Raw genomic sequence first — 144,179 nt, forward strand, 5'->3', positions numbered from 1 at the left:
AACAAGGGATCCGTTTTATCTGGCAAGGGATCCACAGATTTGAACAAGGGATCCGTTTGATGTTCTGATAAGTTGCTTTATCTTTAATCTTGATGTAGATTTGTTAGTAGATATCTTACCATGTTCTTTTGTGATTCTTACTTTTCAGGTGAAGCGGTTGACGGATGTTCGAAGGACGAAATCTGAGGTTTACGAAGGATTTTCTCATGTGTTTTGTGATGAATCGACTCAGGTTAGGTTCTAAATGTTGATTTATCTTTAATCTTGATGTAGATTTGTTAGTAGATGCGGTTATTTCAAATTAGGTTGAAAGTTTTGTGATATTTGAATTTGTATTTTTGGTGATGATAGTTAGCTTAATTTCAGATATGACATAGTGAAAGGATAAATTGTTTTTGTAGTTTTGATTTTACTTTGTTCTGTTATATTTTGATCTTTTCCTTCATTTTTGGGACTGATAAGTGTCATGGTTGTGTGATAATTATGATATTTAGGTCATGCTTTAAAGGTTGTTTAAGTTTAGTGGAAAAATACTCTTGTACATCATGCTTTAAAGCGAGGTTACATAACACAATAGACTGTGATGATGATTGTATTTTGAGGGTACATAGAAGATCCGAGTAGCATCTTGGCGGGGCAATATCCAGGTTGCATAGTTCTCACTTTGCAACCGTGTGTTGCAGCCATGGCTTTACCCGTAGTTGTGTTCATCTCTCAATTACATGTCTGAGTCTTCCAGTTGAGTGTAGTTGAGAGTTTGTAAAGTGTGAGTAGAGTGTAGATATCCCTGAATTATTTATAGAGACTGAAGCAAGCATGCTGTCTTTCAAGCATGCTGTCTTTCAAACAGTGTATGGAAGAGTGTTGATATATTATAGAGACTGCAGCAAGCAAGCTGTCTTTCACACAAAAGTAAAGTGTTGCTTTTTTCCTGTAGATTGTACTTCCCTGCTTTTGGCATCCCTTTTTGTGAGATGTGATGTTGTTTTGTGAGATGTGTGAGCATTGAGAGAAAGCTGAACTGAAAGTGTTTGAGGCTGTAAAGTGTGAGTAGAGTGTAGATATCCCTGAATTATTTATAGAGACTTAAAGGTTGTTTAAGTTTCGTGGCAAATTACTCTTGTTGTGTACTCCGGATTTTGTGTTCTTAATCTGTCTGAACTGAAAGTGTTTGAGGCTGTGATGCGAAAGCTGAGCTTGTGTTCTTAATCTGTCTGAACTAAAAGTGTTGAGTCTATGATGCATAAGCTGACCTTGTGTTCTTAATCTGTCTGAACTAAAAGTGTTTTGAGGCTGTGATGCAAAAACTGAGCCTGTGTAATCTATCCAACAACTCAAGCAAATGTTTTCTTTGCATTTTAGGGGGAACATGGGTGCTTCTCTCCCAGGGCATACAAAACATAGGTTATTGGCGGCAGCTCGCCATATTTAACATATAAAAAAACTTTATATGTTAAATTTGGCGGACTGCCGCCAATGACCTGTGTCTTGTATGCCCTGTGGAGAGATCCACCGATTCGAGGCAAACGGCTCACTTATAAAAAGAGTTAATGCCTGATTTGCCAAATGATATCCTTAATAAACATATGTGAAGGACAAGATGGTAATTGAACAAGGTGTTGAAAAAACACTTAATGCACAATGTACAACTCTTAAGGAACAAGAAAACACAAACCCTTTTACCCTTTACAAGGTTATACATCTTCCGTCCAAATGTTCTTAATCTGTCTGAACTGAAAGTGTTTGAGGCTGTGATGCGAAAGCTGAGCTTGTGTTCTTAATCTGTCTGAACTAAAAGTGTTGAGTCTATGATGCATAAGCTGACCTTGTGTTCTTAATCTGTCTGAACTAAAAGTGTTTTGAGGCTGTGATGCAAAAACTGAGCCTGTGTAATCTATCTGAACTGAAAGTGTTTTGAGGCTGTGATGCAAAAACTGAGCCTGTGTAATCTATCCAACAACTCAAGCAAATGTTTTCTTTGCATTTTAGGGGGAACATGGGTGCATCTCTCCACAGGGCATACAAGACACAGGTTATTGGCGGCAGCCCGCCATATTTAACATATAAAAAAACTTTATATGTTAAATTTGGCGGGCTTCCGCCAATGACCTGTGTCTTGTATGCCCTGTGGAGAGATGCACCCATCTTCCCCCTAAAAAACATAGAAAACATTTGCTTGAGTTGTTGGACCGAGCGAACCTTGCATAATGCGTCAAGGGAAACTATTGGTCGAGCGAGACATTTGTTCAGGTATCCTTATTTCATGATAAAATGATTATGAATAGCTGTGCATAAACTAATCGCAAGTTTGTTTGGTATATGCAGGGTAAAAGGGAACAGCAGTGTTCAGCACTGTGTCATTCTTGCTTGGTGCCATCACCTCAGTTGTCTCTGGCTTACCATCCGTGTACTTTACTAAAATTTGATCGGTGCAGTGAGCATGCGAGCGCAACAAGTGCAGCCGCAGCGGCGCGGTGAGGGCAGCCGCAACGAGCGCAGCGGCATGGTTAATAAAAAAATAAAAAAACTGCCACCTCTAAGTAGATATGTATCAGAACGTACAAATTCATATTTATTGTTTTGTTTATGCGTTTAATCGTTTGATTAACGACTCGATTGATTTGTTTGTAACCATTTGTCTGGAAACGAACTTATTTATCTTACTTTAATTTTTGTATTAAGCATCATCTATCGCGCCTTTGCTGACTGACTTTTATAGATCACTACTTTAGGGAGAATGAACAATTATCCAAATATGGAGATACTAAATCTGCTCGAGGTATGATGCTGGTTGAACTTAAGAAACTAATTGAAGGAAATCCTTTATTTTGTGACAAATTTCAGTTCCAAACCTTAGGAATTCAAGATTAAGGACTCTTACAAACCTAAGACTGTTTGGGAAATTTTTGACTATGTTTTGTACATCTTACAATATAGTAGTTAATGTTAGTTATTTGTGAATTTGTATCACAATTTGAACCAACAAAAGCCTAGGTAGTCCGTCTATTTCAGGTAACATAACTAGAATCAAACAATTTTCTTTGTTTTCTCCTGAGTCGCACAATAACCACCAAACGCCATCACGAAACCACCAATCGCTGCAAATCGCTGATTCTCGCCGCTGAAGAAGGCCTCAACCGACCATCACATTCTGCTACACTACCACCATCGTCGTCACAAGCCACATTGGAAACTACATCCCCGTAGATAGCCCTAAACTCACCAACCTAAGTGATACCACTCCCGCCGCATCGCGCGGGTAAGTGACTAGTCCAATATATATGTATTTTTCATGGTATTTGTCAAGTTATATTATTTTGCCCTAAAAATAATATAACTAGTTCACAAAGTATGCAAATACTCACACAAGTGTATTAGTGTAAAATATATTCTCTAAATATATTTTTATCTGTTTTTGTATATAAAATCGACCTCCGTTACTTTATATTTTTGTAACAAAAATATGGCCAAGTTTATATTTGAAACACAAGATATAAATTATACTTGTAATGCTTGTCTAGAAAAATATTTTCTAAGTGTTGGATTTTTAGAAAATTTCGCCAGAGTTTCCTTTGTAAACAGAGGTGTCCATGCTTACTAGCATATCATTTTCTTTTCGGAAAATCATTCAAATCAACCAACAAATTACTAAACAATATTACACTAGTCAAGTGCCAAAGACAATGCATTTTTCATGACAACATAAACTTGGTGTTTCATAAAAACGCGTAGTAATTTAGTGGTGTGTTTAGTGGGTTTAGTCACCCTCCAAGGTGTGTTTATTTTTGTAAAAATTTCGCTCTCAGGATTTTTAGAGGTTCACAACTTGTGAACTTATTTTACAAAAATATCCATTTACAACTTTTTCATGTTTCTCTAGTATTCATAATTTATTTCCTTCCAAAAATAATGTAAGAATCATGACTTTTCAAAAATCCGTCTTTTAACTTGGTTTGTCTAGAAGAATTATTTGTAACCCTCGTGTCCATACGACCATCTACCCACTTAGTTCACTTATTTTCAAGACATTACTTTGTTACCAAGTTTATGTTGAAACATGGAGGTGATCTTTTTATGTAGTCCACTAATCACCTCCGAACTTGTTAACTTAAGTTTTTAATCTTACTTTAACAAGTCCGTCCATGATGTTAAACACCCTATTACTAGAAATCATCAAATGAACAATAACAACATCAAAACAACTTTATTTTGTCAAGAGTTCATCTTATTTCATCTTCATATTAGCTTTATGTTTAAGTTTGATTATGATCTTTTTAGTGTTCTTGTATTCACATCACAAGATAATTATTAACCACCATAACTGAGAAGTAAATGAGAATCAAAGAGGCTTACTACTAGCTTTGAAGCTAGGGAAGAAACAAGGCGAAAAATGAGTGGTTAAAGACAAATGAGAGAGGTCCTTGGCGATCCGTGAGCTCCATACTTCGTGATTCACCTTGGTGCACCTTGTAGTGAGCTTAGAATATTTAAACAAGAATCCAAAATTTGAAGGTGGTGGCAAGGGGGTTCGGCCGAGCTTACTTAGAGGGGAAAAGAATCTGTTTTGGTGATTAGTGGAGTGATGGTGGTTATTTGTTTATTTATAATCTAGTTTTAATGTCCACTAGGTATTATGTTCCCATAAGTACCAACATGTCTAATCAACATCTTACTAATTCCAAAGGTAGATGCATGGGGAAATAGGAAAAGATTGGAAGAAGCCTTTGGGGTGGCCACATGGGTGAGCTGTAGGTTGAGACGGGTTAAACGAAAATCACACATGTAGTTATACGATGGTGTACTTCCAAACATTTAGTTAGTGAAGATAGTTACAAGATATTTAGTTGGAGACTTAACCATTATTGGTGAGTGGAAGGGGGGCCATGCTCTTGAATCGTGAGTCAACTTATGGGAGGGGGCAAATTGAAAATTAAATGGTAATAGTTAGTGTTTAGGGTGCTAAGTGTAAGAAGCTAGTGTTAGGGTGAGTAAGCACAATCATGATTCACAATTCCTAGGTAGTTACATGGGATATGTAAGATTCTTGGTGGCCACATTGGAATTTGTATGTTAGAGAGGGGGACCATGTTGTGCCGCCATTTTCATATGGGGGGGGGGGTTAGATGTAACTTTGTGGGTAAACAATTTAATTAGTGGGAGTTTAATGTTATGTCTAGTGTTTAGCGTGTACCGAGTATTATGTAAGGTGTTATATTGCTCGGGGACCATAACTAGCTCAGAGAAAGTGTAGCAGTGTTTTTAATAATATTTTTGTGTTCCGGGTAATGTCCGGTTGTCCGGTTATATACCGTCATGTTAAAGTGCTAAGTGATAATGTAAAGTGTCCTTTATGTAAGTTTTAGTGACCCTTTTAATTCCCGACACTTAGGAAAGCATACAGGATCATTTTGCCATATTTTTGCAAGTGACTAGTATATTTAAAAGCTGAATTTTTGTTTAAAAGTGCAGAATTTTGCAGTTAAAGTGGGTTTTAGGCACTTCCCGGCACCTAAACTATCACCTAGTGACATAGTTTTATGGTCCTCACTTCCCTACACTCCATACTAGTGTAGTACCTTGTCCCTGGCTCATACTGGGCCTCAATATATTGTCTGTCTATGTGCTGGCATTGTCAGCATGTTTCTGAGTTATCCGCTAACTGTGCTGATTGTGCTTTGTGCATCAAGTTTGTCACTAAGGTTTGTGTGTAATAAATGGAGTGACAGTATAAATGTGATGCATGTGTATGTATGATGCAAAAATCATAAAGCAGTTTAATCCGTCAGCTGTCATCAAGCGCAGTCATTAAGCACAAATTAAAAATTAATTAATTGTACGGATACCTGAAGTTTTAGGGTCGTCACATTCTTCCCCTGTTAGAGAAATTTCGTCCCGAAATTTTAGTTCTGCTACTAGATGCAGGGGTCTTGGGGAATAAATGCGGGTACTTTTCCTTCATGCGATCCTCACGCTCCCACGTGAATTCTGGCCCATGTCGTGCATTCCATCGAACCTTGACGAGTTTGACACTGCTCTGGCGTGTCTTATTAATCTTCCAATCAGTCACCTCGACGGGTTCTTCAGTAAAATGGAGTGTGTCGTCAATTTGAATTTCGTCGGCAGGAATGACGACTGTCTCTTGGGTTGGACTCTTCTTTAAATTGGATACATGAAATGTATCATGAACGCCATTAAGTTCAGCAGGTAAGTCCAATTTGTAAGCTACGAGCCCAATCCTTTGCAGGATTCTGAATGGACCGATGTATCGCGGATTCAACTTTCCACGCTTCCCAAAGCGTGCCACACCCTTCCAGGGTGAAATCTTCAATAACACCATATCTCCCACCTCAAATTCCAGAGGTTTCCTTCTTAGGTCCGCATAACTCTTTTGTCGATCACGAGCCGCTTTGATGCGTTCTCGGATCTGTGCAATCTTGTTTGTCGTTTCCTGGACCAATTCCGGACCAACTAGCTGTCTATCACCTGCGTCAGCCCAACAAATCGGTGATCGACATTTGCGTCCATAGAGAGCTTCGAACGGTGCGGCTTGAATGCTGGCATGATAACTGTTATTGTATGAAAATTCAACCAATGGTAGGTGAGTGTCCCAACTTCCACCTAAATCCATTACGCAAGCTCGCATCATGTCTTCCAACGTTTGAATTGTTCGTTCGCTCTGTCCAACAGTTTGTGGATGAAATGCAGTACTCAGATTTAACTGAGAACCGAACGCTTCTTGAAAGGATTGCCAAATCCTTGACACGAATCTTCCATCTCTATCAGAGATGATTGAGAGAGGCACTCCATGCCGTGCAACAATCTCTCTCATGTATATCTCAGCAATTTTACTCGTGTTGTCTTTCTCCTGGATTGGCAAAAAGTGCGCAGATTTCGTTAGACGGTCTACTATCACCCAAATCGTATCATGGCCCTTAGGCGTCTTTGGCAATTTCGTTATGAAATCCATGGAAATCTGTTCCCATTTCCATTGGGGTATTTCAGGTTGCTATAAGAGACCTGAAGGCTTCTGGTATTCAACCTTTACTTTGGCGCAAATTAAAAATTTGCCAACATATATTGCAACATCACCTTTCATCCTTGGCCACCAATAGAAATCCTTAAGATCTTGGTACATCTTATCCGCTCCAGGATGAATCGAGTACCGTGACTTGTGAGCCTCGTCGAAAATAACATTTCTAAAACCACCAAACGAAGGAACCCAAATTTGTTTCATGAAGCATAAAGTTCCTTCCCCGTTTGGTACCAATTGCTTTTCCATCCCATGGAGATACTCATCCTCAATATTTCTCTCTTTAAGAGCTTCTCTCTGCGCGGCACGAATGCGCAATCAGAGGTCTGTCTGGACAATCATTTCCAAAGCCCTAACCCTTATGGGCTTAATCCTTTCCTTTCGACTTAAAGCATCGGTGACCACATTCGCCTTCCCGGGATGATACTTGATTTCACAATCATAAATCATTCAGTAGTTTAACCCAGCGTCTTTGTCTCATGTTAAGCTCTTTTTGATCAAAAATGTGCTGTAGGCTCTTGTGATCTGTAAAGATTGTGTATCGCGTACCGTATAAGTAATGTCGCCAGATCTTTAAAGCAAATACCACGGCGCCCAATTCCAAGTCATGCATAGTGTAATTTTTCTCGTGAACCTTCAGCTGGAGAGAAGCATATGCTATAACTTTCTGTCGCTGCATCAATACACAGCCTAATCCCTGACGCGAAGCATCGCAATAAACCACGAAGTCGCCAGTGCCTTCGGGTAGAGTTAAAATTGGCGCGTCACATAGTTTGTTTTTCAATAACTGAAATGCTTCTTCCTGTTTGTCTCCCCAATCAAACTTCTTGTCCTTTTGGGTAAGGGAAGTCAAAGGTTGAGCGATTTTCGAGAAATCCTCAATGAACCTTCGATAATATCCAGCCAACCCTAAGAATTGTCGAATCTCGGTTGGCGTCTTTGGAGTTTCCCAGTTCTTGATCGCCTCTATCTTTGCGGGATCCACATGAATTCCATTTCCGTTAACCACATGTCTAAGAAACTGGACTTCGCGTAACCAGAACTCACACTTTGAGAACTTTGTGTGTAGTTTCTCCTTTTTAAGTAGCTCTAAGATAGCTCTTAAGTGTTGCTCGTGTTCTTCTTTCAACTTTGAATAAATCAGAATATCATCAATAAACACAATCACGAACTTGTCGAGGTACGGCTTACAAACTCTGTTCATCAAATCCATAAAAACAGCTGGCGCGTTTGTCATACCAAACGGCATAACCAGGAACTCGTAATGTCCATAACGAGTCCTAAAAGCAGTTTTGGGAATACTTTCCTCTTGTATTCTCAACTGGTGATAACCCGATCTTAGATCGATCTTTGAGTAAAAACTCGAACCTTGCAACTGATCGAATAAGTCATCAATTATCGGCAAAGGATATCTATTCTTGATGGTTAACTTGTTTAGCTCCCGGTAGTCGATACACATGCGAAAACTACCATCTTTCTTCTTAACAAACAAAACTGGAGCTCCCCAAGGTGAGAAGCTTGGTCTGATAAATCCTTTGTCTAACAGCTCCTGGAGTTGCGTTGACAGCTCTTGCATCTCGGAAGGTGCAAGTCGATAGGGCACCTTAGCTACAGGTGCGGCGCCTAGAACTAAGTCAATGTGAAACTCGACTTGCCTTTGAGGCAGCAATCCTGGCAAGTCTTCTGGAAAGACTTCAGGATACTCCTTTACGACTGGAATATCTTCTAACTTTGGCTCCGCGGCGTCTTTATCTACGATGTGTGCCAGGAAAGAAACACATCCTTTCTTTAAACATTTTCGAGCTTTCAAGCAACTGATGATCCTTAGAGGCGTATCGCGCTTCTCTCCGTGAACCACAATCGTTTCTCCATCCGCCATTGGGATGCGAATGGTCTTCTCGTGACATACAATTTCGGCTTTGATGCTTGACAACCAATCCATCCCTACTACCACGTCGAAACTTCCCAACTCAACTGGTAGTAGATCCAAAGTGAACTCACGTTCTCCCAGCTCTATTACACATCCTCTGATGACTTCGTTCGTCTCAACTAGTTTTCCATTAGCCAGTTCAATTGAATACGGAATGTCTAATTTACTAGCAGTTAACCCAAGCATTTTCTTAAATTCTAACGATACGAAACTATAATCGGCACCAGTATCAAACAGTACAGATGCAAAGCGTTGATTTATAGGGAACGTACCAGTGACAACGTTTCGATCCTGGCGCGCTTCCCTTGCACCAATGTTGAAGACTCTTCCTTGCGCTTGGTTCAGTTTTGGGCATTCCCTTTTAAAGTGCCCAATGTCTCCACAGTTAAAACATCCCGGTCCCCGACCGTTACTATTTCCACTTCCACCTTGAGCGTTGTTTTGGTTGCGATTCCCACTCCCAGCTTGGTTCGCAAAATTTCCACGGTTTCCATTTCCGCCATTTCCTCCCTGTGGGCGGTTTCCAACCCCATTACCTCCACGATTGTTGTTACCAAAACCCCTTTGGCACCACGACCAGCACCAACCCAGCAAGTATTCTTCGAATGGCCATCCTTCCCGCAAGACTCACATCTCCTCAGTCTGTATTGGCCGGGGTAATGATATTGGCAGACATCACATTTGGGCAAAGTGCCCATGTACCCCTTTCCTTTGTTCTCAACACCAGTTTTAGCCCTGGCCGGTGCGCTTGTCTCACCCTTTTTGTTTGAACTGCTGGTGACTTGTTTGAAGTTGGAGAACTTCCGTTTGTTCTCCCCCGAAGACTCCAAATGGGTCTCTTTCTTCTTCTGATCGGAAATTAAGAATTTGATCAGTCTAATAGCTTCCTCGGTAAGTGCCACACTGAGAACAATGGCTTCGGTGATTGTTGGGGGCTTTGAGGTAGTTACCATGCTCATAATCTGGGGTGCTAATCCCCAGATGAAATGCTCCTCGCATTTGAATTCGGGTGTGACCATGTACGGCACCACATGGGATAGATCATGAAATCTTTGAACATACTAAGCGATTTTTGGGCCTTCCATCTTTAAGTTCCAGAATTCCGTCTCTAGCTTTTATATCTCAGCTCTGGAGCAATACTTCTTGCGCATCAGCTCTTTCAATTCGGTCCAAGTCATGGCGTATGCTACAACCTCTCCTAAGGTTTGAACTTGGAGATTCCAGCATGAGAGCGCTCCATCAATAAACAACCCGGAAATGAATGTAACTTGCTGTCTAGGCGCACATTTGCTCATCCTTATTGTCGTTTCAGTCTTTTCCGTCCATCGGGTAAAAGCCACGGCACCTCCAGTGCCATCAAAGTTAAGCGGCTTGCAATCTAAAAATTGCTTGAAAGTACACCCTGTGCAAGCAATGTCATTTACAGGAATTATTAGCAATCGCACACGAAATGTCCAAATATAGTGTAATGTGTCTCCACTGACTTATCATTACCATTTGGAGGGTTGTTGTGTTTGTTTGAGGTACTTGTTTCTGCTTGGGAGGTCGCGCACTGTGCGATCGCTGCGGCAATTATCCCATGGAGTTCCGCCTTAGTAGTAGGCATGTGTACGTTCCGGCGTGGAGGCATCTTCTATAAGGTGATCATATTGGTCAGGTCAAGTAACTAAATAATATGCGTGTGTAATAACATTTACCAACCACATAACATCCCATGTTATAAAATAAAACAAATAATTCAACAAAGCATGTAGTGAGAACGTTGCAATTGAGCTTTCATTAATCACGACCATAATATAGTTTTACATGTTTAACAGTACATCATACATCAACAATAAGATCACAGGGTTACACCACCCTCAAAATACAAGTCAAACTACACCTATCATATACAAAAAGTGTGGTCTCTCAAAAGTCTTCGTGTGTTGGCTCAATTGCGACCTTCTCACCAATATAGTTTTACATGTTTTACAGTACATCATACATCAACAATAAGATCACAGGGTTACATCACCCTCAAAATACAAGTCAAACTACACCTATCATATACAAAAAGTATGGTCTCTCAAAAGTCTTCGTGTGTTGGCTCAATTGCGACGTTCTCACCAAAATGATCTACCTGCATCAAACCAAAAATTATCTATGCTGATGGCGGTGGAGGAGGAGGAGGAGGAAAACGAGAGAAAAGCAAGCGGCGCATGTGCATCCAGTCCTCCTCAAGTGCATGACAGACACGCAACAAATAGGCAATCTGCTGCTCAGATGTAAGGAAACGAACATCCGAATCAGGGGAAAGCGTACGGGGAGTGTGTGGTGCTGCAAAGGGGGTCTGACAGTGACAAGGTAGACGTGGAGCTCTCTCTAACTCCTGAATACGACGACTCAGTGCATCCTGCTGTAGCTGCAGCGACGCGAGTATATCCTCTGTAGTGTACCCCACATGAAATGGGTGGTACGGGTCAGATAATGGCATAACATGGGGTGCAGTCCACAAAAACGGCTCACCCGACGGTGTAGCAGGTGGTGCAACATGAGGAAACTGTGACAGGAACGGAAAAGATGATGACACAGGAGAAATGAAAGCAGGTGGCTGCCTCGATGAACCCTCTCCAGGACGAGGTGGCGGTATGTCCTGGAGGAATGTGATGGGAATATCAGTGCGATGGACGTCAGTGGTGTGTGGGTGGAACAATGGAATCTCAGTAGGTGCGGAAACAGGTGCTACGGGAGGAGTGACGGGTAGCACAAACGGTCGTAGTCATCATCCTCGATCCACCCGTTACGGGTGTCAGCATAATGAGGATCAATGTGAGGAGCAAACGGTGCATGGTCAACATGCACAGGGGCTGTAACAGGTACTACTGGTGCAACAATGGGTGCATCAATAACAGGAGCATCAGGAATCGGTGGTAACTCGACGGGCACAACAATGACAGGTGGTGCTGTGTCTGGCATATCGACATGACCAGGCTCAGGCAAAGGGTCTGGTAAATGTGCAACAACTGGGGCTTCAATGGGGTCATGAGCAACGACTAGCTCCGGACCAACAGGAGCAGGCTCATCAGGCAAAAACTTGACCTCTGGCTCTGGGTCAACATCGAGGAAAACGAGAGGTGCGACAGACATCGCCATGTCCGAGTCGGAATCAGAGGAATAGAGCTGTACGCCCTGGGCGTGCGGTGAAGCAGACGCTACAGACTCGAATGAGTGAGCAACAAACAGATCAAAAGGAGCCTCCTCGATGGGAGCCTCGACTGGAATGACAGGATCAGCAATGGGCACATCAGCAGGAATCTCAGCCAAGGGAACGACAGGATCGACAACAGGTTCATCAGCAAAAGGGACATCGGCATCCATGAGGGCCACTCCATCTTGGTCACCCTCTGGGGGACCCTCTAGGAACAAGTTGTCATCATCGACGAACTCATCAAGAGGCAGATCCTCGAGAGGAACTGCGGCAAGCGGTAGAGGAGCAGGGACCTGAAGAGGAGGTAGGTACCCACCGAAAGGGCCATCAGCGATAGGAATATCATCTCCAAAATCGGGAAGAGCAAACGGCTAGAAATCATCCTCATCCGTGCTAGTAGTGTTTGATGTGTAGACCTCACTCTCTGATGGGATCTCGTCGTCCGACATGATCACTATGGGATCCAAGGTGTCCGATACTCCAGTATCTGAAGATGATGGCATGGTGTCTGTAACACAACCACACATATGCATATATATCAACATAAAATCAAATAAACATGTAAGTCACATTAATGCAAGCAAGTAATCCTCCTAGTCTCCCCAGACTACCCTTCCTAGCCTCTCAGACTGAACTTCCTAGCCTCTCAGACTAACTCCCTGGTCTCTAAGACCAACCTCCCAGTCTCTAAGACTAAACCTCCCCAATCTCTAAGATTGAACCCCTCAGTCTCTAAGACTGAACCTCCCTTAGTCTCTAAGACTGAACCTCCCTCAGTCTCTAAGACTTAACTCCCTCAGTCTCTAAGACTAAACTCCCTCAGTCTCTAAGACTGAAATATAAATTTTGAAAAGTGTATTTGTGCCTTTTGTTTGTAAAAATGTTGGTTCCCTGGATCTAGACGTTTAGTGTATGCAATGTAAAAATGTTTGAAAACATTTTCGTGAGAGCCCTGATGATCATAGTCTAGACTCGAGAAAGAATCCTAGTTCGCTATGATCGAGGCTCTGATACCAAGCTGTCACACCCTGGCTTTTGCGGAAGCGTGGGTTTAATTGGTGTGACTTCTTAATACCATAGCAACAATCATAACAATGCTATATGAAAATTAAACACATGATGTTCATCCATTCATTAAGTTTAAAGATAACACAACGTCATTGTTTAAAAATGTCGACACATAAAACAAGTTACAACCATGACAAGATTAAAGCGTGTTCACATGACACAACAAAAGACTTAAATAAAACGTGGTTTAAAGACATGTAACTCGTCCAGGTAAGGGTTACACCTCCTAAACCTGGATGACATCGTTATTCACTACGCAGCTTGACACAACGCATACTCCGCCAGATCCACTAATCTCCTGAAACACATGTAGTTTGAAAAATCAACAAAAAGTTGAGCGAGTTCATGTGTATGTGAGTATGTATAAACCTTTAAAGTATGTATAAAAGTCCCTGGTATGTATCAATAAGGAAAAAGAGATCACCATTGGGTTGCAAAGCCACTGGTTTGTGTGAAATGGTGTAGGAAGTACTCAAACCTAGCAAAGTTGTACCGGGCTTCCGGCTGGAAGACATAGTCACCTCTATGGGCCGCCCCGGCCTCATGGGTGTGGGCTCGCTACACCCAATTAGATCTGTCACTCATGTCTAAGTAGTAAACCCTCCTTAAGCTAACCATACCATGTATAAAAATCTCTGTAATAATTGTAACATGTATTTCACCCCCGAAGTATAAAACTGAATACAGTTAAGAGAAAAGGTGGACATGAACTCACAGTACTGCGTCCTCTGAATCGAATCGTCAACCCAAACTTTGTCTGCTACGCGACGACCTGCACGTACTAATGCCTATTAGACGAATGGGCCGTGCCTTGGCTTAGGGTTTAATATCTTTTGAGTTACGACTCTTAAGTTTCCGATTATTATTCCAAGTTATAATTATTAGTTAAAATAATTATCTTAACTTTATATTATATTTTATTATGGAATAATCGTTAAACAATATTTCGTATTTCCTTCCCAAGGATTGGGGTATTTATACATGTATTATTGTGATTCCGAGTAATATATTTTAAGTCCCACTTAGGAAAAAAAATATATTTAACTTATGTATCCAAAAATATCCTATTCCCAAATATATGTATTTTTCATGGTATTTGTCAAGTTATATTATTTTACCCTAAAAATAATATAACTAGTTCACAAAGTATGCAAATACTCACACAAGTGTATTAGTGTAAAATATATACTCTAATATATTTTTATCCGTTTTTGTTTATAAAATCGACCTCCGTTACTTTATATTTTTGTAACAAAAATATGGTGAAGTTTATATTTGAAACACAAGATATAAATTATACTTGTAATGCTTGTCTAGAAAAATATTTTCTAAGTGTTGGATTTTTAGAAAATTTCGCCAGAGTTTCCTTTGTAAACGGAGGTGTCCATGCTTACTAGCATATCATTTTCTTTTCGGAAAATCGTTCAAATCAACCAACAAATTACTAAACAATATTACACTAGTCAAGTGCCAAAGACAATGCATTTTTCATGACAACATAAACTTGGTGTTTCACAAAAACGCGTAGTAATTTAGTGGTGTGTTTAGTGGGTTTAGTCACCCTCCAATGTGTGTTTATTTTTGTAAAAATTTCGCTCTCGGGATTTTTAGAGGTTCACAACTTGTGAACTTATTTTACAAAAATATCCATTTACAACTTTTTCATGTTTCTCTAGTATTCATAATTTATTTCCTTCCAAACATAATGTAAGAATCATGACTTTTCAAAAATCCGTCTTTTAACTTGGTTTTTCTAGAAGAATTATTTGTAACCCTTGGGTCCATACGACCATCTACCCACTTAGTTCACTTATTTTTCAAGACATTACTTTGTTACCAAGTTTATGTTGAAACATGGAGGTGATCTTTTTATGTAGTCCACTAATCACCCCCGAACTTGTTAACTTAAGTTTTTTATCTTACTTTAACAAGTTCATCCATGATGTTAAACACCCTATTACTAGAAATCATCAAATGAACAATAACAACATCAAAACAACTTTATTTTGTCAAGAGGTCATCTTATTTCATCTTCATATTAGCTTTTTGTTTAAGTTTGATTATGATCTTTTTAGTGTTCTTGTATTCACATCACAACATAATTATTAACCACCATAAATGAGAAGTAAATGAGAATCAAAGAGGCTTACTACTAGCTTTGAAGCTAGGGAAGAAACAAGGCAAAAAATGAGTGGTTTAAGACAAACGAGAGAGGTCCTTGGCGATCCGTGAGCTCCACACTTCGTGATTCACCTTGGTGCACCTCGTAGTGAGCTTAGAATATTTGAACAAGAATCCAAAATTTGAAGGTGGTGGCAAGGGGGTTCGGCCGAGCTTACTTAGAGGGGAAAAGAATCTGTTTTGGTGATTAGTGAAGTGATGGTGGTTATTTGTTTATTTATAATCTAGTTTTAATGTCCACTAGGTATTATGTTCCCATAAGTACCAACATGTCTAATCAACATGTTACTAATTCCAAAGGTAGATGCATGGGGAAATAGGAAAAGATTGGAAGAAGCCTTTGGGGTGGCCACATGGATGAGCTGTAGGTTGAGAGGGGTTAAACGAAAATCACACATGTAGTTATATGATGGTGTACTTCCAAACATTTAGTTAGTGAAGATAGTTACAAGATATTTAGTCGGAGACTTAACCATTATTGGTGAGTGGAAGGGGGGCCATGCTCTTGAATCGTGAGTCAACTTATGGGAGGGGGCAAATTGAAAATTAAATGGTAAGAGTTAGTGTTTAGGGTGCTAAGTGTAAGAAGCTAGTGTTAGGGTGAGTAAGCACAATCATGATTTCACAATTCCTAGGTAGTTACATGGGATATGTAAGATTCTTGGTGGCCACATCGGAATTTGTATGTTAGAGAGGGGGAACATGTTGTGCCGCCATTTTCATATGGGGGGGGGGGTTAGATGTAACTTTGTGGGTAAATAATTTAATTAGTGGGAGTTTAATGTTAATGTCTAGTGTTTAGCGTGTACCGGGTATTATGTAAGGTGTTATATTGCTCGGGGACCATAACTAGCTCAGAAAAAGTGTAGCAATGTTTTTAATAATATTTTTGTGTTCCGGGTAATGTCCGGTTATATACCGTCTTGTTAATGTGCTAAGTGATAACGTAAAGTGTCCTTTATGTAACTTTTAGTGACCCTTTTAATTCCCGACACTTAGGAAGGCATACAGGATCATTTTGCCATATTTTTGCAAGTGACTAGTATATTTAAAAGCTGAATTTTTGTTAAAAAGTGCAGAATTTTGCAGTTAAAGTGGGTTTTAGGCACTTCCCGGCACCTAAACTATCACCTAGTGACATAGTTTTATGGTCCTCACTTCCCTACACTCCATACTAGTGTAGTACCTTGTCCCTGGCTCATACTGGGCCTCAATATATTGTCTGTCTATGTGTTGGCATTGTCATCATGTTTCTGAGTTATCCGCTCACTGTGCTAATTGTGCTTTGTGCATCAAGTTTGTCACTAAGGTTTGTGTGTAATAAATGGAGTGACAGTATAAATGTGATGCATGTGCATGTATGATGTAAAAATCATAAAGCAGTTTAATCCGTCAGTTGTCATCAAGCACAGTCATTAAGCACAAATTAAAAATTAATTAATTGTACGGATACCTGAAATTTTTTTGGGTTGTCACACAAGGCTACCCTAGCCAAAAAGGACCTCCCCCGCGCCACGCGCCAGGATAAAGGGGGGCTGGCGCGACATGCGAGAGTGTTTAATTTTGGCTATAAATCCTACGGCCTGGCACATGATCAGATTGCATGTTACAACGTAAAATCTCGTCCGTTACATTGATCAAATCTCTATTTCTTTCGAAATTACAAATCAAGTCTCGAAACTCTGCTACGATATCAGGGTATTAACTCGATCAGTACTACGGTACTATATCTGATTGATTAAAACTGATCCGACGGATGTTTAAGTGCTGCCTGTATTCGGCTATACTTTCTCTTTCGTTGTGGGTTTCGATCTCGTGATTATCGTAAAAGTTGTAGTAAGTTAATACACTAATTCGTTTGCATTGTATATTTAATTAGGTTCACTAGCTATAAACCAGTAGGCGAGCTCTAACAACCTAAATCTGCAATGTGAGTCATTCTCTTTTTATCAAAATGCTTTCAAAACCCTACTTGTTTTCAAAGTTGTAAATACAGTGATTAAGTCTTTGTAATCTACAATTACTGTCGGTATGTGGGGTTTGTATACACTACTTGATAAGCTTCACCATTGGAGAACCGGTTAGCCAATGTATGATATGACCATAGTCACAGATCCGGTCGAGTGACAAATGCAGATATGGGGTAATTGGTTGATATAAACATTGTAACCGCTCTTGATACTGTATATTATAACAATGTGTCATTTGTACAAATTGATGCACTCGCTAGTATATTTCGCTGACCAAATCTTTTTAAAATACGTTTCAGGCGATTTACTGTGAAGAAAGGAAAAGTGCCGTGAAGCACTTAAGCTTAAATAAGTGGCTCAGTAAATTAGAAATAAAACGTGTTTTCTGTAAATAAAGGATTTTCCCCAGGGAAATTCTTTTCCTGTAAATACGGGGTTTACCCCACGGTTATGAAATAAAATAATTCGGTGTTTTAAAACTCTAATGTTATTTTCCTGACACCCAGTCCTGATGAGATTTCCGCTGCCAATTAATAAACACAGGTACCACTGTTATCTGCCTCGCGGCTCCCGAACCGGGGTACGGGTCGGGGGCCGTGACATTAACTAAACATTGATGAATGCTATCCGCTGATGATGCTCAACCACTGATGAAGACTGGGCAGTACTTTCCATTTAAGGTTGATCAGGCCTTTGACTTTACCAGTTCTTTGACTTCAGCAGATGATTGGTCTTCAACAGTCTTTACATCCAACAGAGCATTGCATATAACAATCTTTGCAAATCAAAAGACTTTAGAGAATCATCAGTTTTTCAGTGCCACTATCATTGGAGGTAAAAGGAGCTCAAAGCACTATTATTAGGATCAGTTGTTGCAGAACCAGTTTGGCTTTGTATCATCTGTTCTTCAAGGAAGGATCACATGAGCCAACAACCACATCTAAACCGAAACCTTCCACCATAACCTCTCTCTACCCATCGACACCACTGTCCTCCGTTGACCACCACTACCCCAGTTTATATTGGAAATCCGTCTGCCACCATTGACTCCACACAAAACACGTCGACCACGTGAAACCCGTTTAGACCTAAAACCCGTCTAGCCCTTTTTTAAACCCTCAAAGTCTCACTCTCAAGCAGATTTAAAAGTTTAGGGTTTCCTATCAAATTGCAGATTAAAAGGTGTGGAGTTCAATAGAAGATCGACTTGCAGGTTTATTGGTTTGGTACCACCACCATGGCCACCCACTACCACTCGATTTACGGAGATGGTGGTCATGGTTGTCGGTCAAAAATGAGATAGGTGGCGGTGAATTTGGTCATTCGACAAGGGGATTGGTTTGGTTAAGCCAGCGAGATGGGGTTGAAGTGTAAAGAGATAGTTGGCCACCGGAAATCTGTTCAAAAAGAAATGAAAGAGGTGGCGTCGGCGAAGGCTTGAGTTCTCATTCACCGACTAGAGTTCTAGCCGATGTTAGGTTATTGTTGTTACCTATGACGACAGCAGGAGATGGTAGTGGTGGTGTTTAGTTGATGATGGTGGTGGTGTTTAGGCTCAACTGCAGAGAGAGAGAGAGAGAGAGAGAGAGAGAGAGAGAGAGAGAGAGAGAGAGAGAGAGAGAAAGAAGGAGGGGGAAAGATTGAGAGGGATTGTGGTGGGGTGGGGTGGGGTAGGCTAGGTTTGTATTATATATTATATTAATTAAAATAAAACAGAGTTGAAATGACAATTATACCCTTCAAAATTAAATGAGGAAAAAGACAAAAAAGGGAGTGGTTAACAAAAATTTCTAACACATTTTGCCATTTTAATGAAAATAGCAACAAAAATGAAACCCTATAGACACATATACAAAAGATTTATTTTAAGATTTATTTATGAACTGAAGTGGTAATTTATTTTAAGATTTATTTACGAACTGAAGTGGTATGTAACACCCCGCCCGACTAGGGCTGATGTGTCACAATAACGGTAATCAGATCACAAACAAAATTCCACTAATAAAAATAAACATTACATTTTACAATAAAATATAAAACATTACAAATCAACGTTAATTTCTATAAAAATCCTGTGAGTCTTATATCGCTTGAGCCCACTTCTAGATCTTCCAAAAAAAAAAAAAAAAAAAAAAAAAAAAAAAAAAAACCTGTAACCTAACGTACATAAAAGACATATGCACGCCTGAGTATTTTTACTCAGTGGGACAACAACTATAGAATAAAAAAAAAACTTAACAATATATCTATATTAATATAGCACTTTCGTATATACATTTAGTAACACATACGGTAATTCACATTCGGTAGCACGTTCAGTAACACGTTCGTTAGCACGTTCGGTAACACCTTCGGTAACACATTCGGTAATTCGGTAAATCGGTGGTCACGTTTCGGTGCGGTATATCGGTTGTTACCTTTCGGCGATATTAATAATACAACATATATCTATAAACAATTATATTATATACAATAGCATTTACGATGTCATACATATATATTATCACATAATCTTGGAGATAAAAAAAAACATATAAAAACGATTTTAAATTTCGGACAGCAAGGTTGCGGAAATCCAAATCCGTACACATAAGTTGTTTAGAGTCCATACCTTGGTTGCGATGGCAAGACTGTAAATAACCCACGCAAGTTGAATAAATGTTTGCAAATCCTACAATTACTGTGACAACTTAATTTCTAATAAATAAGGTGCGTGATGTTTTTGGCCTTCAAAAACAAAAAAATAAAAACATTTTATAACTCATTTAGTTAAGTTAACAGGCACATACAAACGAGAACGATAAAATAAAATACATTATGTAAACTGACTTGGAAATAAGTTCATAAACTTCAGTGTTTAAATAAATAATGATTTATATAGTAAAAGAAAATGATTTTAATAATTATTAAACAAACAAATGAATGGTGGATTTAGAGTGAAGGCCAAAGAGAAGCTAAGAAAAATGAACTTAATATTAGTCGTCTTTTTCGTAAAAAAATACAAAACACCCCTTCATATTCAAAACCAAAATTCGTGTTACCATAAAAAGGGTTATGAACAATGAAAAAAAACATAGTGCTTTTAATCTGGTAGAAGGGACGAGTAGGTTGGTATAAAAATTACCTCTGATCGATGCCGTCGATCTTTGCCGGAAAACTTGTAGCCGAGGTGGTAATGAACAGAATAGGAGGCGATTTAGAGTGGGATAACAATCAGGTGAGTTGTGTTTTCAAAACGAGTAGGCATCATATATAAATATAGGGTTTCGATACATGTATTCTAAGTTTGCAAAATCTCCCATATTTTGGTTTACATTTAAACGGTATGCACCACTAAATGGCATAGATGGCTAGTAAATCTTTTAATGATATTATCGGTATTATCGCGAGGAAGACGTAACAGAAGATAATATCTATACAATAAAAATTCCATAACATTGATTAAGATTATAGTTTATTAAACCTGTTTCAAAATCTAATACAAAAATAATTTGGTACTTAATACTACATGGTTTCAAAAAAATTCAGGGTGTTACAGGTAAAAGTGAACTAAACTCAGAGACCAAACCTGAACCAAATTAAAGCGAGTATTACACCGACACTGCTTCTATGTTCCGGTGTGTTTCGTGTGCCCTTGTTAACCATCAACGTATTACAGTTGAGCCTACACAAATGGGCCATCCCAACTTGTTTTTCCAAGCCCATAAACCTTATATAGTTACCCAGTAATAGATAAGGCCCAAGCATATAAAAGGAATCCAAATCCTATATTTTAGTAAAATTTTGTTATTGCATATAATAGCCATAAAAATAAATAAATGTGCGCCACCTCATGTCGTCATAGATGGTAGGACCCCCTGATTCCACTCACCCCTTCCCGGCAACAGGTGTCCATCGGGCCGGGGCTTGATGTTTCTGTCATATCTTGAACTAGATGTTTACCCCCGCGCTTCGAGGCGGGAGTGTGTGTGATCGTTTTTCCACGCAAGTGGGTGGAGTTTGGTCATTATCGGTTTGCTTTGTCGAAAAACATAAAGGCGAACACCAATATCGTTTTCATTATGGCAAAATACCGGCAAGGATGTTTACTCATAAGCGGTTGTGTGTCGTCACGCTAACATTGCCGTTATAGCCTATGATGCAAAAAAAAAATACTTGATTTTGAATACAACTATGTTTTTAAACAAATCTGCGGTATACGTTAACACACACACAAAAAAAAAAAAAAAAAAAAAAGAACGAAAAAAAAAAAAAAACCAGAAACAACCATACACCTAAAAAAAGTTTTTGATTTTAGACTTAATTGGTTAAAATCACTAAAATATAGAAAAAGTAATTTACTCTTAATTAGTTTGTTATGATAATTGCAAAATTTAAGCTTACACTCTCTCATACCAGCAATGTAGACACATCACACACGACACATTGTGTTTTGCTTTATATAGTGAACTCTATAATAGAGATGAGCAAATGATATCCAGTGCCAGTATCGGTATCGAATTTACCGAACCAGGTATATTTTCGATATCAAATCGGTACCGACTTTTGAGATTTTCGATAACGTCTGGTACGGTAACGGTACCGAACCTTGCCGTACCTGGTATATTCGGTACCAGTATTTACTTTTAGGTATTTTCGGTACCGGTAATTTCGGTTCCGGTACCTCTGGTACCTGTTGATACCGAGCTCATCCCTACTCTGTAACACTAAAAGATTATACATGTTTCTTACATTATTTAAAAATGCTACAATCATATTTACAAGGTTGCCTGGATTTTATATTTAATAGTGTTGGTTTAAAACGAAATAGTTCACAAGTGAATGTCATCCATGTATTTTCAACCAACTTGGAGTAAGTCTAGCTCAGACTCCTCTTACGTTATCTTTTATTGATAAATTTTTAAATAGGTAAATTTAAATTATTATGATAGTGAAGATATAGAAAACCATGGGTACAGAGTATCTCTCTAAAACTTTTTCTCACTCTCTGTGTGCCATCTCTTTCTCATAACGACTACAATACCACCACCACCACCACAGCGGCGACTTCTCAAGGTGTTTCCGGCCATCAGGGTACGTTTTGTCAACGGTTTTCCGACAGTGGGCAACGGCCATTGTCTCCACTCTCTCTCTCTACCCGTCTTCAACACCACCACAGATCCGTTCTGACACACATATGCCGCCGGCGTTAAACGGAACCTTATGCTATCCTCAACCCACCATTGCCACCGTCTTCTGATGTTAGAATCGTGCTTCATCGCTTATTTTCCGGTGACATTAAACAAAAATTGTGCATCATCGTCAGTATGTTGTGCTTCATTACTTACACCAACCACACGATGGAAACATCATCAAACCACCTTCTCTCTCTTTGAAACTTCATGAAACAATCCTAGGTAAGCTAGTTGTCCGACAATCTAGTCAAAGAAAGACCGTTACCGGTGATGGCGAAGCTAGAGACATGATTAGAACTTTGATCGGCGATCGGAAAAACAAAAACCCATATTTTGGCAAAGAACTTTGGTTGGCGGTGGTGGTGGTTTTTCTGCAAAGAATCTCGGTTGTGGTGCGGTAATCGATGTGGTGTTGGGCTGTTTGCAGAGTAAAAGAGTAAAAAAGATACAACTGTCTACATGATATAAGCCTCTACCTCAATTGTTAATGAACAAACTTCAGTGGGAAAAAGCAAAAGTAAAAAACACTCCTGGCGCAAATGGACGATGTGAATTGATATATATAAGAATAACCATAAGAAGCGGTGTTCTTAGACTAGAAGGTATGGGGCCGGCTGATGCCCGGCTAGGCCCGGCGCCGGACCCCCACACCGCCCCCTGGGGCTCGGCCCGTCACACCCGGCGACCCACAGCCGGGTCCGCCGATCCAATCCCTTTGAAAACTAGCCGTTTGATAACGGCATTTTTAATTAAAAAAAAAATCATTTTCATTTTAAATAAATTCCGTTCATTCAAAGAGTTCGCGGCCGAAAAGTATACTCACAAGAAAACCGTGTCGTCCGACTATGCTCGAGCGGAAGATTTTAGGATTATGAGGTTGGATCTCGACTCGGTTCCGGAGGATGAACGCGAGGTTTATCGGAGGATGAAGGAAGAGGTGAAAAAAAAATGGACGTCGTAGGTTTTTTTTTTAATTTTTATTTTCGGTATTTTTTTTTAGGAAACGTAATTTTTTATTTTTATTTTTCAGTAATTTTTTTTTTAGGAAATGTAATTTTTTTTATGTTATGAAATGAAATTATTTATGTTGTTTTATGTTGTATTTTTTAAATTTTATAAAGTTTTTATTAACTTAGATTATTAAATTAAAACATAGGAAATTATAAAATAATGAGGTGGGGCCCCATCCTCCATCCCTCTCCATCCTTCATGAGGCTCATCCCCCACGAGCCGCCTATGTGGAGGCTCATCCCCGTGGTGATGAGCCGAACCATACCATTTAGTCTTAGGCTACATGGTGTGGGGATTATGGTTAGGTCATCAATCGTCATATAGGACCATTAATGAATTGTTAGACAACCTCCTTGCCTCATCTATCATGGTTGGCATGGATTAAACCATTCCAACCATGGGCCTCCTTTTCTTTTTCAATATTTTCTTTTCCTTTTTCACAAAAATAAATTAAAATAAGTAAATAGTGGTTTGGGTCATGACCACACTATTAAGGTAACGGTTTTGAATGATGAATTAGAAGTGAGTGACCTTGCGCTAACGTAAAGAGTTATAGAGACCATGAGGGGCATGACCACATCCATAAATTTTCAAGAATCTTGGTTCTTTAAAAACCAATGAGTGACATGTTGATGTATTTAGAATTAGGGTTATGCAAATAAAAATCAATTTAGGTTTTCTCATAAGCGTCCATATTTGGTTTTGAAGAACAACAGAATAATTTTCTTTTTTATTTTCTAACAAAGGGTGAAATGATAATTAAAAATATATAATACTTTTTTTAACGGCAAATTTGGATCACTGACGGACCACTGTAGTATCATTGTGTCATCAGCGGAATCATTCGATTATATCCATCTCCACTAGGCATAATGCCTATACACCAATTTAGGAGAAAACCTAATAAATATGGGAAAAACCCATTTGTGGTGATCAAACCCAGGACGTATTGATCCCAAAGTCTTATCCCACTTCTAAAATGTCACTAGGCTATAAAGCCATAGACAAAAACATATAATACTGGAAACCAACATTCAAAGGATTACCGCTGAGTATACAATTTTCAAAGACCAACTTAAAACTATATCATCTAAAATACCATACTCATAGGGAAACCACAAAAATAAAATTAATTTCTATATCTGATGGCCAGTTCTATTACCCATGCATCCTCAATTTTCGGGTTTCTCCATCCGCTTTGGAATATTTCTACCATCCTATTTTAAACCTACTTTTAAGCAGAATAGGAAATAAAGTAATAGAAACCAAATGGAAATTTCTATGCTATAAATAAAAATAAAAAAAAAAATAAAAAAGAACCTAACAAGATAGGAAAAACGGTCTTACGATATTTTCACGAGCCAACTGAAGGTCCAATGCTTTCTCAAGTTTAGTCACAATGTAGAGCATATCTGGATGGTGTGTTTGCTCGCCATTAAAGCAAAAGTATGCTACTTCTATGTATTCCTAATTAAGTGACCGTGGGGACATTTGATTCCATAGATTAGGATGGATTATACCCTTTAGGGCATATATTATTCTCATAATCATATTTGGCCAATGAAACTAGAGACCTATTATTCTCCTTCTCAATAAATGCTTTCCCCCGCACAATCTTTCAAAGAAAACAACGCCGAATGAATAGATGTCAGACTTGTGGGTCAAACCTCTTGTCTTTCAAATGACGGGTCCATATACTTCATTGTTTTTGCATGTTCACAAAGTCACACTTGGTCCTTACAGTTTACTAAGTGTATGGTGGGAATTTCAAAACCGGATAACTTAGCTTCCTAGTTATCATCCAATAAAATTGCGTCACAATTGATGTTAGAATGTATGATAGCAGAATCACGCCCCTCTTCGTATCCGAGGTAACTCAACGCGCGCACAACGCCTACACATCTCCTCAATCTTTGCATCAATGTGAGGTTCAGATTGTTTAGATACCGCCTAAGACTTCAATTGGCCTCAAGCGTGGTTATGATGATCTTCTCATATTTCTTGTCACAAAACCCAATGATAGAAACTAGATTTGTATGCTTAAGATTAGAAAACACTGAATATTCCTTAAAGAACTGGAGGCCACCCTCCTTGTGCTTACAATCAAACATCCATGCAGAAATCTTCATCTTCTTTCCAAAACGCAAGAGTTCTCCTTTATATGTAATACTAAATCCATCGCACCGAATGATGTTATCATCATGAAAGTTGTTGGTGGCCTTTACTACGTTTTCAAGTGTGATTCGTAACATGCTCAATGTTTTCTTTGTTATCAAGTATAAAGGAGTGCTAAAATAACGGGTTACAAATGATAGAGAATGTATGTTATGGACTAATACCATTGCAAGGTATGTGACTTTTCCCACCGACATCCGGTGTATGGGCAACCAATGTGTGGTTTATATACCAAATGGGCTTTCTCACCCACCAAACTAGTCTTTTAGGTTGAGTTCTCTCATTTGGTATGTAACATTGGTATCAGAACTCGGAGTGATGGCCTGGAGAGAGCGAGTCGTGACCAACGTGGCCGTGACCAACGTGCGTGACCAACATGGCTGTGACCAACGAGGCTAGGAGAGGTGGCCTGGAAAGAGCCAGCCATGACCAACGAGGACGTTGGCCCTTGATGAAACAGTGGTTAACCAAGAGAGGTTAATTCACTAGTCTCGTCAAATTGGGTTAATCCCTACTTTCCGAGGATCGGTGGCTGGACCGTCAGCTGGGCTGTCTCCTCCCCAAGGAAAACACACCGTGACTCGTAACAAGGAGGAATTGGTGGGGGGTGCTCCTTGTTACCACTCTCCGGCGTGAGAATCAGTAATTTGCTTGTGAAACAAAGTGTGTGATAGTAGTAGTAGTGAGAGAGTTGTGAAGAAATACCTCAAACTTGGTTTAGGATGGGTATTTATAGCCGAGGAGTGAAGGAGAGTGGTTGAGTGGACAGACTGACGACGCGTCACCCTTATGCAGGTGTGTCAGGCCTGTCGGCTGTGGTGCTGAAGCCACGTCCTACTGCGGTTTCAGTCTGTTGCTTACGTATGAGCTGACAGGCGACTGTCATTGGTGCCACTTGCTCTGTGATGTCAGTCCCACGTGCCTCGTGGGCAGGATGCGGTGCCGCGCCGGCGCCGCATCGCTGCATGCGGTAACTGCTGTTGTTTCCGCGTTCTCACTCTGGCGAAGACTGCGGGATGTGGTGCCAGGCCGCATCGCCACTTGTGGCGACTGTTGCTGTTGCCCAGATCCCTTGTCGTGGTGTAAGTGTTCATAGGACGCGGTGCTAGGCCGCATCGTTATGCGTACATCCATTTTCATTCACAAGGTAAGTCTTCTTCCTATCGCTTAACCGATTGGATTCGACTGCTGTGTTCGCGCGTGCCCGCACGGACACAGATAAGTTCTTGCTGGTGGGGGTCTTTTGATAAGGGTAATGGTCACTCGCAGCCATGCTGGTGCGAGATCTGGAACTATACCCCTTCAAGTCCCCCCAGTCTAGTGTTGCTTCCTTATGCAAGTTGCATGTGGGAGGAATACTGGACTATGGTGTCAAGAAGGTAGTTTGGACTTTGGAGAAGATTCCAGGCCATGCTGATGGCTCCTGCTTCAAGTAAATCAAATTGGGGATCCAGTAGAGTCGTGTGACGTCTCTTGGTGAGCAAGTTCCGTCTGATGCGGAATTCTCAGCCGAGGATTTTGATCCGGTAGTATGGTCTACCTTTTTCTGATGCCATCAGGGTTGGTTGCCACCTGTTGGTGTGTTGAACCAACCTTTAAGACTGTGACTGAAGAAGTGAGTGGCCGCAACTCTAGTTGTAACCTCTGCGGTAGCGGATGCAATGTTGTAAGTGCCTTGCTCTCGCTTTATGTTTATCAACTGGACACGCAATAATAATCCCTATTTTGTGGGGTGTTCATGTTCTTCCAGTTTAGCTCTCAAGTAACCGCACGTCCCTTTGCGGTTACCTCATTCCTTTGCATTGTTGGCCATGTTTGGTCGAATAATGTGGGGTACTTGCGTCATTGTTGGCCGTGTTTGGTTGAGCAATGTGAATCTCGATAATGGTCAAATAAAATGGTCATAGGCATGGTTATGCCCACCATTGTTTATTCTATGCAGCTCATAGGTGGGCAAACAAGGTCATAAGCAGACTCGTTACCACTGTTGCTTGGCTTGTTGCTCAGGGAGATCACCTTAGATACTTGGGAATCTGGGTGAAACTCGTCTGCATTCGTTCTGTAGCCACTTTCCTTCATGCTTAGCTGGAAGGCAGTTTTCCTGGAAGTAGCTTTGCTCAACCGTGTGATGGCTTAGTTGTGGCTCTTTCGTAGCTGCCGTTCACGGAGTTGCGTTCCGCTACAGCTACTCGTGAGTGTCTGCGGTTTGTAACAGAAGACTCGCCATAAAAGAGGGGTTCTCTTTGATGCGGCTCTTGAAGGATCAGGAGACAGGGTTGCTGATGTGCGGATGCGCATCATACTTATCCTTTTCCCTTGGGAGAAGCTTTTTGCGTCCCCTCTGTGGTTGTGAACTGGACACGAGGGATTTGAAGCTTGAAGAACATCAAGGTAATGCGGTTTTGCTGTTCCTGAGAAGCGGTTTTCGCAGTCCAAAGAACAACGCTGGTTCTGAGTATCTGACACACCTGTACGGGCTCGTGGGTATATGAGGATATAGGTTATTCCCCTTTACATAGTGTAAATATATTTTTCCTATTTTTGAGGGGGTGTAAAAAACGACATGCGGTCTAGGTTATGGTTTGAGAAACCATAAAAACCGCATGCCGCGTACATGAGAGTTATCTTCATTTGTAGCTTTTGTAAACGTTGTAGATTGCACGTGCGAGTTGGTGGAAGTTGGTGAGATTTGCCTGATATGTGCTGAAACAAAAGGACGTTTGCACTGCCCGAGGTAATCACTGCACTGTAGCAGGAGTGTAAAAGTCTCTATTGTCAGGCGCGTGGGCGGCTACTCGTGCGTGGTAACCGTCAGCGGAACCGTCGCTGTACACGTGTCGTCACATGGTTCGTTCCTTTTACACACGACGTTTCGGTTACTGTTTCGCATTAATTGAGGTGAGTATAAAAGGGGAAACCGTTTGGGGTTTCCCCTCACTTGTTCGAAAATTCAAAAAATTTCCGGTGAGAGAAGTTAAAAAACCTTCGTCTTCTCCGATCAATCCTTTGTTTTTCCGGTGAGGTTTCTGAGTTTTTGAACTCGTTCTACACTTGTTTTCTTCTTTGTGATGGCTGAACCATCGAACCCACATTCTGCTGAGGGTGAAAACCCTGACCCTTCGTCACCGGCAGTAGCGGAGGAGGAGGATGGTGATGTTCCTTGTGGAGGTTTACCGGTGCTGAAGTGGACAAAGGCTCAGTTCGATAATCTAATGACCGATGTTCAGATTCCTCAAGAGTATGGGTTTGTTTACCCACAAGAGGGTGACACCGGCGCCGATGCTCCGGCGGGATATGTCACTATGTGGGCAGATTATTTCGGTGATTGTAATCTCCGACTGCCGTTAACTGTGTTTGTTGCTGAGATTTTGGAGTGGTACAAAATTCATATTTCTCAACTGAGCCCGTTCGGGATGATTCGGGTTCGAAACTTTGAGTACACTTTTCGTGCTCTTGGTATGGAACCCACCGTCGGAGACTTCCGGTGGTTTTATCAGTTGACCGTGCACACTGGTTTCTTCTCTTTCGGTCAACGACATGGTAGCCCGAAGCTGATGGTCCTTCCCAAGGGTATTACAAAGTGGAAGACGAAATTCTTCTACATTAAGGCTGCTGCGGTCACTACCAAGTTGACTTTTCGGAATGTGACCGATTCGATCAAAGTGGAGACCATTGCTGTCCCCAAGGCTGATACGGTGGACTGGTTCCCAAGGTTGCGGATCATTGGGTTTAAGAAACTGACCAACACGCAGTTGTGGGTGCTGCGGATGATGCTCACTAGGATGAGTATGAAAGCAAGGCCCGTTGTGCGGGAGAAAAGTGGTGGTAAGTACCTTTCTTCCTGTCCGGTTTCTTACTTCCTTGTCTTTGTTATTGAATTTTGTAAATGTACTTATCAGAGGATGCTGCCCTTTGGAGAATATTTGACCCGGACTTCAAGGGCAAGGTTGAGGTGCTTGCGTGTGCGGATGGTGAAGAAGGTTTTAACTTCACCATTCGCGACAACTTCCGTATCCCCGATCGCGAGGCGATGGAGGCACCACTGCCGCTAGGCAAAGGTATAGTAGCTAATTTCCTTACTGGCTTTGTAAAGAAGTTGGCCTTGCTGATTTGCTTGTTGATGATTGAAACGCATGTGATCTTGGGGCTTTGGGAGACCCTGATGCGAAGGGTGTTCCCAAAAAGCAGGTGGACAAAGGCGTGCGGTTTTGCAAGAAGCAAACGCATGAGCCGACTGTTGTTCCTCCTTTGGTGCCGTAGGCGGCAGGTATCTCTCGTACTCGTTTACACAGATACACCGATTACGTGGTAGTGTCTGACACCCTTGAGGGTTTGGGTGTTCCAGGTGGTGGTGCGGCTGAAGGTGGATCCTCTGCGGTTTCCAAACCAGCTGATGAGAAGAAGAAACGGAAGGTAGAAGCCGCTGGTGCCGGTGAGTGGAAACGTCCGAGGTTGAAAACGACTCGGACAGCTGCTGTCTCGCAGCCAAAGCCTGCGAAAGTGACCGGTAAGTTTGACCATTTGTTTACAAGTGTTTGTCATTTATAACTTGTAATTTATAGTTGTTTTTGCTTTGTTGTAGAATCGCTTGAGGAGACTTTCTCCTTCTTTGAGGCTCGTTCTTCTCCTCCGCGGGACGCAGGTGCGGATTTGGGAGCGAATAAGGAGTTCCGGAGAAGCCCTTCTATCGAAGTAGTTACCGCGCCCTCTGCGCAAGCGAAGGATGCTGGGAAGAAAACCGCGGTTCAAACCATTTTTGATACGATGGATTCATCTGACAATTTGATTGAGCCGCGTGATCTTGATGTTGAGGGGGGTGGGAAACCAAAGTATCCTGAAGCTGAGAAGCCAAATTCTACCATTGCTGAAAAAACATCTGGTTCTAGTGCCACGGGTACGGGCTCTAGAGAACCGTCCATTCATCCTGGTGAGTCTGAATTGGAGTTCTATTACCGTACTTATACGGAAAACCGGGGTGTGAACTACCGTCGTCCTCCTTGGAGCATTATGCAAGGGGATGATATTTCGAATGATCCCTCCGCTTGTAGGGATATCTTGAGTGGTTTGTGCACCCCGTTTGAGGTTCTTCGGGCCCGTGGTTTGCCCCGTGGGAACCGGATAAATCAACTCTCCTCCATGCTTGTTGGGAGTTCCATAATGGCGAGTGCTATTATGGAAGAGTGCAAGGTTCTAGGCCGCAAGGAGGAGGAAACCGCTCGCCTGCGGGCTGAGGCTGAGGCGATGGCTAGGGCTGTTCGGGAGGGTGCGGGCAACTTGAAAGAGAGAAGGCTGCTTTTGAGAAGCACAAGCAGATTGAAGCTTGGGCCGCGACAGCTGGCCTTAAACAGGTTCGTACTCTTTCTAAGTTGCTTTCTGATGAGCGCAAGGGTTGGAGAGAAGCTTGCGCTCGAGAAAATGAAAAACTTTTCCATGTTCATCAGGAAGTGACCAATCTGAAGACGGCGAATGCTACCTTGGTAAAGGAAAAGGCCGCAACCAAAGCGGCTGCTAAGGAGGCGAAAGAGGCGGACGCACGCAGTGCCAAGGCTCTTGAAGAAGCGGATGCTGACCGCAACAACATGAACAAATTTGTTGAGGATCTTAAGGTATGAACCGCGATTCTACTTGAGTCTACTTCCTTTTCTTTTAAAAGTATAACTGATTGCCTTCTTGTACTTGTATTTTCTTTGCTGTTGAAAGGCTGAAGTGTAGAACCGAGTGACTATTCTTGAGGATATCACTGCTCGCGCGGCTGAAGCTGAAGCGTGGGCGAGGGAGGCTGCTGAGGCTAGAGATAGCCTGTTGTCTTCCTTGGATCAGCTTAAGGCAGACCGTGACTGGATGCGTAACCATGGTATCGGGCATGTAAGTATCCGGTGCCTTTGTTATAGTTAGGTTTACCTTTGTTTAACCTCGTTACTTGTGTTTTGTAGATTATTGGAACCATTCTTAACACGCCTGAGAACACAGCTGTTGTTAATGTGCTTAAGGAGCATGCGCGGGAGGCGGGGTTCAAGGCTGGGTACAACGAATGCCTTAATCATGTGAACTATTTCTAACAGAGCAAGTTTTCTGATGAAAGATCTGGGTTCCAAGGTGTAGATAGTGAGGCTCGGTGCGTTGCGGCTATTAACGTATACAACAGCTTGTCCATTTATGCCATTGATGATATTGATAAATGCTTGGAGGCGGAAGATTATGTGGACCGTTTGCGGTTGTTGTATGCTGATCCTGAAGAGGAGGAGGAGACCGCTGGTGGCGCAAAGGGTGATGCGGGTACCAGTGGTACAAAAGAAGATTAGGTTGGCCTGCGTGCCCTTTTTGACTTTTCTTTTTAATGTAAATGTTCCTCGAGGAGAACTGATTGTAAACTTCTTCTGCACCGCAATGGTGTAGAAATATTTTGGAATATATAAAGTTTAACCCTTTCGTTCGATTTGTACAACTCTTCTCACTACTTGCGTTTTTGAACATGTGTGAGTTAATGTTTTTGTGAATAACATTAAATCTGAATTTGCCTTTTGCATATCTAGGTGATATGCAAGTATGTGCGGCTCAAAGTTCATAAGTAAAGAATATTTACTCTTTGTGTGAGCGTAGTTGAAATAGTGTTTATTTAAGGCCAATGTTTCAGGCACATGTAAATAATACTAAGTCATTGTTTGCCATTTGCATGTCTAGGTGACATGCAAGTTTATGGATAACTTTGTTGGCTGTAAAGCGCAGTTGAGTATACTCTACACCTTTGTCGTGTGAGTATTAGTCAATTCCTGTTTTTATCCCATTAGGGTTTAGGAATTGTGTAGGTTTTGTAAAAACCGTATGTGCGTATCCAGCCGGATAGACATTGATGTTTTGCCTTTGTTGGCCTATTACAATATTTGTATGTGGTTACCCCTTTGTGTGGGTATCGCGAATGAAGATTTTGCCAATCTGTTTTTGCAGATACCACGAAGTGGAACACACATTTGTAATAGAAAGAAACAAACAATATTGCATTGAACCGTTCATTTATTTATGTGCAAATGGCCTGCGGCCCGATAGCTTACATGGAAAATGTAAAACATGGCTTACATGTAACAGCGTCGAAGCTGCTGTGCATTCGATGTGTGTGCGATAGGTTTGCCTTCTAATGGTTGTAGTTTATATGTGCCTTTGCCCAGGACCTCTTGGATGAGGTAGGGTCCTTCCCACTTGGGGGCAAGTTTCCCTGGGCGTTCTGCGTTAGACGCCTTATTGTCGCGAAGGACGTAGTCTCCTGGGTTGAAGGTACATACACAAACGCGTACATTGTAGTACTTCTCAAGTTTGGTTTTGTACTTGGTCTCGTTGATTGCTGTGTTTTCACGCCTTTCTTCTAGGAGGTCCAAGTCAAGCCTGCGTTCATCGCTGTTGTCAATCTTGTTGATAGCCAACAATCGGGGTGAAAGGAGACCTATTTCAGTGGGAATCACCGCCTCAGAGCCATAGACCAGGCTGAAGGGTGTCTCACCGTGACTTGTCTTTGGGCTAGTCCTATGAGCCCATAGGATACTAGGGAGTTCATCGACCCAGCCGCGTCTGGCTGTTCCCAACCTTGCCTTTATGCCTTTGACTAAACTTTTATTGATACTCTCGACTTAGCCATTTCCTTGCGGATGCGCCACTAAGGAGAATATGTGTTCAATGTTTAGTTCCTTTAGCCACTTTTGAAAGTCTTTGGCAACGAAGTTGGTCCCGTTGTCGGTAACGATGCACATTGGTAGACCGAAACGGCAGATGATATGTTCCTAAACAAATTTCCTTGTTATCATAGCGGTGGTAGAGGCGAGCGGTTTTGCCTCTACCCATTTTATGAAATAGTCAACAGCCACTATGATAAATTTGATCGCACCTGGTGCGTCTGGGAAAGGTCCCACCACATCGATTGCCCATGGCCATGCGGTGGTGAGGGGGATCAGGTTGTTCTTGGGGCGCAAGGTTTTGGGAGCGTGCCGTTGACAATTAAAACACTTGCGCAAGACTTTGACCGCGTCTAGGTGCATGTCGGGCCAGTAGTACCCAACATTCATGATTTTGGCCACCCCCATGCGTGGGCCTACGTGTATGCCACATATTCCTTCGTGTATCTCTCTGGTTAGATACGTGGCATCTTGGGGTCAACGCATCGTAGAAGTGGCCCTATGTATAATTTGCGGTATAAAATACCGTCTCCCATCTGATAATGGCACGCTTTGTATTGCAACTTGCGTGCCTCTGCTTTACTTTCGGGAGTAAGACCTGATTGCAAGTATGCAATGATTGGTGTCATCCAGGATGTTGTACCGTACTGGATGACATTGACTTGGCTGAGGGGTACTGAGGGATTTTGCAGAATCTCAATGCATATCTCCTTTTCCAGTTGTTGGAAGCTGGTGGATGCGAGTTTTAAAAATGCATCCGCGGGTATGTTTTCAGTCATGTTGATATGGAGGATATTGAAGGAAGTGAACTTTGATTTCAGTTGTAGGGCTTGTTCGAGGTAGAGGATCATGATATCCCCCTTTATGGTATAGTCGCCACGCACTTGCCCTGCAACTAGTAGTGAGTCGACGTGTGCCTCCAAATTTTGGACGCCGAGTTTGACTACCAGACGCAACCCTGCCAGTAGGGCCTCATACTCTGCCTCGTTGTTTGTGCCTTTGAAATCGCGGCGAATTGCATAGGTGAGCTCTTGGCCATCGGGGCTTACGAGTCGCAGACCTGCACCTGCACTGTCCTCGTTGGATGCACCATCGGTGTATAGTGCCCAGATATCCGATGAGGATGGTGGTGGTGTAGGGTTTTGTTCTTATTCGCATTCTTGGATGCGATTTGCCGGTACCTCGGCAACAAAATCAGCTAGAACTTGGCCTTTGATCGCGGGGCGCGGTTTATAGATCAATGTGTGCACACCCAGTTCAATGGCCCATTTTGCTAATCTCCCAGGGATTTCGGGCTTGGTGAGGATCAGCCCGATCATGTAGTTGGTTAACACGGTGATAACGTTATTTGTAAAGTAACGTCGTAACCGTCTCGATGCGTGCACCAGTGCGAGTACCAACATCTCCATGATCGAGTACCTTGTCTCTAGGTTATTGAGCATTTTGCTGATATAGTAGATGGGTGTTTGAACTCCCTCTCGCTCCACTATGAGTACCGCACCCACCGCATTGTCTGCGGCACATAGGTATAAGATAAGTGGTTCTTTCTTGCGTGGTGCGATTAGACTTGGGAGTTGGGTCAAGCACTCTTTCATCTCCCGGAAAGCGTTTTCAGCCACTGCGATCCACTGGAATTGTTCCTTTTTTAAGCAGTTCCGCAGAGTCTTGATGAAAGGATAAGATTTAGCTGCATGATTGGCTAAAAATCTGTTTAGCGCTGCTAGCCGGCCGGCTAGTCGTTGCATATCTTTCATTGTGGAAGGCGATGGCATACGCTCGATCGCCTTAACCTTTTCCGGGTTTACCTTAAATCCATCTTTGGTGACGATGAATCCAAGGAACTTGCCTTCTTCCATTCCAAACGACTTCGCGTGGCACCCCTGTCATGTCAGCAGGTGTCCATGCGAAAATATCTTCATTACGGAAGAGGAGTTGCTTTAGGTGCGCTCTGATGTTGTTGGACAAGGCATGTCCCAACGTGACCATTCGCTCTGGGTATCTTGCATTAAGAACCCATTTCTCCGGTTGGGTGTTGGGGGTAAGCCTTGCCGTTTTTGTCGGACGTAGCTCGTCCGTGGACATAACCTCTCTGCGGGCATAGATTATCACAACCCCCGTCTCAGTTGGGAAACCGATGGCAGAGTGGGGGACAGATGTATTCATTTTAAAATTGCCTTGGGACTCTCGTCTGAGAAGTACGTCGTATCAGGAGGTGTGGGGTAAAACCATGAAGTTTACCTCCTCCGTTCGCATGTGCCTTTCGTTGGTAAGGCGCACGGGGAAAGTGATTTGGCCCAGGGGGAATATGGTTTCCCCCGTGAATGCGGCCAAACGGTAATCTACCGGCTGCAACCGATCCTTATCTTCTTGATCAAACTGGTTGAAGCACTGCTCATATATAATGTCAGAAGTACTGCCCGGGTCGATGAATAATCGCTCCGTGCAGTAGTGAGCTAGGTAGCCTGTAATGACGACGGCGCGTCTGTCGCGCGGACCGTCTCAGACTTTTGGAAAGACGACTTGTTCGTCTTTCCAGTCATTGTCCGGTCTTCTTGCCGCCTTGCGCGTCTTTCAACGTCCTCCATTGATCATGTGGGTTGAGGCCGCATACATGGTCCTTTTACCCGTGGAGGTGTCCTCGTTGTGGGGGGTGATGCGCTTGGCTTGCTTTTGCGCGGCTGTCAACAAGTGTTGCAGCTTCCCCTCCTTCAGGGCTCGCTCAATGTCCAGTCAGAGACTAATGCAGTTGTTGGTTGTGTGGCCCGAGTCCTTGTGATACTCACAGTAAAGCGTGAGATCCTGGTTCTTTTTGGACTTCATTGGTTGGGCCGGTCGCAAGGATTGTGCGTCCGTGAGGAGGACATCACTTGGCGACTGGTTGATCTCGGTCCAATTACGGTCCCGAGATTCTTTCTTGGATGCCCGGTTGTCGCGCTGGGCATTAATCGTTGCCTTTGTGTTGGGTTGGTGGCTGCGTGGGATGTACGGTTTGGAATCGTTGCCACGATTCCACGTGTTCGGGTTGCGCTTGTTATTGCGCTTGGAGTCTTGGCGGGAGGATTGACCTTCCGCTTGGGGCTGTGCCTTGGCAGTGTGCGGTTTGAGAGACCGCTGAGTTTGGGCGTACGTCTTGACCGCGACCATGACGTCATCCTACCTCTCTGGCAAGCCCTCCTTGCCTGAGATGGTCATAACCATTTCATCGTCCTTGACGGCTCGAACGAAATGGTTGCGTGCCACTTGATCTGCTACTCCGCCGATCTCGAGGCACTCTTTATTGTGGCGGACGACAAACGATTCCAGACTTTCGTTGTCTCCGCGCCAGATGTTCATGACGTCCATGGAATCTCGTTTGTGACGACGCTGCTGGCTGAAATGTGCAAGGAATCTTGCTTGCAGGTCTTCAAATGAAGCCAGTGATCCCACTGGCAAAGAATCGAACCAAGCCCTCCCCAGACCAGTGATGGTCTGGGGGAAAAATTGACACCAAGTGGCCTCGTCCCACTTGCCATTGCACCCAGCGCCGGTAAAAATGTTCATGTGGTCGTCCGGGTCGGACGAACCATTGTACTTCCCAATCGTTAGTGGGAGTTTATTCGTTGTGCAATCTCCGGTACAAATTTGGAGTTTTCGGCCGCGAATTTCAGCCTGTAGGCCTGGGTTTGGTTGCGCTTAGCAGCGCGGAGGTATGTAGTGTGGGGTGCCGTGGGAGGAACGTAACTGTGTCCTCCTGGTTGGCTGTTAGTCGTGTGAGACTCCCAGCAATATGTATGGTCGTCCAGGTCAGTACGATCTTACCCCTCGTTACGGGGTTGTGGTCCCAGGCGGCTATGGATTCCGGAGCTGCGGTGGGCTGTAGACTGCCGCCTGGTTTCGCCATGAGCGCCTAGGCGGCTATGTATTGGGCCCCTGCGGCGGGACCCATATGTGGAATCGTCGTCATTGAGCATGCGAACGTCGCAGTAAGAGGAACCGCAGTACTCGTGCCTGCTGCGAGAGGCTGGGTGTGTGGGGACCCTACCGTAGTATTGCAAGGTACGACCCACAGGTGTATGTGGTGCGGGGGTGAGACCGCCGGGAATTTGCGCTTCAGCGCAAGCTCTATTGTATGATGCGGCCAGCATAGTTTGTTGTTGGTAGTACCAGGCATGGAGATCCATGCCCGGAGGTATCACCGAAGCATACTGTAAAAAATCTGGTGTGAATGTGGGGGGAGTGCACCCTTGTGTAGATGTGCCGATGTGGCCAACATTTTGGGCTGGGGGAGCAGTCCACACATGCCCTGGGTTTGAGGGGTTTAGACTTTCCCCGGTAGCATTGTTTAGACGATCAGACATGATCTCAAGAAAGAAAGAGATGTGAAAAAGTGTTAAGAGTAGCGATGGGCGCCAATGATGAAACAGTGCTTAACCAAGAGAGGTTATTTCACTGTTCTCGTCAAATAGGGTTAATCCCTTCTTTCCGATGATCGATGGCTGGAGCGTCAGCTGGGCTGTCTCCTGCACAAGGAAAACACAGCGTGACTCGTAACAAGGAGGAAGGGGTGGGGGGTGCTTGACGGGTAGTCCGTAGGACAACCCTTAAGTGGTATAAATGATATTAAAATCCCGCATTTAATTGGGTAATTGTCTAGAATTAGATAACTACGGTTGCTTGTGTTTCAGGTACATTTGGGGCTTAAAAGTGTGGAAATGAAGCTTCGAATAGGCGCAATTGGATTGGAGATTGAAAGATGGAGAGTATATGAAAAAAATCAATTATTGTTATGGAAGAATTAAGAGGATAACATTATAGAGGACGAAATTACGAGAATGTAGGCGAAAACGGTGAAGAAAACGGAGTTGAAACGAAAAAGTTATGCTGAAAACAAAATTGCATGCTGAAGCCTACCGTAATTTACGGTAGCTACCGTAAATTACGGTAGACCCCAGCATTTTTCTTCCACCGTAAGGCAGTAGAGACCTACCGTAAGCCATTCCAAGCCACCGTAAGCTACGGTGGTACCGTAAATTACGGTGGAGGCCAGCGAGAAATGTGTAACTGCCCTATTTTATGATGTTTTATTGTGTCTTTTCAATGCCAATCATGGTGGACGGTTTTGGAGCAGTTTAGGGGCGATTTTTGGCTATCTTCTTGTGTTCTTGAGTGGTCTAAACATGAGGACTTTGTTTTGGATTTGAATGAACAAAGGTTTGATTGTGATGATGATTCACCACACTATGAGCGGCTAGGTTTGCTTGGTGATCGTCTCGAATGTAAGGTTTACTTGTGACAATTATGTTTTGTTCTTTAATTTCTGTAATAATAGACTTTGCCTGTGTTGTTTAGTTTATTATGGTGTTTGAATGATTGTTTGTAAATTGTTAATGTGTGTTTGATAATAGTTCTAAACCATACATTCTTGGTGCCGTTGGCAATCGAGATATCATGGGAGGGATTAGGGTTGGATATATGTTGATTGGTCATCGGGTAACAACCTCGCGTTCTAGGAATCCGAGTAGTTAGTTCCCTTTCATCACAAACAATTGATCTTGCATGAGCTATGTCTATGTAGTTCTTTCCAGTTGAACATAAACCTTGATTGTCACTTAAAACCTGAAACTCGGGATGATCGCTACCTTCTTATCCTGTTACAAAACTTAACTTTGATTTGTAATCTAATTTAGTTCAATTTAGACAATTAAAACCAAACAACCAAATCAGTGAATTTACTTTTCTTGCAATTTAGTTTACTTTAGTTAATTTAGACATACATCGAGATAGCACATATTCCACAAACTCCCTGTGTTCGATACCCACTTACCGCTAGCTAATTAGTTGTAATTGGATTAAATTTGATTGTGACCACGACATCACGTCAAATTTTGGCGCCGTTGCCGGGGAGTAGTGCGCAACGTGTGTTATCTTGTGTGTTAGTTTGAAAAAAAAAATAAAAAAAAAACCAAAAAGATTTCTTTTATGTTCATGATTTACACTTGGTAGTTGAGTTGTGTTGTGCAGGATGACAGGGCATTACACAAATTTCAGCTTATTTACGTGTAGATTGTGCGGGGGTCCACGACATCCATGTATTGGTTGCCACGAGGCTCACTACAGGAGGGCACATGGAAAACCGGTGTCTTATGTTTCACAGCTTCCACCTCCATCATACGTTGACGATTATGAATCAGAAATGGAGGATGACTATTATTCATATGGATACGAGCGGGACGAGGAAGTTTATTATGAGGCAAGGATGGATGGTCTATGTTTTTTTTGCGGTCGCGATCACACTTATGATTATGATGTGTGCCCGGTGTATTCGAAAAACCCGCAGTATTGGAATAAAAAGATGATGGAAGCGCGCATCTATAGACCGTATCAGGGATATCGACAATATCATCCCGAAGAATATTCTGAGCCCGAGGGTGTTTATGTTTATGAGACCGAGGAGGAAAAAGAGCTTGCTGTATTGGAAGTAACTTTGTCCAAACTCGAGCAATATTTAGCAACACCCAACCTGTCCGATGTAGACCGAATCAGCTGCTTGGTTTCTAAGTGTCATACTTTAAAATTGAAGATAGAGATAGAAGAACGCCTCTCACCATTACCTGACGATACTAGAGATTATTCTCACATGAAGGAGGAGGTTGTGGAGGATAATACCACACCAATGAGTCCTTTATCTGATGAAGAGTCACTTGTAGATCAGATGATGTGTGCAGATTATGAGGTAGAGCAGGCTGATGGGATGGATATGTGCGCCGAACCTCTTCCCATATCAATGATTCAAATTAACAAGTGTGGGGAAGAGGGTTCGAGGAACAAGATGAGAAGGGTGAAACTACCAGACATTAAGGTATATGTCATGAAGTGGACTAGCAAAGCCTGTAGGAGCAGCTTTAACATGCCAAATATACTGACAAATCTATGGAGATGGCATGTAAATTTCCGGGCATTTGTTGGAAATGCTGCGGGTAAGTGTGCATTAAGACCATCATAACGCATATCAGGTATGGTCTGGCTGAAGACCTTTAAACTTAGCGCTCTCGGGAGGCAGCCCGAGGATGTAGAGTATTGTATTTGTGTTTTGTTTTGTTTTGCTTTGTATGGTTTTGTTTTGGTGTTGTGTTTGTGTTTCGGCAGGTTATTACGTTTCAACCCTCGCGGATGCAATGATTCAAGTGTGGGGATGTTTGGCAACATCCCTGTTGAGATATCGGCGAATCTAAGAGATGTTTTTGAACCGGTCCGATTACCGCAGCTTCATCACTACCAACACTGGTAATTTACTAATCAGGTCGTGTCTTGTTCTCATCTTGTGCACCTTTGTATATATTCATGTTTAAGTTTTTGGTTGGGCGGTTGGGTGGTGTTTTGATATGTTTAGTGATGGGTTGTGAAAGTTGGTGGTGTTTTTAGTTATATATAAAAAAAAACAAAAAGAAAGTTGTGGTTTGAGTAGAGAAGCAACAATTGATGTTGTAGTGGTTTAAGCGATCTTTCCTTCAAAACCATACATTGGGGACAATGTATCTCAAGAAAGAAAGAGATGTGAAAAAGTGTTAAGAGTAGCGGTGGGTGCCAATGATGAAACAGTGGTTAACCAAGAGAGGTTAATTCACTGTTCTCGTCAAATAGGGTTAATCCCTTCTTTCCGATGATCGATGGCTGGAGCGTCAGCTGGGCTGTCTCCTGCACAAGGAAAACACAGCGTGACTCGTAACAAGGAGGAAGGGGTGGGGGGTGCTCCTTGTTACCACTCTCCGGCGTGAGAATCAGTAATTTGCTTGTGAAGCAAAGTTTGTGATAGTAGTAGTAGTAGTAGTAGTGAGAGAGTTGTGAAGCAATACCTCAAACCTGGTTTAGGATGGGTATTTATAGCTGAGGAGCGAAGGAGGGTGGTTGAGTGGACAGACTGACGACGCGCCGCCCTTATTCAGGTGTGTCAGGCGTGTCGGCTGTGGAGGTAAAGCCACGTCTTATTGCGGTGTCAGTCTGTTGCTTACGTATGGGCTGACAGGCGACTGTCATTGGTGCCACTTGCTCTGTGGTGTCAGTCCCACTTGCCTTGTGGGCAGGATGCGGTGCCGCGCCGGCGCCGCATCGCTGCCTGCGGTAACTACTGTTGTTTCCGCGTTCTCACTCTGGCGAAGACTGCGGGATGCGGTGCCAGGCCGCGTCGCCACTTTTGGCGACTGTTGCTGTTGCCCAGATCCCTTGTCGTGATGAAAGTGTTCATAGGACGTGGTGTTAGGCCGCATCGCTATGCGTACACCCATTTTCATACACAAGGTAAGTCTTCTTCCTATCGCTTGACCGATTGGATTCGACTGCTATGTTCGCGCGTGCCCGCATGGACACAGATAAGTTCTTGCTGGTGGGGGTTTTTTGATAAGGGTAATGGTCACTCGCAGCCATGCTGGTGCGAGATCTGGGACCATATGTAACACCCCGTGTCTTCGAATGTCAAAGTCAAAGTCAAAGTCCAAGTCAACTTTGACTTTCTTTGACTGTAGATAGTCGATTTTGTGTTTTAGTTGTATTATGTGGAGTAAGTGTTGTAATCAGCAAGAACCGAAGTAATCGAATGTGTTTTAACGCGAACCGATCTACGACTGTGAATGATAGGAAGTAACAATGCGATAAAGTTAACCTAATCAGCAATCAAACCGATCTAACAATCAATCGAACTCGAGACTCGAATTATGCAAATTGTGGTATTGTTATACGTGTGTGTGTGCCTTATGTGTTACTTGTGCGTGTTTACTTTATGTTTGGTGTGGTATTCAAGCAAATCAATCGAAAATCGAATCGAAACTCGAAAAGCAATCGAACTCAATCGAAACCGACATCGAAACGTGACTTATAGAAGATTGCATGTTAGATATAGTGGTTGGGATTAAAAGTAATTTGACTAGGAACTCTATCGTATCCATATCATCGTCCATCGAAATCGAAACGTCGAAAATCGTCGCAAAATACTCGAAGTGCGTGGCGGATCGAACAGGAAGCATCCTGATCGAACAGGCCAGCCGATCGGCTAGCACCTTGCCAGCCGATCGAGCAGCCCACTCGATCGGAGCTCCCAGCCGATCGGCTGCCACTTTCCTCTTTTGGAAGCCTATAAATAGGGCTGTCATTGTCATACTTTCCATTTTTGGAAAAATCTGACCGAACCAGCCATCTTCTTCACCTTTTCTCAGATTTCTCTCAATCCCGGTAAGTTTTTACTCTAATTCTTGTACGTTTTTTTATCATTACTTGATTCTACACCTTTCTATCTTTCAAAACTTGAATTCTAACCGTGAAATCACCAAGATCTAGGTGTTCTTGGGTGATGTCATCATGGTGTTCTTGGAGAACTTCAAACTTTGACATCATTCAACCATGAATAGCTTAGATCTAACCGATTTCCACATAAACAAGTTAAGATCCATCATAGATCTAGACATTTTCATGATGTGAAGGATTGAAAGAAGGATTTCCATCTTTCTTTTAACTCTTTTACACTCAATGCCTTCAAACCGATAGAAACGAAGCTTGAACCGGCTAACTAATCATTTGAATAGTTAAAAGGTTCAAGACTCAGATTCTATGAACAAGGTTCGCCGATTTCGGGTTAAACTCTAAAACCGACATTCCGAACTGTTCACCGGCCGGACTTGGGTGATTCCTGTTTGAGCCAAGGGAACAAGTGGGAACGAGGGTTATCATAGTTCAACACGTTGTCAAGATACCTTGAAAGAATGACAAATAAACAAACAGCCAAGTGTTAGACGAAAGGCCGACCAGGTCAGAAATGCTGGCCGAACGGCTAGGCTGTTCGAACAGCCCAGCCGATCGAACACACCAGCCGATCGACCGGGCTAGCCGATCGGCTAACACATGGCGTCCCACCCATCCGAACTTTTGAAGTATAGTATTGACGAAGTAATGTTCAATCGAATGGGTCACTCGATTGGTAAACATTACTGTTCGGATCATGAGATACAATGCTTCAACACTTAATCGTTTTCACAACTCGTTCGTAGTAAGGAATGTCAGCCGATCGAACAGACTGTTCGATCGAGTGACATTCAGTGGAGGACCACTCCTGAAGTTCCTAGCCGATCGGGTAAGCTAGCCGATCGAGTGAGCTAGCCGATCGAGCGAACCGCTCGATCGACCGACTTGAAAGGTAGGAACACTTCAGTGTTCTCAAATGCTGCAACGAAAACTTCAAAAGTTCAAATCCTCAAACACAAACACACCAGAGGAAGAAACAATTCACTCGAATGGTCCAGCCGATCGAGCCAATCGACCGATCGAACAGGACTGTCCAAACCAATACACCAGTCGATCGAACGGGCCGTCCGATCGAACCTGCCGTTCGATCGACCAGCCCATTCGATCCATCCATACTTGTTTACTTTTCTGCGTTACTTATCGTTATTCTATCGAACTATTCAGGCATCTTACTCTCAGCGCTCCCTTCAATCCACAATCAATCACTGTGAGTATACTCGATCCCTTTTTGATTTTAGCACTTTTGGGTGTTACATACGTTACCTATCAAATCACAACCAAACACAAACTATTTGAACGCTAACCGAATGCATGTGCTATTTGACTAAATGAATGCTGTTTATTATGTTTACACGTGGAATGCTATCTACCTGCCTTAGCAACATAGTACTATAGTTTGGACTCAGCACCCGTTCACACGGGGGTTGTTAAGGACAAATACTTGCATGTATTACGGTGGTAATCATGTATTGCGAACCGTCTCGGACGGTCAACCCGCAGTCGTTGGTACCGATGGTCCCATGTCGATAATTAACATGCATCGTTTTCCTCTGTGTACGTGCCTGGTTATGCGTACACTATTCAAACTCTATATGGTATTACTAAACTTGTGTGCTCACCTTTACATTCTATGTATTGACTTTATTTTAACGTATGTGACAGGTGTTTAAGGTGTTAGCTTGCTAGGAAAGCGAGGCAATAATAAAGCTTTAGAGCCCATCTAGCAGTTGTAGGTCGTAGCCTACCTAGGGGTCTCTAGAAGCGAATAAACTATAGCCATGGAGTCTCAATGACTCTGGGCAGTACTTTTAAACATTTGGTTTGTAATAAATTGAATCTGAGTTGTCGAAACAGTACTAATTGTTTAGTTGTATTCTATGATAACTTGGTTATTTATTTGGGATACGGTATGGGACGTATCACTTAACTGAATTTGTAATAATAGTTGTTGTGGAAACTTCTGGACAATCTGTTTCGCTCAGTGCCGTGCCCCGATGATTCCGCCATCGGTTGGGGTGTGACACCATACCCCTTCAGCCCTTAAGGAGGGTCGATTGTTATTGACTAATGGACTAATATCATTGCAAGGTATTGGACTTGTCCCACATCAGTTATATAGGCTCTCTCACCCACCAATGTGGGACAAGTCCTATACCTTGCAATGATATGAGTCCATAACAATCGAACCTCCTCGTTGGTTACCACAATGTTGGTCACAACTGGCTCTTTCCAGGCCACCACTCCAAGCCTCGTTGGTCACGGCCACGTTGGTCACGACTGGCTCTCTACAGGCTAGCACTTCGTGGGCCACCGCTCCAAGTTCTGGCTCTAATACCAATGTGATATATCAAATGAGAGAACTAAACCCAAAAGACTAGTCTGGTGGGTGAGAGAGCCCTTTTGTTTTGGTATATAAAACCCACATTGGTTGTCCATATAAGCAATGTAAGACAAGTCCCAAACCTTGTAATGGTATTATTCCATAACAAGGTAAGATCCGATAAGATGTATGAGAAACCACACATACATAGATATATACAATCTTGCATCCTTCATCCATGACTTTCTTGTAGGTTCATGATTTGGACCGTGACCCGTGATTAGTGTGCGATTATGTTCAAGACGGGAGAGATTAGAGACAGATAAACAAAACTTCTTTGTATAAATTCGGTAGTATAACGTTACAAAGCGGCCCGATTACAAGCTGACCGAACAATACCAAAGGAGCATACATCCGGGAGAGACCAAGTGGTGATCTCTCCCCCAAAGTCTAAAACCTTCCTCCAAACTCTCTGTTTGCAAATGAACAAGGGGTTGGTATTTATAGCCACACCCACTTGTCTTGCAAACACAAATGGTCAAACACATAACCTTCTCGTTTCACTTCAAACGAGTGGGTCAATACACGTTCGTTTGACCGTTTCACTAACTATTACATAATCAGCATAAAATAAAGCTAAACTATTCGAACATCATCGGACACAAAAACTGCACCAACATTTCTATTACTTTCAATTAATAAATATAATTAATTGAAGAAACATGAATGAATTATGTTGTACTTAGGACTTTAAAGGTGTACATAATGTTTTAAACTCTGTAAGTCTTCATACTATTTATATTTAGTTATCAAATATTTTATAAATTTTTAAAATTGATGACATGATATTCAAGTATTTTACCATAGGATACAAATATTTTAAACCTAAAATGTAAAAAAAATACACTAAAATTTCTAGGATAAATGTTGATATATATATATAAAGGGGAAGGTTAACTTGAGAATTGTAAGAAGGAATAAAAAACCATTCAAAATCAATTTTTTAGTAAAACCTTAATTATAATTATAATACAACATTAAAAAAGTATTTACAATTATATAATTCATCTCTCATATCTCCTCTGAAAATCACTTTTAACAAATTTCACACATATGAAAATATAAGACGTTTACACAAATGTAATTTTTTAATTTACAAATACATGTAAATTTTAGTGTGTAAATTAAATTTCGGATATTGTATTGGAATAACAATAATAGTATATTTTTTAAATATGAATGGTTTTTAATCAAGTTCGTGGTTCTCGATCATGTAATATATGAGTTCTCATTTTAACATTACCCAATATATGTGTGGAGCACATGCGTGTGTGTTCTTGTCTTTAAAAGATTGATGGTCCATTAGTAACCTTTTTTGATGAACACGGGTTAAAGTTTAGGTTATATCAATGCGCTTAAAAGAATTGATTTCATAAAACTATGATAACTTACCTGAAATGCTAATGCTTTCTTAAGTTGCATCAAAACTTCTTTTGTTGTCGGTCGCTTTTCTCTTTCATGATGTAAGCATCCGTAGGCAATCTTTTGGAATGTAGTTAATGAGTTTGGCTCGATATGTTCCCTTATTTGCTCGAACACTACCTCATAGTGCTTTCCTTCTTCAAATTTGTTTTTAATGAAATTAGGTAGATAGTGACCCTCATGCTTGTGAATTATAAACGTAGATCTTCCACACAACATCTCAAATAAAACCACACCAAATGAATAAATATCAGATTCTATAGTTAGGAATCCTGATTTCTGTAAAGTGGGTCCAAGTATCCTCGTGTGCCAGAAACATGATCGATAACATAGTCTGTTTCATGAGTCAATGGCCTTATTAATGAAAGTCAAAATCAACAAGTTTCTCTTTCCAGCCATGGTTTAGTAAAATGTTAGAAGATTTGATATCCCAATGTATCACCCTTTCTTGTTTTCCAACTCCTCCATGAAAGAAATACAACGCATTTGCAACGTCAATGCATATATTAAGTCATTCCACCCATGTATAAGAGAAGGATCACTCAAATACTTATCAAGACTTCCTTTGGTGCATACTCATAAATAATGATTTTTCATTCTTTTCATCACAATAGCCTAAAAGACCAATGACATTCTCATGCTTATACTCCAAAAGAATTTGGAGCGCACTCAAGAATTGTAGTTCCCCTTTTCCAAACCTCGTACCAATTGCTTTGCAACAACGATTTTAAATCCATCACCATCTTGAAGGTTTCCTTTATAGACTTTCACAAATCCTCCACCTCCAATGCAATTGTCATTATGAAAGTTTTTGGTGGCCTGATTTATGTCTCAAGTGAAATTCTTCGATTTTCATTGTTGGTTTTCTGTTGAACATGACATACCAAAACAAAACACATATATTGTTATGAATAGCCAAGTACGCCATGATCATGATGCTTCCTAAGCCCATTTGCTTGGAAGTGAGAGGTTGATCCTTAGGGAAGGCCTTCATGCCGACCGAGACCTCTCCAAAGTTAGGATCCTACATCCTACCTTTGATCATCCATGTGAAGAATAAGGCATCATTAGATTATTTCACTAAATATATGTAATATATAAGCGTTGAGAGACACTTTGTTGCACATATACTTACACTTAGGCTAGAGGTTGAAGAACATGAAGAGTGGTAATCGCCATTGGTAAAAGTGTTTCATATGGTTGTAATCTTTATGCCTTCTTAAACTCTTGGATTAGTTAATCTTATTAATATAATGCTTTTCTCTTATTTAGTGTGTTTATCCTTTACTAATTCTTTATTTATTATCTTTTGTGACAAGATTGCATGACCCCTTTGAAACTAAATTAACTTAACATCTTAATCTAACTGTATTAATTTAACCTATCATAACTTGAGTAAGGTGTGCGTATGACTTCTAGTACCTTTAATCAGCTCCAGTGTGCTTAATAAATCATGGAAGGTGAAGCTTATTAGTACACTCATGGCGTACAACAACCCATATACTAATAAGAGAAATCCGAACTTGGTTTACTAAGACTATTATTATGTAGACTTCTTGTATTTAACCAGCTTTGGGTGACAAGCTTCTTGTATCGAAATGGATCTTAGGGTAATAACAGGCTTCTGGTATTACATTGAGATCCACTGGGAAGACTTCTGGTATTGCACCAAGATCCTTTTGGGGGGTAAAAGTTAAGATGATAACTTAATGGGGGAATATGGTAATCTGGTGGAATAGAAGATAACCGGTGAAAGGGGTCTATTTTGCTTATTCGGTAACTTAATTAATTTGATGTCTAAATCGCTTCAATTATTGTAAAAGACCCCAAAATGTGTGATCCAATTTGTTAAGCTTGAAATGCAAACACCTATCAATTAAGTTATGAAAAGATAATATAACCAAGATGGCCTCAAGACAATCTTGTTGTGGCATATCGTTTACTAGTCAAAAGGCTAAGGAAGGTTTATTATGGACATATTTCTAGACCGGTCTATCGATATGTTGTGACAAGATTAAGGGGAGTTCGCAACCAGACCAAGGAAGCCACTTCTAATCCTATTAAAATATAAAATAAAAGACTTAAACATTTTCATCATTTTATAAGATAGACTATATTAATTAAGAAAGACTTATCCAAGAGTCATATTTTACTATTTTAGTCTACTAAACTAACTACAAATAAGGATGGTCATAATAATAATAAACGGTAGAGTAAAGGAAGCGCGTTCCTTGGATGTTACTTGATTCTTATCAAAAGTTATACTATATGCGATGGGTTCTCTGCCTGTTGCGTGTATTTAGATTAATAAAAATCATTTTTATAAATTTAAAGCTAGATAATTGTGTTCCTTAGTTATTAAGTTAACACATTTAAGTGTGCTCAATATTATCAAATTAATATGCATAATTCACATGACATCAGGTATATAAGGTTATCAAATGCACTAATAATGGGTCTTCTATATCCCATTCCATATATGCCGATGACATTATTGTTCTTGGTGAATGGTCAAAGGAAAATGTTAGCAACCTTAGGTGTATTCTTAGATGCTTTAACTTGGCGTCAGGGTTAAACGTAAACTTGGCAAAAATTAGCGTTTATGGCATTGGTATTGATCAACAAGAAATTCACAACATGACAAATTTCCTTAGGTGCAAAAGTTGTAGTTTTCCATTTAGACATTTCGAGTTGGCTATGAGAGCAAATATGAATCTTGTCAAAAACTGGAAGCCTATGGTTGACATCTTCAAAAACTGCGTAGCTATATGGAAAGCAAAACAACTTTCCTATGGTGGAAGAGTTACTTTATTCAAGCTCCGGTTCTAGAAATCGATAGCTTGGATAGATTGAGAAGAGTATTATTTTGGGGTGGCTCTGAAGAAAAGGCAAAAATGAATTGGGTGGCGTGGGATATAGTTATGGCCCAGATGGAATATGGCGGTTTGGGTTTTGGATCATTGAAGAATGCTAACCTAGCTATGTTGGCAAAGTGGTGGTGGAGATTCAAGGTAGAAGAAAAGGGTCTTTGAAGGAGAGTTATATGGGCCATTCATCATAATTCACGATCATGGTCCGCTATCCCGGCAAAGATCTCTATATGGGCCATTCATCATAATATACAATATTCATCATACTCTTCAAAAATGGGAATTGATCTTCATATGAAAATCCGGAACAAGGTGGGTAATGGGGTGAACACTATGTCTTGGCTCGATTTATGTGTCGGGGACAATCCTCTTCACGAAAGGTTGCCTACCTTTTTTTGCTTTGAAAAATTAAAAAATGCAGAGTATTGGAACATATAATGCGGGTTGGAGGTGTAAATCACTTATACTGGGATTGGGTGAGGCCTATGGAATAGGGGCAAAAGTTGCTGAACTCGCTAGCTTGGCTGCCCCCTTGCTGTTGTATCGTTCTCAGATTTGCCAGAGAAAGTCGAGTGGGGCTTGCATCCTTCTGTTTTTTCGGTTGCAAGTTTAAAGTCGGTATTAAAAACACGAACAAAATGCTCATGTGGAGTAAACGGGTACCAAAGAAAGTCGGTTTCGTTGTTTGGCGAGTGGAAAAAGAACGCCTTCCAACTACATCGGCTCTGGTGGGGAGGAATATTCAAGTGAATATGGATAGGTTTGCATTGTATTAGGAATACGTGGAGACAAGCGAACACATTTTTGTCTCATACCTTTTTGCTCAGACGATTTAGTCCCTTGTTACTCAATGGTGCAAGATCCCTCGGTTCTTCGATCATGGAATAAGAGATATTCTTGACTTACATATTAATATGTCGGGTTATGTTAAGAAGAAGCAAGCCTTACATGCCATAGTCCATGTCACTATTTGGAGCCTTTGGTCAGCGAGAAACAAGATAATTTTTAATGGTACTTACATGCCGGTGTCAAACATTATGGAGGAAGTAAAGGCTACGAGGTACTTATGGGTTAAGAAACGATCTAAAGACTCGACTCTAACCTGGTAAAATGGAGGAGATTTGAAGGCTTTGGTTAAACTCGGTTGAGATTTGGCTTGGATACTTTATTTTGGTTTATGGCGTGCAAATATTTGATGGTTTTTTGTTAAGTTTATTTTGTAAATTTGGTGTAGACCCTTGCTAAATTTAATAAAGTTTTATGTTGACCATTTAAAAAAAAATACTCAAATTAGGAAAGGGACGTTTACCCAAATATATCTATACCTACTATTCACTAATATTATGGCAACTAGCTTCAAATTTTGATATAATAACCATTTTGTAGATTTCGATTAAACAAAAAGATTCAGGTTAATCAAGTTTACTACAAAGTCATTTTATTTATTTATTTATTTATTTATTTTTTTTTTTTTGTAGATTTCGATTAAACAAGAAGATTCAGGTTAATCAAATTTACTACAAAGTCATTTTATGTTTTTAAATGGAGCAAAAATATTGATTTTAAGGATGGATAAAGCAAATTATTTTGGATGATCTAGAACTTTAAAGACCAATAATTTCACGTATGCCCACTTCCGTGACATCCTAACTCATTTGTATTTTGTTGAAAATTCTTAAAAGAAAATTCTTACTTCCATCTTATAACATCCAACTTTGTTTTAGCCGCTATAAAAGCATTGCCTTTTTTATTTCTTTTCACAAATTAAGTAAACAACTTCATAAAATACATTTACAGGGTCTAGAAAAATATATTCAAAAAATGGTATTCATGACTAGAGCTCTTATCTTGGTTTCCATGGTAGCATGTCTCACATCAATTGCTCACGCCATTGCTGGCCAAGCGACTTTCTACACTCCGCCCTACGTTCGTAAGTATACTTTCATCAAAGATTAACTAAACCGATTTGTCTTTGTACGTGTATATCATCTTGAGTCTTTGTACATGTATATTATCAAAGATTAACTAAAACCGATTTGTTTTTGTACGTGCATATTATCTTGAGTCTTTGATTGTGTTATGTATACATGTAGCATCCGCATGTTTTGGCAACGGAGACCGTGGTGTTATGATTGCCGCAGCAAACATCGGCTTATTTGCCAACAGAACAGCCTGCGGGACTAGGTATCGTGTGACTTGTACCGGAACCACCTCAACTGTTTTGCAACCTTGCACAGGCAATAGTGTTGATGTTACCATTGTTGATGTTTGTGTCTCATGTGCACAAAATCAACTTGATCTTTCTCAAGAGGCATTTGCGGTGATTGCTAATCCTGATGCGGGGAGAATTAACATTGAATATGTCCGGTAACTATACACAAAACCCCCAAATTTCGTATGTTGAATTTACAAACTTTTTTATGGCACTTTTGACTAACTTCGGATTCTTTGTAAATGACAGGATCTGATTAAATAAAATATGCATTCAACATGCCAAAGATCAACACCATGTATGACTTTTCTTTAAATAAATGAGACAATAGGGTAATATAACCGTTGTTTATGTGTCTCATGACATCGTGTCCAGTCATTTAATAAAATGGTTTGTCTAAGCTATTATTTAAAAACACAAACTCTAGTAATGCATGTCTACAATTATTCATAAATTTCTGATCGTGCCATACATTTTACATTCATATTTTATTGCTAAATTATTTATTTTATTAAAGTATCTAATTTTAATATAACCTAACTATATATAATAACTTATATTTAAATATATTACATAATTTATAATTGAAACTTAGAAAATGAAATAATATAAATATACACATATTAGTAATGGGTAGGGTTCAGCGTGAACAACCTCCCAAGAATGAATTGTGTGAACAGATATGAACCATTGATTTCCTTTTTACACTACTACAAAACAGATCTTTAGACGGGGTGATATGGGAAACCACACCGGTTTAAAATCAATTCTTAATAGATGGTGTTCAATTTTAACACCGACTTAAACTTGATGAACACCGTCTTTTAAATTTCAAAACATTTCAAATATTAATTAAAACAAATATTTTTTAACATCGTCTTATAAACATTTGCTGAAAAAAAAAATTTATAATAAAAAAGGTTTTCGAGAAATACATCAAGCTTACCAATGGAACATTTTCAAATCAAACCAAAACAATACACATTCAAATCGGAAATAAACCCATAGACATCCAATTCGGAAATAATCCCGTCAAATTACAAACATTTGTTGAATGCATAACAAATTACGTTAAATTGTATAAATAAACTACATAAGCTAATCTAACGAGATACCTAACTCTCTAAAAAACTTCGGCATCAACGTCATCAACAAAACATCTATTTCATTCTCTGTAGCCTCTCTCGTGTCGTGCCACATCTAAAATAAAAGTAGATAGAAAGAGTTATTGCAATTCACTACAAGAAAAATACCTTATAGGGACGACATTTTTTCAGCTTATAGAGAGGGAATGTTGTCTCTATAGGCATTTTTTCACCTATAGAGATGATATGTTGTCTCTGTAAGGTTTTGTCTCTATAGCCTCGTCCCTATAGCCCAAAGAGTCGTCCCTATAAATGTCTTTGCTATAGACAAATTTATAGAGACGACATGTCGTCTCTACAAGTTTGTACAAAAATATTTTTAAACCCAATAAAGACGACATGTCGTCTTTATAGGTTTTCTTAAAAAAAATTTCTATGAAGTCATAAAACATATTCAAACAACATAGAAAATCACTTCAGGAAAACTAATGAAATAGCCTTTACAAAGAATCAGACAAACATGTTAAACTATAACAACAAATAATACTTACTTGTTCATAAAAAAAGCTTGTCTTTTAACCTTGACAGCTTGACTTCTATACATGTTTTCCATTGACCCGTTCAGTAGCTCTGTAAAAAAACATGGTACAAATTTACAAAGCCTATCACTAGGGGTGCAAACGAGCCGAGCTACTCGCGAGCTACTCGAGCTCGGCTTGTAAAAAAGCTCGAACGAGCCGAGCTTAAACGAGCTCGAGCCCGAGCTTCGCTTATCGAGCTCGAGCCGGCTCGCGAGCCTAATCGAGCTTTCTGTTTATATATTTTTTATTAATATATTAAACATATATTTATATAATAATAATTACCATTTATATAAATATAAAAAAAATAACTAAATTATATGTATAATAATAACTATAATTAATATAAATTAATTAATAAATATTAAACGAGTCGAGCCTGAGCCGAGCTCGAGCTTGAAAAATTACCTTCAAGCCGAGTTCGAGCTTGAGAAATAAAGCTCGAATCGAGCCGAGCTCGAGCTTTCATGTGTTAAACGAGCTCGAGCTCGAGCCTGAGCCTAGTCGAGCTCGGGCTCGGCTCGTTTGCACCCCTAGCTATCACTATGCCAAAATACATAATAATTCATCTTAACCTTTATCACATAAACATTTAGATCAGTCCAACCACAATGAAATGAAATCCACATAATTTATGAAAACAAAAATCAAGTAAATATGCAATAATGACTCTTGTGGTGTTAATAACTTTGTTATTTAGTAGGAGCATCCGTGAACTGGCATTTAGATCACCTTTCTGTTCTCCACACACATCATGCCCAGCCATATCAACATCTGATTCAGAACTCACATTCAAACCAAATTAAAATCATGTTTCTGGGAACAACAATTTATGGTAAATGTATAGTAAATCCACATCTGCCTAAACTAATAATCAAACATAGCTAAAATAAAAACTCGGTAGATAATTTACAATCAACCTACACACCATAAGCATTCAGATCTCCATTCTATTAGATATACTACTATTTTTCAAAAGCAACAATTTATAGCTATTAAATCTCAAAGAGCTTATCACCCCCTAGATTTAGATCTGTCAATAAGGCATCTTACGTTATTTAAGTGTATATTTCAGTTCTCCAGATCTAATATTTCTCAACACACACAAAATCACTAAGTTTCAGTATAGAATCATGAAGATAAACATTTTATTTGAAGGTTTGACGGAGGGAATGGTTGAAAATTTTAATTAAGACGGTGTTCAAAAACACTATCTAAAGGGTGCATATATATAAGCATAAGACAGTGTTCAAAGGGAACACCGTTTAAAGGGTGGGGAATTGATTTTAAGACGGGGTTTAAGCATAAGATGGGGTTATATGGAATTTTGTTGAATATTTTAATTGGATTGACACAACGGCCATGTGAGGAATTGATTTTAAGACGGGGTTATTATTATAACACCGTCTAAAAAAGATCTTGAACACCGTCTAATGCTTCATATTGTAGTAGTGTTAGTTGTTAAGGGTAGGATTGTAATTATATAAAAAATTAGATTTAAATCATTATTTTAATAATTGAATTAAGTTACATCTTTCCTAATTTAAATTCATTATCCACATTATGTTTATTTATTAATAAGATAATTATCAAAACAAACAACAAATCACCATATTTCAATTTTAATTTTTATTCAGATTTAATCATCAGAATTCAAATTTTGATTTTCAAGATCCACGTAACCTTTATATTTCAACGGTACACACATGTGTATTTGGATATAAATAGAACAGTACACATGTATACTCAGCATCGTACATATGTGTACAGTAAGTAATTCACAGGTGTACATCAACTTTCAATACAAAAAAAAAAATATGAGATATCACAAAAACAGACGATATACACATGTGTACATCGCATTAAAAAGAGGGCAAAATCAGAATACACATGTGTACATCGCATTTAAACAAATAATTATTTTAATAATTGAATTAAGTTACATCTTTCCTAATCCTTGATTTGATTTGTGAGAGATTTATGCAAACAATTTAAGAAGATAATTGATTACTTGATTTGTGAGAGATTTATGCAATCAATTTAAGACTGAAATTACATATATACCCTTTTTGTATTTAATTAAATGAAAAAAATTAACCAAATAATTACCATCATGTCACTCACTTTAATCTGAAGATCATAAAAATTAAGGGCACAGATCAGTTCACGCAGTTCCCTCTTGGAATTTTGTTCACGTTTGAACCTAATCCTATTAGTAATATTATTTATTTTAATCAACAAGTTAAGCTACATAACCAATGTATATTATAATAATTCTGTTAATTCAAGATGGGTCCGAAACCCATCGCTGAAACAAATGGTAAGTTACCAAAGGATTTTACCATGTCAATCCTCGAATCCAAAATATTGTTTGATCAATACATAGTTTATGTATAACTAATAAGTTTTACATGTACAATACCGGAAAGAAAATGTATACAACAATATTATATGCCAAAAGAATACCGACACATATTATATTGATCGAAAACCATATAATTAAGAAAATATGAATACCGATGCTGGTATTGTTGTCTGATTCGTTATGGTAATACTATGATAATGGTACTTTGTATAGCTTATGATGCAGAAAAATAGATTACAATTTCATTTTAATAAAATTTGTATCAGATGAAGATGAATACGGAGAGAAAAAGATAAACAATTTGCGTATTTATTTATTTTTAATCAAAAACTTTTAAGCCACGTTTTATTTTAATCAAGAATCGATGACAAAGTTCAGTAATTTTGAAGTGGATAAAACCAATTTTATATGCTGCTACAATCAATATAAATGGGTCTACATATTCACACACCCAACTCTCTCTTTCCACACCCTTCAAGACGTTTCGTATAGACATATACAAGGCGTATTACCTTTTTCAATTTCTAAGAGAATCTCCGATTATGTCATATTTTGTCTTATTTGTCTCGTATAGGTCTATACTGGTCGTCTAGGCGTAAAAAGACCATTTAACCCCTGATTTAGGCCTACACTGTGGGTAAATTGGCCTTTTTTTGCCTCTCATATATGCCTAGTATAGGCCTATATGAGGCATATGTATATAATTCAAATTACCATTTTACCCTTGAGTTATGCCTATACTGGGGGCAAAACAGGGCTATAATGGTCTTTTGGACACCATATATGCCCAGTATAGCCTTATACTGGGCGTCTATTTTTATTTTTTTTGTTTCCACTTTTTAAATATTTAAAAAGAGAAAACAAAAAAAAATAAAAATAGACGCCCAGTATAGGGCTATACTGGGCCTATACGAGGGGTCCAAAAGACCGTTATAACCCTGTTTTGCCCCCGGTATAGGCCTAATTCAGGGGTATAATGGTCTTTTGGTCCACATAGACGCCCAGTATAGCCCTATACTGGGCGTCTATTTTTATTTTTTTTTGTTTTCTCTTTTTAAATATCAATAACACTAATATTAACTATAAAAAACTCATATTAATATCAATAACACTAATATTAATAATAAAAAACTCATATTAATTATAATAACACTAATATTAGTTATACGATGCCTATACAAGACTTATACTATACGATACGATACAACACGATAGGCTTATACAAGACTTATACGAGACTTCACTATACTATACGATACGATGCGATACAACACGATACTATAGGATACGATACTACATCCATAGGCCCACACAATGTCTATACGAGACCTATACGAGATTTATACTACACTATATGATACGATAGTATCGTATTGTATCGTATAGTATGGTATCGTATAGTGTATAGTATAAGTCTCGTATAGGTCCCATATAGGTCTATACGAGACCTATATGAGACTTATACTACATTATACGATACAATACAATACGATACGATACTATAGAATATGATACAATGCCCGTATACGTCGATAGGCCTATACAAGACCTATAAGGGACCTATACGAGACCTATACTACAGTATATGTTAAAAACAATGTAATATTTCTACGTTCGAATATTTTTAAAGGCCGATCTTGAAAACAGTAAAATATTTTTATAAAAAAAGAAAACTTTTCTTAAAAAACAACTCAAATTACCCCACCAAAACACCCATTTTTTTACTCAAAAAAACATCACCCTCCAAAAACAATCAAATTAACCTATCAAAACATCCATTTTTCAACTCAAAAAAACACCAACAAGGGGTCCTAATATTAATTATTTAAAATAAAAGACTTGGTTTTGTATAAAAGTTTGTTAAAACGATTAATATTGTATAAAATGTTTGTTAAAAAAAAACCCTTATATACGCCCAGTATAGGCTTATACGTGGCATATAAGGGGCAAAGGGTTATATATGAGACCTATACGAGGGGCCCTATACGCCCAGTATAGGCCTATACGAGGCATATTGAAGCAGTCAAACCAGAAGTGACATGAGTCAGACACTGACTTTGATGTAACCCTATACGCCTCGTATAGGCCTATACGAGGCATATACGACGAGGCAAAGGGTGTCTAAATAGACAGATAGATTGTGTGAATAGGTTGAGCCATATAAATAGACTAGATGACAAAAAAAATTAATATCGTAGCTTTGGGTGTAAAGCTAGCTCCAGGTGTAAAGAGGGTAACACGGGCCTAAAGGCCAAAGGCCCAAAGCTGAATTAACAATAATAATTGGAATTTGAGATAGAACTTTAATATAGTACTTAGAGTTGATAACACTCTTCGGAAAGATGATTCAACATATACTAACAATTCATGATAACATCAAATCAATATATTATCCATCTGATTAAGCTGAAAATTGGATCATGACTTCAAAAGTCGAATCATAAACAATTATACTAGGAACCTATCACATACACTAGATAATCACCAAAGTGTAGGTCCACCCGGAGGATCGAGTAACCTCTATTCCCTGTTTTCCGACAAACCCGAAAGTTCGGAATCCAAACGGGTTTGTTAAACCAAGTGACGAACACGTAAGACACAACGATTAACACTCCATTGTATTAATCTAGAAACGGTTACAATACAATGTTTACAAATGGTCTCTGTAAACTCTCAGTGTGTGTGTGTTACAGTGTGTTCGCTCTCAAATCTATTCAGACTTGTCTAACGTGTTCTGTCTGTTATCTGTGTATATATACTGAACTAGGACGACGAAACACATCATAGTCGACGAAACAAGTGTTATGTCGCCGAAACACAATAACAAATTCATCAAAGTCGACGAAACAAGTGTGTTTCGTCGACATATATGTTGTCTGGCCCAGGTTTACTTACGGCCCAAATGCAAAGTTTCTTGGCCCAATGGTAGTGGCCCAAACAAGTTGATTTCGGCCCACATGCATACAATACGTTGACTGAATTCTCACAAATATGCAGATTGTATAGAATAGTCAATATGTGACATCATCATGATGATGTCATGGGGATGTGGCAGCGGGAACCGGCTCACGGCGCTTCATGCTTCGCGTGTCGATCTCTAGGGCGCACGACGGCGGAATGTCGTGACGTCGGGCTTGAGCCGAACCTAACCGGGTCGAACCGAACCGAGTTGAACCGAACCGAGTCGCGTCCACATAGTATGTATCAACAAACTCCCCCTTGGACGGTACTCATAAGGTTCATCTTCCATGTCTTCCATGTCGGAGGATCTTCAAAGTCTTCACGCGTCGTGAGTAGAAAGTGTATTAACAAACTCCCGCTTGTATTTAGGAAGTGTATCAATAAACTCCCCCTTTGATTATGCTTGTGAATCTTTTGACTTCAATGCTTGTGATCCTTGTGGTGTTGATGATTGATCAGCGGCAACTCGATCATCTTTATCATTTGAGTGCCTTCACGTCGTGTCTTCATTCCGAAGCTTGTCAACGAGCATGTTCTCTTCGCCTTTAGCATCTGCACATGCAAGAAATCTAAACGCGTAATGAGAACAACTGCTTGGAATATAGTTAACATTAAACAAATGACACACATGTGACCATGTTTTCAACTACCGTCCGACAGTTAGTTTGAAAAATTAACAGATTTTTCAATTTTGATTATTAACTTTCAAAACTTGCAAATTTTGACCGTTTATGAAGATTCCGTCGTTTTGGTTTTCATTCAGATTTCAGGCAACGAAGACTCGAGTTCCAACATCGGTTAATCAAAACTAAATTAGAAATAAAATCTTTTTGACTTTTATAAAGTTTATATTAAAACACACCTAAAATCTTTTTGGAATTTTTGAATATTTTAAACTTAAAGACTGAAAGCAATAAATAAATATATACGGAGTTGCAGAAACTAAGAAAAGTAAATATATACAAACATTCTTTTTGCGAGTTTCGAGGGTAAGAGAATCATATCAGTGTACAGTCATGCGAAAACACTCTTGTTGTTCTTTTTGTTAACAATTTGATAAACATCCTATAACGATTATTGGTATTGTTATCCACATAAGCTCAACTTATCATATGTAATCATGGCGAGGGGATACGTTAAGGTATGATTTATACTTACGGACCGGTGTTCATCCACATCACGATACATTCCCGTATCAAGGTATGCACGAGGGTTCATCTTACCGGTGAGTATACCGTTTATCATTTGTTTGACCGTATATGATGTGAGATTCTCACTTATTTTGATTGAAAACAAGCCCTATGTGATAGAATCACTTATTGATGAGGAACTTGATTTTCATATGCATGAGGGCACAGGAGCAAGTCCGTGAACAGGTTAGTACTTTCGTACAGCAGAGAGACGAACTTGACTCCCGGATAAATGTGATATATTATCACTTATTTTGATTGGACATGTGATTGTTTATCACTTATTGAGGTCGTATGCAGTATGTACACGTATGTATAGTATCATGGAAGATCTAGACTTGCGTCCCCGTTATTTTTCGGTAAAAGATACAACCATGATACCCAGATGATAAGCAACATAAAGACCCGAATATCTCAGAACCTCGGCAATCTCTCAAACGAAATTTTGGTACTAAGACCATATGCCAATGAATGGTTCCCACCTGGTCTTCAGTCGATTTAGGTTTATATCACCCTGCACACTTTAAACTGATTGTGAGCCTACCGATACATCTTATATAGAGCTACTTATCGTTTTTCATTTAAGGTTTAGAGAGTTTTGGACAGACCACTGATGTACTATCATTTTCTCTTTTGCTCGCCAGGAAACTCATTTTTGTTTTTCTATTGTTTTTGTGTTTTTGAAATTTTTCGATGTTTTTGGATTTTCAAATTTTGATTTACTCCCCCTAAAATCAACAAACTAAGATAAAATTTAAAAGACACAAAGATATGTACAAAAATGATTTTCCAATGTTGATTTTACTCTTGCTTAACCTTAATGCCGTTTACCAATAATAAAAAGTCAAATCTTGATTTGTCAAATGCTTTGGTAAAAAGGTCGGCACGCTGGTCATCGGTGTGGACCTTAACAACATCGATTAGCCTTTTATCAAAGCAATCACGTATGAAGTGATATTTGATTTCGATGTGTTTGGTCTTTGAATGCTGCACAAGATTTTTAGTGATCTGTAAGGCAGCAGAATTATCAACGTAAATAGGAGTAGTTAGGAATTCAAAAACCGTATTCGCGCAATTGTTGTTGGATCCACAGGACTTGGGAACAACAACTTGAGGCAGCAATGTATTCAGCTTCGCATGTTGATGTAGCTACACACGTCTGCTTCTTACACTGCCATGTGACTAGGCGATTTCCTAAAAACTGACATCCAGCCGTTGTGGATTTGCCGTCGATTTTGCATCCGCCAAAATCAGAATCACTGAAAGCGATCAAGTCAAAGTTATTATCCCTAGGGTACCATAGACCGGTGTCAGGGCAACCCTTCAAATAACGAAAAATCCTTTTTACAGCTGCAAGATGTGAGGCCTTCGGGTTGACTTGATATCTGGCAAGCAGGCACGTTGGGTACATTATTTCTGGTCTTGATGCGGTGAGGTACATAAGAGATCCGATCATCGCGCGGTAGTATGAGGGGCTAACAGCTTCACCCTTCAAGTCTGGATTAATTCCGTGATTTTGCTGCAATGGGGTACCGATGGGCGTTGCATCAGACATCTGGAACCGGCTCAAGATGTCACCAACATATTTAGTCTGATGGATGAATATCCCAGACTCAGTTTGTTGCACTTGTAGGCCCAAAAAGAAAGTCATTTCCCCTATAGCACTCATCTCGAATTTATCCTGCATAATGCGCTCGAAATTCCTACACAAAACATCATTTGTAGAACCAAATATAATATCATCAACGTGTACCTGTACCAGTAGAAGATCTCCATTTTGTTCTTTGATGAAAAGAGTACAATCGATAAGACCTCTGCAAAATCCATTCTCCAGCAGATAATTAGATAAGGTTGCATACCAAGCTCGTGGTGCTTGATGTAGACCATAGAGAACTTTATTCAGCAACCAAACCCGATCGGGATGGATAGGATCTTCAAAACCTGGAGGTTGTTCGACGTACACCTCTTCTTCCACCACACCATGTAAGAATGCACTTTTGACGTCCATCTGGTAAACCTTGAATCCTTTGAATGAGGCATAAGCCAGAAAGATCCGAATTGCTTCCAGACGTGCAACAAGTGCATACACTTCGTTGTAGTCGATCCCTTCAATCTGACGAAAACCTTGAACGACTAATCTTGCTTTGTTTCGGATAACTACTCCACAGTCATCCTTTTTGCATTTGAAAACCCAACGGGTACCAATCTTCTTGTAACCAGCAGGTTTCTCTACGAGTTTCCAGACACCAAGCTTCTGGAATTGTTGCAGTTCTTCCTGCATTGCTTCAACCCAAGAGTTATCTTTCATAGCTTCTTTCCAAGTTCTTGGCTCTTCTAGTGAGACATAACACGCGAAAGACCAATCGTTTTGTTGACCAAATTCTCGAATAGCTGCATATAGGCCTGCATTGTTGTTGTTCCGCAACATGTTTCTTGTTTGAACGCCACTCTGTACATTTCCGATGATGTTTTGTTGAGGATGGGTATTGTGAATCCTTGTTTCTGGATTATATTGAACTGGAATATTTGTACCCAGATTGTTGAGATTGAGATCAACAACCAATTCAATACCCGGAATTGACGAAGAGGATGATGCAGTAGCTTTAGCTGTTCTAGGGGCATCCACTGGAGGTGTACCTTCTGAAGTACCATGAACTGCTATTGTTGGAGCTTCTTGATCTGCATCTAGAAATTCATCATCCTCTGAAGATTCGTTCAATTCGGTAGCATCGTGAAAATCCTCATTGTCGAGAGCATTATTGTTCACTGAAGATGATTCTTGATTGACAATAATTGGACGAACCAACGGTGAATCTGTTGCATTGTCACTCTCGAAAACATCCTTGCCGCAGCATTTTCTTCAACTGCTTCAACATCGATCGAATTGAAAAAGTCATCGTACTCAAACATCCAAGGCTGACCAGGACATTTGACTGACAATGTGTGCCTTTGTACTCTGACCTCAGACCATTCCTCGACCCTTTTAGTCTCTAGATTCCAGACTCTTATGTTCGGGGTGGCATACCCAAGAAAGTATCCCTCAATTGCTTTTGCCCCAAACATTCCATTAGGATCGATTATTGTGCACGGAGCTCCAAACGGTTCAAGATAGGACAAATCTGGTTTCCGTTTGTTAAGAAGCTCAAAGCAGTTCTTGTTATGCCTTTTGACTGTAAGGACTCGGTTCAACGTGTAACATGCAGAAGCCACAGCTTCACTCCAGAATGGAATCGGCAATTGTGATTCTACTAACATTGTCCTAGCAGTCTCGATCAATGAACGGTTTTTACGTTCAGCGACGTCATTCTGTTGAGGAGTGTAAGCAGCACTAAATTCGTGAAGAATACCTTTTGAAGTGCAAAACTCCGCCATGGCATGATTTTAAAATTCTGTACCATTGTCGCTGCGTATCCTTCTAACCTTCAACTTATACAAATTCTCAATCTGAATGATCAAGTTTTTGATAATACCAAAGGTTTCACTCTTGTGTGCCATGAATGCCACCCAAGAAAATCTTGAATAATCATCAGTTATCACGAGACAATATTGATCATTCCGAATGCTTTTATGCTTGACAGGACCGAACAAATCCATGTGCAAACGTTCAAGCGGAACGACCACCGTGTTGATCTTCTTAGTCGGGTGTCGCTTCTTTGTTTGTTTTCCTTTCTAGCACGAGACACAGACGTCTTGAAGATGGAAGTTTTTAAGAGGAACACCATTCACCAATTCATTTGACACAAAATGATTCATTTTGCGTAAGTGAATGTGACCCATTCGTCTGTGCCAAGAGATTGAGTTTTTTCTGTGGCTTTGGAAACGAAACAGGTTGCTTGTGCAGACGTTGTGATAGCTTGGCTCATATCAAGGACATACAAATCATTTATCCTTGGAGCAGATAAGAGAATCCATTCTTTTGGAATTTTGAAGCCGGGTTTCAGCACGTAACATCCATTTGCATCAAAGTGTACTGAAAATTGTTTACCACAGATTTGTGAAATGCTGAGAAGATTGTGATCAAGTTGTTGTACAAAGTTAATCTTGTCAAAGCTTACAACCCCGTTGGATATCATTCCTTCACCAGTAATATATCCGCCTTTATCTCCAGCAAAAGCAACATAACCTCCTCTAATAGATTTGACGTCGTAGAGAAGCTTCATGTCGCCTGTCATGTGCCTGGATGCCCCACTATCAACAATCCAATGACTACTGATAGTTCCTCCTGGAACACCCTGCACATGAACTCACATGATTAGTTGGAGATGGGGACCCAAGCCATTGTGGTCTTGGGTCTTCCATTTTCATCAACGACAATAACTTCCACTTTTCGATGATTCGGAAATTGTGATGATCCCTCTGAATTTGTGGTCATTTTAGGTTTCCATGTCTGTTGAGTTTTACCAGCTTGATTGTTTGAAAATTTAACTTCGTGATTGTTTGAAGTTTTTGAAAATTTTGAACTTTCTGGTTTAACTGGAACAGATTGTTTTTGAACCACTTCAGTTTTAAGTGCTTTCTCAATTACCTTGACTGGTTGGCGTCTCTGTTTCTTTTCCCTTTCTTTTAAAAGGCGGGGATCTTGTTTTGAAGAAACAGATCGCTTTTGGTAATTTCGTTCATGGGAATCATCAATTTTGGCTTTCAACGTATGAAGATATGGACAATTTCGAATTATATGTCCAATTTCACCACATTCAAAACATGATCTTCGTTCAACAAACCCCGAAGTATCATGTGATGGTCTTGTCGATGATGAACTTTGTGATCCCGAGGTACTTGGTTTTGAACTGTTTGGTTCATTTCTTTTCAACACTTTTGCTTGCTTAACGAAATCTAAGTTAGATTTGTTTTCAAATGTTTCAATTTTGTCCGTTCCCTTAGATTTCACAAAGTTCACCTTCTTGACCTTTTTCTGATTCTGTTTCTTTTGACCTTGAGTCGTTGATTTACCTTTTGGTTTGGTATGATTTTGCTGCTTCTTCATTGTCGGTAACTTCTGATTGGCATATAGTTTTCGAACTTCGGCTTTTGGGATAGGAGGGCACTGTGACGTGTGATCCTATCTTTCCCAAAAACTTACTTGTTGAATTTTCAAAAACTTTACTGATTAAAGATTGAGTTACATTCTTAATCGGAAAATCTTTGCCAGAATAAATTTTATCATCACCAACAAGAGTGTAAGCAAATTCACACTCTCAGATTCTTTTGCAAACGTGGACTTGGTCGGAACAGTCTTAGCAGGTTTTGTGGGAGGATCACATAGAATATGATTCTCAAGAGGTATGTCCTCTTCTTTGATCACCGCATCAGACTTTGCTGAGTTAGTATCATCGGATTCATCATCAGAAGAATCAGCATCCTCAACAACAACTGGAGGATCCTGACTCGGTTCAGCAGAAGACACACATGTATCTGCTGATACATCCGAATCTGATGATACTTCCTTCTTGTATCCAAGTCCGGTTGCAAATTCCTCAATGTCCAAAGGAACAGATGGCTCAAAGTAAGTTCTATCCTCCTCATCAGGCATGGCATCATAATTGTGTCTAACAGGTGGTGGACATTTCTTATATCAAATGCATGTGACATCCTTTTTCTCTTTCTGAACGTCAATGATGTGATCCAACACATAGCTAGAGCTTAAACAACTGTCTAACTTGAGCTGGATCGCCTCACTTTCAGTTTTAACACAAGCCATTTCTTTTTACATTATCTCATGGCGATTGATATACAAATTTATGTCAGTTTGTTTTCTTGAAACTATTTTTGTCAGCTCGGTTTTATCTTTCTTTAATTTTTCAATTACCGATTTAAATTCCTTTTCATGGTTTTCATAAAACATGTTGGCTTCTGTGCATTTAGAAAGATCTACTGTCAACTTTTGGTTGTGGATGAATGTCACATCATACTTGTTTTGCAAAGCCTCATGTTTGCTTTGCAAATCACACCACTTATCATTCAAAGAAACATGTTTGTCTTGCAAATCAAACAAAGTAGCTTGTAAAGCATCATGTTTGCCTTGCAACTCAGACATATTTGCATCCAAATCAGCACATTTAATACTCAAGCTAGCACAATTATCACATTTAACAACAGTAGGTTTATCGACACATACCTGGCTTGATGAACTGTCGACATTAGCCATAAAGGCTGAATGGAGAGAAGAAGAAGAATAAGCAGCTTGATCCACCAGAATAGATCTTCTATGATCTCCTGCTGCAGCTTCTCTCAATAGCTCATCAACATCTGCATCGATTGACGCACTTGACGTGTCATCCAACTGATCATCACCTGAACTTGAGGATTCTTCATCCGAGCTTCTACTGTATCCGGAACTGTCTTCGTCTTCAGAAGATTCATCACCATTGGTGGAAGATTCTCCACCACTGGCATGCTTAAGATCCTTGACAACTTCAGCAAAACACGCTGTTCCATCCGGAGCATCATTTCCCAACTGAATCGACCAATCACAACCTTCATCTACTTGAACCACAAGAGCCTGGTTGGCATTTGATGGTCCCGCTTGACTTGGGTTGTTGACAGGTATCAACGTACGCTCGTTATTCATGTTCTGATTTTGTTGGTTGCCTTGATTCCTGAACGGATTCTGGTTCCCATGCTGAGCTGGCTTTGTACATTCCCTTTTAAAGTGACCCCGTTCACCACAGTTGAAGCACTTGACAGCCTGTTTATCGAACCCATACTTGGTGTCTTTCTTGCTTTCCAAGCTGGTTCTGCTAGTTCTTTCCATAAAATCCTTTGCCCGCCTTACAGCACTTGCGAAAGCCCATTTGATATCCATCACATCCATCTCCTTTTTATCAATCTGCTGATAGTCTTCTTGTGTCAGATTAATGTTCCCAATCTGACCTTCCACTAATCCACAATACGCGCTCACCAAGGTGTTCAGTAGCTCCATATGTTATTTAGCTACATCAACACTTACTTTTGAAAAGCTTGAAGTGTCGAGCCGTACTGTATTTGACTTTGATTGCTGACCAGCAGATGATGTGCTTCCATAACAAGCTTGTTGTTGAACAGGAAGTGGATTCCCATATAGATCAGTTGCTACGGTAGATGGCCGATAGACTTGCTGTTGTGGAGCTGATGGAAGAGGATTTCCGTACAAGTATGTTGTTGGAGCTGGCTTTACTGGAACCTGTATCGGATTGCCATATAAATCTGTGCTTGTGACAAACGCTGTTTGAAGTGGAGCATGTGAAACGGGTCTTGCAGAAGAAGTGCTGGAAGTTCCATAATACATATCAGGATTCTGTGGCACTGGTACTCTTTTCTCCTTTAGTGTTTCCTCCTGATCTTTGTTTTCCAAGAGTTGAACAAAGTCATTGATGTTTGTAGTAGCCAAAACTCCATTGTACTTCAGGATTTCCAAGAAACTATTCCATTGAGGTGGCAAAGCATCTGCAAACTTTTTCACTACCTCTGCTGGAGTTGTCACTACCCCATAATTACCCAATTCAGTCAGCAAGTGATAAAACCGACTAGTCATATCTCCCAAGGATTCCTTTTCCATACACGTGAAACCATCAAACTCTTTCTTAAGTAAGTCGTGTCGCAATTGGCATGTCGCTTCATTTCCTACCCCTCTTGTCTTCAACGCATCCCACCAACAATGTAGCTCTGTCTTGATAAAGTCTGCTTGAGCTTTGAAGGGGTATGGTCCTAAATCTCGCACCAGCTGACCGCGAGTGACCATTAACCTTATCAAAAAACCCCCACCAGCAAAGAACTGCATCCACGCGGATGCATCCTTCGAATCCAATCGGTCAAAGGATAAGAAGAAGCCTTACCTTGTGTATGAAAGCGGACGTGCATAGCGATGCGGCTGGCACCGCATCATATGGACATTTTCGTCACGACAAGGGATCTGGGCAACAGCAACGATCACCACAGACGGCGATGTGGCTTGGCACCGCATCCCACATATGTCTTTGTCAAAGCATAGAGCGCGGGAACATCAAAGGTTACCGCAGGCAGCGATGCGGCCCGCACCCCATCCTGCCTACTAGGCAAGTAGGACTGACACCACAGAGCAAGTGGCACCACTGGCAGTCGGCTGTCAGGCCATACGTAAGCAACGGACTGACACTGCAGTAGGACGTGGCTTCACCTCCACAACCGACAAGCCTGACACACCTACAAAGGGGCAGCACGTCATCAGTCCGTCCCTTCAGCTCCTCCTTCACTGCTCAGTTATAAATACCAACCCCAAACCAGGTTTGAGGTATCTCTTCACAACTCTCTCACTACTACTACTATCACACTTTGCTTCCCAAGCAAATTACTGATTTTCATGCCGGAGAGTGGTAACAAGGAGCACCCCCCACCCCATCCTCCTTGTTCCGAGTCACGGTTAGCTTCCTTGTGCAGGAGATCAACCGGCGGACGATCCAGCCAGCGATCCTCGAGAGGAAGGGATTAAACCTTCTTGACGAGACCAGTGAGTTAACCCTGCCCGGTTAACCATTGTTTCATCATTGGCGCCCACTGCTACTCTTAGCACTTTCTTAACCATCCCTCTTCCTCTCAAAAGATCATCTCTGACCGTCTAAACAATACTACCGGGGATAGTCTAAACCCCGCAAACCCAGGGTCTGTGGGGACAGCACCTCCAGTCCCAAATCCTGGCCACATTGGCACATCAACGCAAGGGGGCGCATCCCTTACGTTTGGACACGACTTGTCACAGTATGCATCTGTGATACCTCGAGACATGAACCTTCATGTCTGGTACGACCAGCAAACAGCTCTGCTGGCCGCAGCATACAACAGAGCCTACGCAGATGCGCAGGTACCGGTCGGTCCTACCCCGTCACCACATAACCCTGCGGGTCGTATTTTACAATACGATGGCAGGGCCCCCACGCATCCAACCTCCTGGAGTAGGCGTGAAGACCGCGGATCCTCCTACTGTGAGGTCCGCACAATCGATGAGGATGATTCCTCATATGGGTCTCGTGCCAGAGGCCCAGTACACAACCGCCTAGGTCCTCAAGGCGAAAACAGGCGGCAATCCACAGCCCACCGCGGCTCCGGCATTCAAAGCCGACTGGGACCGCAGTCCCATCACGAAGGATATGGCCGTACCGACCCAGACGGCCATACATATTGCGGGGAATCTCATGCTACCAGCAGCAGACCGAGAGGACACCACTATGTTCCTCCCACTCACCCCCGTAACACATACCTCCGCGCCACAAAGCGCCCCGAGATCCAACCCTACAGGCCAAAATCTGCGGCCAAAAACTTCAAGTTCGTCCCAAGAATCGCTCACGCCGATGTCAACACCACAAAATTCCCATTGAATATTGGGAAATACAATGGTTCGACCGACCCGGACGACCACATAAATATCTTCAGCGGCGCAGGGTGCAACGGCAAGTGGGACGAGCCCACCTGGTGTCATTTTTTCCCTCAGACCCTTACGGGTCTGGCAAGGGCTTGGTTCGATTCTTTGCCAATGGGATCACTGGCCTCATTTGAGGACTTGGAAGCCAAGTTCCTCGCGCATTTTAGCCAGCAACGACGCCATGAACATGATTCCATGGACGTCATGAACATCTGGCGCAGGGACGACGAATCACTTGAAGCGTTCGTCGTCCCATACAACAAAGAATGCCTGGAGATAGGTGACGTGGCAGACCAAATGGCACGTAACCACTTCATCGTAGCCTTCAGAGATGAACAGATGGTTATGACTATCTCCGGCAAGGACGACTTGCCAAAGAAATGGGAAGATATCATGGCTGCGGTCAAGACATACGCCCAGACTCAGCGGTCCCTCAAACTGCATGTTGGCAAGGCACCGCCCCGAGTGGAAGGCTCCCACCAAGAGGCTAAGCGCAATAATAAGCGCAACCGGGACACTTGGAATCGCAGCAGCGAGCCCAAGCCGTACGTCCCGCGCAACAGCCAGCCCGACACAAGGACAACCATAAACGCCCAGCGTGAGAACCGGGCGTCGAAAAAACAATCTCCGGACCATAACTGGACCGAGATTACTCAATCGCCAAGTGACGTCCTCTTTACGGACGCGCATTTTCTGTGACCGGCCCAGCCGATGAAATCCAAGAAAAACCAGGACCTCACGCTCTATTGTGACTATCACAAGGATTCGGGCTACGCAACAAACAACTGCATCAATCTCCGGCTGGAGATTGAGCGAGCCCTAATGGAGGGGAAGCTGCAACATTTGTTGCCAGGTGGGCAAAAACCCACCAAGCGCATCACCCCCCATGGCGAGGGCACCTCCGCAGGGAAGAGGACCATGTAGGTGGCCTCAACCCATATGATCAACGGACGCAAAGGAAGGCCGCGCAAGGTGGCGAGAAGACCGGACAATGACTGTCGTCTTTCCAAAAGTCCGATGCGGCCCGCGCGACAGGCGCGCCATCGTTATTACAGGCCACCCGGCTCATTACTGCACCGAGCGATTATTCATCGACCCGGGCAGTACTTCTGATATCATATACGAGCAATGCTTCAACCAGTTCGATCAGGAGGACAAAGATCGGTTGCAAGCGGTGGACTACCCGTTGGCCAGGTTCGCAGGGGAAACTGTTTTTCCCCTGGGCCAAATTACTTTTCCTGTGCGTCTCACTAACGGAAGGCACACACGAACAGAAGAGGTGAACTTCATGGTTTTACCTCACACTTCCAAATATGACGTGCTCCTCGGGAGAGAATCCCAAGGCGACTTCTACATGATTACGTCCGTACCCCATTCTGCAGTCGGTTTCCCAACCGAAACAGGGGTCGCGATAATCTATGTACGTAGGGAAGTCATGGCGTCGGACGAGCTGCGTCCGAACAAGATATCAAGGCCTACCCCCAACCACCAACTGGAAAAATGGGTTCTCAATGCCAGACACCCAGAGCAAACGGTCACGTTGGGCCACGCCTTGTTCCCCAACATCAGAGCGCACCTGGAGCAGCTCATCTTCAGGAACCAGAATATTTTTGCGTGGACACCCGCAGACATGACGGGGGTGCCACGCGAAATTGCGTAACAGTTCTTGAATACCTTGCCTGGTATCAAGCCAGTGATCCAAGGCCAACGCCACTTTGGATCTGCAAAAAACGAGGCGATGCATGAGCAGGTCAAAGAACTGCTCTCCGCAGGCATCCTGCGGGAAGTCAAGTACCAGACTTGGTTGTCCAACCCAGTCATGGTAGAAAAAACCATCCGGGGGCTGGCGCATGTGCGTCGATTATAAAGATCTCAACAAAGCCTGCCCCAAGGATTGTTACGCACTTCCGGAGATCGATGAAAAATTCGATAACCACGCACCATTTCGATGGAAGTGTTTCCTCGATTGTTACAAGGGCTACCACCAGGTACAAATGGCAATCGAGGACGAAGATAAAACGACATTCCGTACGCCAACCGGAAATTACTGCTACATAAAAATGCCGTTCGGGTTGCCAATGCAGACGCAACCTATCAAAAGTTGATGAACGACACTTTTCGCGGCCAAATCAGCAAAAGTGTCGAAATCTATATGGACGACCTGGTCGTCATGAGCATGGACGAAGATACGATGCTCACAGATATCGAAAGAACATTCCATACTCTGCGAAGCGTCAACATGAAGCTCAATCCAGGGAAATGCTCGTTTGGAATGGAGGAAGGCAAGTTCCTTGGATTCATCGTAACAAAAGATGGATTCAGGGTAAACCCGGAGAAAGTTCAGGCGATAGAGCGCATGCCATCGCCTTCTACGATGAAAGAAATGAAACGACTAGCCGGTAGGCTAGCCGCACTGAACAGATTCTTAGCCAATCACGCGGCTAAGTCCTATCCTTTCATCAAAACACTGCGGAACTGTTTAAAGAAGGAACAATTCCAATGGACCGCAGAGGCCGAAAACGCCTTCCGGGAGATGAAAGAGTGTTTGATTCAACTCCCAACTCTGACCGCGCCACGCAAAGATGAGCCACTTATCTTATACCTATCTGCCGCAGACAACGTGGTAGGTGTGGTACTCATAGTGGAGCGAGAGGAAGTTCAAACACACATCTACTATATCAGCAAAATGCTCAATGACCTAGAGACGAGATATTCCATCATGGAGAAATTGGTATTAGCACTGGTGCACGCGTCACGACGGTTGCGAGGTTACGTCGCAAACCACGTCATCACAGTGTTAACCAACTACAGGATCTGCCCGATCCTATCAAAACCCGACATCTCTGGGAGATTAGCAAAATGAGCAATTAAACTGGGTGCACTCATGCTAAACTACAAGCCGCGCCCCGCAATCAAGGGCCAAATCCTAGCTGATTTTGTTGCCGAAGTACCGATAAATCGCATTCAAGAATGCGAACAAGAACAAAGCCCTGCACCACCACCATCCTCCTCAGAAACCAGGGCACTCTATACTGATGGTGCATCCAATGAGGATGGTGCAGGCGCAGGTCTGCGACTCGTCAGCCCCGGCGGCCAAGAGCTTACCTATGCAATTCACCTCGACTTCAAAAGCACAAATAACGAGGCAGAATATGAGGCTCTACTGGCAGGGCTACGTTTAGCAGTCAAGCTCGGCGTGCAACATTTGGAAGCACACGTCGACTCGTTGCTTGTGGCAGGGCAAGTACGCGGGGATTATGCCGCAAAAGGGGATATCATGATCCTCTACCTCGAACAAGCCCTGCAACTGACATCAAAATTCACTTCCTTCAACATCCGCCATATCAACAGAAGTGAAAACAAACCTGCGGATGCACTGTCAAAACTCGCGTCCACCAGCTTCCAACACTTGGCAAAAGAGATACGCATTGAGATTCTGCAGAATCCCTCAGTACCCCTGCGCCAAGTCAACGTCATCCAGTATGGTACAACATCCTGGATGACACCAATCATTGCATACTTGCAATCCGGTGTTACTCCCGAAAGCAAGTCAGAGGCACGTAAGTTACAGTACAAAGTGTGCCACTATCAAATGGGAGACGGTATCCTATGCCGTAAATCATACCTGGGCCCACTCCTACGCTGCGTCGACCCCCAAGATGCCACATACCTCATCAGAGAGATACACTAGGGAATATGTGACATACACGCAGGTCCACGCATGGTAGTGGCCAAAATTATGAATGCTGGGTACTACTGGCCCGGCATGCACCTGGATGCAGTCAAAGTCTTGCGCAAGTGCTCCAATTGCCAGCGACATGCTCCCAAGACCTTGCGCCCCAAGAATAACTTTATCCCTGTTACTACCGCATGGCCTTTCCAAAAATGGGCAACTGACGTGGTGGGACCATTTCCAGATGCACCAGGTGCGGCAAAATTCATCATAGTGGCCGTGGATTACTTCACAAAATGGGTAGAGGCAAAACCACTCGCCTCGACGACTGCTATGATAACGAGGAAATTCATTTGGGAACATATCATCTGCCGTTTCAGTCTACCGATGTGCATCGTTACCGACAACGGCACCAACTTTACGGCCGACGAATTTCAGAAATGGCTAGAGGAACTACACATTGAACACATATTCTCCTCAGTGGCGCATCCGCAAGGGAACGGCCAAGTGGAGAGTATCAATAAAAGTCTAGTCGAAGGCATCAAAGCACGATTGGGAACAGCCAGGCGCGGCTGGGTCGATGAACTCCCAAGTATCTTATGGGCCCATAGGACAAGTCCAAAGACGAGCAACGGCGAGACACCCTTCAGCCTGGTCTATGGCTCAGAAGTGGTGATCCTCGCGGAAGTAGGCCTGCCTTCACCCATAATGTTGGCTATCGAAAAGATAGACAACAATGCAGAACGCAGGGTTGACTTGGACCTCTTGGAAGAAAGGCGTGAAACCGCTGCCATCAATGAGGCCAAGTACAAATCCAAGCTTGAAAAGTACTACAATTCACGCGTCCGCGTTTGTACTTTCAACCCAGGAGACTACGTCCTCCGCGATAAAATGGCATGTAACACTGAACGCCCAAGGTGTAACATTCGCTAAAAATGGGTCTTCGAAACTCGACCCGGATTCGTGGAACTGTACCTTTACTGAGTTGAATAAAAAAAAGAATGTTTATTTAATTTTGTTATCTCTAATATTATAAAAATTTATTTTTAGTTAAAAGCGGATAAAAGAACGAATTCAATACATTTAAGATTTAAATTAATTATCACATCTAACCCTTTATTTTTGTAGAGGTTACTTAACGATTTTGTGTAACAAATTTGTATAAAATAAACTACTAAGTAAAAACTTAATGATATAGTTTAGGGTGGTTTAAAATTAAAACTAAACTAAAAGGGCCATCTTTTTAGTTGCCTATTATCTGAGAGTTTATTTTGAAAGTGTGAAATTTAAACTCCATAATAATGAAACCTGTACTTCATCTTCTTCGTAAATGAATACGGACCGCTATAATATCTCCGTAACCGGCGAGCTAGCTTTTATGATTAGAGGAGTGTTAATCAGTTTGGTAATGTGATAAACATCATTGTATCCTCAAAGACTCATTTCATCACTAATCTCGCCAAATCCTCTCGCAAATCTTTTGAACCGTAGTCACACCGATTGAAACTTCGGACATCGCTGCCGCTTGTAACAGCTCTTGCAGGCCATACCAACCAGTCAGTATTGCTTTTCAGCCATCATCAATGCAGTCGAAGTAATCAGTCTCGACAATTTACGCCGTCTGTCTTACTTTCCGACTCGCTCGCTTTTGTTCGACTAGTAGAGGTGAGCGTTCTGACCCTACATTAATTATCCGTACGTTATGCTACTCTAATATGAGTGTCACGTTGATTAACTTGTTCCGGCGACTTAAACTTGTGTAATTAGTATTTACGCATTGAAGAAAAATGCTACCATTTGTAAGCCACTTGAGCCTTAGTGCAATACTTGATACCTTCACCTGTATCTACGGATATGTATATACATATATAAATTAACAAAAGCACATTTGAAGGTCATCACATAAAACAACTAATTCAAAGTATAGATGATTTTGATGTAGATAAATGATTCATATTCTTAGCTTTCTGTAACTTCTATAACTAAGAATCCTCTTTACCCAAAAAAAAAAAAAAAAAAAGAATCCTTATATAAACTTGATTTTACATAAAACAGAATACGGTCAACCTATATTTTTTTTGGGTCAACAACTTTTCCATGGCTAAAAAAAAGAATCTGCATAATCTTTTTATTATTATTATTATTATTATTATTATTATTATTATTATTATTATTATTATTATTATTATTATTATTATTATTATTATTATTATTATTATTATTATTATTATTATTATTATTATTATTATTATCATTGTTATTGTTATTATTATTATTATTATTATTATTATTATTATTATTATTATTATTTTGTCATGAATTGCAAGTGTGCAATTAATATAACTTTCGCATCTGGTAGGTTCGGTACCTCGAGTTCTCTAACGTATATGTTTTTATACAAATCCGTGAAGTTACAAATATGTTTTGTGTCAATATCCATAGTTAACTATTATGATAGTTACGTTTTTTTTCTTTCTTTCTTTCTTTTTTTTTTTCGTGAAAACTTTTTATTTATTCACTTTTTTAATATATATGTAATATATTATAGAACTATGAACCTATTTAACTCAATAACGAAAATGGTAAGAGTTTAAAAGCCTCGTCGCCGGACAATCAATGAGTCAACAAACCATATAGCCGAATTAACGTTGATAAATTAAATGACGTTAAATTAGGTCGCCTACTCGTCGAAGACAACTTGCCTTGCTTTGCTTGCTAAGCACTCGCGACACGACTTATCAATCTTAACAACTTTGAGTGAATATTTGTAAGTTCATCGAGGTGAGTAAACTCTCTCCCCCTTTTTATCATTAACGTTTTGGGGTTTATCAATGTGTTTTGACCAATTTTTTTTTTTTTTCATTTAACGTCGAGCATGCAAAGTCTAGTGTGTCGTATATGCATTATATGTTGTTGGTGTTGTTTGTTGATGTTATTGATGTTGTTGTTGTTGTGTTGGTCATGATAGTCAAAAGTCAGTAGTCATTCATTCAGTGGATCCACGGCTGACCTTTCCTCATGACCTGGAGATGTCGGTATCGCCCCATTAGTCTTGTGCTGACCTTTCCTCCTAACTATGGGACGTTGGTATCGCCACAGTCACACCCTTTATGGGTGTGGGACGCAAGGAGTCGGTTTTGGTTTTGGTGTCGGTCTTGGTCTTAGTCATTACTCGGTTACCATTCTATGATCATATTACTTGTGCATTGCTTCCACATGATTAATTGCATGTTAAATTTTCAAATTAATATTTGGAATTAAAAAGGTAAAACATATTACTTTTATTTCTAAATTCTAAAATGGTAAACCTGTTTTATTTAACCAATGTTTACTCGCCAGCTCTTGTAGCTGACCCAAAAATACTATTTTACACATGATACAGGTGTAGAGGATTGAAGACTGGACAGGATCAGGATCACATAGGAACTTTGCCTTAGTAATTAAAAAGACAAGTTTGATGTATTGTTTGAATATTTGAAAATTATATGAAAAGTGTGACATTTAATCATGTATTGTTTAATTATGAAATTTTAATAGTGCCATAAGTTTTGGGCAATCATCATGCCCCGTACCATTCCGCTGCGGGTCGGGGTGTGACAGATTGGTATCAGAGCCAATGGCTATAGGGAATTAGGATAGGTTATTAGACCCTTAGACCTAGACTATAGCCTAATATGGTTTTTATGTGCTTTATGTGCAAATTGTTGTCTTAGCTTATGGTGTTAAATTTCATAAGTTTAATTGTTAGTTAATGTCACACACCAAATGTATGTGAGCACTTTTAAATGTTATATGCTAAATGTTATGTGCCTTGCATGATAATACATGATTTAATTCTATGCTATAGTTTATCATTTCAATGCTACACTTCACACACTATGCAATATAAACATAAAGTTTCTAACTATTCCATTCATATCTTTATTCATACAAAATCTAAGTCAATTCAATATTCAATTCATGTCAATTATTCTTGATTCTATTTTTATTTCATTTTGATATTTCAAATTTCATTTAAATTTTTCAATCTCGTCAAAGTGAGTTTTTGTGATGGACATGTAGTAACTGGAAGGGTTAAGTACCGGTAGTCGGGACCTCCTGTCTAGGCTGGCAATCGTATAAATCCAATAAGGACCAGTTTGCCTACCTGGGGACTAACGATGAGAGTACCGATACCTATTAGGCCAAAGCATGTCACACCAAACGTCACGGAAATTAACAACACTTTGATAAGTCAACGTGTCTGTGTTAACTCATTGACACTCTCCAATATCTTTTCACATCACTGATGCGTGTCGGTGTGTATATATTTTAGATATATATTTAAGCCCTTTTTACACTTTTAGCCAAGTTTTAAATTTATAAAACACGATATTTACTAACACTAAACACACATATGGGCAAGTGCACCCATCGTGGACGTAGTATAGTGTTGGTAAGATACCGAGGTCGTCCAAGGACACAAGAGCTTTTAATACCGGTTTATCCTCAACGTCTAATCAAATCAAAAAGGTTAGAAAAATGTTTTAAACTAAGAAAAATAAAAACTAACTAAAATGCTGAAAATAAAAATAAAATAAAAACAGATAGACAAGATGAATCACTTGGTTCCGACACGTGTATTAGTATAACCTTTGATTATTTTCGCACTTGTGCACTTGTTTAAGAGATTATCTTAGTTATTGTAGTAGGCCCCTCTTTTGAAGGCGACGTTACCCTCAACCCAGTAGTTTGAGTCAGCAAGGATACAATCCTAAAGGGTCGGATTATTGAAAGATAATGAATTAAGTTATTAATGCAAATTATGGTAGGCCCCGCTTTTGGCGGCGACGTTACCCTCGGCTAAGTAGTCTGAGTCAGCAGGGATACAGTCCTAAATAGCCGGGTTATAGTATTAATAGTAGTTAACTTATGAGGGGGTCAAAGAGTTTGGATCCCCGCCATCCAATACCTATGGGCATTGAAGGAGATCCTACTAAATTTGACCCAGGTCCCAAGCAGGACCTCTAAACGCTGAACAAGGGCAAGACCCTTACCAAACCGTTCCCTTAACCCCCGACCAGGTAGCCAACATACCTCCATATAGACCGTGGAGATATGAATGGTGAAAATCTTTTATTTTATATAGACAGTAAAATAACGCCAAGACACCACGGACAAACGATAAGGAAAGATCACCTTCAACATAAGTAACTAGTTATTAAAGTCATTAATACAAAACCAAATAAAAAGTGCAAAAGATTAAAAATTAAAAGTATTATACTAAACACTTGTCTTCACCAAGTGATGTAAGAGACTTAGGCAAACATGGCCTTGATTGTCAAGAACTCTTACGATCAATCTTGGATCCCGAGACGACTCACACACTCTACGATGGACAATGGATGATGGTGGTGGATGATGGTGTTATGGTGGTGGTGGGTGGTGGATGAGGTGTGAGAGAGGTGGTGTGCCAAGGGATGAGAGAGAATGAATCCAAGCTCCTCTATTTATAGGCTGAACAGAAGGCTGGACACGGCCCCGTGTCCGCTGGACACGGCCCCGTGCCCGCCTGACACTCTCTCTCCTCATTAATTGTAATTGCGAATTACAATTAATGCGCCTGCTGTACTTTCACCACGCCCCCGTGCTCGCTGGACACGGCCCCGTGGTGGGCAATGGAAGCTTCTATTGGTTTGTCTTTTCTGCTGCTTCCTGGGCACGCCCCTGTGTTCGCTGGACACGGGGCGTGTTCAGACTCTGTTCTTCCTTTTTGCTTTGGGAGGTGCTGTTGAGGGTCCGGGCAGTCTACTTTTGTTCCTTTTCTTGTATTTATGGTAGAATTAGTGGTCTTTTTGCTTCTTTTGTGATTTTGAGCTCATTTCATCCTGAAAATACAAAAGGAAGACAAAAACACTCTTTTTCCAACATTAGTACTTAAAAAGGGTTAGTTTTATGCCTTAATTGATGTGTTTTATATGTTGCATTTTACACACATCAAATACCCCCACACTTGAACTTTTGCTTGTCCTCAAGCAAAACTCTTTAAATGTGGCTTACACTCCCAAATGGAATAGGTAGAAGAGAAGTTTTTTAGCTTGTCCTAGAGTGTCGGGAATCCAAGGTTTTTATAGGTTTTATTTTTAGTTATTTACAATCCTATTCGTTATGATTTATTTTGAACTTTTCACAAGATAAATTACTTATCCGGGCATAACATGTTTTATTAAAATTCCATTTATATACAAGTTCACATACCTCACGGGAGATCACTCAACACTCGGCCGAAGGTGTATATTTTAGTGAATCACTCGAGAGCGGCACGGAACTTACGTCTTTCCATAGGCTTGCCAAGCAATCAATCCTCCTCCTTTTTAACTTTTTACCTTTGTAAATATCAAGAGGACTTTTTGGGTGAAGGCTTGGGTTTAAAGGTGGGTGGTTGGTTAGTGGTTAGTAAAAAGGCGAAAATCGTAGCAAGCGTCGGTTTTCGTAAAATACCTTGTTTTTAGTGACTTATTATTTTTGAAGTATTTCTCCAAACAAGCTTTTTATAGCTTTTGTTTGTTTTTTGACTTCATCATCATTTTTTATTTTTTTTTTATTTTTTTTTTTTGATGTCACATGAAAGGGCAAGTTGACGAAAAACCGAGCTTGTTACTAAAATAAAAGGGAAAAATGAAAAAGGTTTTTGGTGGGTAAAAAAAATGTTTTGGGGGTAATGAAATGAAAGGTTTAGGCTCAAAGGGGCTATCTAGGGGGATTTTGGGTAGGTTAAAAAAAATGAAAAATAATGGTTTTGAAAGAAAAATAGTTAGTCCTAATGCCTCTTACATTTACTTACTTGGGTTTAAGTTGGTAAGGACCGGGAATGTATCGTCGTGGCAAGTTCTAGATTTGTAAGGACCGAGCGGCTATTCACACAAGAAACGAAAAATGAGCATTTAATCTAAATATGTGTATTTTTATGCTCAATAAAGGCTCAAAACTCACTTTTGTGGGAATGAGTTTTTAATGTGACCAAGCATATATAATCGAATTTTAAACTAGACTTGTTATACCGTTTCATAATTTTCTTATGTTGGTTCCTTTTTTATCACGACGCTATCGGTTGTAAACTTGTAAAAATATAACCTTTTTAGACTTGTTCTTCCCAACTTAAACTAAGACAAGTAAATAAAAAATGAAAAAGTTTTTTTGAAAAAATTTGGGGTGTTTAGCGGTTCCAATAGAGTTTTGTGTAAGGCTTGTGTTTAGGATTTTGCAAAATTTCAAGGTTTTAGCATCCCCCCCACACTTAAATTACACATTGTCCTCAATGTGTCCAAAAACAATATTTTTGGTTGATTAAACTGTATAAAAGTGTGTTAAAAAGCAAATATTTATGTTACTGGCACTCTGGACACGGCCCCGTGTTTACCGGGCACGGCCCCGTGGTCAAGTGCCAGTAACAAAAATTTCAGAATTGAAACAGAAGCCTGGACACGGGGGCGTGTCCGCTGAACACGGCCCGTGTCCAGTTACCTGAACTGGGTGATTTTTCTGCAGGGGCTCAGCACGGGGCCGTGTTGGTTGGGCACGGCCCGTGTTGAGTCTTCTGTGGTGGAGATTTTTGTCGGGTTGTTCTGTTCTTCATGCATGGCTCCATTTTTTCTCGTTCCCTTTTTCATCCATTACCACCATGAGTGTGTTTTATTCTCAAAACAACCATCAATCATAAAAACCATCATAACATTGCAAATCATAGAGAGATATTACATAAAGATAAAAACTACATAGATATTAAGCTTATGGAGTTCTAGCCCTATGTTTTATTTTAATTTAGCAAAATTTCCAAGAAGATACTAGTCTTGGTTAGATAAGGCTTTGTAGAACTCCTCCTTTCGGGTACGGTTCTCCTCATATGTTGGCAAGCCACTCCTCTACCTCCCTTGGGAGGAGAAAAGAGGGCTCATTTGCATTGGTTTGAGGAGTTTCAACTTCCGCTGGGACCTCTTGTGGGTTTTCCATAGGAGGTTCTGCGGGAAAGTCTCCCCACCCGGTAGGGTTGTTAACACCGAGTGCCAAGTTCCAGTCTTGTTGTGGAAGGACTGGTTCCATAGGGGGTGCTACCAAAATGTTTAACCTTTGGTGCAAAAGGTTAATTTCTTGGAAGCTGCTTTCAAGTCCCATTGTAAGATCGTTAATACGGTCAATAAGGACCTCCTCCACTGACGTCATTTCGTCGAGAGCTTCCCTTAGCGCTATAACGTAGTGCACAAGTGTAGCTTCAACGGAAGGCCTCCTTCCCCTTCGGCTGTTAGAGGAATGAACGGATGATGTTTCGCTGTTTTCACTCGCCATTCTACGAAAAATAAACCAAAAGCAGTTTATATGACGAAACAGTTTCTGGACACGGCCCCGTGCTCATTGAGCACGGCCCCGTGTTCATCTTTCTGCAGAATTTTGGAGCAAGGAATCTTGGGTTTTTAAGTTATTTTCTGAATTTATGCAAGATTTTTGTCAGTAAATAACTCTAAACAATGTTACATAACATGTTTTTACCAAGATTCTATGATCAAAACTCATTGTTCCCTACCACAAAGATTGAAAATCCAAGCTTTTTATGGTAGTTCTTGAAGAAAGATGAAGAAGAAGGAAATGTCTAGAAGAGGAAAGGACAAGATGGGTTGTTGGAAACTTCTTTTAGACTTACCTAGGATTGTTTGAGAGAAGATTCCTTCAAATCTCTGTCCCCAAGTTGGTCCAAATGTGCAGGATTTTTGGCTGCATTTATAGAAAACGACAGCCTGCTGGACACGGCCCCGTGTCCGCTGGACACGGCCCCGTGTGCAGATAAAATTCTGACACAGTTTGTCCGTATTCTGACGTTCTGATTAGAAGGGAATCTTTTGGTGGACACGGGGGCGTGTTGGCCGGGCACGGCCCCGTGTCGGAAAGCTGTCTTATGAAGCTTTGTCTTTATTAAGGAGCTAATTCCTATCGGGTGGTTCTTGACTTGTTGGAACAACCCCAAAGTGCCTAAGATACCTTAATTGTCCTGTACTAAGGCGAGAACGCAAGAGGTTGTCGGTGAGGGTAATTCCTATTTTCATTCTAGGTGGACAAGTCCAACCCTTTCCCGGGCTCTCGTTAAAGAAGGTGTATGCCGAATCGCTCAGGTCTATGTATGCACCGAACGAAGTCGATGGGGAGTCCTTCACGGCACAATCGGCACAGGGACGACTATCGTCCGTGTCTTGTCTAGGTAAGAAGGTATTTTCGGGAGCAACGAGGTTGTCGGAATGCGGTTCCAACATTTCCTCATGGTCATCATCTTGGGATGGATCTAAAAAATCCTTCCTAAGTTCTTTTGACCAATTTAGAAGTAGTTCTTCTAGTTGAAATAACTCGTCAAGGAGCATTTCTCCTAGAATATCTGGTTGGGCGCATTCGAGGGAGAAATAGTGCTTATTTTTACTTTCGCCCCTCTTAAGGTTACAAGGAATCGGTGGGTCTATATAGTGGGGCCTATAAGTGAGGAAGAAACATTTTAATTCCTCATGTTCGCCTCCACATATTCGACACCACAAACCATAAGAGTGCCGAAAGTAAAAAGAATTACTATCACTCATGTTTGTATCAGAAATTACCAACCGCCGGGATCTAACGGTTCTGTTTTCAGCAACTGAATCTTGGGCATGGGGGCGTGTTGAGTGGACACGGCCCCGTGTTCAGCCTACTGTCTGACTTAAAACAGGATTGCCAGTTCCAATGATTGAGCACGGGGCGTGTTCAGCAAGCACGGCCCCGTGTTGAGCTCTGCAGAAGCTAAAAATCTAAGAAAAAATCCTAAAAAAATTAAAGAAAAATAAAAATATGATTAGGCCGTTGATTCCTAACTTTCTTAAAATCCTTGTGTCCCCGGCAACGGCGCCAAAAACTTGATGCGTGTCGGTGTGTATATATTTTAGATATATATTTAAGCCCTTTTTACACTTTTAGCCAAGTTTTAAATTTATAAAACACGATATTTACTAACACTAAACACACATATGGGCAAGTGCACCCATCGTGGACGTAGTATAGTGTTGGTAAGATACCGAGATCGTCCAAGGACACAAGAGCTTTTAATACCGGTTTATCCTCAACGTCTAATCAAATCAAAAAGGTTAGAAAAATGTTTTAAACTAAGAAAAATAAAAACTAACTAAAATGCTGAAAATAAAAATAAAATAAAAACAGATAGACAAGATGAATCACTTGGTTAAGACACGTGTATTAGTATAACCTTTGATTATTTTCGCACTTTTGCACTTGTTTAATAGATTATCTTAGTTATTGTAGTAGGCCCCTCTTTTGAAGGCGACGTTACCCTCAACCCAGTAGTTTGAGTCAGCAAGGATTCAATCCTAAAGGGTCGGATTATTGAAAGATAATGAATTAAGTTATTAATGCAAATTATGGTAGGCCCCGCTTTTGGTGGCGACGTTACCCTCAGCTAAGTAGTCTGAGTCAGCAGGGATACAGTCCTAAATAGCCGGGTTATAGTATTAATAGTAGTTAACTTATGAGGGGGTCAAAGAGTTTGGATCCCCGCCATCCAATACCTATGGGCATTGAAGGAGATCCTACTAAAGTTGACCCAGGTCCCAAGCAGGACCTCTAAACGCTGAATAAGGGCAAGACCCTTACCAAACCGTTCCCTTAACCCCCGACCAGGTAGCCAACATACCTCCATATAGACCGTGGAGATATGAATGGTGAAAATCTTTTATTTTATATAGACAGTAAAATAACGCCAAGACACCACGGACAAACGATAAGGAAAGATCACCTTCAACATAAGTAACTAGTTATTAAAGTCATTAATACAAAACCAAATAAAAAGTGCAAAAGATTAAAAATAAAAAGTATTATACTAAACACTTGTCTTCACCAAGTGATGTAAGAGACTTAGGCAAACATGGCCTTGATTGTCAAGAACTCTTACGATCAATCTTGGATCCCGAGACGACTCACACACTCTACGATGGACAATGGATGATGGTGGTGGATGATGGTGTTATGGTGGTGGTGGGTGGTGGATGAGGTGTGAGAGAGGTGGTGTGCCAAGGGATGAGAGAGAATGAATCCAAGCTCCTCTATTTATAGGCTGAACAGAAGGCTGGACACGGCCCCGTGTCCGCTGGACACGGCCCCGTGCCCGCCTGACACTCTCTCTCCTCATTAATTGTAATTGCGAATTACAATTAATGCGCATGCTGTACTTTCACCACGCCCCCGTGCTCGCTGGACACGGCCCCGTGGTGGGCAATGGAAGCTTCTACTGGTTTGTCTTTTCTTCTGCTTCCTGGGCACGCCCCCGTGTTCGCTGGACACGGGGCGTGTTCAGACTCTGTTTCTTCCTTTTTGCTTTGGGAGGTGCCGTTGAGGGTCCGGGCAGTCTACTTTTGTTCCTTTTCTTGTATTTATGGTAGAATTAGTGGTCTTTTTGCTTCTTTTGTGATTTTGAGCTCATTTCATCCTGAAAATACAAAAGGAAGACAAAAACACTCTTTTTCCAACATTAGTACTTAAAAAGGGTTAGTTTTATGCCTTAATTGATGTGTTTTATATGTTGCATTTTACACACATCAATCACCCCAACTTGAGTCATTTAATATTTCACTGTTTCTCTTTGGGTTAAGTGTACGTCGACGGGTCGACATATGCGAACCATGCGAAAGCTCGGTAATTACGGGGGCCCACGTGATTACGAAAATGACGCATGGAAGGCATACCACGCCTTACGATGTGCCAAACCTACAAATTTTCAATATTTCATTTTTGAAATATTATTTTATCCTAAGTTTTATGTTTTTGAGAATGTTTTTTTTTTTATTCCATTTTCATTTGATTGTTAATCTTTAAATTCTCAATCTGTATGCGATAATCGTTGTAGATGTCTTCTAAACGTCTTCGTATTGGAAAACGTGTTGGGAACTCCAGCCGACGCATGGCAGCCCATATCGTCGAAGAGATGGCTGCCGTTATTCCCAACATCGTTGTACAAGTTCAACAAGCTCTCAATAACCCAGAGACTCACGATGGAGCTAATATCTCGAGGTGTACCTACAAACACTTCAAATCATGTGATCCGCCTACGTACGAAGGCACCACTGGTGCAACGGTTCTCTTCTGCTGGTATGAGGAGATGGAGAGTACGTTCCTCAATTGCGAATGCCCTGACAATCGCAAGGTTCGTTATGCTACTGGCCGCTTGTTGGGAAACGCACTCACTTGGTGGAATGCTGAGAAGAATACACGTGGTGCGGAAGTCGCAGTGGCTTTGACATGGGAACAACTAAAGGAACTAATGACTGAAAAATTTTGTCCTAGGCACGAGATTAAGAAACTTGAGGATGAATTTTGGGTTTTAGAACAAGACAGTGGAGATAACGTGGCATACAATAAGCGGTTTCATGAGTTGAGTAAGATGTGCCCGTACTTATTCACACCACTCACCCGCCTCATAGAGCAATACATCAAGGGTTTGCCTCCTGTTATAAAGGACACTGTGGAAGGTAGTAAACCCGAAACCCTAGAGGCAGCTATGCGACTCGCTGGTCAACTTACTGAAAACCGTATTAAATCAAAGCATTTGAATCGTAACGGGGTCAAAGGGTCAACTAGTGAGGCTCCTGCTGAAGAGCCGAAAGAGGCAAGAGAAACTAGGATCGAATCTCCCTCCCGCTCCAACAAAAAGAAGCATAGGGACAACGGGAAGAACTATGCAGTAACCACACCAAATAAGAAACCTTACACCGGTTCTTTTCCCAAATGCGACCATTGCCAATATCACCATCCACCCAACCTCCCATGTCGACAATGCACTGGCTGTGGACGTTTTGGCCACTTAGTCGATGCATGTCGCATCCTCCAAAACCAACCCACCAACCAGCCACGAAAACCACAAAATGCACAAGTCCTAACTCAACCCTTCCCTCAACCCAATCTGATGATGGTTCCATATCAACCTCAGAACGTGACTCCACCCTATTATCAACCCAACTACCCTATGATGCCACATGCAAGGGCATGCTTCAACTGTGGGGATCCCACCCATTTTAGAAACAACTGCCCTAGATTGGTTAACATCATTAATGCCCAAGCCCAGGATAACCCGATTAACCAAGCAAACCAGGCAGCCAGGGGTAGAGCCTTCAACGTTAATGTGAATCAAGCTGGCACTAACAACGACGCGGGAAACGTTTAACTCAACTCTGAATAGACAAAACCTTTCTACTATTTCAATCTCAAGACAATTAAAAAGTTTTGATGTTATTATTTTCAATTATCGTTGTTTTCTTTTTGTGCTCAGACAACTATGTTAATGTTATGTTGACTGAGGCATTTCATGCTAAAGTCATTTAATATCTTTATTGTTCCATTGTTTTTTTTATATAATTTTGTGATTTCGCGTTATAATCAATTCATGTTGTTGCTATTCCAAGATTTATTATCATTACTATTTCACTTCAAGCAATTACCCGACCTAGCCCGCAAGGGACAAGGACGTGGTCACAACTGCGACGGTGTATTTGCCTTGAGCCAGAATGTTCATATGACTGATGCATCGGTTGTAACCAGCTTAAAAGCCAGCATCCCGGGCACGCTGCTTAATCAGGTCTATACCAGCTGCAGTCTCAGGCGCATCCAGGATAGCCTTAACAATCTGCAACGCACAAGCAATAAGGTTATCACATGCAAATCCAAACAAAAGCAAAGGCATCAGATACTTACATGCCCAATACCGTGACACCGCATCCACTCACGGTCGGTCTCAAGCTGATTGAATGATGAAGTAAGGCTATCTCTAGCCTCAACGGCCTCACTAGCCCGCCTTTCAGCTTCAGTCGCGCGGGCAGTAACCTCTGCAAGCATGGCCTCGCGATTCTACACTTCAGCCTTTCGAAAACAAGGAACACAGGCATACAATGATAAGCATTTATGAAAGAAGTCTACAAATTCAAAAAGCAAAGACAACTCATACCTGGAGGCTTCCAACGGTTGTGTTTAAAAGGGAGCGATCAGCATTTGCTTCTTCAAGGGCCTTGGCAGCACGGGCCCCCATCTCCGTAGCCTCTTCAAGAGCCTTTGCAACCCGGGCCTCCGCCTCCCTGGCCTTACCAACGGCCGCCTCAGCCGCGGCCTTCTCTTTAACCAAAGTAGCATTCGCTGCCTTGACATTGGCCAACTCCTGACGAACACGAAACAGGTTTTCATTCTGTTTGGCCCAAGATTCTTTCCATGTCTTGCGCTCATTAGAAAGGGTTTCTTTCCAACTCTTGCGCTCATCAGAAAGCAACTTGGCAAGAGTACGAACCTGTTTAAACTCAGCAGTGGCAACCCACTCTTCAGTTTGCTTATGCTTTTCAAAGGCAGCCTTCTCCCTCTCTAGCCGCTCTGCACCCTCACGAGCAGCCTTTACCAACTCTTCTGCCTCAACCCGCAAGCGAGCAGTTTCCTCCTCCTTGCGTCCCATCACCTTGTAGTCTTCCATAATGGCATTCGCCACTATGTAACTCCCAACAAGCATGGAAGAGAGTTGGTTGATACGGAGCTCACGGGGCACGACACGGGCACGGCCAACTTCAAACGGAGTGCCTAGGACACCCAAAATCTCCTTGCAAGCAGAAGGATCACTTGAAATGTCATCCCCCTACATAACACTCAATAGAGGGTCGGTGGTAACTCGTACTCCGATCCTGCGTATAGGTGCGGTAGTAGTACTCTAGTTTAGACTCTCCAGGCTGAATCGGAGGCCCTTCAAAACCCACACCCCTAAAAGCGGAACTAGAAGCCTTCTCGGCAGCAGGAGTCTTGTGCTTTTCAGCATCATACTTTTGCTTATCAACATCCAAAAACTTTAGGTTCAGGTCATCGGTATCATTCAGGGAGATAAGGTTGTCAGAGGAATCAACCATGTCAAAGATATGAGCCACGCCTTTCCTCCCAGTATCCTCTACCCGCACAGAGGGTTCACTCACCACCTTGACAAAAGGACCGGCACATTCTTTATTAACCCCCGCATCCGCAGCTGTGTCATGTGGGGGAGAAGAAGGAACATCAAACAAAGAGGAGAAATCTTCTCCTTGCGTTTCTGCAAACAAAGAAGTAATAACCATCAAATACAAGTTGCAAATGCAAACACTCGTAAAGCTATAAATCACTTACAAGAAGTAGCCGCAGGTTTCTTTTGCGTCGCACCAGTTGACCTTTTGGTCTGTATCCTCCGACGTTTTTTCACACCAGAAGCAGCATCCTTCTCTTCTGGTTTCCTTTTTTTCTCACCAGCAGGTTTGGAACCCGCAGAGGTCCCACCTGCAGCCGCACCACCACCTGGAAGACCCAAACCCTCAAGGGTGTCAGATACTACCACGCAATCGGTATATCTGCGGTAACAAGAACGAGAGATACCTGCCACCTGCGACACCAAAGGAGGGGCAACAGAACCCTCAGGTTTTTTCTTACCGCGACCCCGCGCGGGTTTCTCCACATGCTTCTTGGGGACAGTCTTCGTTTCAAACTTCATATACCAAGGAAGTCTTAGAGTATACCGTTTCCTTGCGGCAGCGGCGCATTCAACGCCCCGCGTTCAGGAACGCAGAAGTTGCCAACAATCTCCAGGTTGAAACCTTCACGTTCCGAGCACGGAAGCAACTCAACCTTGCCCTCGAAGGTTGGCTCAAACATCCACCACAGGGAAGCGTTCGCTGATAATACACATGCAAAATCAATAACAAGATAAGGACGCAAGGAAGACGCACAAGAGTAAAATGCTTACCACCACTCTTTTCCCGCACAACGGGCCTTGCCTTCCTATCAGGCCTAGACAACATCATCCGCAGCACCCACAACTGCGAATTGTCCAGCCTTTTGAGCTCAATGGGTTTCAGCCTTGGAAACCAGCTCACGGTATTAGCATTGGGAGGGGCAAGATCCTCCGCAGGAATGGTCTCATTCACATTCCGAAAACACATCTTCGCGGCCACCGCGGCAGCCTAAACATAGAAGAACTTCCTCTTCCACTTTGTGACACCCTTGGGAGGGGTCATCAGCTTGGGACTCCCATACCGTTGGTTGAAAGAGAAAAACCCGGTGTTCACCGTCAACTGGTAGAACCGCCGGAAATTCTCAACAGTAATCTCCAAACCATGAGCACGAAAAGTGTACTCAAAGTTCCTGATCCGAAACATCCCGAACTGACTCAGTTGGGAGATGTGAATCTGGTAGAACTCCAACACTTCGCAACAAAAACCGTTAATGGCAGTCGGAGGTTGCCATCATAGAAAAACTCGGCCCACAGTGTGAGACATCCCGCCGGAGCATCGGCACTAGTATCACTCTCCTGTGGGTATATAGCCCCAAACTCTTTGGGCATTTGGATACTAGTCATCAGGGTCTCAAATTGACCCTTTGACCACTTTAATACCGGCAAGCCACCGCCGGGTGCACCACCGTCATCTTCATCTTCCTCCACCGCCGCCGGCGACGAATGATCAGGGTTTTCACCCTCCACATTGTGAGGATTAGATGGTTCTGCCATAATACTATTGGAAATAGAAAATAGAAAACGAGTTCTCGAAGAACTTGGAAACCTCACCAGAAACTTCAAGCAATTGATCGGAGAAGACGAAGGAGCTTTCTTTCTCTCACCGAGAAATTTATGAAATTTTGAACAAGTGAGGGGAAACCATCGGTTTCCCCTTATATACTCATCGCAATAAATGCGGAGGGGTAACTGAATCATCACGATTAAAAAGAATGAGTTACGCGGAGACACGTGTCCAGCGATAGTTCCGCTGATGGTTACCACGCGCGCGTGGCCGCCCACGCGCCTGACAAAGGAGACGTTTACACTCCTGCTACAGTGCGTTAATGACCTTGGGCAGTGCAAACGTCCTTTCCTATCAGCACATGTAGAAAATCTTCCCAAGTTCCACCAACTCATACGTGCGTCCAACCACGTTTGCAGTAAAAAAGCGACCACATTATCCAAATATAAGAGGCATGCGGTTTCTATGGTATACCTCACCATAACCCATACCGCATGTCTTTTTTTACATACCCCTCAAAAAAGGCAAAAAATATATATATCTCTACATTATATAAGGGGATATAAATTATATCCACATATACCCACGAGCACACGTGGAATATGCGGAGATGACACACACGAGCCCGTACAGGTGTGTCAGATGCTCAGAACAAGCGTTGTTCTTTGGACTGAACCGCATCTCAGAAACATGTAACCCGCATTGCCTTCATTCTCTTCAAGCTTCAAATCCCTCGTCTCCGGATCACAACCACAGAGGGTGCGCAAACAGCTTCTCATTAGGGAAAAGGATTGTGACACCTGTGTCACCGCTACCATCAAACAAATACCAAGCCAATGAAATATTGTATTTCATACTTGGGATCTGTATAAATATGTGTATCTTTTGCACGTATCAATTCTTGTTCGATTTCGGGCTTTAAATCGCTTTCTGGAAGGTTATACACGATCTGATTCGTAAATATAACCATTTTAATGCAACAAACACTCCGGAATAGTGACATAGGCTTAACATACCTTAAATAACCCTTACATAACTTAGAAATAAGTTTTGGATGGTTTGGTATGCCGAAATCAAGTTTATTCGCTTACAGGGACTAAATTCGACAAACTGCGAAAGTATGTCAATTTGAACTGTAATGAACATTACGGAACATGGCCATAAGTTAAAAACACCCTAAATATCCTTTACATAGCTTAGAAATAGGCTTTGAAGGGTTCGATATGCTAAAATAAACTTTATTGATCAACAAAGACTAAAAGCGTCAAAAGTGCATAAGTTTGCATTTTTGCGCATATCTTACGTCCTGAATATATCTGGACATCCAAAAATTTATGTAATCATTAAAATATTTTATTTTAGTGATTGGCATGATAAAATTCCATTCGTCGCTTAATTTGAATCGTTTTCTTTTTGCGTTCGTTACGACTTCCGTCGTAATTAACCGAATAACGCAACCGTACGGCCAAATGAACCGACATCCGTGATGTATTTGAGCATATTTTAAGTTCTCTATACTTTAATATCATTTTAGAGCCTTGAAATGAGGTTAAAGGGGTTTAAAAGTGCCAAAAAATCAAGTTTCACAAGTGTAGGGACCATTTTTGAAATTTCTGGCAGATTCAATGAACCTAGTCCATTTTGAAGTGTTAAAGGTTTTCACCCATGGTTTTGCAAAACCATGGGATGGTATTCAATGAACATAGTCTACATTAAGGGCTCCCATGGTTTTTGAAAACCATGTGCCCACATGTAAGGTCTAGATCAAATCACGTTTTTCGACGAACGATCTTAACGGTTCAAGGAAATCTATAAATACCCCTCACCCATTTCATTCTTCCTCACATTTGAATCTGATTCTACACTCTCTAAGTGGAAGTATATGCTTCCTACCTGAGAGTGAATCGGGTTCGAATCTTGCGGGGACCTTCTGTAAGTATTCTTTCGCGTTTTTCATTCGTTTTAGCGTTAAAGTCAAACTGCGTTTGACTTTCTGCATTAACCAGTTTATGGTCAATGCGAAGTTCGTTTGAACTTCATAACGTGAGCGTAATCACGATGGTTATAGTCCCTAGTAACTATACCTACTGATTACCACGTTATCTAGGCTCAGTGACGAGTCGTAGTTTCGGCCAAAATGCGTTTTCTCGCGTATTTTGTAACCAAACTACTCTAGGGTATTAAAACCGTTTTTTTTAATACCAAACCTGTTTTCTAACTTTACTAAACATGTTCTAGCATGTTTAGCTCGTCGCTTTTAGATTTGTGCGTGTTTAGGGTCGTAAAGGTAAGCGATCTAATCAATCGCTTATGCTTACGAACCCGACCCATTGGTCGATGTTTAGGATCCGACCAAACACATTAGGTGACCATAGTTGTATAGGGAATAACCTTCCGAGGTTATACCTTATGGTCACGACGTTTAGTTAGTTATATGATAGGTAGTTTATATGCCTTAGGTAAATTACCAAAATGCCCTTTTTTACGAATAAATTCATTTTAAGTCTATGTAACGAAATTTTTGACATCTAAACTGATTTAACAACAATATTAAACATGTTAAGGCATATCTTGCTTGTCATAGGACTAGTTAGGCATTCCAAAAGCGTTTTACGCAAACGACGCGTTAAAGTAGCATAAGCTACCTAAACGGGTCGTAATGGGTCGTAAGCACTTAGGATAGGTTTCGTTTTAGTATGTAAGCTTTGTTAAACCATATTACATAAGTTCCCATACTTATTTGGTTTACGAACCCTCGTACTACCCGATCCTCCGATAGGTCCGGTTATTAATGTAGATACCTATATAGGTGTCGTTTGATTCCGTGATCTTCTAGCTTTGCTTGGTGGTTATCCTAGGACTTCTAAGCAATCTCAAGTGTGTACATAGACCCCTCTTCTACTGTTTTCCAAACATTTTGGGGTGAAACACATGTGCCTACTTGTTACTTTCATGATTTCATGCTTTTATATCATATACTTGCTATGTTCATTAGTACACTATTAGTACATGATTTCATTATGTTTTTGCTATGTATGCCCATTGTGTGCATACTTAGTACATCGTTTTACATAACATTTCATGCTATGTATGTTCATCATACTTAGTACATTTTACATCACATGCTATGTATGCCCATTGTGTGCATACTTAGTACATCGTTTTACATAACATTTCATGCTATGTATGTTCATCATACTTAGTACATCGTTTTACAAGACATCTTATACTTGGTATCATGCTATGTATGTCCATCCGTCGCATAGTTAGTACATTGTTTGTGCATTCTTACCTATGGTTTGGTTGTTACATATTTCACTTGCCATACATGACATTTTGTTTACACAATACTTGATTGACATTTGACAACGGTTTAGACATGGGCAATTTACATTGGTGGTTTATGTGGGTAAGTGATTTGAGTAACGAGACGTGTGTAATGTGATACAAGCATGGTGGATACGCCGCTGGTACTTCCTATATATAAGTGCTTGTATTATATTACATGGCGTAGCGTTATTTAAATCATTCATTTGGATTTATACATTTTTACACAAATAACATATTTTTCACAAGACATTGTTTTGCAAAACAGTTTGTTTTATACAAACTCATTTTTACTTGGTTATTCATTTAACCTTACATCATTGTTTTAACTATACATATCCATCATCGATTTTCAAATGTTTTATAAAAGCAAACACTTAAACTGGACTCATGACAAGTTTTTGGTTAAACATTTTCTTAAACCTAAGTCATGGATCCTATTTTTCATAAAACCTATGTACTCGCCGGCATTTTTATGCTGACGTATTTTCACATGTGTTTCAGGTACAATAGTTGATGATATTTGATGATGATATTGATGCATGCTCACATAGGATTGGACGAGGCCTTAGTGACATTAAAAGATGCAAGACTAGTTAATTTTTGTTATGTTTCGTTATTGTTAAGACATTGTAACTCATTTAATTCAATAAAACGAAATTTGTTTAATCCATGGTTGTGAAACAATGATTCTGTTACAACACTCCCCGACGTTTCCGCCACGTTTTGTTGTTTTACGTGGTCGGGGTGTGACAGAAAAGTTGGTATCAGAGCCAATGGTTATAGAGAATTAGGTTATTAGTAGTGCTTTGACCTAGACTATAACCTTCCTAGGACCCTAACGCGAGTTTACTTGCGTTTAGTCATAAAACAATACCGTCACTTATCCTTAGGTGACAACCACAACGAGAACATAAATTTGATCTGCTTTGAAAACTAATCATCTGTTCTAGGATGATTGATTACTAGGTTTTGAACCCTTTGTTATAAGGTTTCAAACCCTTTAAGTTTTCAAAATCTCGTCAAAGTTTGGGTCTAAATAATGTGAACACGTGCAAACTGGAAGAGTGGGTGCCTGTACCCTGGGTCTTCTGTCTAAGGCTAGAGTGTTCGTACAAATCCGCAGTATCGGACCAGTCACTCTTACCTGGGAACTCTTGGGGTGAGTGTCCACTTATAGGCGAGCATGTCTTCGCGATACATTATATTGACCCGCTTACTTTGATTAGTCACTATCTCATTTGTTTGCCTTTGGTAACAAACAAATGGTCACAATCTTCATGCGTTGTCATTCTCTTTTGACTATCTTTTGCTTGTTTCCTCCTATGCCTTCCATTGTCTTCAAGATGCCTCTTCATCGCAACAACACTTAAATGTCCGAACCAGGTGCTGCAACTACCTAGCAAATAGGCGTCGTACTCCAGAGGACCATTGATTTAGTTACCACCATGACTCGCCTCAGGGATGAAGCTGTATATGGGAACTGCTCCTTGGTGCAATCAATGCCACCGTCATCATCCGAATCAAATACCCTGTTTTAAGTGTACCCACAGTGGACGATGGGGACATTTGGTTAACATGTGCCGCTTTGCAATCCAAAGCAAAGCTGCTACAATCTTGCTGCTGCTTAACCTTCAATTTCTGCTTCATATGTCGCCTTGGCATATCTAGCGCCTCAACCTCATGAACTTTCTACCTTGTGTATCGACGTAAGCACGCCTAGTGCAAGGTGTCGGAACACCTCTCGTTACACAAACTCCAAAATCCATATAGGTTCTTTCTATCCTTATAATTAGATCCTTGTGGGTGAGTAACATTCATCGGAGTCCTTAATTGAATTCTCTGTATGATTCAATACGTACATTACAATTCAATAAGGACAAAGCCGAATTCCTATTAAGATTTTTCTATCTTCATAGATAGATTCTTGAAAATGATTAAAGTGCCAAATGAAATCCACGGATTGGATTCCTGGTGTACTTTAAGTATCCGCGTCCAAAGATAAAAAATTAATAACTGAGTTAAGCAACTATGTGATTATGTTCTTATGTGTTCCCTTTTTATGTTTTTGGTGTAATCCAAGTTTTTGTTATCCAAATCCTCGTAGAATCGTCCATATCATTCGTATAAGGGATTCATAGTAGGATATCCAAAGGTACTATATTAAATCCTCAATGGGCTTTTACGTAATAGTAAAGACCCTTGGATTATATTGTACTATTCCATAATTAGACCCCTTGAGTGGTCTAGTTAGACAGATTGATCCAAAAATCTAGTTAGGAATATCATGTGATGATATAGCTGAAAGGACTCCTTGGTGGCCTAGTTAAAAAGATCATCTGTCGATCTAATTAAAAGGACCCTATGGTAGTCTAGTCACCCTCATCACAAGTTTGATATTCTTCCCCAAAACATTACAAAACAAACTGTGCGGACTATGCAAGGAATTACGTAATTATGGATGCATACATAATTATGGAATTTAGTGCACAGAAACCACAACAAGTTTTGTCGTGTATCTAGAGTTAACCCTGTTCATCTTCGTTTCTGAAGAAATTGTGGAAAATGACTAATTCCGTTCATTTTCGTTTCTGAAGAAATTGTGGAAAATGACTCATTCCGTTCATTTTCGTATCTGAAGAAATTGTGGAAAATGACTCATTCCGTTAATTTTCGTTTCTGAAGAAATTGTGGAAAATGACTCATTCCGTGCATTTTCATTTCTAAAGGATACCCATTAAGGAAAATGACTCATTCCGTGCATTTTCGTTTCTAAAGAAATTAAGGAAAATGACTCATTCCGTGCATTTTCGTTTCTAAAGGATACCCATTAAGGAAAATGACTCATTCCGTGCATTTTCGTTTCTAAAGGATACCCATTAAGGAAAATGACTCATTCCATGTATTTTTCGTTTCTAAAGGATACCCATTAAGGAAAATGACTCATTCCGTGCATTTTCATTTCTAAAGGATACCCATTAAGGAAAATGAATCATTCCGTGCATTTTTCGTTTCTGAAAATTTTCCCTCGAAGGGAAATGAATATCCCTGATTTTTCCTTCATTTCCATTTCTGAAGAGTCTCCGTTAAGGAAATGACAGGATATTGCCTTGCATATCTTTGGTGGCTACTTGACACAAAGTCACAAATAGACTCCTACGAATAAATTTCGGGACGAAATTCCCTAAAGTAGGGGAGACTGTGACACCTGTGTTACCACCACCATCAAACAAATACCAAGCCAATGAAATATTGTATTTCATACTTGGGATCTGTATAAATATGTGTATCTTTTGCACGTATCAATTCTTGTTCGATTTCGGGCTATAAATCGCTTTCTGGAAGGTTATACACGATCTGATTCGTAAATATAACCAGTTTAATGCAACAAACACTCCGGAATAGTGACATAGGCTTAACATACCTTAAATAACCCTTACATAACTTAAAAATAAGTTTTGGATGGTTTGGTATGCCGAAATCAAGTTTATTCGCTTACAGGGACTAAATTCGACAAACTGCGAAAGTATGTCAATTTGAACTGTAATGAACATTTCGGAACATGGCCATAAGTTAAAAACACCCTAAATATCCTTTACATAGCTTAGAAATAGGCTTTGAAGGGTTCGGTATGCTAAAATAAACTTTATTGATTAATAAAGACTAAAAGCGTCAAAAGTGCATAAGTTTGCATTTTTGCGCATATCTTACGTCCTGAATATATCTGGACATCCAAAAATTTATGTAATCATTAAAATATTTTATTTTAGTGATTGGCATGATAAAATTCCATTCGTCGCTGAATTTGGATCGTTTTCTTTTTGCGTTCGTTACGACTTCCGTCGTAATTAACCGAATAACGCAACCGTACGGCCAAACGAACCGACATCCGTGATGTCTTTGAGCATATTTTAAGTTCTCTATACTTTAATATCATTTTAGAGCGTTGAAATGAGGTTAAAGGGGTTTAAAAGTGCCAAAAAAATCAAGTTTTACAAGTGTATGGACCATTTTTGAAATTTCTGGCAGATTCAATGAACCTAGTCCATTTTGAAGTGTTAAAGGTTTTCACCCATGGTTTTGCAAAACCATGGGATGATATTCAATGAACATAGTCCACATTAGGGGCTCCCATGGTTTTTGAAAACCATGTGCCCACATGTAAGGTCTAGATCAAATCACGTTTTTCGACGAACGATCTTAATGGTTCAAGGAAATCTATAAATACCCCTCACCCATTTCATTCTTCCTCACATTTGAATCTGATTCTACACTCTCTAAGTGGAAGTATATGCTTCCTTCCTGAGAGTGAATCGGGTTCGAATCTTGCGGGGACCTTCTGTAAGTATTCTTTCGCGTTTTTCATTCGTTTTAGCGTTAAAGTCAAACTGCGTTTGACTTTCTGCATTAACCAGTTTATGGTCAATGCGAAGTTCGTTTGAACTTCATAACGTGAGCGTAATCACGATGGTTATAGTCCCTAGTAACTATACCTACTGATTACCACGTTATCTAGGCTCAGTGACGAGTCGTAGTTTCGGCCAAAATGCGTTTTCTCGCGTATTTTGTAACCAAACTACTCTAGGGTATTAAAACTGTTTGTTTTAATACCAAACCTGTTTTCTAACTTTACTAAACATGTTCTAGCATGTTTAGCTCGTCGCTTTTAGATTTCTGCTTGTTTAGGGTCGTAAAGGTAAGCGATCTAATCAATCGCTTATGCTTACGAACCCAACCCATTGGTCGATCTTTAGGATCCGACCAAACACATTAGGTGACCATAGTTGTATAGGGAATAACCTTCCGAGGTTATACCTTATGGTTACGACGTTTAGTTAGTTATATGATAGGTAGTTTATATGCCTTAGGTAAATTACCAAAATGCCCTTTTTACGCATAAATTCATTCTAAGTCTATGTAACGAAATTTTTGACATCTAAACTGATTTAACAACAATATTAAACATGTTAAGGCATATCTTGCTTGTCATAGGACTAGTTAGGCATTCCAAACGCATTTTACGCAAACGACGCGTTAAAGTAGCATAAGCTACCTAAACGGGTCGTAATGGGTCGTAAGCACTTAGGATAGGTTTCTTTTTAGTACGTAAGCTTTGTTAAACCATATTACATAAGTTCCTATACTTATTTGGTTTATGAACCCTCGTACTACCCGATCCTCCGATTGGTCCGGTTATTAATGTAGATACCTATATAGGTGCCGTTTGATTCCGTGATCTTCTAGCTTTGCTTGGTGGTTATCCTAGGACTTCTAAGCAATCTCAAGTGAGTACATAGACCCCTCTTTTACTGTTTTCCAAACATTTTAGGGTGAAACACATGTGCCTACTTGTTACTTTCATGATTTCATGCTTTTATATCATATACTTGCTATGTTCATTAGTACACTATTAGTACATGATTTCATTATGTTTTTGCTATGTATGCCCATTGTGTGCATACTTAGTACATCGTTTTACATAACATTTCATGCTGTGTATGTTCATCATACTTAGTACATTTTACATCACATGCTATGTATGCCCATTGTGTGCATACTTAGTACATCGTTTTACATAACATTTCATGCTATGTATGTTCATCATACTTAGTACATCGTTTTACAAGACATCTTATACTTGGTGTCATGCTATGTATGTCCATCCGTCGCATACTTAGTACATTGTTTGTGCATTCTTACCTATGGTTTGGTTGTTACATATTTCACTTGCCATACATGACATTTTGTTTACACAATACTTGATTGACATTTGACAACGGTTTAGACATGGGCAATTTACATTGGTGGTTTATGTGGGTAAGTGATTTGAGTAACGAGACGTGTGTAATGTGATACAAGCATGGTGGATACGCCGCTGGTACTTCCTATATATAAGTGCTTGTATTATATTACATGGCGTAGCGTTATTTAAATCATTCATTTGGATTTATACATTTTTACACAAATAACATATTTTTCACAAGACATTGTTTTACAAAACAGTTTGTTTTATACAAACTCATTTTTACTTGGTTATTCATTTAACCTTACATCATTGTTTTAACTATACATATCTATCATCGATTTTCAAATGTTTTATAAAAGCAAACACTTAAACTGGATTCATGATAAGTTTTTGGTTAAACATTTTCTTAAACCTAAGTCATGGATCCTATTTTTCATAAAACCTATGTACTCGCCGGCATTTTTATGCTGACGTATTTTCACATGTGTTTCAGGTACAATAGTTGATGATATTTGATGATGATATTGATGCATGCTCACATAGGATTGGACGAGGCCTTAGTAACATTAAAAGATGCAAGACTAGTTAATTTTTGTTATGTTTCTTTATTGTTAAGACATTGTAACTCATTTAAGTCAATAAAACGAAATTTGTTTAATCCATGGTTGTGAAACAATGATTCTGTTACAACACTCCCCGACGTTTCCGCCACATTTTGTTGTTTTACGTGGTCGGGGTGTGACAAGGATAAGTTTGATGTGCGACCGCACATCAGCAACCCTGACTCCTGATCTTTCAAGAGCCACATCCAAGTAACACACTCTTTTAAAGCGAGTCTTGGGTTACAAAACCACAGACACTTATGAGTCGCTGCGGACACACCTATAGCTCCGCAAATGGTTGCTACGGAAGAGCCACGACTAAGTCATCACACAGATGAACGAAACTACTTCAAGGAAAACTCCCCGGCATTGGAGCGTGAAGGAAAATGGCTACAGAACAAATGCGGACGAGATTTCCAATCATCTAAAGAGATCTCGTTGAACAATAAGCGACCGAACAATGGTAACAAGTCTGCTTATGACTTTGTTTGCCCACCTATGCGCCGCATAGAATAAACAATGGTGGGCACAACCTTGCCCATAACCATGTTTATTGGCCCATAGTACAGATTCAAATTGTTTGACCAAACATGGCCAAACAATGACGCAGCGAGGTAACCGCAAAGGACTTGCGGTTACTTGAGAGGTAAACTGAAGAACACGAACACCCCACGAAAAAGGGATCATCATTGCATGTCCAATTGCTGAACATAGAGCTTGAGCAAAGCACTTGCAGCATTGCATCAACTACCGCAGAGGTAACAACTAAAGTTGCAGACATGGATATCTTCGATCTCCGTCTCAAAGGTTGGTTCGAAGCCTCCTCTCTTCTTCATTCACCACCTCAAAGGTTGGTTCGAAGACGGAGACACGATCTCAGAAGTTGGTTCGACACACCAACAGGTGGCAACCAACCTGATGACATCAGAAAAAGGTAGCCCGCTACCCAATCGACAGAGAATTTCGCATCAGACGAAACTTGCTCACCGGTACGGAAGAGACGTCACATGACTCTACCAGAACCCCAGCTTGATTTACGAAAAGCGAATGCCATCTACATGGCCTAGAATTTTCTCCAGGCTGGAAACTACCTTCTAGACACCATAGTCCAGTGCTCCTCCCACATGCAACTTGCACGAGGCAGCAACACTAGACTGGGGGGACTTAAAGGGGTATGGTCCTAAATCTCGCACCAGCTGACCGCGAGTGACCATTACCCTTATCAAAAAACACCCACCAGCAAAGAACTGCGTCCACGCGGATGCATCCTTCGAATCCAATCGGTCAAAGGATATGAACAAGCCTTACCTTGTGTATGAAAGCGGGCGTGCATAGCGATGCGGCTGGCACCGCATCATATGGACATTTTCGTCACGGCAAGGGATCTGGGCAACAGCAACGGTCACCACAGACGGCGATGTGGCTTGGAACCGCATCCCGCATATGTCTTTGTCAAAGCATAGAGCACGGGAACATCAAAGGTTACCGCAGGCAGCGATGTGGCCCGCACCGCATCCTGCCCACTAGGCAAGTGGGACTGACACCACAGAGCAAGTGGCACCACTGGCAGTCACCTGTCAGGCCATACGTAAGCAACGGACTGACACTGTAGTAGGACGTTGCTTCACCTCCACAACCGACAAGCCTGACACACCTGCGAAGGGGCAGCACGTCGTCAGTCCGTCCCTTCAGCTCCTCCTTCACTCCTCGGCTATAAATACCAACCCCAAACCAGGTTTGAGGTATCTCTTCACAACTCTCTCACTACTACTACTATCACACTTTGCTTCCCAAGCAAATTACTGATTCTCACACCGGAGAGTGGTAACAAGGAGCACCCCCCCCACCCATCCTCCTTGTTACGAGTCACGGTTTGTTTCCTTGTGCAGGAGATCAACCGGCGGACGATCCAGCCAGCGATCCTCTAGAGGAAGGGATTAACCCTTCTTGACGAGACCAGTGAGTTAACCCTGCCCGGTTAACCATTGTTTCATCAAGCTTGGTTGACAAAAGGAAGACCCGGCAACTCCAAATGACCCATTCGACAATATCGAAGACACTCATATGTGGTACTCAAGTTGTAGGGCATCACTTTGGCGGTAAGTAGATATCCACCAAATATTTATTCCGGATCGACGATTCTGGGACATATCTTTCACTTGATCCAGAAATTTTGTCATCCTATTCAATATCTACAAAACGGGAATACTTCAAAGACTCGGTCTTGAATTATATATGCTCCCTAGCAACAGATGTACCATGAGGATCACGCGTCTCACTTATTATATGTTTCCTCTTCCCAACCCAATTTGGAAAATCTTCGGGATCATTACAACGCCCATCAATTTTTCCCAACCGTAATATCTAGATCTCCACTCAATGCAGTTGGTCCCCCAAAAAAAACCAGTAAAAATTTATTGTTCTTAACTCCCGAGGATGGTTGATCACGAGAACCACGAGCTTGGAACTCTTTGATACGAGGAAGTTAATGTCACACCTAGATAGTTGAATGTCCGCTAAGTACTCGAATCACAATGGGTTCTCCTATTCCAACAGTGCCATAGTTTGAAAACGTAACCTGAGAAAGAACATGCGGAAAAATCAACATAAAGTTGGCGATAGTTTGCTTGAAAAAGATTTGGAATAAATATTTTTGATAACCGGTTTAAATAATGTTGAGAAAACATAATAAAAATCATTTTCCTCGGCATGTCATATGAAAACTTTATACTTGTAAAACTTGTTTAACCGTCAATGTCCGCGTACGACAAAGACAACATGCCCGGATGAGCCTATAACCAACCTCAAGCTAGAGAGTTCCTCGCCAAACCGTTTACTTAAGACGGTAGACTAGCAGGCGGTTATAGTTCCGATATGCAGTGAGGACTTCACTGTACAGTTTTAAGAACCTTACGACTCTTACGGTTGAGTAAAGGACACTCCAATCCTTTTGTTCTTAAGTAGGAAAACCTAGTCTCATTGTTTATATGCAGGACAAACCAGTCCCGTTGTTCGTATGCAGGACAACACAGTCCCATTGTTTGTATGCAGGACAACCAAGTTCCGTTGTTGTAACTAGGACAATCCCGGCACTAGTCATGAAACTCATGCATGTTTCGAAAATATGCGTATGTTTTGTAAAACCGGCATGTTTAGCATAAACCTTTCATAAACCATTTGAGTTAGCTGGAATTCATTTGCAGCACGGTTTTGAAATATGTAGTTTTCGTTCATTGAAATATTGTGTGCTTTTGCAAAACATACATGTCTTTCCACCGCCGAAAAAAATTATAAAATTGTAAAACAATGAAAAGTGGGGGTTATGAACTCACCTGGATATCCAGTGCAAAGCTAGCATAACATAATCCATAATGTTGTTTCCCAAAATGTTACTCGCTAGCATGCAATCTATAACATTCCTATCAAGGTATAAGCTTATAAGTTTCTATTAAAATGTAGCTAAACTACGTGTCACCGAGCTCTACTGAATCGTTACCCGAAGGATTCGACGGGAAGGTGTTGTTAACTTGATGGAAACAACAATGTTACACTCGTTTAATCCCATTTATAGTCGGTGTTAATTACTAAGTCTGGAGAACACTTAGCTCCCAAGAGGTTTAGAATCTATATATTTATATAAAAATATAAATATATTTATAGAATCGTGTCAGTCGCCCCGAATGGTGGTATGCATATGTAAGCAAATGTTTATATGAAAATAATACACGTTATAAACTCGTATAATTTGTTTATACGGTTTCCAAGTAGTCGTCATGTACATGGATGAATATTTCGCGACTTGACGTAATTTTTGTAACATGTGTATATATATATATATATATATATATATGTAAGTGTGTGTGTGTATATATATATAGGGGAGGGTTATCTTGAGAACGCTAAATATTGCGAGAACCATGAGAACGAATGAAAAAACCAATCAAAACCAATTTTTTTTTTAATACAAAACTCATTGTAATTAAGATACAACATCAAAAAAAAAAAAAAAGAATTTACAACATCAAATAATTCATTTCTTCTTTCAAAATCACTCTTTTTAGATTTTTTACACATGTGTAAATATAACCGATTTACACATGTGTAAATGGCAAACTTACACATGTGTAAATTTTCTTTATTTACGAATTCACATAAATTTAAACGTATAAATTAAATTTCTAACATTGTATTCGAATAATAATGATAAGTGTAGAACATTTTTTTGAATTTGAATTGTTTTTGACCAAGTTCTCACGGTTTTTTCATTTGTTCTCATGGTTCTCACAATATTTAGCGTTCTCATTTAAACCTTCCCCTATATATATATATATATATACACACACACACATATACCTATATATATATATATATATATATATATATATATATATATATATATATATATATATATATATATATATATATACACACGCCGTGTAGCCCAAATAATAGTCTTGCTTCACGTTTATAATTAATAAATAATCATAGATTTGTACGTTCGTTAGAATCGACTTTCGTTTGTTCGTTACTGGAAGTATCTCGGATAATAAGATACGTTAAAATCGTACGGTAACATGTGGTATTCCGTTTAGACGTTTGAAATAAATATAAATACTTATATTTATTTTATAGAGTTCTTCGAATCGTATACGTTGGAAATAAGTAATACTAATTATATTTATTTCACATAATTGCCGAATAATAGTTTTTTGAAATAAATATAAATAACAGTAAACTGCCATTTTAGTCCCTGTGGTTTGGGCAGTTTTGCCATTTTTGTCCAAGTCTCAAACTTTTTAAATCTGGGTCCCTGTTGTTTGCATTTTGTTGCCATTTTAGTCCAAAAGTGAAATTTGACCAGAATCCCCAATTTCAACCCCCTGTTTTGTCCTTATCTTCAGGGGTATTTTTGGTATTTTGGTTTTATTGTAACTGATTTTTTATTAAAATTAATAAAACTAATTTATTAAAGGTACCCTATTAATATCTTCATCTTCCCCAATTAATATCTTCATCTTCCCCATAACCTTTCATCTTCAAATCCACAACCATTCATCTCTCTGAACCTACCATTCAAAACCACCTCCACTCCCACTGCCACAACCCCTGCAACTATGACGAATCAACAACTATGAACATCAACACCTGCAACTATGACGAATAAACTGAACAGAAGCACCATCGCCGCCGGAGTTTGTCGAAGCAGAACCACCACCACCGCCACAGCGAAAATTCGACGAAGCAGAAGCACCAGTTCTTACCGGAAATTCTTCGAAGCAGAAACCCAGTTCTTACCGGAAATTCGTCGAAGCAGAAGCACCACCGCAGCGGCGGCCACCTTCTTTTTCTCTCTCATGGTGATGTATAAGAAGATCTATCTATAAAGGTGAGTACCGGTGCCCTAAGTGGATGTCGCCGGAGCTCCGGCGGCTTTGCGTCTTTTTCGGATGGTTTTACGGACCATTCATTACCATTTTATTGGTGTTCAGAGCTTTGAGACTGTTGACATCTGCTCTGCCACTTGATGAACCCATGTTGTATAACGAGGTTTGATGGGGTTTTTTATGAGTTTAGAGAGAGGGCAGGTGGTGGGGCGGTGGCGGGTGGAGGAGTGGTGGCGGGTGTGTGTGGTGGCTAGAATAGAAAGAGGGGAGAGGAGTGATGGTGGTGGCACTGTAGATCTGGTTTGGGAGGGTTTGGGTGTGAAGAAGATGATGTTTTATAGGAAAATGATAAAGGGATTATTTATATATATATATATATATATATATATATATATATATATATATATTAATTTTTGAATTAAGAAAATGTTAAATGAAAAGCAAAATAACCAAAATGCCCCTGCACTAAAGGACAAAATAATCGGTTTTCAATAGTCAAAATAGAGGGTTTTTGGATTTTGGACTAAAATGGCAACAAAATGCAAACCACAGGGACCCAGATGTAAAAAGTTTGAGATTTGAACTAAAATGGCAAAAGTGACCAAACCACAGGGACCAAAATGGCAGTTTACTCTATAAATAATTATGTTTATTCTATATAAGTTCTCCGAGTTTCGTTACCTTGTAAACCGCGTTCATCGAAACGTTATAAATTCGTTTTGTAAGTCGTGTAAACTGTCCAAAATAAATATACATTTATATTAATTACAAAAATGGGTCCTGTGGTTTATACCTAATTTCGCCTTTGGGTACTAACTTTTTATTTTAACATATTTAGGTTCTATGGTTTCAATTTTGTAACACCATTGGGTACTAACACCAAAATTAGTTAATTAATGACTAAAATACCCTTGCATTTTTTTTAAGTTTATCAATGTAACACATTTGGGTACTAACACCTAGTTTTATTTAAGTTTAAAACATTTTACAAAATCTATTTATTTTTTTAATTTCATCTTTTTATTATATCTCTTAATTAACATAAAGTCTATTTTTTTTTATTTTCATATTTTTATTAAATTTCTTATTTAACATAAAATCTACTTGTTAAACCACTATTTTTTTAAATAATATTTTTTAAATAAAATCTACTAGCTATATAGTTTTATGTAAATTAAATTTCTTACTAGTTTTAAATAATGTAAACCTTACTCGTTTTGAATTTTGGATATATATGATTGATAATAATAATAATAATAATAATAATAATAATAATAATAATAATAATAATAAATATCTTTCATGTAAAAAAATTAAGCCATTTTTAAGTCGTTTTTTGTTCATTTGCATTTTACTATTTTAGAAAGATATTTAATTTACATAAAATCTACTAGTTGTACCAGTAAAATCTACTAGCTATATAGTTTTATGTAAATTAAATATCTATTTTACAAAAAAAAAAACGAGTTAAAAAAGGCTTAATTCTTTTTAGTTTTATCTAAAATACCTAGGTATATAGTTTTATCTAAAATACCTAGCTATATAGTTTTATATAAATTAAATATCTTTCTAAAATAGTAAAATGTAAATGAACAAAAAAACGAGTTAAAAAAAGGCTTAAATTTTTTTACATGAAAGATATTTATTATTATCAATCATTTCAATCCAAAATTGAAAACGAAAATTTAATTTACATAAAACTATATAGCTAATAGATTTTATTTAAAAAATCTATTTAAAAAAAATACTGGTGTAACAAGTAGATTTTATGTTAAATAAGAAATTTAATAAAAATATGAAAATAAAAAAAATAAATAGAGTTTATGTTAATTAAGAGATATAATAAAATAATGAAAATAAAAAAAATAAATAGATTTTGTAAAATTGTTTTAAACTTAAATAAAATTAGGTGTTAGTACCCAAATGTGTTACATTGATAAACTTAAAAAAATGCAAGGGTATTTTAGTCATTAATTAACTAATTTTGATGTTAGTACCCAAAGGTGTTACAAAATTGAAACCATAGAACCTAAACCTGTTAAAAAATAAAGTTAGTACCCAAAGACGAAATTATGTATAAACCACAGGACCCATTTGTGTAATTAACTCTTATTTTTATAAAATTTCATTTAAGTCCCGATACATTTTCACTGGTGTTAATATTATAATACACACACACACACACACACACACACACATATATATATATATATATATATATATATATATATATATATATATATATATATATATATATATATATATATAAGGTTTAGGAGAGAACGCTTCAAAGTGTGAGAACGGTGCAGCCACAAGATCTTAGTGGTTTGTGGCTGAGATTGATGTGGTGACATTTTTGTAAATAATAGGGGCCCTGGAACTAACAGGAGGGGTAAAATAGGAAGATCCAAACAAAGGTGCACATGCTAATCACATGCCATTTTCCCCGATCATATTTAAACGACAATAAGTTTTTTATATGTGATTATTTTTCGAAAAAAATTACACCATAAAACTCAGTGGTTTTTTATCTTTCCAACGAGTATACCATTGATATACATTTCGAAAAAAAAAAATAGGTTTTATGGCGTTTTCCTGAACTGGGTGTTTTATGACGTTTAAGACTAGGTATTTTCATGGCGTTTTTCTGAATTAGGTGTTTTTATGGCGTTTTAACTAGGTATATTCATGGAGTTTTTCTGAACTCGGTGTTTTATGTCGTTTAACTGGGTATTACCCTTTAGTGTAATCTATGAGTGAGTTTTTTTGACAATATGAGTGAGTTTTTTTGACAATATTACCCTTTAGTGTAATCTAGCATCAATGTCACATGTCACCACCAAAATCGTTCTCACCGTTCTCATATTTTTCACTGTTTTCTCTAAATCCTGACCCTGTATACACACAGCGTTTTCTCTAAATCCAAGAAACGATGCTTGCCATTTTTGATTTTTTAACTTTTTGGTGTTTTACTGAGAAAATAGAGTATCTCAAAGAAATTTCGATTTGGAATCTTTGATGTTTGGGTTTTTTGACGTTTCTAAAATGAATGGTATATAGTAAAATATGACGTTTTGGGTTGGTGTGTGTAATGGAAGGTCTGAGATTTGTTTATATAGGATATTTAGGCGCGTATTTTAGGCGGGATTTTATTATAATAAATGTAAGTAATTAAGTTTCGTTGTTTCAGTTACTATTTGTTCAGCTTTTTCGTTTAAAAACAAAGTTTGACGTTTTATATTTAATGGCATTTAGAGTAGGATGATGTGTGCTTTGTGTTTTAAGCCGGGGAATTAAATGGTGTTTTTTCATGAGTTTGGCGTTTTGTGTAGAGAAGCTAAAAGACCTTTTTACCCTCAATGAAGCGCGTCCACGTAATAAAATTGATGTTATTTACGAAAACGCCACCGGGCCAATCTAGTTCATAGATTGTTTTGATCTGACGATCCATAAGCGTTCTCACTGTTCACACACTTTTCACTATTTTTCCTAAATCCTGACCCTATATATATATATATATATATATATATATATATATATATATATATATATATATATATGGGAGGGTTCTTGAGAACGCTAAATATTGCGAGAACCGTGAGAACGAATGAAAAACCAATCAAACCCATTTTTTTTAATATAAACATCAGTGTAATTAAGATAAAACTTAAAAAAGAATTTTACAACATCAAATAATTCATTTATCCTTTCAAAATCACTCTTATTAGATTTTTAGGCATTTTTGGTTGTGTTTTTTAGCTATTTTTAGGCATTTTTTTAGCTATTTTTAGGCATTTTTGGTTGTGTTCACATTGATGCTAGAATTTTACAACATCAAATAATTCATTTATCCTTTCAAAATCACTCTTATTAGATTTTTTACACATGTGTAAATATAACAAATTTACGCATGTGTAAATGGCAAACTTACAAATGTGTAAATTTTCTTTATTTACGAATTCACGTAAATTTCATAGTGTAAATTAAATTTCTAACATTGTATTCAAATAATAATGATAAATGTAAAAAATTGAATTTGAATTGTTTTTGACAATGTTCTCGTGGTTTTTTCATTCGTTCTTACGGTTCTTACAATATTTAGTGTTTTCATTTAAACCGTCCTCTCTCTCTCTCTCTCTCTCTATATATATATATATATATATATATATATATATATATATATATATATATATATAGGGTAAGTTTTATGCGAGAACCACCTTTATTGCAAGAACCGCGAGAACCGATGTGAACACAACCTAAAATAGCTAAAAAAACCCCTAAAAAAAACTAACCCCCACCCCCATTCCCCAAAAACCTAAACCCGCCCCCCCCCCTCAAGCTAAATGCTAAAAACTAAAACCCCAAAAAACCTAACCCCCACCCCCCCCCCAAACCTAAACCACCCCCCCCCCTAAGCTAAAATGCTAAAAACTAAACCCTCAAAAAACCTAAAAAAATCTAAAAAAATCAAAATTTTTTTTAATATTTTAATGTTAAAATCGCTTCTTTTAGTAGCAAAAAAAATTTTTTTTTGGCTACTAAAAGCAGCGATTTTTATATAAAAATATTAAAAAAAAATTTGTGTGTTTTTTAGCTATTTTTAGGCATTTTTGGTTGTGTTCACATTGGTTCTCGCGGTTCTTGAAATAAAGGGTGGTTCCTAAATATATATATATATATATATATATATATATATATATATATATACATATATATATATATATATATATACATATATAGGATTCGGTTCAAGAGAAAACCAATCTCAGTTGCGAGAACACCATGGGAACTCCCCTCACGTGGTGGCTATCCATGTGAGACAATGGTGATTATGTGATGATCCAGTGGTGGACATCTCTCCTGCTCTACTTCTCCATCTTAAACAAACACACACCTCCTCTTCACTCTTCATCTCCTTATACACAACACACACTCCATTTTCTCCAACCTTCAACTCAGGGGCGGATGTACCATATGAGAAGGGGTAGTGTTAGGATCAGAGGCTGTCATGATTGTGCTCGTTTGTATATTTTTGACAGAACAATGAATATAAAATGAGATTAAGTGCAGCGGAAATGAGAAACAAACTTTGTGAACACAATCAAAAGAGAACATAGTTTGGTAAACAAATGCTTTTCATTAAGTTGAATGATTGAGATACAAAGCAAATGATTACAGCATGTTTACAGAACTAAGCTCCCCCCTCAGCCTGATACCCCAAGGTAGGTTGCACAAGATGAAAGGATTGGACTGAAGAAGAAGAATCCACTCAGTCAATCAAATGTAACAGTACATGGCACTGCTCCATTTATAGGCAAACCAAACCACTGAAGCATCTCAGCTGACGTCACCATGATAGTGACATCTTACAAACTAACAACCTATAAATACTGTTCTAAACAAACTACTGATGTGTAACATCTGATTATAAGTACAATACAAAACAACTGCTTCACGTTCCACTGTTGTAGCCTGAGCACTGATGTTGAGCTTCAGTGCTTTCTTCAAAGGTGATCAGTCTTTGAATGGGCAGTGCTTGTGTCTTCAGCAGTACTTAGGAAACAGCAGTAGATAGAGCAACAGTGTTTGTCTTCAGCAGTCTTTAGAATCTCATCAGTGTTTGGTTCATCAGTTGTTATAGTGAGCAGTACTTAAGATCCATCAGCTGTTAGAATACCACTGTCAAGGGGAAAACCAAGTGTAAGCAGCTGTTTATTATAAGTCCACTGTTGTGATCCGTTTTTGGCTTTCATTATTTGTTCCTCTGGTAGGGTTCAATCCCAACAATCTCCCCCTGGAACAGATAATGCCAAAACCCTTCATTATTCTGGACCTTTATTCCTCATCAGAAGCTCCTTAGCTTGTTATTTAAATTCTTCTTTAAAATTCTTGGAACTCAGGTCATCTTCATCCCTACACAATGTAAGTTCAAGGAGATCCTGCAAATCTTCAACACTAAGGCCTAGTTCTTCTTTCCTTGATATATACTTCATTTCGCCATTGGATCTGACCAAGGTCAATACGTGGGTCTTTTGATTAGACATCCACTTTAGTAGTTTTAATGCTAATGGGTTTCTTGGGAGAGATTTATTTGAAGATGAGTTTAGAGATGTTGGCCTTGTGAAAACTTGCAGACTTTCAGACATTCTTTTGAAGGCCATCTCAATGATATTGTTAGCTGCAGCTATGTCTTCTTGTTGGTGCACTTGTGTCTGTACTTTGTCTGTATTCGGTCACGATGTAAACGATGTCCTTGTCAGTCCTGTAAGTTGATCAAGTCAACCGTCCTCCTGGTTTGACTTAGTCAACAGTTAGAAAGATGGTTGTCTGTCTCGAAGGATAAGAGATCGAAGGATGATGTGGATCCTTCGATCTCCTCGAAAGACATGCTTCGAATGATTGACCTCGAAAGACCATCCTTCGAGGTCCATGTGAATCCTTCGATGACTTGATGTTCGATAGATGATCCTTCGACCATCTATCGGATCCTTCGGACTAGACAACCTAGGCTGGGTATATATATACCCATGCAGTGTATGTGTTAGACTTAGACACTCAGAGAGACAGACAGAAAGATAGAGAGTATTGTTGAGAGCATTATGTCCGAAACACACACACACACTTTGAGAGTTTGCAAGTTAGATTTGTAAACATTGTGCTTGTAACCGAAACCTTCATACGTATTAATACAGTGGTGTTAATCGGTGAACTTTGTGTGTTGTGTTTATACTTGCTTCATCCCGGTTTGCTTACTAGCTTGGATTCCGCACTCGCTAGTGGGTTTGTATAACAAGGTTTAGGTTCGTCATCCTCCGAAAAGGGACCTACAAGTGGTATCAGAGCCGTGGCTCTTTACCTTGTTTAAAACCGGGTTTGTTCAAGTTCTTGGTGTGTTTGGACACTAGGTTTAGCACCCGTTTTGGTGGTTTTTCTTGCATCTTAAAACTGAAAAACGAGTTCTAAACTTTCGGGAGTGTTCTAGGTTGGGTTGGGTAACTTGAAAACTTGTTTTTAAGTGACTTTGAATTTTCCGGCCAAGATTCCGGTTATCTCCGGTGACTGGACTTGTTGGATAAGATTTGCCTTTTTGGGAAATCTTGTTTGAAAGTCAAAAAGTTGGTGAAAAATCGTGTGCAGAACATCCCTTCTGCCGAAAGTTGGTACACCAACCTGTCACCTTTTTCACCAACCTGTCACCTTTTCAGTTGTGTCAGAGCGTTCGAAAGACATCCTTCGACATCGAAAGATAATCTTTCGATCAAGGAGGCTCGACAGATACCCATCCTTCGAATATCCTTCGAAGCCTGTGTTCTATCTTTCGAGCCAAGGAATCTTGTCGTAGGATACATCTTTCGAGCTACTGTTACTCTACGAAAGATAAGGATCCTTCGTATTGGTGAATCTTTCGAGATCTGTGTTCGAAATATAAGGAGAATCTTTCGAAATCATCTTTCGAAAGATAAGGATCCTTCGTGTGGTCAGTCTTTCGAAGTCAATCTTTCGGAGTCTTTGCTCGACACTCAACAGTGATCTTTCGAACACTGTTGATCATTCGAACAAGTATTGATCTTTCGAACCAGGTTGTATCTTTCATTTCGGGTCTGTTTACATTTAACAGTTTGTGTTTGTGTAGGTTATCTATTAATATTTGATCAAAATGAGTTGTACAAGTCCTTGGGATTGGAGTTTGAACTCACAATCTAGTCAAGAACTAACTTCTGCTGATGCATGGGCAAAAAGTATGTTTCCACCGCCATCAATCAGTCCAAGTCAATGGGCTTTGGTATCCAATCAAAGTCAAAGCATTCAAAACCTTTTGATCAGTGAGAGCGAAACTGGCAGCAACAATCGTCCACCAAAGCTAAATCATATGAATGATTTTCCATGATGGAAAAACCGCTTTCACACGTATGTCCAAGGGCAAAGCACCGATCTTTGGACGTGTTTCATCAATGCGTTCAATACTAATCTTGAAACTGCTGCGTCCACTTCAGAAGGTTATGCCAACATGCTGGAAAATGACAAGAAGGCTTATGAATTGGAGAAAAAGGCCTTTGCTACACTTACACAAGCACTCAACAAAGATATCTATCATCAGTTCTCCTACTGCAAGACCACGAAAACGTTGTGGGATGCCTTAGTAGCTAGAGGAGAAGGCAATGCAGCTGCTCGAAAGTCTCGTCATGATTTGTTGAAGAAAGAGTTTGAATCGTTTCAGTTTTTGGAAAACGAAACTCTAAATGATATGACAACCCGTTTCTATCATCTGATCAGTGAAATGTGTGCTTATGGGGTTGTTTCTACTCAACAAGACATGGTGAATAGGTTTGCTGACGCTTTGCCTCCAAAATGGAGTTCTTTTATTGAGTTGTTGAAGCACACTGGAACTCTAGACACGGTTAACATCTACGAGTTCATTCAGAAGCTGGAACATAAAAATGATGAAGAAATCAGGAAAGCAAGGCGTGCTCCCGCTCCTCAGAATACAGAAATGTACCTTCCAGGCTTCGATGCTTTGGCAAGATCCGCTGCAGCTCAGCAACAGCAACCTAAACTGCAGACTGCTTTTGTGTCCAACACAAGTTCCTTTCAGTTTCCTCAGTCAACGGCTGCTCCACCACAACCTCAATTCGATCCGAGGTCGTACATTCCTGTCCCAACACAGCCACAAGTCCAACCTCCACAACAACAACAGCAGGCTCATTATACAAACAATCCTCAACCTCAAAATCCTTACACAATCCGAGTCGACAATTCAAACCTTTCACACCTTAGCATTGAAGTTGCTAAGGAGCACATGGAAATTATCAATACAATGGTCAGTGCTTACTGTGGTTTGGTAGCAGGTCAGCTTGGAAACATCAACATGACCAATGAAGATTATCAACAGATCGACAAGGAAGAAATGGAGTTGATGGATATTAAGTGGGCTTTTGCAAGTGCGGTTAGAAGGGCCAAAGACTTTATGGCTCGTACTGGTAGAACTTCGTTGGAAGGAAAGAAAGATACGAAGTATGGGTTTGATATCAACGCCGTGACATGCTTCAACTGTGGTAACAAAGGGCACTTCAAACGTGAGTGCACTCTACCAACAAAACATGGCAATCACAACCCTTTCAGAAACCAGACGAGTAATACAAATGTGAATGCCCAGCAAGAGAACCGTGAGAGGAGGATGGTGGCAGTAAATAACAATCAGGGCCAGCCTGGAACTTCAAATCCCAATCGGGCTCTGGCTGTTCAAGCAGATGAGGGATGTGACTGGTCAGTTCAGTTTGGTGATGATGATCAGAGAAGTGGAACAGCTCTTTATGCAAAGATCATCGAGCATGTTCATAAAGAAGAGTCTTCTGGAAGTGATGACAGTTCTGGTTATTCTGGAAGTTCTGATGAAGAAGGCTCTGTTTCTGGGGATAATCACTCAGAGTCTGATGTGAAGGAGGAGGGAGGTGATGATATTCAAGATCTTCTGAATGAAGCTGATGAGCTTAAATGTCAGAAATCAATTCTGATTAGGAAGGCAGATACTGCATCAAAGGAAATGGAGAAGTTATTTTCTGAAGATGGAGCTTTTTCTTTTCAAACTGCCTTTATGGCAAACGGTTCAGCCTCTTCTAGTCAGGTAAATTCTGAACCTCCTGCTCCTAGTGTTTGTAAATCTTGTGCTGACATGAAGCTAGAATCAGAAAAGCTTCATAATCATAATCAGAATTTGGTTATTGAACTGTCAAAATGCAAAGAGGCGAACATGGCTTTAACTCGGAATGAAAAGGAATTTAAATCTGTAATAGAAACATTAAAGAAAAATGTGTCCGAGGTTAACAAAGTAGTTTACCACAAGCAAGTAAGTATAAATGAATATATTAACATTGTGGAAGAAACTAAAAAGCAATTAGCCATTGCCCAATGCGAGCATGATGCGATCAAACAAAAATTGGATAGTTATTCTAACTCCCAATTTGTGCTTGATCACATCATTGACGTTCAACAACCAAAGGGAAATCAGAAAGGCATAGGGTATAAGAAATGTCCGCCCCCCTTGATGAACAATTATACCAAGATGCCTGATGAGGAGGAAATGCCTCGGTATGAACCCAGTGTGCCTCTTGATGTTGAGGAATTTGCTGCTGGCCTAGGGTTCAAACCGGACAAGTCTTCAAACACATCTTCTGAGCAACCGGAAACTTCGTCATCCGTGAAGCAAAGTCCTCCAATTATCGAGGACTATGAGACATCGGATGATGAATCAGAAGTGGATGTAGGTGAACGGAATAAATCACTTAACAAGATGAAAGGAGTAGTTATTCCACGAGAGAATCACATTCTTTGTGATCCTGATACTCCTGATGTTCCATCTGTTAAGAAGCAAGTGATTGATCCTGTCAAAGCTGATAAGACAGGTGTGACTACTGTTAAAAGCAGTAACGTGTTGTATACATTGGTTGGAGATAATAAAATCTACTCAGATCATGTTTTCCCAATTAAAAATGTAAATAAATCTTTGATTGACAAAGTCTTTGAAGACAACACAAACAAATTTTTGGGAAAAACACTTCCGGGAATTGTGGTAACACAATGTGATCCAATTCCTAAGTCTGAGATTAGAAAACAGTTTGGTAAACAAAAATCTTCAACCACTCAACAACCTACTGCTTCTAATGGTAAACAACCAGTCAAACGAGCTCAAAAGCATAAAGACTCTCAGATGAAGTCTAAAGCAAAAGGAGCTCATTTTCAAAAGAAAGCAAAAGATGTCAAGTTCGTGTCATCCAAGGGTACTGATAAGATTGAAACTTTTGAGAACAAGTCTAACACGGATTTTGTGAAACAAGTGACAATCTTAAAGCGTAACAGTGATAACAATTACACTCAACGCACAAATGGGTGTGATGAAAAGGCTAGTACCTCGGGTTCCACGAGTTCGACATCTTGTGGTCAATCAAGTTCTCCAAAATCTGTTGAAAGGAGAACTTGTTTCAAATGTGGAGAAATTGGGCACATCATCAGAAACTGCCCAAATGCTCCAAAGAAGAAATTTGTTGAGAAAGCTCCACCTGAAACAGTTCACCCTCAACGTCGGTCAGTTTCACTTAAACATGATAAACGAACTGTAAAAGAACAAGAAACTAAACAACGACGTAAGAACATGAAAACTGTTGAAAAAGCTTTAAAATCTGAAGTTAAAACAGTTCAAAAGGAACCAAGTGTGTCACAACCTGTAAAACCAGAATCATCAAAAACTGGTAAGCAAAAACGAACTTGGTTACCTAAGTCGGGTGACAATTCAGGGGGAGCAATTGTTCTTGAAAACCATCAAGAGATTGATATCACGTTTCGTGATGCGCAGGGACGACCCAAGACCACTAAGGCTTGGGTCCCCATTCTCAACTGATGTTTTAAATGACATGTGCAGGATGTTCTAGGAGGAACTATTAATAGTCATTGGATTGTTGATAGTGGAGCATCCAGGCACATGACTGGCGACTTACGGCTCCTATACGACGTGAGAAACATTAGAGGAGGGTATGTTGCTTTTGCGGGTGACAAAGGCGGATTTATCACTGGAGAGGGAAGTATCTCCAATGGCATCGTGTGCTTTGACAAGATCAATTATGTGAAGCAAATTGATCATAATCTTCTCAGTGTGTCGCAAATCTGCGATAAGAAATTCACCGTGCATTTTGATGATGCGGGCTGCTATGTGCTGAAACCTGGATTCAAAATTCCACAAGAATGGATTCTCTTATCGGCTCCGAGAGTTAATGATCTTTATATTCTCGACATGAGCCAGGCGATTACTACATCTGCACAAGTCACTTGCTTTGTCTCAAAAGCCACGGAAAAGGAGTCTATATCTTGGCACAGAAGAATGGGACACATTCACTTGAGAAAGATGAACCATTTGGTGAAAAATAATCTTGTGAATGGTGTGCCTGTGAGAAGTTTTCATTTGCAAGATATCTGTGTCTCATGCCAAAAGGGGAAGCAAACAAAGAAGTCTCACCCTTTGAAGAAAATCAACACTGTCAGCATGCCTCTCGAACGTCTTCATATGGACCTTTTTGGACCTATGAAGCACAAGACAACTTTCGGAGATGCTTATTGTCTAGTTGTTACTGATGATTATTCTAGATTTTCTTGGGTATCCTTCATGGCACACAAGAGTCAAACTCCTGGCATCCTCAAGGATCTTTTTACAGTGTTGGAGAATCTCTATTCGTTGAAAGTGAAGAGGATCCGAAGCGACAATGGTACTGAATTCAAGAATCAAGTTATGGATGAGTTTTGTACTTCTAAAGGCATTCTTCATGAGTATAGTTCTCGTTATACTCCACAACAAAATGGTGTCGCGGAGAGGAAGAATCGAACTATTATAGAAACTGCAAGAACAATGTTAGTAGAGTCGGAACTCCCTATTCAATTCTGGGGGGAGGCTGTATCGGCTGCATGCTACACGTTAAACAGAGTTCTTACAGTAAAGAGACATGGCAAGACTTGCTTCGAACTCCTTCAGAAAAGGAAACCGGATCTTTCTTACCTTGAACCGTTTGGTGCTCCATGTACTATGATTGAGCCGGATGGAAAGTTTGGTGCAAGAGCTATCGAGGGTTTCTTCCTTGGATATGCTACTCCGAATTTTCGTGTTTGGAATCTAGCTACCAAAAAGATTGAGCTATGGAGTGAAGTGCGGGTTCAAAGGTACACGAGTCTTGTTAGGGCTCCGGGTGATCCGTGGATGTTCGATTATGATGGGCTATTTGACTCCTTCAATCTGCCAACCTTTGACGAAGAATCAGCAGCGGCTAGGATGTTGTTGGAAAGTGACAACGCTGCTGTCTCGCCTTTGGTTAGACCTATTGTTGTTGACCCCCAAGCTTCTTCGTCTGTCAACAATATGGTTCAAAATGAGGTTTATGAAGATGCTGCTGACTATAATGACTCTTCTGAAGATGATGAATATCATGATGTAGCTGAAGGATCTTCGGCTCCAGCTGCTCCTGTTCAAGGTGCCTCTGGTGATTCACCTCATACGCAGAATGTAGACACTGCTGAAGGGAATGCATCCACCTCTACACACATTCCTGGTGTGGAGTTGGTTGTTGATCTTAATCTTAACAATTTGGGTATCAATGCTCGTGTGCCAGATAATCCTGAAATGAGGATTCATGATACCCACCCCCAGCAGAACATCATAGGAGATGTCCATCGCGGTGTGCAGACGCGTAATCAGCTGAGAAACAACCGGAATGCTGGTTTGTATTCAGCTATAAGAGAATCTGGTCAACAAAATGACTGGTCCTTCGCGTGTTACGTGTCACAAGAAGAACCAAAATCGTGGAAAGAAGCATTGAAAGACAGTGCTTGGGTTGAAGCCATGCAGGAAGAATTACAGCAATTTCACAAGCTTGGTGTTTGGAAGCTTGTTGAAAAACCTGAGAATTACAAAAAGATTGGCACTCGATGGGTCTTCAAATGCAAGAAAGACGACCATGGAGTGGTTATTCGGAACAAAGCTCGTTTAGTCGTTCAAGGTTTTCGTCAGATTGAAGGGATCGACTACAACGAAGTCTATGCACCTGTTGCACGTCTGGAAGCTATTCGGATCTTTCTAGCCTATGCGTCCTTCAAAGGATTCAAGGTTTATCAGATGGACGTGAAAAGTGCATTTCTACATGGTGTGGTTGAAGAAGAGGTATATGTCGAACAGCCTCCAGGTTTTGAAGATCCTGTCCATCCCGATCGGGTTTGGTTGCTCAACAAAGCTCTCTATGGTCTTCATCAAGCGCCACGAGCTTGGTATGCAACCTTATCTACCTATCTGCTGGAGAATGGTTTTCGAAGAGGTCTTATCGATTGTACTCTCTTCATCAAAGAACAAGATGGGGATCTTCTTCTGGTTCAGGTATATGTTGATGATATTATTTTTGGTTCTACTAATGATGCTTTGTGTAGGAATTTCAAGCGCATTATGCAGGATAAGTTCGAGATGAGTGCTATGGGGGAAATGAATTTCTTCTTGGGCCTACAAGTGCAACAAACGGAGTCTGGGATATTCATCCATCAGACTAAATATGTTGGTGACATCTTGAGTCGGTTCCAGATGTCCGATGCAACGCCCATTGGTACCCCATTGCCAACTAATCACGGAATTACTCCTGACTTGAAGGGTGAAGCTGTTAGTCCTTCATACTACCGCGCAATGATCGGATCCCTTATGTACCTCACAGCATCAAGGCCAGATATAATGTACCCAACGTGCCTGCTTGCCAGATATCAAGTTAACCCGAAGGCCTCACATCTTGCAGCTGTCAAAAGGATTTTTCGTTATTTGAAGGCGTACCCTGACACCGGTCTGTGGTACCCTAGGGATAATAACTTTGAATTAGTAGCTTTCAGTGATTCTGATTTTGGCGGATGCAAAATCGACGGCAAATCCACAACGGCTGGATGTCAGTTTTTAGGAAATCGCCTAGTCACATGGCAGTGCAAGAAGCAGACATGCGTCGCTACATCAACATGCGAAGCTGAATACATTGCTGCCTCAAGTTGTTGCTCCCAAGTTCTTTGGATCCAACAACAATTGCGGGACTACGGTTTTGAATTCCTAACTACTCCTATTTACGTTGATAATTCTGCTGCTTTAGATATCACTAGAAATCCTGTGCAGCATTCAAAAACCAAACACATCGAAATCAAATATCACTTCATACGTGATTGCTTTGAGAAAAGGCTAATCGATGTTGTTAAGGTCCACACCGATGACCAACGTGCCGACTTATTTACCAAAGCTTTTGACAAATCTAGATTTGACTTCTTATTATTGGTAAACGGCATTAAGGTCAAGCAAGAGTAAACCAACATCGGAAAATCATTTTTGTAAATATCTTTGTGTTTTAAATTTATCTTAGTTTATTGATTTTAGGGGGAGTAAATCCAAAAATCTGAAAATCCAAAAACATCGAAAAATTTCACAAACACAAAAACAATAGAAAAACAAAAATGAGTTTCCTGGCGAGCAAAAGAGAAAATGATAGTACATCAGTGGTCTATCCAAACCTCTTTAAACCTTAAATGAAAAACGATAAGCAGCTCTATATAAGATGTATCGGTAGGCTCACAATCATTTTAAAGTGTGCAGGGTGATATAAATCTTAATCGAATGAAGACAGGTGGGAACCATTCATTGGCATATGGTCTTAGTACCGAAATTTCGTTTGATAGATTGCCGAGGTTCTGAGATATTCGGTCTTTATGCTGCTTATCATCTGGGTATCATGGTTATATCTTTTACCGAAAAATAACGGGGACGCAAGTCTAGATCTTCCATGATACTATACATACGTGTACATATTACATACTGCATTCGACCTCAATAAGTGATAAACAATCACATGTCCAAACAAATAAGTGATAAAATATCACATTTATCCGGGAGTCAAGTTCGTCTCTCTGCTGTACGGAAGTACTGACCTGTTCACGGACTTGCTCCTGTGCCCTCATGCATATGAAAATCAAGTTCCTCATCAATAAGTGATACTATCACATAGGGCTTGTTTTCAAATCAAAATAAGTGAGTATCTCACATTTTATACGGTCAAACAGATGATAACCGGTATACTCACCGGTAAGATGAACCCTCGTGCATACCTTGATACGGGAATGTGTCGTGATGTGGATGAACACCGGTCGGTAAGTATAAATCATACCTTAACGTATCCCCTCGCCATGATTACATCTGATAAGTTGAGCTTAAGTGGACAACAATACCGATAATTGTTGTAGGATGCTTATCTTAATGTTAACTAACTGAACAACAAGAGTGTTTTGGCATGACCGTACACTGATATGATTCTCTTACCCTCGAAACTCGCAAAAAGAATGTCTGTATATATTTATTTACTGCTTAACTTTTATTGTTTTCTTTTAAACAGTTTCGTCGTTTGGTGCATATCAGCACGACATTAGCGGTGATGTCGTTTGATAACACTCAAAGGATTTTAAATTGTTGTCTTTTAATTTCAAAAATACCAAAAAGATTTTAGGCGTGTTTTAATATAAACTTTGTAAAAGCCAAAAAGATTTTATTTCTACTTTATTTTCGATCGTACGATGTTGGAGCTCGAGTCTTCGTTACCTGAAACCTGAACGAAAACCGAATTGACTAAATCTTCATAAACGGTCGAAATTTGCAAGTTTTGAAAGTTAAAACTAAAATTGACAAATTTATTAAACTTTCAAACTGTCGGACGGTGTTTGATTATGACATGGTCATTCGTGTGTCATTTGGTTATACTAACTATTCCAAGCAGTTGTTCTCATTACGCGTTTAGATTTCTTGCATGTGCAGATTCTAAAGGCTAGGAGAACATGGTCGATGACAAGCTTTGGAATGAAGACACGACGAGAAGGCGCTCAAAAGATGAAGATGATCGAGTTGCCGCTGGCCATCATCAACACCACAAGGATCTCACTTCATAAAGATCAAGTCATTCACGAGCATAACTCAAGGGGGAGCTTATGTTAAGGGGGAGTTTGTCAACACACTTTCTACATGATACGGATAGTTTGTTGATACACTCTCTGCTTTCAAGACGTGAAGACTTTGAAGATCCTCCGACATTGAAGACTTGAAAGGACATCAGAGTTTTGAGAACTCGAAGACCAAAGACCATCGAAGTTCGAGACAAAGCTACAGCCAAGGGGGAGTTTGTTGGTGCACTTGTGTCTGTACTTTGTCTGTATTCGGTCACGATGTAAACGATGTCCTTGTCAGTCCTGTAAGTTGATCAAGTCAACCGTCCTCCTGGTTTGACTTAGTCAACAGTTAGAAAGATGGTTGTCTGTCTCGAAGGATAAGAGATCGAAGGATGATGTGGATCCTTCGATCTCCTCGAAAGACATGCTTCGAATGATTGACCTCGAAAGACCATCCTTCGAGGTCCATGTGAATCCTTCGATGACTTGATGTTCGATAGATGATCCTTCGACCATCTATCGGATCCTTCGGACTAGACAACCTAGGCTGGGTATATATATACCCATGCAGTGTATGTGTTAGACTTAGACACTCAGAGAGACAGACAGAAAGATAGAGAGTATTGTTGAGAGCATTCTGTCCGAAACACACACACACACTTTGAGAGTTTGCAAGTTAGATTTGTAAACATTGTGCTTGTAACCGAAACCTTCATACGTATTAATACAGTGGTGTTAATCGGTGAACTTTGTGTGTTGTGTTTATACTTGCTTCATCCTGGTTTGCTTACTAGTTTGGATTCCGCACTCGCTAGTGGGTTTGTATAACAAGGTTTAGGTTCGTCATCCTCCGAAAAGGGACCTACACTTCTGCAGTCTCTTTTTCGATTAGCTCGTGCTTCTCAAAGTCTGTCATGCCTGCCGAAGTGTTTGGTGATGCAGGCTTGGTTAATACCTTTTTAAAAAGGTTCTGAAGCTTTGTTGAGTTCTCTTCTTTTAGACCCGTTTTCATGATGGCATCATTGAAGTACTCAGCTTCCTTTTCTTTGACCTCTTCTTCAGACAGTTGTTTTCCTTCTTCTTGGTTTGTCACAAGAGTAGGATTATCTGCTGATTTGAACAATGTTTTGAGGTTTTCAATCTGTTGTTCAAGCTTCATCATTTGTTCATGTTTCTTTGAAGTGCTTGAAACAGTTATCTTCCTTTTCTTCAGCCTTTCATAGGCTTCATCAGTCTGCTGCTTTGACCATTTTGATATGGCTTCAGCAGTATCCATTTTTGCATCCACCAGCTCCTTTTTCTTCCTTTTGTATTCAGTAGTTAGGTCAGCAATGAGCTTTTTGTATTTGCTCCAATTTGGAGCATTCTTCTTCTTTTTAGGATCATTCTTGATTTTTTCAATCCTCTCTACCTCATGCTTTAAAGCAACTATTGGCCATTCTTCAAACTGTTTTTTCTTCAGCAGGATAGAATTTCTCTTTCATGATGTAGGCTAGATATTCTTTTCTTAACTTAATTCATTGATCAACCTTTTCTTTGTTCAGTTTTTGTGCAAACTCTTCCATCTGCTTTACCTTTGAAAGGAAAAATTCCAGTTTTTCAACAATGGCCTTGTCACTTAGACCTTCATTTTCAACTTTAGCTCTTACTTTAGCCTGTCTTTCCTTTAGCTTGAGATAACCATCCATATCCTCTGCTGTCATAAAGCCTATGAGTGAGGGGAATCTTCTTTTTGAAGGATCTTCCTCTGTATAGAATTGCCTCATTTCATTTTTGATAGCTTCTAGTTCTAGTGGATATTTTGCAGCATTAAGATCATGTGTATCTTCATAGGCAGATATTGGCTTTCCTTTTCTGGTGAAGAGCTTTGGTTGTGATGTAGGAAAGGTGAGAGCAATGGTGGATGGTTGACTAACAGCTGTTGAAACAACTGGTGTTTCAACCACTATTGTCATTACAACTACTGATGTATCAACAGATGTCTTCTGCTTTTGAGCAGGGGTTGTGATAGCAGTTGTTTGAGTGGTGATGAGTGACTGACTAACAGTAGTTGGAACAACTGGTGTTTCAACCACTGTTGCCATTACAGCAGATGTTGTAACATCTGCTATCTTCTGCTTTTTGGCAGGAGGTGATGATGGGGTGGTGGATTTTGATGGTGATGATGGTTTTGGTGCTGTAGACACAGATGATGGTGGAGCAGTAGTTGTGGTGGTGTGTGGTGATGTGGTGTATGTTGATACTGCAGTTTTGGTTTGGCTATTTTCTGGCTCAACATATATACCATCATCAATTCCCTTTTTCTTCCACTTGGTCTTCTCCCCCTTTTTGGCATTATCTGAGAAGGGTTCATTCATGAAGAGAACAGTGGAGGGAACTTTTCCAGAGGCACTTTGAATGTGAGCTTTGATAGCTTTGATATCTGCCTGGGTATCTTTGAACCTTGATTCCACCATATTTGTCAGCTTTTGAACATGTATAGCATGCTGCTGATCTGCCATCTTCTTTTGTCTTTCCAGCAGTGGTTAGAACATGTTCCATAACTCATTTGCAGCAGGTGCCTGTTGAGCAGGTGCTTGAGCTGGAGGAGCAGTGGATTGGGCTTTCTTAGCTTTTAACAGCTGCTGCACCATATCCTTTATTTCAGCAACTGAGGTTTCCAGGTTTTCAACCCTGCCCGTCAATTCCTGGTATTTTGAATCATTACCTGAATTAACAGGATCATCTGAATCCCCACCAGCAGTGGTTTTACCAATGTATGACTTAGGAACAGAGTCCCAAAAATCAGCCATTGATGCCCCTTGTTCTTGGTACTGGGGACTTCTTTCTTCAGCACTTGATAACCTTTTGATGTTGCCAGTAGTTAAAACAATCTCACTGGTGGTTCTCAGTGGTGCTATTGAAGAAATTGTCGTCAAGGGAGTCTTTATGAATGTAACCACTGTCCAAATGCAAACCAGTGGGTTCAACATTTGTAGTGGCTGCTCCACTTGAACTACTGACAGGAATTACTTGTAATTCCTGCAGTGTAACCTCCTCAGATGTTGCTGGGATAACAGAGATATCAACATCAGACCTAGTCACTTGTGGGAGTATATTCTTAGTGATAGGTGTTTGAGAAGAACTGGTTTGTGTTTGAGTAATACCAACTGTATGCAACAAGGGTATCATGGATTGTGGTAATATGGATGGTGAGGGTGAAGGGGTTGAAAGAGACATGTCCTTGGGATTAGGACTGTGGAAGATGGATCTGAGTGGGTCCAGAGCTTCATATTGTGGGGTCCCTGTGCTTACAACCTGATCCTTTTGTGAGGATGCAAGAGGAGTTTGAGGCAAGGGTTGAGATCTTTCTTCCATCTTCTGTGAGGAAGTAGCAGCAGTGGTTATTGGTGACTTTTGTGCTGTCACTGGCATTGACTCTTGGATCTCATCTTCCAGAGGTGCCTTTGGTTTGGGTTTGGTGGGTTTTCTGGATGTTTTCTTTTTGGTTCTTTTTGTGGTGGCAGATGTGGGTTTCAAAATAGTGGGTGTGCTGCTTTGATCACCTGGAGTAGTGGGCTCAGCAGCCGATACCTGAGGAGCAGTGTTTGCTGCTAAAGTCTGCTCAGGCACCTCTGCTTGTGTTTTGCAAGGCTTTGACATTCTTGTAAATGTTTTAGAAGTTAAGCTTTTTATCTGAAAAGAGTCACCTTGATTTATTAACGCAATATCATTCTTACTGAATTTTTTCTTAAAATAATAACTTAAAAATCTTGGAAACAGTAAGAATGATTTCGTTTCAACATTTTTAACCAAATCATTGAAGATTACCTTGGAATAGTTAAAATTTTCTCCTTGTAAAATAGCATATCCCAAGTTTTGAATCTTCAGTGGTATTTCATTAAAAGAAGTGGTTTTATTTGAAACACACAAGAGGAGGGTATGGAATAAAAACCTTGTTGCAGGAGGAAAGAAACCTTTTTCTAAGGTATCCCTCTTCATCATTGTATCTGCATACCCTCTCTCAATGAAGTCAATTTTTAACTCGTTTTTAGGGAAACAATCTGTACCTTCCTAATCAGCTTGCTGAAAGACCTCAGATATGGATTGCGGTGTTATTCGGACTACTTTCTTCTGCAGAGTAGAGTTAGTGGCTATGACATTTTCTCCTTGTTTTTCAAGGGTACAATTTTTCCAAAACTCTCTCTGAGTTTGCAGGTAAATGGGTGCATCAACGGTTAACAAAGTTTTGTACTTTGATGCGTTGATCATATCGAGGATGGAATCAAATATATCGGTGTGGCCGGGTTTTGTGAGAAGACCCAGTAGATTGTGAGACGGTTTGTATGGGATTTCTGTGGAGGTAGCCTTTTGAGAGGCCTCTTTGGAAGATTTTGCGGATGATTTCGATTTTGTCATTTTGAAGATGAGAATCGAAGAAAGTTTTTGTGAAGAAGAGTGGGAAATTGCTTTGAGAAGAGAATTTTGGAATTCAATTCGACAGTGTGAGCCCCTGTTTGGGTTTAATCAGGGTTTTATTTTAGGGAAAAAATGAATGCTGATGTGCAGCGGTTATAACGATCTGACGACTAAAAAGCTGACCACGTGTCAACACCTGATGAAAGAGTAAATAATGGAGGACAGTTGTTTTGACAGCCGCTGATGGATCAACCATCAGTAGTTACAACGGTAACAAAATGAGGCAGTGGATGATTTTTACTATCAGTGGATAGTATATCAGTGGATAGAACAATGATTTTGAACATCAGTGTTTTTTATGATTTTCAAGGAGCAGGGGTTGACTTTCAGCAGTGGACAGACTTTAGAGAGCAGATGTTGAGGCACAATAGCATTTAAGGTACAACAGTGGTAGAAAGCAATAATGAAGGTCATTAGTATAACAACTGTTTGTGTAGCAGTGTTTTGACTTTTGACAAATAATTTTAGCATCTGCTTGATCAGATGTGGGTATTGATTTTGTCTTGTGTAAACACAACATCATGTCCAACATCTGTTTAGCTTCAGAAATGCTATACTCAACAATTTACATTTTGGATGTAAATTCTCAAGTTTAAATTGGCAGCAGTTATCTCAGAAATCTTTGTTCAAGGCTTTGCCACAGGTTCATTATTCCTGACAGTGGTTCAGCATCCCAGATGATGAAGTCTTTTCTACCAAGGCTACTCAATTTGTTTCTAATTATTTGAATTAGAACATGAGTATCTCAGTAGTTGAAAATCAATTTGCAATCAATTTTTGATCTGTGACAAACAAACTTGAGCTTAACATGACTTTGACATCAGTGCCATTTCCTTTTGATCAGATTTAAGGATAGAAATTTCACACAAAAATAAGGAAATTATATCCTGACCGGTGAGAAAACTTTTACTATCAAAAATGAGTAAAAGTCCAAAATATATTATTCAAAAAATGAAGTAATATATCTGGTTTTATTTGAGAAAAACACCTTAAGAAATAGTTAAAGGATGTTTTGAAAATAACATCAAAAGGATCTCACAGCTTTTCAAGTAAGAACATGTTCATATCATTCTCAAGTTATTTTGACCATTGTTTAGGGTCATTCTCTTGACAATTGATTGTAAATCCTTCCTTTAAGGTCAATCACTAGAGATGCCATTGTTACCTGAACGATTCCTGTATTTGATGAAAGCACACAGTTGCATGATGATCACTGTTTACCCAACTTTGACGTCATAAGTGTTTTATGCTTATACTCTTTTTCTTTTGGCTTCAAAAGTTTTGAGATAAGCACACCTTTTGAGTTTTGTTCATTTTCTTCTTCCCTTTTTACCCTTCCCATTCATAAGAAGGATCCTTAATCCAAAAACATTTTCAGCAATGTTTTGAGAGATCTGGTCACATTTGTACATGTGTTATTACCAATTCCCACATTACGTATGATTTGGACTGTTTTGACCCCTTATTTTCTTAATGTGTTTTGACAAAGTTGATTTGGTCCTTTTGAGGATTCTCAACCTGCCTTTTAGCACATAAGAAATTTTGACTAAAGCTTTATTTCCCTCTTTCTATGTTAGCAAAACACTAATGTTTATATGAACATAGGTTTTGCTAATCTGGGGTACATACTTTAGCATAAAATATGATGAAATCATCACAAAGTCCATAACAACAGTTGAAATCAATTTTGGATGAAGATAATCATATCATAGTTACCAGATAAGTTTCCAGATCTAGGGACTATGAGTGATTTATGCATGATATCACTAGTTGTTTGAGATTTGTGAATCTTATGACATCTTGGTTGGTTTACAGAGTATCTGATTCATCACTTTGAACATGATTTCTCATTGCTCTGTTTTCCAACTAAATACAATCAATCTTAGTATCAATCAATTTAGAACCGAACTGTTATGTCAAATTGATTGTTAGATCGAATTTGACTGTCCAGACTCTGATACCAATTGTTAGGATCGGAGGCTGTCATGATTGTGCTCATTTGTATAATTTTGACAGAACAATGAATATAAAATGAGATTAAGTGCAGCGGAAATGAGAAACAGACTTTGTGAACACAATCAAAAGAGAAAATAGTTTGGTAAACAAATGCTTTTCATTAAGTTGAATGATTGAGATACAAAGCAAATGATTACAGCATGTTTACAGAACTAAGCTCCCCCTCAGCCTGATACCCCAAGGTTGGTTGCACAAGATGAAAGGATTGGACTGAAGAAGAAGAATCCACTCAGTCAATCAAATGTAACAGTACAGGGTACTGCTCCATTTATAGGCAAACCAAACCACTGAAGCATCTCAGCTGACGTCACCATGAGAGTGACATCTAACAAACTAACAACCTATATATATTGTTCTAAACAAATTACTGATTTGTAACATCTGATTATAAGTACAATACAAAACAAGAGATAACAACTGCTTCACGTTCCACTGTTGTAGCCTGAGCACTGATGTTGAGCTTTAGTGCTTTCTTCAAAGGTGATCGGTCTTTGAATGGGCAGTGCTTGTGTCATCAGCAGTACTTAGGAAAAAGCAGTAGATAGAGCAATCGTGTTTGTCTTCAGCAGTCTTTAGAATCTCATCAGTGTTTGGTTCATCAGTTGTTATAGTGAGCAGTACTTAAGATCCATCAGCTGTTAGAATACCACTGTCAAGGGGAAAACCAAGTGTAAGCAGCTGTTTATTATAAGTCCACTGTTGTGATCCGGTTTTGGCTTTCATTATCTATTTCTCTGGTGGGGTTCAATCCTAACATGTAGCCTCCGCTACCCCTTGGCGCTCCGGCGATAGTGTAAATTTTGGAAAAATTTGACCTTTTTTTAACGTTTTTTCGATTTCGTTACCCCTTTCTTTTAAGACGTTACCCCTATGAAGGTTTTCTAGATCCGCCACTGCTTCAACTACACACCACCATCCAATGGTGGACATCTCTCCTGTTCTACGTCTCCATCTAAAACAAACACACACCTCCTCTTCATTATTCATCTCCTTATACATAACACACACTCCATTTTCTTCAACCTTCAACTACACACCATTATCGTCATGCTCTACCACCGCCGGACCAGAACCACTGTCAAGCGCCACCACACCATTGGACCACCATCGTGAAGCTCCGCCTTTGTCAAGCTGGTCCACCACGACTGTCACCATCAAGCCGGACCACCACCAATGTCACCGTCAAGCCGGACTATCACCACTGTCAAGCTGCACCACCACAACCACCGTCAAGCTCTGTTGTCAAGGTCCAACCACTAGCTAGTTTTTATCTCTTGTAAATCATGTAATGTTTCTCTTAGAAATAATGGTATGTAAATCTGATTTAATGAGAAAATATGTAGTGTTTTGCTTTATTTTCGAGTCTAAGCAAGTTTATTAACAAATTATTTGTGTTTCGCTGGTTTAAAAGTTGATAAACCCGTCTCTCAGGCCAAACTCCGGCCAAAGCATTAGTGGCAACACAATAGCGGCGATTATTGAGCATTAACGGCCGAGTATTGGCGGCGAGATGTCGCCGCTAAAAGTTTTAGTGGCAACAAAAGGGGTCTTTAGCGGCGACACATGTCGTCGCTATCGGCGACCATTTCTTGTAGTGTCATACATATTTTTAGCATGGAAAATCTAAATTAATATTGTGGTAAACTTCATATCCTTTGTATTTATTTGCAATACACCTTTTTCAATTAATTTCTCAAAATAGCTTTGAAAGTATCTAAAGGGTTGGAAATATAATGCTCATTATTTTCCCTTAAAAAACAATTGCCAAAAAAAAAAAAAACAAAAAAAAACAAAAACAAAAACAAAAACAACACGCTCAAATCACATTAAAAAAACGACCTCGCAACGCGGTGAATTATTTCTAGTTTCTATAAATTGTATAGATAGTTGAAAAGAAACAATAATTTCCCTTTACTTTGAGCGTCTTTACTTGACCAAAATTTCGTTATTTTCACACACGAAAAAGAAAAGTTACCTTATTTGGGATATGTTTTGAAAGATTTTACTAGAGGAAGGTTACTGACCAAAATTTCGTTATTTTCACAGTTGAAAATAAAAAAAGAGTTAGCTCGTTTGGGATATGTTTTGAAAGATTATACTTGAGGAAGGTTACGTTCAGTTTGATAAAAAACAGAACGCCCACCCTTCAGTATAAGAATAAGCTAATGTTTACCATCGTAAAATAAGTATATTAGAGAGAGGCCGGTATTAAGAGACTGAATGACCTGATTTGCATAAGGTCCATATATAAGAAGATACAGGTCCACTAAGAATGTAACCATTGTTGATGTTGATATCTCTACTCTATTGGTGGTCATGTAGACATTCAATTAGTGAGACTTTCCATGTTAGGGGAACCACACAATGCACCGGACATAGTCCGAGTTCAATGATCCAGACCTAGTGACCCAGGCAGAATTGTCTGGTATCATATATCTTAAAAACTTGTGTTTTAATTTGTAGGGATCATTGCCATTAGCGTACAATAGTTATGTTGGTTAACTTGTAAATTGTAATTAATCAAATACTTCTTTGTCAATCTTCACATCACCATGTGTTAACCGGTTATTGTTCGTATATATTGTCATAATTGCTTAACGACAAAATATCCATTTGTTGAAGTGTAGGTTGTCAGGGCTGAAATCCTTAATCTCTACACATCCTTAAGTACAAGGGTTGTATGGTAATTAGAGTAAAGTATGACGGTTACATGGCGGTTACAAAGTATGGGGACTGGTTATGCCAAAACAGAAGTTGATAACCAACTTCCTACAACTAATCGACATGTCCAAAGGGACATGCCTATTCGCGACCAGCCACACACAAGGAGAAGGAAGGGACGCGACTTTTGACTTATGGACATACCTCTTCATGATTCATTCTCATCCACACAATCTAGAGACACACCCGTTCGTGAAGAGACGTGTCTATTGGATCGCACCCGTTGAAAACTATAAATAGGGGTCATTTGTTTTTCATTTGTACACCACATTAACTCTCATTCGAAATCAGTTGTACATATACACACATTCAGATTGTGTTTCGATTATTGTTCAAGTTATACAAGTTTGTTTATCACGTTCTAGAGATCAAGATCCATTTTGGGGCCAACAATTGGTATCAGAGCGTCAGGCTCTAGGCATTGGGAATCGCAAGGCAATGAATCGGCGGGAAGTCATTCGCGATCAGGTTTCATCATTCTAATTTTTCAATTCGCAAGTTTTAGTTTTTTCGGTTCAAGGTTGTCGAACCAGGGTTCTGTTCGAAATCTAGGGTTTTGATTTCGGGGTTATAGTGCGAATTAGATTTTCAAGAATTCAATTAATACGCGTTGTGGTTATTCGCGGGATAAAGATTTGAGAGTTTGTTGAAAAAAAATGAAAAATAAAAAGGTCGTCAATTCAAGGGAATTGGATTTTACCAGTACAGTGGTTCGTATTGGTGGTCAGGAAATGTTAGAAACAAGAAAGTAAGGGTTGTGAGAATTCTAAGTTAGCAATCAGACTAGGGTTCGTGAGTGAATGAAACCGAGTACAGGAGCACAAAACAGGGTTGTTTTCTTGTTTCGTTGGAGTGCTAGGAAGAATCAGAATTTAATCCGGTGGTTATTCAAAGTTTAAAAGAAAACTGAGCGAATCAATTGGGAAAAAGAAAATCGAGTGAGTCGATCGTGAAGAAGAAGCCAGTAAAGACGGAATCATTCGAGTGATTTGAAGTGTGTTCGAAGAATCTAGAGTTACCAAGTGAAGGCTCGAAGGTTTATTCAATCAGAAACAAAGTGCTATGCGGAATAGACAATTGTAGATGCAGTGAATGCAAAGAAACACGGTGATGCATCGAATGCAGAAAATGGAAAGAAAGTAATGCAGTGAATGCCGGAAACAAGAAAAAAAGTGCAGTGAATGCAGAAAAAATGAAGCAAGGAATGCTGGGAAATACATGCAGTGAATGCAGAATTTGATATAGTAAGTGCAATAAAACAATCCAGTGAGTGGATCAGGTAAAAGTGGAGAATCCGTGAGGGAAGCAATCAAGATGAAGAACCCGTTGTGAGAGACAACCATGATGACGAGATTAAATCTGTGATAGACCAAATGAAGGCACGCGCGTGAACGAAACAAGTAATCCTGTGACTGGGTCAGAAAAAGAATTGTTGTGTGATACAACCGCAAGAGAAATCTAAGTGAGATAGATTATCCAAAACCTATGCGAGATGGATGCAAGTCATGTGATATGATAGTGGGCAAGTCAATCAAGACCGGTGAAGTTCGTGTTGAGACAACTACACAAGAAAAGATTCGTGTGATACAAATCAAGTACGATCAAGACAAGTGTGAAGCAAGTTCGTGTGAAGCGAGTTCAAGTAAAACAAGGTTCGTGAGGAGCAAGGTTGGTGAATAAGAAGATCCATGTGAAATGTTAGATACCGAGGAGACTTGAGATGATAAAGCTACTCGGAGTTCAAGATCTACAACTCAAGGATGTTCAAGATTAGGGGGGTGAATGAAATCCTTAATCTCTACACATCCTTAAGTACAAGGGTTGTATGGTAATTAGAGTAAAGTATGGTGGTTACATGGCGGTTACAAAGTATGGGGACTGGTTATGCCAAAACAGAAGTTGATAACCAACTTCCTACAACTAATCGACATGTCCAAAGGGACATGCCTATTCGCGACCAGCCACACACAAGGAGAAGGAAGGGACGCGACTTTTGACTTATGGACATACCTCTTCATGATTCATTCTCACCCACACAATCTAGAGACACACCCGTTCGTGAAGAGACGTGTCTATTGGATCGCACCCGTTGAAAACTATAAATAGGGGTCATTTGTTTTTCATTTGTACACCACATTAACTCTCATTCGAAATCAGTTGTACATATACACACATTCAGATTGTGTTTTGATTATTGTTCAAGTTATACAAGTTTGTTTATCACGTTCTAGAGATCAAGATCCATTTTGGGGCCAACAAGGGCAGGGTTTCCAAGGTGTGCAAGATGGATCTAACCCTTTTGGTTATTATCTCGAACTGCAACCAAAAGGAAACCTGTTTGAAGGAGTTGGAGGCTGGGGTTTTAATACCACCCATTAACACTCAAGTTAGCATCATTATATATATAGAAGCATAAAGCGTGTGTATATGTCTGTGTTTATGTGTATATAGAATATCTAGAGATGGGGTTATGTAGAGATGAAGGGTATTAATTCTCCTTTGAAAGACGAGGTGTGTAGGCCATGTTGGGCACAATAGGTACATCTGTCCGGATCAGGCTACATCGTGTCCAGACCTAAGCCTGATCCGGACACATTTAGTCAGCATTAGACAAGGAATATCCTATTAACTTTAGGAAGATCTCCTTATGTCGTCTTCTTTTTGTTCAAGAACTCGACTTGTCATTTGGACAGTTCTTCCTTCGACATGTTTTCTCAAAAACTACGTGGCTTTTTTGTGCTCTTTCTTTTGATCTTTTGCATGGAGTTTTGTCTTTTGCATACGAAATCTTCAATGCTACCCCTCATTCTACGTTAAACTATGGTTACAAGAACTAAAATATTTAATATATAGTTGATTTGATATTTGATTATATATTTTTCTTTAACATTGTAAGTGTTTTAAACCTAATCATTAATTATTTTCTCTTTAACTAATTTATCAAAAAAAATTGCGTTTTTATCCTACAATATTCTACTCATATCAAACTCCTACATATATCGTACACAAGTCTCCACCCCACTGAAAATTTTGTAAGGAAAAATAAAAAAATAAAGAGTTGTTGTTTAATCTAGTTGCTTAAAAATTAGAGTTGACCCTGTAATCATGTAAATTCCTCTTATGCCCTTGTAACACAGACACAACTAATTACATGACATGTTAGATGGAACGGCGAACACAAACACTGTTAATCACCTAACCTAACATGTTAATATTTCAAACTAATAAAAAACTATAGTAATACCGTACTTAAATTGAAGAGAATACGATGCTTATTCTTATGGTGTAATTAAACAAAGTATATATATTAGTGTATGAAAATGTTCTCACCATTTAGAAATCGTGGGAGGGATTTGATTTAAAAGTCAATAATCTGTTTTAAGGAATTAAACCATATGTAAAAAAAAAAAAGATGTCATTACTTAAAGTGTTAAAATTTGTAAATTACATTTTTGTTTGCTTTATATTGTGTATATAAAGTAAGACGGCTACATAAGTCTCCACCCCCACTGACTTTGTCTTTCTAATTAAACCTCTGGGTACAAGTGTTCTATGCGATTTTGTTAGTTTTTAACATAATAGTGGTTTTAAAATATAAATGTGTATTGGAGTCTTTAATTTAACTAAAACAAATATATACACTATGTAATTTACACTACAACAAATATATACATAATGTAAATAAGGGTGTAAGATAGAAAAAAGATGACTAAAATAGGGTGCAAATTATTAAACACTATAAAGAAGCAACTTAATTATGCATATATGAGTTGTAATGTTTGTTTTGGGAGTGTTTCAAAAAAAAAAAAGGAAATTTTCCTTTTCAACCTTAAAGTTTTAATGTTTAACAATTTAAGTTTAAACTACTAATCTTTATTTCTTTTTTAACCTTAAGGTTTTAATTTTTGACAATTTACTCTAAAGTTTTATTCTTTGACAATTTAAATTTAAAATTTTTAATCTTTGTTTCCTTTTTAACCCTAAAGTTTTAATCTTTGCCAATTTAAGTTAAAGTTTTAATCTTTGGTAATTTAACCCCTTTGATTAATTTGATTTTTTACTTCTAATTCAAAAGTTTCCATCTTTTGCGATTTAACCATTTTGATTTTTTTACTTATGTGTTGTAATCTTGGCTTTGGGAGTTTTTCAAAGAAAAAATGGTTATGCATATGGTTGTTGTAACATTGGCTTTGGGGGGTTTTTCAAATAAAAAAAATTAATTTTTTACTTTTCACCAAAAAGTATTTCATAAATTATTTTTAACTCAAAACTATTTGTTTTTTACTTTTAACACAAAACTTTTTATCTTTTGCAATCCATCCTCACAACTTTTTTTGCTTTCAACTTTGGTCATTTATAGTTTTCATTTTCCGCAAATTTTTCACTTTATGCTTCGTTCTAAATTTTGTGACTTAACACATCGCAACGTGCGTCTTTGGTTTAGCGTTTTTACGTTTCGTTCTAAATTTTGCGAGTTAACACGACGCAACGTAACGTGTTCAACGTAGCGTGCGTCTTTGTTTTTACTTCGTCTATTTTTTTCCCGTTTGACAGGTTCAACGTAACGTGCGCGTTCTAAATCGACTTAATTATAACTAAAGAATCCCCGCCGCATTGCGGCGGGTCGTAATTCTAGTTTAGATTAATTAATAGAGCATGATGGGTAATACAAAAGGAAACATATTAATAAAAAGTATTTGCTTAAGTAACTTTATATCTATAAAATTCGTATGAGCGTTTCTTTTAGGACATCAAGAAACTATAAATGTATTCACTACAAGAATTATACACTTTTAGCGGCGAGACCTTTAGCGGCGACAGGCCAAGTGTCGCCGCTATTGGTCGATCCGCGTCAAACCAAACCCCAGCCGTTGATCATTAATCTGATCTAATGGTTGGGGATTAAGGAAGCAATCTAATGGTTAACCCTAGTTAACATAGTAGCGCCGGAACTAATAGGGGCGACAGGTCGTCGCCGGTATTGATCTTTCCGTAAAAGTCCTCACAGCGCCATTTTCTTCCCTCCTCTTTCATTTTCCCCCCTTTTCTCTGCAAACCACCGCCGTAGAACCGGCTTTTTTGCCCAAATCGGTTAGTTTAACTTTGTGTTTGTTAAATCTCTTCTCTATTTTGTTATTTACATGTTATAGGCTTTAATTTTTGCTCATTTTTTGTGTATATTTGTGTTTATGGAAGAAAATTCGGATCACCACCCTCTCTTCTCCGGCCACAGATGAATGGAGCGTTAATTAATATGCTAATATACGTTTTGATATCTCCGGCCACAGCGGAACATACAACAGGTCACAGATGAATGGAGCGGCGATGGTCCTCCAATTGCCCTGTATCAAGAAGCGTTGGGAGAGCGGCGAGGATGGTACCGCGGGATGGGGCCTAAACCTTCTTCCAACACGTCCTCGAACACGTCCTCGAACATGTCATCTTCGCAAGCTCGGTCGCAAGAACCCTTTTCCGAGGTAAACTACGCAATTTATAAAATGACAAACGAACGCATGTTTCCATGTTAAATATATGTTGGTAGCGTTAATTAATATGCTAATATACGTTCTGATATCTATTATTGTAGGATTTTGTTAACAGCATGTTCCAAACCCCGTCATTTTTGAGCCAACTTAACAACTATCTTGCTTCACAAGGGAAAGGAAAAGGAAAGTCAAAAGACTACGATTCTGACGACTTATACGATAGAGAATCCGAGGAAGAGTGACTTGTTTTTAATGTATGATTTAGATTTAATTAAACGTTGTAGGATTATAATGTACGACGTAACCGTAGTTTTTAATTATATTACCTTTAGTATATGTTCGTGGCGTATGTTTGCGTTGTTTGAAATAGGCAGGTTCTGTTTTTTCGGCCGAAAAAATGGCTGGGTGCTGTAAATACAACAGCTATATTAGAAAAAAAAAAAGACTTTTAGCGGCGACATGTGTCGCCGCTATTGACGTATACCCTTTAGCGACCAAGAGCAATACCGGCGACCTTTTAGCGACGACAGCTGTCGTCGCTAAAGGTTCAAGAGCAATACCGGCGACGCATACCTTTAGCGACGACAGGTGGCCAATAGCGGCCTATCAATACCGGCGACCCTTTACCGGCGACAGGTCGCCGCTAAAGGTCAATAGCGGCGACAAATTCGACCAATACCGGCGACACCTGTCGCCGCTAAAGGTGTCCGTTTCTTGTAGTGATTCCCTGTACAACAATTACAAGGCATTATTTAAGGAACAACTACAATGAGCCAATTGCTTTGCTTTTCTGATACTAAATTATTATTATTATTATTATTATTATTATTATTATTATTATTATTATTATTATTATTATTATTAAAAATATTATGTTTTCTTTTATAACTTTTGATGTTTTATAAAGTTTCTAATACATTGTTGCAACATGTTTATTTTAATTTGTGTTTTGATATAAATTTTGTCCAAAACCAAGCTCTAAATAGTAATTTACAAGTGATCGAAACATAACCGAACATGTTATCAAAATTAGCTCACTTATTAGTTGTTTTTCGCCATAATCCATTTTCGTCATTCTAATAGTATAACAAACATGTTATAAAATTCCGAATATGACGGTTACATAAAAGTTTGGTTCAAAATTGAACAAGTCAAATATAGTTGTTTTTCATTGCTTAGACTTACTGCACAGATGCCATTCGAGCAACATTTGTACGGGTACCGATATTCTCTTTGATAGTTTTCTCGACGTCCAGGAATATATATATATATATATATATATATATATATATATATGTATATATATATATATATTTATGTATATATATATATATATATATATATATATATATATATATATATATATATATATATATATATATATATATATATATATATATATATAGGACCGCTAGAATGAGAACCACCTCGAGTTGTAAGAACCGCGAGAACCACACCGTACGGGGTGAGGTTGACCAAATTTTTTTTTTCAAAAACGTAGATGCATGTATTATAAACACATTCGTAAAAAATTTTTTTTTAAAAAATGCCGTGCGCGTAGTTTTTTACACCACAAGTTTGTGGTTTACGAGTTCCGTAAATTTACGGAACTCGTAAACCACAAACTTGTGGTGTAAAAAACTACACGCACGGCATTTTTTTAAAATTTTTTTTACGAATGTGTTTATAATACATGCATCTACGTTTTTGAAAAAAAAAATTGGTCCTAGTAATGGTATTCGTTTTTATGGTTTCCATTGATATAGAACAGGTGTTGATTGCTATAATTAGTTCTAGTATTGTACTAGTACTATAACGAACTGAATCGATATGATGCAAACCCACCGAACTCCCAATAGTATATTATACTTCACGACATTTCGACATAAATTTTGTTGAAATCACAGTCGTGTTCGAAATAGAGTAATTTTTGGTATGGTAGACTATACATGCTGAGTGCTGGTACTGTAACGATATCGTGTTGAACGAAACTGGCGCTGGCCAAACCACATGAACATGGATGTCAGTATTGTGTATTATGGCAACCAGTATCAGTATTCATAATCCATGTAAATCCGGAGGTTATTTTTTGTGACACTAACTTTTGTGTAATGAAACATTGTAATTATTATTTTTTTTGTAAACTATTCTGCTACATGTACCGTAGCAATCCGAATTGTGTTAAGAATAACTTATTTAAATTTTGTGTGTTGTAAATTACATCAATTGCTAGTACCACACCGGTAATGAAAGAAACGAATCGACACTGACCGAATAACGTCAACATCGGTAGCAATATTTGTTTTCTAGCTTTCGATCAATGTAACATATTTTGTTTTCTTTCAAATTTATAAAATTTAGAAGATATTAAAATCCGCTTATTTTTATCCTTATGTACGAATATAAGATTTATGAACATAACCCACTCATTTATTTAAAATAGGTCAAACAATGGTTAGCTTGAAACAAAATAGAACACATTACACATGCATAAATAAAGCTAAAGCATTTTTTTATTCACGAATAGCTGACGAATTACATGTTTTGTACGTATTATATCGATTACAAACAAAATTTGGCATATCTTATGGGGTTCAAGTTAGATTTTCTTTTTCCTATAAATGGAAACCATTTTTCTGCTCTCTTCACCAATACACAAACGAAATTTAGGGTTTTTAGAGACAGCCATAACAAAAATGGGTTTTGTGAGTAAAGCTCTGATCTTGATCGCCATTCTCACATGTCTTACCTCTGTTGCTCATGCAATTAGGGGTCAAGCCACTTTCTACACTCCTGCCTACGTTCGTAAGGACACTGACATAACAACAAATAAACAAAAATATTTTATGTAATGTAACATCTTTTTAAGAGTGTATCTTTGTATTTTGTAGCATCATCATGTTATGGCTACAATGACCACGGAATCATGATTGTAGCGCTGAACGGTCGTTTGTTTGGTAACAAAGGTGCATGTGGGAGGAGGTACCGTGTGCGCTGCACTGGAGGAACCAACGCTGGCGTTCCGCACCCTTGCACTGGAAAATCTATTGTCGTTACAGCTGTTGATCTTTGTCCCGGATGTGCAGACAACCAAATTGATCTTTCACAAGAAGCATTTTCAATGATTGCTAATCCTGATGCAGGGAGGATTAACATCGAATATGATCAGTAATTTCAAAACCATTTTTTTTACTTATTTAATATTTTTATTTTTGTATGATTTAAACTGATATTTTGACTCTTTTAATTTCCAGGATCTAAACTTACCAAATGGGAATAAATAATCTATCTTTTATGGGACTGTGTATTGTATGAATAAGACTCAAGGACTTAGTAGCCTCATGCCAAATATATCAGTTTTTGGAATAAATTGTTGCTTCCAATTTATTTAGTATGTATTATATTGTGATGATTTGGATATTAATGTAAACCTATAAGTGTAATATTTCCTATTTGATATCTTTGTCATGTGGTTTGCTTTCTTTGATGACATGATTATAGAATGAAAATAGTGTATCACCAGAAATTCCAGGTAATAAATTTAAATAATAGTAATATATTTATAGGAAACGGAAAAGGGCAAATATATGAGACTTTTGAGAGTCATAGCGAATTTGACTTGTAAATTTAGTTAGTCGACCGATAGACCTTTGACTTAGGAAGTCCAAAACTGAAGACTAGGAGATAAGATAGGCTACTCTTTGGTTTTAGATATTATCGTACAATTGAAAGTGGAGACTTAATAGGAGTGTCGTCCCTTAGAATCCTTGAGAATTCAAAGCTGCGGAGATAGAAGAAAAAATGAACTCCCAAAATATAATAACTTCACTCGAACATTGGTTTCCCTTACAGCTGTACTCCCTTTGTCCGAGTTTATTTGTCCAACAATGTTGGGCTAATTTGTATAGTTTGGTAAATTGGAAAATAGGTTTAATTGGCCTATACCGAATCAAACCTTAATAGATTTAACAAAAAAAACTAATATATATAAAAGATTTTCAGGCACCAAGGAGAGTGGGCCCTAGCTTGCAGTCACCCACTTTGCTCCTTCTCAAGACCAACCCTACGTAAAATCTTAAACAAGTGGATATAGGTTTTGTGTGTTATATATATAAACGAGTTCATCCTTTAGGACTTGAGAGATTGAATGCCACAGAACAACCAACCTATGGTAGAAGAAATGTTGTGATCAAAGAACACAACAGAATAAAAAACTTGTGATAATTGTGATAAGGACAAAGATGTGGATAACAACAAACAAGAAAACTGATTGTCAAAATCTTAGGTACTTACAATAGAATACATTTCTTTGCATATATACTAGGTGGCAAATAAAACCCATTTGGGTTTTTTGAGTTATTTTGAGTCATTTTAAAAATGAGAATGCGTTAAGATGAGTTAAGAAATAATTAAGGATGGGTCAGGATAGGTTATATGATATCTATTTAAAAATAATTCGTGGGTTATGATGGGTTACGCAGGGTACATGGATAACTCAAAAAGAGTATCACAGACAGATTTTTCATCCTATTCGAGTGTTCGTACATGTTGGCTTCACAAATAATAAAAATTTTAAAGATAATAAAAATCTTCCAAAAAATCAGAAAAATAAAAAAAAAATTCTAAAAAATAAAAAACAATAATAAAAATCCAAAAAATTCTAAAAAATTCAAAAAATAATAAAAAATTCTAAAAAATAAGAAAAAAAATCCAAAAAATTCTAAAAAATAAAAAATCAAAAAAAATCAAAGAAAATCTAAAAAATCAAAAAAATCAAAAAAAATAATAAAAATCCAAAAAATTCTAAAAAAATCAAAAAAATAATAAAAAATAAAAAAAATCCAAAATATTCTAAAAAATCAAAAAAATAATAAAAAAGTCCAAAAAATTCTAAAAAAATCAAAAAATTAATAAAAAATCCGAAAAAATCTAAAAAATAAAAAAATTAATAAAAAATCGAAAAAATTCTAAAAGATACAAAAAAATCAAAAAATAAAAAAAAATCTAAAAAATCTAAAAAAATAATAAAAAATCCAAAAAATTCTAAAAAATAAAAAATCTAAAAAATTCTAAACAATCAAAAAAATAATAAAAAAATCTAAAAAATCATAAAAATAAAAAAAAAAATCTTAAAAAATAGTAAAAAAATCCAAAAATTCTTTAAAATAAAAAAAAAATTCTAAAAAGTAAAAAAAAATTCTAAAAAACCAAAAAAATAATAAAAAAATAAAAAATGTTTTTAGGATTTTTAAGGTTTTTATTTTTATTTTTTAGAATATCTTATTATCTTTGAGATTTTTTTGAATTTTTTGGATTTTTAGAATTTTTTGATTTTTTAGAGTTTTTTACTTCTTAGAATTTCTTTGATTTTTTTGTTTTTTTGATTTTTTTTATTTTTTAGAATTTTTTTATTTTTTTATTTGTTTTTTGAAAAAAAAATTATTTTTTTGATTTTATTTTTTAGGATTTTTTATTATTTTTTAGATTTTTTTGATTTTTAGAATTTTTTTTATTTTTTAGAGATTTTTATTATTTTTTTTGTTTTTTAGAATTTTTTTGATTTTTTAATTTTTTTTGATATTTTTGAGTTTTTGGATTTTTTTAATTTTTTTTTTTGATTTTTTATAATTTTTTATGATTTTAGGATTTTTTAGAATTTTTTGGATTTTTTTATTATTTTTTTATTTTTTTTGGAATTTTTTTTGATTTTTTAGAATTTTTTGATTTTTTTAGAATTTTTTCGATTTTTTAGAATTTTTTTGATTTTTTACTATTTTTTGGATTTTTTAGAATTTTTTGGATTTTTTTGTTATTTTTTGATTTTTTGGAATTTTTTTTATTCTTTAGATTTTTTTAGATTTTTTTTTATTTTTTTAATTTTTTGGATTTTTTATTATTTTTTATTATTTTTAAATTTTTTTTTTATTTTTTAGAATTTTTAGAATTTTTTATTATTTTTTTGATTTTTTATGTCTTTTTGGATTTCTTAGAATTTTTTATCATGCCCAAATACATCTTGAAAAAAACACATCTTGACCTAAACCCATTCTAACCCATTTCTTAGTAAACCCATTCTAACTCAAACCTATTCTAACCCATGCCCATTCTAACCCATTACCCAAACCTACCCAACCCACCCATTTTGCCACTCCGTCAAAAACCCATCTTGACTTAAACCCATTCTAACCCATTTCTTACTAAACCCATTCTAACCCAAACTCATTCTAACCCATGCCCATCCTAACCCATTACCCAAACCTACCCAACCCACCCATTTTGCCACTCCTAATATATACAGACATAAGATGATGATTATACAATGGTTAAGTTCGGTTATGTTTAACGCCAAATGAAACTCTTAATCAATTGTGATTTGGCAGTCCATTAACCTGTCGACATAACTATCATCCAACCTAACCCTAATACGTAATACGAAATACAACGTCTAAGTACAATATAACATAATAAAGTTTAATAATAATAATAAAACATAGTAAATTAAGTTTATCGACTAACACACCCCCTAAACTTAATTAGGTAGTGTGGTTAGGTGTTTCTTCTTCATTGCAAAGTTGATGATGAATTGATTAGCTTCAATAACAGCCATAACAGATCCGGACTCTTCATTAACGGCTCACTATTGCAACCTAAACAACTCGTTGTTCCAATCAAAACTCCACACCAGATGTCATAGTCATGTTTTGTTGTTGCTGTCGATTAGAAAGAAGAAAAACGATCTGATACAAACCTTCCTTTGCCATCCAGATTAACCCCCATGGAGTCCTTAAAAAAAAAAAAACAGAATCCAATCTGTTGTTCTTCAGATTCTTTGCAACTAGCAGCGCTGATGATCTTGATCGCTGAAATGGTGAGACCTTCTGTTCTCTGGTCCCAGGCACCCTAATTGCTTCAGAAAAAACACACGGGATTTGAACAAACATCAATTCGACACTTTATTTAAACTGGAAATTGCAAGACCCATAGATAAACCAAATTATAATGATGATATTTAAACTAAAAGAAACCATAACTTACTCTAATTCAAACTCTATTCAAACATTTTATAAACTCCTATTGAAAACTGAAACAAATAAACCATAACTATAATAAACCAAATTATCTTTATCTCAAACCCATTTGAATTTCTTGAAACTTCAGCCAATTAGGATTAAATCCTTCATGGTAAAATGAATAATCTCATATTCTGAAATTAAGACGACATAAAACAATAACATAACACAAGATCTGCATATTCTTGAACCATTATACCGATCTTATATTATTAATCAACGAAAAGATCCAGGATTATGGTCCTGAATGAACAAATGGTCATGTTCACTGATTTTCAGCAGCATCAAGGGGAAGATAAAATGCCCTTTAGTTCCTTCTGATCAAAGCTTCTTTTCCGTTCGTGGTAGAAAACCGTATACGCCACAAACATAAAGAGTTTCAACGAACAAGAAGTTCCCTTTGTGTAATAAACCCAAATATCCATAACAAATTCGTAGTCTTTTATCCTTCTACGATCATAGATTCTAAGAAACATATTAAAAGAAAAATGAATAAAAAATTCAGTAATATAAAAGGGAACCATCAATAGTGTAGCTTGTAGCCTCTTTCCTTTCATTAGCACTGCAGCTCTTCTAATTGCATTAAAACCCCCAAAACCTTCTAACACTGAAACAATCACACTCACTGTCCAGAGGGGAGATACATATATGTAGCAAAATGGGATAGTAAGACTTATAGCATTTGAGAACAAATCCGACCACGAATAATTTACTGGCAAGATGTAGGTTAAACCATAAGATGCTAGGTAAACACATATGATGGCAAAGGTAATTATGATCATGTAAATGCTTGTGTGTAATGGTTCTTTCCATCTTCTTATTTTCAAGAAGAAGTCTTCATGAGTTATTACTTTTGCAGTGTAAGCCTCTGATGAGGACGAAACTATAGCGACCGAGAAAAATAGCTTGATGGCACAAGATAGGGCTAAGGTCAAATGTTTGTCCCGGATTATCTCCAAGATGTCTTCGAAAGCATTACGATACGTGACTATATGAAGGTTACGGCGGAGAAAAGACATGTTTGGGTGTTCAGCCATCTGTGTCGCAAAATGTTTAACAGGTGGTATGTGTATGTAGTCTAAAGAAAATTCTAACTGGGTTAAAGAAAGAAATGAAGGAAGTAGGATTGCAAGCAGCATCTTCCAATTTCTGCTTGTAGTTTTAAAAGACTCCTTCAAAATCCCAAAGAACCCTAAAGAAGGATGGGACGGTGGGATGGATATGTTCTCCATTTCTTAATGATTGTGATTCTGATGATTAAACTTCACAGGATTTTATGTTTTAATTATAGAAGTGACACTGACTTTATCATATGTCATCATCAACCAGCTTTGGGTTGAAGTCATATAAAAAACATTCGGGTATTCCAAAGATGGATGATTAACACATATTAATTATCAAAACTAATCTGATAGAAAAAGCAAGATGTCTCACAAGAATAACAATTGTGTCGCAAATTGGCCAAAAAAATCAAGGCTTTTTTTTTTCATAGGAAATGCGTAGTAAATGTGTCAGAAATTTACGACACATTTTTTTGCGTAGAAAATTTCCGTAGCAAAATGACCACT

General features: G+C 39.3%; 3 protein-coding genes and 1 long non-coding RNA gene across 4 annotated transcripts; 2 read left to right on the forward strand and 2 right to left on the reverse strand.

Annotated features, from left to right (window-relative positions):
- Nucleotides 1-11,100: 11,100 nt before the first annotated feature.
- On the reverse strand, nucleotides 11,101-12,650 carry LOC118490385 (proline-rich extensin-like protein EPR1). The gene is made up of 3 exons (XM_035987994.1): nucleotides 12,564-12,650; nucleotides 11,744-12,518; nucleotides 11,101-11,681 (listed from the first exon to the last, which is right to left on the reverse strand). The coding sequence occupies exons 1-3, from the start codon at nucleotides 12,648-12,650 to the stop codon at nucleotides 11,101-11,103; spliced, it is 1,443 nt and encodes a 480-aa protein (XP_035843887.1).
- Nucleotides 12,651-51,081: 38,431 nt separating this feature from the next.
- On the forward strand, nucleotides 51,082-51,953 carry LOC110927702 (EG45-like domain containing protein). The gene is made up of 3 exons (XM_022171166.2): nucleotides 51,082-51,256; nucleotides 51,420-51,693; nucleotides 51,788-51,953. Exons 1-3 carry the CDS (start codon nucleotides 51,148-51,150, stop codon nucleotides 51,792-51,794), a joined length of 390 nt encoding a protein of 129 aa, XP_022026858.1. The 5' UTR covers nucleotides 51,082-51,147; the 3' UTR covers nucleotides 51,795-51,953.
- A 506-nt stretch (nucleotides 51,954-52,459) lies between these two features.
- LOC110927703 lies at nucleotides 52,460-53,361 on the reverse strand. The gene is made up of 2 exons (XR_002585835.2): nucleotides 53,175-53,361; nucleotides 52,460-52,738 (listed from the first exon to the last, which is right to left on the reverse strand). It is a non-coding gene; the product is annotated as an uncharacterized LOC110927703 (long non-coding RNA).
- Nucleotides 53,362-138,229: 84,868 nt separating this feature from the next.
- On the forward strand, nucleotides 138,230-139,022 carry LOC110931506 (EG45-like domain containing protein). Its single transcript, XM_022174898.2, has 3 exons — nucleotides 138,230-138,346; nucleotides 138,433-138,709; nucleotides 138,796-139,022. Exons 1-3 carry the CDS (start codon nucleotides 138,238-138,240, stop codon nucleotides 138,800-138,802), a joined length of 393 nt encoding a protein of 130 aa, XP_022030590.2. The 5' UTR covers nucleotides 138,230-138,237; the 3' UTR covers nucleotides 138,803-139,022.
- Nucleotides 139,023-144,179: the final 5,157 nt, after the last annotated feature.

Source organism: Helianthus annuus, chromosome 3 (assembly GCF_002127325.2).
Source record: "Helianthus annuus cultivar XRQ/B chromosome 3, HanXRQr2.0-SUNRISE, whole genome shotgun sequence".
NCBI lineage: Eukaryota > Viridiplantae > Streptophyta > Magnoliopsida > Asterales > Asteraceae > Helianthus > Helianthus annuus.

Bases quoted from the DNA above. Each gene is read 5' to 3' on its own strand.
- LOC118490385 (XM_035987994.1), bottom strand. From the start codon at position 12,650: ATGCCATCATCTTCAGATACTGGAGTATCGGACACCTTGGATCCCATA. The intron at 12,519-12,563 runs GTCTACACATCA...GATGATTTCTAG, and splicing joins AGATCCCATCAGAGAGTGAG to CCGTTTGCTCTTCCCGATTT. The intron at 11,682-11,743 runs GTAACGGGTGGA...CTCCTCCCGTAG, and splicing joins TCCTCATTATGCTGACACCC to CACCTGTTTCCGCACCTACT.
- LOC110927702 (XM_022171166.2), top strand. From the start codon at position 51,148: ATGGTATTCATGACTAGAGCTCTTATCTTGGTTTCCATGGTAGCATGT. The intron at 51,257-51,419 runs GTAAGTATACTT...GTATACATGTAG, and splicing joins CTACACTCCGCCCTACGTTC to CATCCGCATGTTTTGGCAAC.
- LOC110931506 (XM_022174898.2), top strand. From the start codon at position 138,238: ATGGGTTTTGTGAGTAAAGCTCTGATCTTGATCGCCATTCTCACATGT. The intron at 138,347-138,432 runs GTAAGGACACTG...TGTATTTTGTAG, and splicing joins CTACACTCCTGCCTACGTTC to CATCATCATGTTATGGCTAC.